Source organism: Chanos chanos, chromosome 8, assembly GCF_902362185.1.
Source record: "Chanos chanos chromosome 8, fChaCha1.1, whole genome shotgun sequence".
In the NCBI taxonomy this organism is placed as follows: Eukaryota; Metazoa; Chordata; class Actinopteri; order Gonorynchiformes; family Chanidae; genus Chanos; species Chanos chanos.
In genome coordinates, this window is record NC_044502.1 from 23,831,600 (window position 1) to 23,975,778 (window position 144,179).

Below are 144,179 nucleotides of genomic sequence, written 5' to 3' on the forward strand. Positions count from 1 at the left end.
TATAAAACCCAAGAGGACCGAGGCAAGACTCAAGAGGCTGTAAACATTTCATGTTTTTTTTGTCAGTTGTAGTATACAGTTATTAATCTGCTTTAAAATGAATAAAACTATACTTATAAATAAAACTGTACTTTTGAGTAAATCTATACCTAACTATATTTCAAATTACTGATCTGACACGTTATCACAGCTGTGAACATGTGAATGCACTAATCATCTATGCTGTGCGGTCATAGTATACTCTGTATAGCAGGAGAGACAGGCAGAAAGGCTGTGCTCTCTTCTCTGCTGTGCTGTCCTTGGCTGAGTAACGAGGAGTGTGGGAGAACTGACTGGTCTAAGCAGACTGAGGAGATTACTGTAGTGTTGTGCTTTAATCTTTTTTGCGTCTTTGTGCAAACCTGGCGTTTTTTGTGTCTGTCATAAGACAGATGTGACAATGCAGTGAAAAGACAACATGATTATGAGGTCACCAGTACAGCATGTAGACCCTCTTAAAAGCCCAGAGAGGCTATCGCCTTGTTCAAAAAATATGTGTCTGTGTAAACCTTATGTCTGATATAAAGCTCATACCACATATGCGTGATACTCTTATTGTGAATGTGTCAGTAGAAGACTGTAATTAGCTGCAGCAATGCTATTGCCTTGATGTCAATCTGTTAACCCATACATCACAGTTTTATATTGCACTTCATATGTCAAAGCAAATTCTGAAGTTTTAAAAATGTGATTGAAGTTCTGGAAATAAAGCCCCCTCCCCCTTAACGTGTTTATAGACTCAAGTAAAATGATCCTAAATAGACAGTTTCTCTCTGTTTCACTGAGAATAGTCCACTCACCTCACATGCAAAGATTCATGCTGACAGACGCAAACACAGCTCCTCAGGCTCAGGGGTGCTCCTCTTCTGAGAGGACCCTGTTTTCTATGTTCAACAATAATAAGACATATGAACAATAATAACATCTATGAGAAGAAAATAAACATAGTTGCAATTCTGATAAAAATATTGATCACAGAGCAAAGTTTTTAATGATGTGTCTTTTGATAAATAGCTAAACTCTACTGCAACAAATAATTGTAGAGTGGAATGTGTTAACAGAACCAAATGATTTTGATCTTTGAATGCATTTTTGAATGTGTTGAGGTTAAGTTAATGCAGGAAGATTATATTGCAGGAGAAGCGTAGAGAAAAAAGTAATTCCTCTCAAGAACCAGACATCCCCATTTAAAATTATTTTGGTATGAAATCAGTCTCACTGAATACAGTTAGTGTGATGGAATAAATTTGGTGTAAATGTATTTTGTTTGAGCTCTTATGCACTCTCATGACCTTTTCAGCCTTCAGTGTGGAAACAACATTAAACAAGTATTATCAATTAGTGTGTGTAATAGAATGATGCAAATTGTATGGGTGTGATATGGGTGTAACTGTACTGTGTGTGTGTGTGTGGGGGGGGGGGGGGGGGGTAGTATGGGTGTGGCTGTAGTGTGGAGTGTAGCAGTACTCTGGGGGTGTAGTATGGGTGTGGCTGTATTGTGGGAGTGTAGTATGGGTGTAGCAGTACTCTGGGAGTGTAGTTCTGGTTTTGGCTGTATTGTTAGGGTGTAGTATGGGCGTAGCTGTTTTGTGGGGATGTAGTATGGGTGTAGCAGTATTGGGGGGGTAGTATGGGTGTGGCTGTTTTGTGGGGGTGTAGTGTGGGTGTAGCAGCATTGGGGGGTGTAGTATGGGTGTAGCTGTTTTGTGAGGGTGTAGCATGGGTGTGGCTGTATTGTGGGGGTCTAGTATGGGTGTAGCAGTTTTGTGGGGGTATAGTATGGGTGTAGCAGTATTGTTGGGTGTAGCATGGGTGTGGCTGTATTGTTAGGGTGTAGTATGGGTGTGGCTGTTTTGCGGGGGTGTAGTATGAGTGTTTACATGAGTCCCTGCTTTCATCTGTCAAAGATAGTGGACAATATTACTTTTATCCTGTGGACTGATGCCAAATTTACAAATAATGAGAATTCTTACCACGGCCTAAATACCACTGACACAATCATTCTAAAATCTTTTAGGTAATAAATGGGGTCATCAATTCCACTAGAGTTCAGCAAGCTTACTCACTGCTGGTCTGATGACACAGTGTGTATACTCACTGTGTCACACAGCTTCATTGCCCAACAATTATATAACAGTATGTAAATCAATCAATACATTTCTGAGGCAATATCAGAAATAGTTTGGAATACAGGCATAGTTAGTGCCACAAGCCATGTCTGATAGATTTCTTGCTTCACTGAGTTGAGGAAATAATAAACTACACTGCCCGACAGAGGTGTTGATGTGTTTGTGGTATGAGTAGGTGATACCTACTAGGTGTGTAGAGGGGAAATGTCCTGTAGAGGGCGTGCTAAGCCAAGTTATTGTCAGTATGACACGTGTTTATTGGGGGTTAAATCTGAATGAACCTTTTGGAGAATGCATCATAACTGCTTCAACATGAAGTGATGTATTAGTGCTTCTGGGGTTCATTCTGATGGATAGATCCTGTGAGACCCAATGAATTCATTACATTCATATACACTCACAAACAATGTTAAAAAGTGACACCTTTCATAAGCATGGGTAACAGAGTGATAACGTAGCTCATGACCTAATATACTATGAAGTTAATACACTTTGTGTCCTGCATAGACAAGCAGATTTGGAGTCTGCTGGTCCACTTACACACACTAGGCATTAGCTTGGGAAAAGATCCCAAGGGATTTGGAGAGAACCACCACCCCCCGCCCCCCCAAAACACTTCCTTTCACTCATTAGATCATATCTGGGTCAAAGAGCATCCAAAGAGCCAGAGTACCCCTCTGGGCAGCCTGTTAATGGCTATTCAGAGGTTGCATTACCATTCATTCCCTCCCCCGCACCCCTCACTGCAGCCTGGCTCAAAAAAGTGTCCCAAAAGTAAACCCCAAAAAACTTAAGAGTATCCAAATCATGATCGAGTATTTGTTCTCACTATCCACATAAGTATGGGATATGTATAGCTGTGGAAAAGAGGGACCAAGCAAGTGAACAAAGAGAGAAGAATGGAGAGATTTGAGGGGAGCAGCTTAATTATGGTTTACAAACATCAGGGTGAGAATCAGCTTACACAGCTCACATTTTATTAATTTTATTATTTTCTATTGTTATTATTATTTATTATTATTTTATTAGTAGCTTAATTATGGTATACAAATATCAGGGTGAGAATCAGCTTACACAGCTCATATTTTATTAGTTTTATTATTTTCTATTGTTATTATTATTTATTATTATTTTATTAGTAGCTTAATTATGGTTTACAAATATCAGGGTGAGAATCAGCTTACACAGCTCGTATTTTCTACGCGTAATGCAAATTAGATCATAAACTCCCCACAGGAGACATCAGTGTTCACACTAAACAGGCTGTTTAGCTCTTACCATATATTCTGTAGCATCAATCCATCAACTTGAACCAAAAGGCCTGGCAATCTGTAATACCAAAGGCAGCTTCACAAATGTGTCCCAAATGACAGAATTTGTCTTATGGCTTCGTTGAGTAATGACACCACTCTACAGTTTTACATTTTAATTGAATGGTAATCATTAAAGCTATTTTTGCATTATTTTTTTTTACCATTTCATAGTTCTAGATTTACATTTTTAGTGTGAAGCATGACACACCACACACTACTGGTGATCATAAAAAAAACAAGTGTAATTAAAAAAAAAAAAAAAGTTGCCTTTTTTTTTTACAGTGTGTGTGCTCAGTTTCATATTTCGCATGTAATATTCAGCAAAATCTTTGATATCTTTACCAGACTAATTATCATGAAATGATACCTGAAATGATATCCTGAAATCAGCATACATCTTTAAAGGAAATGTTACACACACACTTAAATTTGAGAAAAAGTAGCAACAATATTTATAATAATTCATTCTAAAATGTCTACTTTTAATTTTAAGCAGATAGCTTTGCTCCCTTTTTGTTGGTAGGAATGAGACAGCGTTCAAGTGAGACGCACTAACACAGATCTGTAGGGGGGACGCTCTTCAGGTCTGTAGTGTGTACATGACAGACCATGCTGCTCACATGATCTGTGCTGTTTGTGGTGAGCAGTCACAGCGGCATTCCGGCTGCATCTAATGGGATGAGGTTGGTATGCCACACTCGTTCCTTCCCAAGAGGAGGGAGGAAAAAAACAGCCTTGAGTCTTTGTTTGTACTGGTTCTCCTCTGAATGGCAAATAGAACCATGAGTGATGGTCCAGTACTCTGGGACACTGAATGTGTCTCCAGCGTTGGCTGAGCTACTGCTGTGACATTACACATAGGGCACACAAATGCAGTTAAATATGTGCAGTTAAACACTACATTACAGGTCTGAAATATATATTTGTATGATTTTTCTGAGTAGTGCACGTTTGTCCTGCAGGTGGCAGTGTGGTGTCTGGATGCAAATAAAGCTAAAATAAGACAGTACTGGCTCCTTAGGAGGGAGCTCTTCTGTACTAACCAACGGTATTTGCTCAGTGTCAGGGCTCACCATCAACTGTTGTTAGAAGAGAAAAATCGATTTTCCAATATTGTTTGGCATTTACCTCTTGTACATCAATATAAGACAGAGAAGCATATTAAATTCAGAGGCTTCATAATTGCTACTCTATGCACAAACAGTCTAATGTCAAGGTTTTTAAAATCATACATTAGGTAATTATCATACTGAGTAACTTTGTCAACATCCAGTGACTACATTGCCACACAAATACATCTAAACCAAGTATGTCCACATACTACAACAGTCAAAGCTTGACCCATTTATAGCTTCAGTATATGCAGATGATGTTAGGATGTGCTTGAGCAGACATATGGAGAGTGACTGACTGAGGCGTGATGTCAGGACAGCCATCATGGGTTGTGCGGTGCGTCCTATTCTGGATGTGAATGTAAACGTATTTAAGCTCCAAAATCTAAGGGTGGAAATGTAAACTGTGAGAGGGTGGTCTCACAGAGAAAAAAAGAATCACAGCAGTGCTTGGCCCTTCTCTCTGTGCCCAGATGTCATGGTCCTTAGATTTCCCTTTTACAGTTCTGTCCCTGATGTTATGAATCCAGGCTGTCTGTAATGGAAAACAGAAAAAAACTAGTAACTCAGAGGTCCCCAAATAACTAAACTACATTTTTACCACTTCACTCACACATACTCACACAGTTACTCTAGTTACATGGTACAAAGTAACTAAACTGAATTAATCTCTGACAAATTAATGACATTTTAACTGTATTTAGAAACCTGACTAAATCTACTATTGCTGAGAGATACTGCAGTTGAGTAAAAGACATGAAAAAACCCAGAGAGACTCAAGTCCATTTTTTATTTTTTTCTGACTGCAAAATTAAGGTATACAACTGAACATTGTTATTTTTTTATGAGACTCATAAATAAAAATACAAAAAAAGAACACTACAAAACAATCTACTGTTAGTAGGATGTAAAAAATATTATCTTTCACTATTGAAGGCACAAAATGTACTTAGTGACAACATTGAGAAGAAAACCTGCAGCATTAAATCACTTTAATGTCTTTATTTTTTTTCACACTCCATCAGAGAACACTGAAATGTTACAAAGAGATGCGTCTGAACCTACACTGAAAGAAACACGACATCAGGAGACTGATGCTAAAATCTGCAGCACAATGGCCAGAAAGTAGTGCTACAAAAATAGCATTAGCAAATTGGCGGAAAAGACGAAGGACCTTTGCGAAGCTCTAATGCAAATTAAAATGCGTACAACTTGAGAAAAACAACAACAAAAAAGAGAAATAATAATTGGGCACCTTCTAAGATTAGGCTAAGATTAGGTGCTGAGGTAGACGTAACTACAACAATTCAAATAATAATACAAACACTATTTTCTTAATACAGAACAACTGGACTGGCACTTGTGATGTAACAAGGAAGAAAAAAAAGACAAGCCAAAAAAGATAGAGCGAGAGAGAGAGTGTGTGTGTGTGTGTGTGTGTGAGAGAGAGAGAGAGAGAGAGAGAGAGAGAGAGAGAGAGAGATGCTTTATCACATTAAAATAAAAAAATAAAAAAAACTGCTTGGTTATGCTTGGTCCAATAAGGAGATTGGTCCTCAGTGCTAATATAAAAAAGACAATGTCTTGGTGCTTTTGTTACCCAAACAGTTTTTAGTCTAGACCTCAATGGCACATGCACGGCAGCGGGGCATGAAATGGCTACTCCTTCTAGAATTCTAGAACATCACACTGACTGGAACACAGCGAGCCAGCTCCAGGGTTGCCATGACCACAAACACACTCTACTGCTCAAATCTGCGGGCAGTAAACGGGACTGACCGTCCTCCAAAAATAACACTGAGAAGACATCTAGTTCAGATCAGCAAAACCTGCTGCTGATTGGTGAAAATTACAATTTGGGGAAAAAAACATAAGTGCCAAACTAAGTGAATTTCTTGACACAGTGTCTTTCTACATGAGCCATGCACTGAGATAAGCACAGATCTCTGGCACAGCAAGGAATGTCAAGTCTTTCAGATGGAAACAGATCCGAAAAAGGTCAAAAGTATGAAATTTTCTGCCTCGCACACTGTATAAGAAAGACTGTCAGGAAGCAAAAAAAAAAAAAAAAAAAAAACTCAGTCCAAATAACCACAAAACATTTCTGTCCTCCGCTTCTTGTATCTCTATAAATCCCATATAAAAACTGCCCGGGTCAGTCATACTGGAGTGTTATCTGACAGTCGTGACATCCCTGGAGCACTGGAGACATCAATAATTTTCATCTGGAAATACAAAAACTAAGCAGATACAGATGGACAGTTTGTTGAACAATTTCATTTTAGGCACAAAGATATTACAGAAACATCAGAGTAACATTGAGGGAAGAACTATATCAATGCCAATATTTTTTTTCTTTCTTTTTTTTTCTTATGACCATATCAAGAAAAAGTGGCATAGCACATTACTTATCAGATTAGTGCATTTGACACTCACACACTCTGTCTCTCTCTAACTTACATGCTCAAATGAACGTTGTCACACACACTCCATGCACACACACTCAAACATATCTATTTCAATCAAAAATAGAGAAGAGTTCGGGACTATATATTTATGTTGCCTATGTTATGCCACAATGTTTTTTTACCCAATCAGTTGAATATTAGAGGAAATAAAAATATATATTTCTGCTCTTCAGAATGCACTGCTTCTCTATCATTTGAATCTGAAAAGGGGCCAAAGAGCCTCTACTCACAGTGTTTGACAGAACGCAATGGTGAGACAGCAATCACATCACCCTTTATCTGTGCATGTGTCTCCCATCCCTTCTTTTATAGCCACTTCAAGTAAAAAAAATGTTGGCAACATGATTGTTTGAAATATTGTGTATGCTGCAATTGTTCATTGGCATTTGCACTGACTTTTGTTAAATTTTTTTGTTTGTTTGCTTGTTTTTACCATAGAGCTTGTGGCCTATTTAGTCCATCACCTACAAGGTATTGACATCCAAAAAAAACAACACCAACATCATGATTACACTCATCACTGACGAGGAGCAGGGCAGTTATTCAAATCAGAGAATAAAAAAGTAGAAAAAAAAAAAAAACAGAAAAACAGGAATTACGAGTATTTGCCCTGCTGAAAACCTCGACATATGGAAAGGGACTGACATCCAGTACAAAAATATCACAATTTCATATAACAAATGGCCTTTTCTGGCTCTTTCTAAGGACTACACCCATATGGAGAAACGTGTGAGCTGACATATTATCTTTTTTTTTTTTTTACTCTTTCCAATCTTCTTTGATTACCACTTGCAGTCCACATTGTCCAACGCACAACACACTGCTGCATATGACCAGTTCTTAGTGGTTCATACCTGGTGAACCCTTCACATTACAAAACTACAATTCTATTCACATATTTTCAAGTTTCTTTTTGTCTTTCAAACTTTAAAGTTCTACACTTCTGCTCTACTCTGTACAGGCCACCCAAAATATCTCCGACCCCAAAAATGTAAGGCTTCAAAACGTCCTGTCCGCTTTTAAGGGAAAGGTTAGGGGGAAATGTATGAGAAAATTAACACTTGATTATTTTTCTCTGTTTTCCAATCACCTCTAACAAATCTTACCCTTTATAATAAATGTTGCTCACAAAACATGAACAGACAGCACTTGAAAGCATGAGATGACATTGCAATAATGCAAAATACCAACATAAAAACATGTGCTTTTGCAAAAATTACTCACAAACACACGAAAAACAACAACAACAACAACAACAAAACATTTAGAGGTAGCTTACAAAAAAATGACAAAACCCTCAAGCTCTTCAACAAGCAAGGTTAATTAAAAAAAGAAATACCATGTTTGGTAATGCTAATGCAACAACAAAAAACAGATATCTCTCTTCACTGTGGCACTTAATATCTGAACACACATCTCCATTTTTTTTTTTTTTTTTTTTTTTACATTTCCCCTGCGCAATGTAGCTGACAGACACGCACATGCAATCACATATATACAAACTCATATAACCAGGAAAGTAATAAAAAACACACAAGCACATGAGGTCACAAAAAACGAGGTAATTCAAGTAACGTGTGCTGAGATTTGTAAAAAAAAAAAAAAAAAAGAGAACATCTAACAGGAAACACAGACGAAGCAGAAGAAGAAAGCAATATAGAGAACTTGTGTATGTCTTGACTGTAGCCCCCTGGGCTGGACAGGCTCTGCATCTTTTCCAATATGTTAGTCTCATTCCTAGTAATTGATCAGGTATGTGGGGACAAGTCCTGCGTCCTCACAATGCATATGCAGTCACCAAGTCCAGTGTCCTCACAACACTCCAGTCACAAAGTCACTGACAAAGCAGCTGTATTTATTTTGGTCACCAACAACCACAGCATAGACAGTTGACAGGTGTGTGTGTGTGTGTGTGTGTGTGTATGTGTTTGCAATAGCATACATATGAGTTATGACAAAAAGAATTCCAGTTTGTGTTAAACTGAGACAAACAGTGTGTATTTAGAAAGATGGATTACTGATTAAAGTGGAACAGATTTGTGAAAACTGTATGCACTTCAGACAGTATAATGATCAGACGTGTCAAACAAAATCTGTTTTCGTATGTGTATTTAGAGAAAGCCTATGATGCAGAAGCTTATGCAAAATCTGTGAGTATTATGTTTACAATAATTACCAAGACTGTGGATTATTTGCGTCACTTTTGCTGGTTTCACCGTATGCAAGCCCTTCGTGAATATCTGTCGTAAGGGAGGTCTACAGGGCTGGTCCTACCCCGAGAGTCAGACTGCCACATACACCAACAGCTTGTTCAAAGCCTCAGACAGACAACACACAGCTCTGTTCATGTAGACCTGATGTGTTTGTGGCATGGCTGCCCCGCGGTACGTGTTTCCCTGACAAGCACACACAAACTGGGAAGTCTGATTACGCTGTGCTCCCATGCCTAGACCAGGGATCATACCAAAACCATGACCCAGCACCAGGTTTTAACATTATATCTTTAAAGCAGCACTGAACCAACGTACACGTGGAAAGGGCATTGTTTCAACCAAGGAAAAAGCTGGATTATCACAAAGGTTGATAATCCTTTCAGATCTGTTTGTGTCTATCTGTAAAGAGCCTGAGGCTTGAACGTGGTCTGAGTGTATACACACACACGCAGCATTCCCCTACGAGACACTCACTTACCGTCACTATTACAACAAACATTAGATTGAGCATGATTGAGAAAGACACAATACTGAACGATACAACACCGAAAGGAGGGGGGATAGGTTTTTGTCCACATCTTTCGACATCCTGTTTCTCTTAAGTTTGCCATGCCCAGCCCCTTCCATAAAATGTGCATTCTTAGCCTTCTACATCTTTCCTGACTTCTGACCAACTGTTTTCTGTGCTTTCCTCAAAGCACCCTCCTGGCCCCTTCTCCCTCCAGCTCTTTTCTTCTTTCTCCCTTCCTTCCTCATCCTCTACTCCTGCTGTCCCTCTCTTGCTGAGTGCAGGGGCTCAGACATAGCAGAGGTACAAGTAGGTCTTCTCTATCCTCCAGTCTGGGGGGATATCCTCGGGCTTGTGGCCCTTCATGTGTTTCTGCATGGCGGACAGGCTGGGGCAGTATTCCAGGCAGATGGTGCACTGGTAGGGCGAAGCGCCGTTGTGGGTCCGCAGGTGCTTGATCATTGCTGAGTAGTCTCTGGAGCGCTGGTGACACAGCTTGCATTCAAACGGTTTCTCACCTAGACACAAAAACAGAGACAAGACGGGTCAGAGCAGACCAGGGTAAGATTGTCTGCTGCTCCACTCAGACATGGCAGGTTTAGTCTGGAAGCGTTTACCCGGAGCGACTATTCTGGGGCAAAACAGCCAATGGTCTAAATGTTTGTTAAGGTGGAGAGACATGTGCACTGGACATGTGTTTCAGGTGAATTTAGAGCAGGTTCTTCTGTCTAACACTGAGATAGTGTGAAATAGCAAGGGATGAAACAGATGAAAAGGGTTTTTTAAAAGGCGAGGGGAACATAGGGGAGACTGGTAGTCAGTTTAACATAGCCTTTAAAAAATATCTCTGGTGAAAATGATCACATGGGGATCAGACTTACTGTTGGGTCTCAGGCACCTTGGGTAGTGTTGACTCTCCTGTTTGGTATGGCCTGCTTACTGCATGTTTTATGAGGGTTTTTGTTGTTATTATCCTGTTTGATTTGTGGACCAGCTCAACCTTGACTTAACAGTGTCTAGCCTTATGTCACGTCTGTTTCTGTCTCTGTGAGCAAAGGGCTTTAATGAGACGGTCATTAAAGCGGAGACTGCAGCCACACACGCTGTACTCTAACTGCACTGTAAACAGGACTGCCCCTGATAAGCAGGCAATAATGAATTGCAAATGGAGCCAAGGGTATTGATCTCCTATTGACAACAGCCCCGTTTGCCAATGTCGATGCCTTGTCAAGCAAATCTCGCTCTCTCGCTCTTTTTTTTGTGTGTGTTATGGCCCTTTTGACTGGGAGTGTGTTATTGCTGTTGTTCTCTCTAGGGAACTACTGTTGGCTGCCAGGAGCCTTGTCACACACAGAAAAGGCCAATCACTGGACAGATCCTCTCAATAGCAAGGCTTAAATGTGATTTTAGTGGTGGAGGGAGTGGAAGGGATGAACAGAGCAGCCTGGCCTGGCCTTGTAGTCCAGTAGGTTGGTGACAGCAACAGAGGTGGACCTGGCCACTGAGGGAGTTTTTATGGGGAGGTAAAACTCTCAGAGAAACTCAGACATATCCTGGCCCTAACAGACTGCCCAAATCTGAGACCTCACAACTGATGCTAAAGGTCACACATGGCTGTGTGTGTGTGTGTGTGTGTGTGTGTGTGTGTGTTACTCTGACGTGTATGTGTGTCCACGTGTATTTATGCGTGTTTTACTTTGACAGGTGTGTGTTTGTGTATATTTATGTATGTGTTTTTCTGGCTGTCTGTGTGGGTGTATCTGTGATGAGCTGAATACCTGTGTGCACGCGGTAATGGGTCTCCAGCTGGTGTTTAAGGCTGAATTTCTTGCCGCAGCCGTTACATTCGTAGGGTTTCTCTCCTGTGTGGATACGTTTGTGACCCTTCAGCGTACTCTCATCCCTAAAGCAGCTTCCACAAAACTCACACTCAAATGGATGGTCACCTGTTTGACAGAGAGAGTAAGAGAAAGAGAAAGGTTTTGCCACAGCATAACTTAAGTAGTACAAACTCTGTTTCTAAAGCAGTTTCTAAAACAGACATACCCCAAGCTTACATGAAGCACGGTCAACACAGCTCGACATGTCTTTTTTTAGACAAATACATCTCCAGATCACTCCTATTAAGTTTTTCTTTTCACCGGTCAAGATTCAGCACGGTATCTACATGCATGTACAACGGTGTATCCATAGAGCCAACAGCGTGCATGTAATGAGTAATAATCGGCAATATTATGCCATGCTAGGGTGCTACTTTTCCTTACCATACTAATTGCTTTCCTCAGTCTGACTACCGGCAGACCACATATCATTTTCTCCCTGTAGAGATGTAAAGCGCTGCAAGGCATGCTCTCGATATTTAATGCGTTTCACTACAGCGCTGACGGTTTAAGTCATCGTCAATGACCTACGTCTTTCATTATCTGGCTGTCCGAGCGGCACCGTGCCGCGGAATAAATTGCATTTCTCGTTATGTACTGTCATGCCCAGAGTCGCACTGCTCTCCCGTTACGAGACAATGTCAATTTTCGCAGGCACGTTTTTTACTGGTGAGACGCGCCTAAACGATTCATACAATTAGACGGTTGTTTGGATGGCAACGTCACGGCAGCTTTCCGTTTGACAGTAATGGGAAAAGAGAAAGCATTTTAAAAAGAAAAAAAAAAAAACAAGAATGAAAAAAGAAAGAAGGCGCGGGGAGGAGGGGGGGGGGATCAATGGAAGTGACAGTCTTTATTTGTCTGCATGAAGTTATCAGTGGGTGCCGCTGTAAGACACTGCTCTTTCTAGCGTCTCCACCGCTGCACGGCGCGCAATCCATCACACTCTCTAGGTTATCGCACGCGACAGGAATAGTAATCCCACCGAATTCACCTTGCGTTAATTGCGACTAAACTCCGAGTCTCAGTCAAACAATACTTTTTTTCCCAATTATAAATGGTTTCCTCTAAAATGACAATTTGGTTGTGGTGCCTTCTCCGCATTTCCGTATTGTACTATATATTTATATTATAATTATATCGAAACATTTTTCAGGAAAGGTATGCCCCTAATATGCGAAATTACTCTTCTTTGACACTGCATTTCCTCTGCTAATACACATACACTGTATGTATAACGCACAGTTTACTGGCATAGTGAAGGCTAAATTCACTGTTTGCTAAAAATGAGACAACATTGTTATTCAGTTTTTCTTAGCGACTGCATGGGGTGGTGTGTGTGTATGTGTGTGTCGCGGGGGACGGGGGGGGGGGTTACAGAACATTAGCCTATGCTCTGAGGCAGTGAGAACATAAGGTGATATATAAAGGTACTGTCAGTGAATCTCCGTGTTTCTGTTTCCTCTCTCCTTCTCGGGGACTAAAGGAGCGTTGAGGCATAAAGAGCGACACATCCGAGGAGGAGGGGACAGTTGAGACGCCCGGGGGTGGCCACCTGCGTCCCTGTGTCCCTCAGGGTTGGTATGTACCTGGCGAGGGTAGTGCGGACGGCGTTTGTGCCCGCTGGCTGACGGGCGGAGGCGGCTAGCGGGTTCATTATACGCTAAGCAGCGTAAATCAGGGGCGCATGAGCGCCAGGGCCTCGGCTGCCCTGCACTATCAAACACAGCTGCGAACACAAAACATCCGCCACAGATGGAAAATGGGCTCCGAATAAAACACAAGCGCAGAACAACAGCAGAATATTAACGAGGACAGATGAGGAGAGCCAGCCGCACGGGAGGAGGCAGGGAGGAGCAAGCGAGCGGGCGCTGCCAAGATTATCAACGCTTAATGTCTCTCTCTCTCACACACACACACACAAATACTGAAGGGTAAACTACTCTCTCATATATGGATAAGAATGCAAATTTAGAATGCATTAAATGCATCATTCCACCCCTAACCCTTTATCACGAATCATATTTCTGTAATTGTAAGCCCCGAGATGAACGAGGCCAATCACAGTATGTCTAGCCGGCTCAAGCGTGAGGGCGAGGTGCTAAATTTTGAGCTAATCTGTGAGGATCCTGACAGTCCCGCAGAGTGATTAACTGCTTTTAGGTCGTGGTTTTATGTTGGCCTTGATTGCAAGTGAAGTGGAAATGTGAGAGCAGACGTCTGTTAAAATGAGACGCGTGTACTGACGCCTAATGTGTAGCCACTGTAATTTCAGGGTTCTCTAACATTAGTCAGAGTACTAGCTGAGGAGCATGAGACAAATGTGAATGAGAAAGATCAAAGGAGAAACACACAGACGCTGCCCGCTCTCTCTCTGTAAATAATAAATAAATAAATAACCTAAATAAAAATCGAGGCTTGCTTTTGGTGTTTTGCCGACTGCCGTTTTTAATCCCTTGGCGAAAGCCTCCACATCACATTAAATGGCTGCTTGTGACTGTTCAGTGTAATTTAATACACGCCTACAAAGAACTGGGTTCAAAGAAGTGAGCCGTAGCCGCCCCTCCCCGCCAGCGTCTGTGCTGGGGCGAGCAGAATGACATTTATACGGCCGGGCGGGAGCGTCGCCGTGTTGTCAGCCAGGGACCCGTCTGCAGCTGGATGAGCCGGTACAGTAACACACGCGCATCGCTCCACTCACTCAGACTATACGCGGCAGGGCAAACCCATAAACAAGGCGGGAACCTCCTCATCTCGCCACCTTCGCTTCAAATATTTATCTGCTCGCCCCAACGTCCAAACCAACGCTGACACGCCGCCTGTTACTTAAGGTCAGGGACGGCGGATGAGAAGCCTTTTCCAAAGAAATGGGATTCATTTCCATTTTTCCATATTCGCAGAGGGGCAATAGATGCTTGCTCTCGCTCTTGCTCTTTTCTCGCTCTCTCTCTTTCTGTCACCTAGTCTGCCCGGCTCGGCGGTTTTGTCACGAGGACGGAATGAGTTGGCGCCATACGCAAGTGGGTTAGCCTTCCGCTGCGGTGCGACAATAACAGCACTGCCGTGGGGCACGAGGCTGGAGCGTCCATGCATAAATGGTCTGTCAATTTTGCTGCTAATCTCAGCAGTCAGAGCGTTTTGCTGCTTTGGGTGACAAGAGAATACACATAGCTGAAGCTGTAAGCACGTGCATGCTTGTTTTCTACAATACTGGTTTCTGAATTTGTATAGAAAAATCGGCACACACTTGTCATTCCGTTTTGATGCACCTATTTCTTTTACCACATCAATTTATTCACATGGTATTACCATCCCATGCAATGAATAGAAGCAGCTGAAATGGACTGTACAGATTAAAATGGTCTGTACAGATGAAAAACGGCGACTGTGGAGGTGTTTGCTGCCATTTGGCCAACAACCCCCAGTCTTTTTCATTAACATGCAAACATACAGTGCAGTAGTGTTAGTGAGAGATTCATTCCCCTTAAAGCTGGCTCTGTAGAGCAGTGTGGGGGTCTGACCTGTGTGAGAGCGGAGGTGGCGTTTGAGTGCAGTGTGACTGGGGAAAGTGCGGTTGCACTCGCTGCAGATGTAGCTGCGGACACCTGCATGGACCTCCATGTGCTGCTGCAGAGCCGTCTGCGTCTGGAAACGCTTTCCACACAGCAGACAGAAGATGGCCATGTCTGAACCTGGGCAAACAGAGGGAGAGAGTGAGAGAGAGAGAGAGAGAGATATAGGGAGGAGAGGAAGAGGAAGAAGGCAATGAGAGTTTATGTCAGTAATGGTCAGCTTTCACACTGATGACATTTATATTCCCACTGTTTACTGATTGTGTCTGGTTGTCTGGTATGAGGGGTGGTTGAATGCCTCATTTAAAGTACTACACAACATTTCAAAGTCCTACTAAACGTTTCAAAGAAATAGTTTCCAGACTACATGTCACACAAGGTCAGCCGTAAAAAATGAAGATACACAAATATGAATATATGAATGTGAATATATCAATATATGAATCTATGTGTCTTTGGCTAAAGAGATCTGAGCAAAAGAATTCTTCAGAAAAGTAGTGTGAGGTATGGCCCATTCACAATATCCTAAGCAAAGAGATATAGAGCATCGAGTATGTGCTATTTAAGTGAGAAAGAGAGAGAGAGAGACATTTAGATAAACATTTGTACTGACACACACTATGCACACACATACACATGCAGAGACTTAAACACTGCTCAGACTTTTGCAGTGATCAAAGTCCAGAAAACTCCATCTCAGCCTTTATTTCAGCAGACAGAGGCCCTGAACTGCTGCTCAGTCAGAAGTCTATGAGAAACTCCAGCCACATGTTCATAAACATAGATTCAAATCCATGCCTGACTAAACACAGAGTGAAATCTGTGTGAGTATTTGGGTGAGAGAGAGAGAGAGAGGAACTGAGAAAAGGGATAAGTAGGGGATGGTTTGGGTCCTGTGGTTAAATTGCTGATAGACAGTAAGACTAAAAAGTTGCCTAGGTGCAAATACTGACAGCCTCTCTTTCTTGCTTTGTTCTATCCGACTCTTTCCCTCCCCTTCTCCCTTTCCTTTCCTCTGCTTCTACCTCTTTTTCTCAAGCTTCTTTCTTCCCTGATTCCTTCTTGGTCTTTGTTTATCAATGAGAAGGGGGCCATTGATTGGGAGCGGGGGCGAAGGGGGAATCCCTGTAAAACAGGGGGCTCCAGGGTGGGGTTGAGTGACAGTCCTCTCTCTAATGGAACGGGGGTAGCTCCAGCACTGTCTGGTGTCTGGTGTATTCCTGTCTACTTCTGAGACCAAACGCACATAAAGAATTCATGGCAAAAGTACAGAGTCACAACGCCAAAAAAGAAATGACAGTTCTAAGACTTAGCGTTTTTGGGACAGAGGGAGAGAGAGAGAGAGAGAGAGAGAGAGAGAGAGAGCACGAGAGGGAGTGAGACAGAGAGTGAGGGGGAGAGAGAGAGAGAGGGAGAGAGAGGTGGAAGAGATGGGAAGAATGGGGGAGGGTATAAGGCTTTCTGGTATGCAGGAGGTCAGCTGGACTCTGACCTAAGAAGTTCAGGGTTTGGGTGGGGTGGAAAGAGAGAAAGAAAGAGAGAGGGAAAGAAAAGGATGAAGAAAAACTTGGTATATCACGGCAGCAGCTCTGAGCTGAGCGTAAAATGTTCAATTCAGATGAGCTGACTAAATTTAAGAGGTCTCCACCTCAACAACTTCACACCACCGTCATTATCCATACAGCACAGACCTTATGTCTCTGCTCAGCCCTGCTCACGTTTATACCTTCACTGACTCACTGCAATGACAGAATTTATGTATTTGGGCCACAAGCATTATGAAGTGTGGATAATCAGTGTGTGTGTGTGTGTGTGTGTGTGTGTGTGTGTGTGTGTGTGAGATAATTAAGATGCCAGATTCAACACTAACCTCTGCAATGTTCACACCCTCTGTCTAACCTATTTCTCTGTCATAAAGTGATCAGGTCTACTGCTTCTTCGAGAAAACACACTTCCTGTGCTCGATTACACCAGACAAAGTAGAAATGCTTGTGAAGTCACTGAGGGGTAACTGTAGTCAGAAATGACTGAGTGAAGAACAACTGACTGAATAATTCACATGGAACATCACTAAATGAGGACTTTTCCTAAACACATTATTGTGGTTTTTTTTGTTAGAGATCTTCATCCAGAATATTTTAACACATTAGAGAGGAGAACCTCAAGGGACAAACACAGCACTGACAATCATCCCTTATGGATCAGGAAAAAGTAACCAGCTTTTCATGAAGGCTTTCAACTGCCCAACAGAGGACAAACATTACTCCACACAAAACAGAGAAGGGAGAGAGAGCAGAGTAAGAGAAGGAGTGGACTGTGTTACTGGAGTATTTCAGAGTGAGGGGATGTTTTTTAAGGGCGGGAAATGGAGCAGGCACTGCAGTGTCCATGTTCACTTACTACAGGGACAGTCTATTACAGTGCAAAATTAAGTGGGACAAAGTGACACCTGGACGGAGGGAGCACTTAGCTCTGGAAGCTTTTTGGCCTAAATTACCTCCGCTCCTCCCTGACTCCATGTCTAAAGGCCTTTCCCTCCACTGCACAGTCTGGACTTAACCGGCACTGAGGCAGCGGCCGGCTCCCTCTCAACAGCGGCCAGCAGTGTTGTTTGGGATACAAACAACAACACACACACCTATCAGTGCACACACACTTTTGGTGGTGGGTGACCTCAGACACTAATGCACTGCAAATACACATGTACTTTCCCACATTTGATTCAGTTTGTGTGTTTTGTCTTGATAGTAACATACTGTAGAGCAATCTGAAATGCAAGCACTGAACAAAACAGGAAAAGGAATCTCTTACTTTTGTTATTATGCTTGTGATATCTGATACATGTTGAAAAGAAACCTAAAGTAAATATCAGCACTGTATATCTCAGGACTGTGTCTTGTTGGTTGAGTTTCAGTATTAGGACTGACAATCTGGGGGGCTGACAATGACAAAGGGGCTGACAAAGTGTTACCTGGAAAAACAGAGATGCCTGAGTGAGAAAAAGAGGGAAGATGGAGGGAGATAGTGCTCTTCAACACAAGGAGGAATTTAAAATCTCATTGTCAGACAGGCTAAGAAATGTTAACATCCTGAAAAACTGACTGTGTGTCATGCCTAATGCCATTGTGTTCCAGTTCAGGCCTTTTGATGAAAAACAAACAATGGCCATTCTGCCCGTCACATTAGTGAGACTCTGAGGATTCGCCTGATACAGCTCCAATACGACATTGCTCCATCCAACACACTCTTAGGAGGAGTCAGAGTCTAGGACTTTTAGTAAGAGTGTGTGTGTGTGTGTGTGTGTGTAGTGAGTGTTGAATAAGTGTATGGTGTTTGTGTATAGTAAGAGTATGGTGTCAGTAGTGTGTCTAGAGAGAGTACTGTTTCTAGTAACAGAATGCTACATGGACAAATGCAGTATGGCTTGTGTGCAGGGACAGAATATGGTTGTTTTAGGCGAGTCCAAGTCGGGTCTCAAGTCTCAGCAGACCATGCCAAAATCAAGTCTCCAGTCTTAGTAGATCAATCCTAAATCAAGTCTCCAGTCTTAGTAGACCAATCCTAAGTCAAGACTCCAGTCTTAGTAGACCAATCCTAAATCACGTCTCCAGTCTTAGTAGACCAATCCTAAATGAAGTCTCCAGTCTTAATGGACCAATCCTAAATGAAGTTTCCAGTCTTAGTAGACCAATCCTAAATGAAGTCTCCAGTCTTAGTAGACCAAGCTCAAATCGAGGACTCCCTTGGCATGGGTCACCCTGTTTTATTATTTATACGTGTTGGTTTTGAGTTATGAATGTGAAATAGGATTCATGAACAAAGATGTAACTCACGGATGTATGGTTATGATTCATAACACCAGCTTTAAACTTGGAAAACAATTTTGTAAAACAGTGTGAAACTTCGCACAAATACTCAACAATGTATTGATTTGTGGAACTGTAGAAATAAATGTGTTATATGTTATGTGCTGTAAGCACTGAGTGTGTATTTGTTCAATGAGCTACAGCATGTGAATTTGCACTGTAAAAACACAAATACTTCACAGATCAGGAAGCCCTGTTTGATAAACATTGTTGTGTGCCTATGTTTGCAAATGCTTTCACATCCATATTCATTAGCTTCCCATGAATATTAAGTAAAACTGTAACTTGGAGATGACATATTGTAAACAGCCTCAAAACAGAACCACTTTCTATTGCTGTGAGCCTACGTGAAATTCTGAGGGAAACAACCATGCAGGGTAGCATAATAAAAAATAGAGATGTGTTCCTCAAACTTCATACAGAAAAATGCTTTACTATTTCGACGTGCGTTTATTCCCAGAGATGACTCTTTGTGAGTCTGTAACCTGGAGTTGGAGTCAAGTCCCATGTCTGTGAGGAGGAGATCTCAGTCGGAGTCAAGTCCCATGTCTGTGAGGAGGAGATCTCAGTTGACAGTTTCCATGCATCCTCAGTGGGGGCTGACCACAAGGCGGCGACTGGGGGCTCTATCTGAGAGCAGGAGAGTGACTGGTATGTATATAGCTGTGAGAGAGGTTGTGGTTAACAGCAGGGGGGGTGAGGGGTCAGAGGGGCAGCTGTGTAGGGTTAGTTGGGGGATGGTTGGGGGTAGTGGGTACTCCAGGGTGGAGGCGGGGTTCTGGCAACCCTGCTGAGTCTGGGGACAATGGGTGCAAGCAGGGACTCAAAGGGGTGACATAATATGGCCAGATCAGTGCCAAAACTGCAACCCCTTTCTCCAGCCCATGTGACAACACAAAGAGAGGAAAACACAAATATTCAGCACACACTATGCTTTCATCCAACACAGCAGCAGACTCCAATACAGACCAAAGCACATGTGTGATAAGCTAAAAACCTGTCTGTACTTTGCTGACGTGACCTGTGAGAAGAATGGACCAAACGTGGATAGTCCAGTTATATTGAGAAACAGGAGGCAGGGTTTCCACCAGGTGACATCATTCTCTAAGTTAGGGTTTACAATGGCACTGCCACATCTAAAGCTTTTTCCCCATCCCTCTCCTTTTCCATGGTAACTCAATGTTCAGACAATACCAGACTCCACGGGTGCTACTCCCTGTACAGCAGACACACTGTGGTAACGAGAAAAATGTAGCTCTCTTTCTCCATCCCTTTCCTTCTGCATCTCTCTCTTTTTTTCTTAATCACGTCCTTCTCTCACTCTTCTACCAGTCTTTCTCTCTTGTCTCTCAAACATATAAAGAGAGAGAGAGCGAGAGAGACAGAGATAGAGAGAGGCCATGTTTAGGTGCTAGGAGGTAGCACTGGTTCCTGCTGTCATGTCTTGAACCCAGCCTGTGGGTGGTGCAGTTTCCCAGTGACCAGTGCTTTCCCTCATTCACTCACTCCTTTCCTGAGATGAAGCGAGGGCAGACGGTAGGCAGGCTCTACATATCCATGTAATCTGCGAGTGTGGTTGGAGCATAATGTGGTATTATGGGAGCTTGTGGCTTTGACGGCTCTGGTGCAGAACACAGAGCGTGACAGGCTGACAACACACACAAGCATTAATACATTCAGAACGCCTCCAGACCACAGACAGGCAGAGCAGTAAAAGAGCTTCAATGAATTGTTTATTGATCCAACAGGAGGAGGGATTAAAGGAGAGTGAGAGAGACAGACAAACAAGTCTGGGGGTGTATGTATGTGTGTGTGTGTGTGTGTTGTTGGGGGCCTGGTACTGAGAGAAATAAACATTTTCTACTACACTGTATCTCTGGTGAAAGTGTCAGATCATCTGCTGAGCCCTCACCTCCCTCTCCAGTAATAAGCTCTTTGAAAGAGGAGCTTAATACAAAACAGTACATTTAAATGAGTGCTTTCGCTGGGTGAAAAAAAAGCAAATAATGAAAACAAGAGTAACCTCCATTAATATGATGCAACAAGAATTGGTCTTCGGCCCTTGTCTTGATTTCTCTCCAATTTCTTTGTATCCATAATAGCTGCTGATAATTCACTCCCACATTGGGTGTCATCAGTGCCACGTGCGAAGATGCTCTGCTCCCTCAGATTAATGCCAGCAGATGCCAGCAGAGAGGCCATATTAATAACTGTAAGATCATGTCATATGGCCATATGGTTTCTCTGCTGTCCATTTAGACAGAGAGACGTCTTCATCAGTCACGCGGCACACAGGGAAAGCTGCCTCTGTTTCACTCTGACAGCTGTGCGGGGCTGGATTCTTCATAAACAAATGAGTCCTCAAAACATTCTCATACAATCCAGCACAGACCTCCTCACACTAGTGGACTATAAACAGAAAATTGTGCCATTGTAAGAAAATGATGAACCTCTTTTTTTTCCCGATGTCTACTGATGAGGGTCTTTCTGAACGCTGTTTTTGAGTGGTTAGAGACCTGTTGATTGGTGTAGGGGGGATTAAACATGACAAAAAAGGGCAAGATTCATAACTGAATTGAGGCTACATATCACTGCATAAAGAAACTTTAACACAGATTTAGTGTATGGAGCTCAGCATGTTCCGCTTCCCTCCCTCAGCCAAGGATCATTTACAACCCCTCCCACCTCCCCAGCACACCCCCAATCCCATCTCGCAGATCAGGTTTAATCAGACAGCTCTTGCAGAGAGAGGCTTGGAGTAAGAACAGGGATAATTAGTAAACAGCCAGCCTCTCCTCGCCTTCATTGGCATTCGTGTGGGGCTAGCGTGTTGCATTTAAAATGCAGTCTGATGAAGTCTACAAAATCAAACCATTTGTTACTCCTATTGAGGAGGCTTCAGGCCACTGGCAATTAAATTGGAATTAGTGGGAGGGAATGAGATACGGCAGATTCATACTAAAGTGCAGGGACTGTGTCTGAGAGGATGTGTGGAGTTTACAGTGTACTGACGAGACTCAGGTCAGTCCATCGCCAATCCTGTCTGACTGACTGACATCACAGTGCAAGACAAAATCAGACAGTTCATAGTCAAGAGTATAAGGCACATACACATCATACTGTCCTTCACTTACTACTGCAGTCTTTAGTTCTCCTATTTATTAAACAACACAAAGACAAACCATACAGTTTACACACATACACACACATCTCTAACATGATGCATCAAGATACAAAAGTCATGCATTTTTTCAAACCGGGCAATAAAATAGGTAATTTAACTCAGTGTGAACAGATCAATATGCCCGTGTCGGACATTGACAGTTACATACTCTGAACATGTTCTCCTCATTGAGCAGCTCATGTCTGTCTGTGTAGGCAGACCAAGGTGTGTATGAATAAGAATACATAGAACTGTGTGTGGCTTTTAGTGTGCACTTGTAAGTGTAAATGGGATTTGGAGTGTGTGTGTGCGTGTGTGTGTGTGTGTGTGTGTGCGCATGCGTGAGCATTAGTAGGACTGTGTCTGTATTACTGTGTGCATGTGTGTGTGCATGTGCGTGTGTGTGCGATATACATTTATGAGTCATTTTGAATGAGTAAAACAACAGATGCCATTTACCTTCCACAGCTGATTGGGCACAACAGAGGGCAACCACTGGGATGTACTGTGTGTGTGTGTGTGTGTGTGTGTGTTTGTGTAGATGTAAGATAAATGAAGTGTGAATGAGAACGAACAGCTCCTGCCATACAGCTGGTTTCTGAATTGTTCACTCACTTGGCTGTGACATCTAAGCCAATGGTTGCCAAGGGGATCAGTGCTCAGTGTCTCTCACTGGCCAAAATAAAACGCTTTACAGGGTGTGATTTAATCTTCTGGCCAATAGGGGTCACTATGTCCAACTGATACCTCAGAAACACATTTATGATCTCTAGTCTTCTGAAAATTAATTTAATGAAGAAAAGAGACATTCAGATGATCTGATACAAATGCCAGACCATAACATTCAACAGCATATATAGTGAGATTACTACCTCATAGCAAAAAATGTTAAAAATGCCCTACAAACTTCAGAGTATCTGGGGAGTAATTTCTTTATTCTGATTGGGTAACAGAGTAATGCCACTCAGAAGAGAGCCCATCTGTCCAAACAACTGGATCTGTCCAATCCATCGTTTGCTTTGGGGAAGACCAATCAGACGCACATACTTGTCCAATGCCATGTCACGCATCAGAAAGATCAAATCACTCTACTCCACAGAGGGAAGGAACATCCTTTCAACATTCTGTCTCTCTGTTTGTTTGTTTGTTTGTTTGTTTATTTATTTATATGCCCTAATGGTTTATTTCCTGACATCACTTTCATTTGATCACTATCTATTTCTGCTTATAATGGAAGCCTGCTAATCTTTTAAAATGGTTTAACAGGATCTGCTCTGTCAGGAGGAGCAGCTGTGAGCATTCCTAATCCGTTGGACATATCTGATATACAAGCTTATTTGTGTCCCTTTGTGTGGAAGGAATGTCACACTTGATGAATATTTAGAAACCGTGTGCAAAGGAGACCACTCTGAGATTGTAAATGGATGAACCAAACACAACAGCTCTGGAGTCTGGAGTCAAAGAAAGACCCAGAGGGAAAGTGGACAGGCTGATCAGTGAGGGAAGTAGAAGGTAGCAGTGACTCTTAATGGCTCTCTCTCTTTGACTCTGGTGCTTATTCACTGACTCTCTCTCTTTGACTCTGGTGCTTATTCACTGACTCACAGCCTATAAGGTAGGTCTGAGCAGCAGCCTGTAGCCATGCCAAAGAAACAACAGGTGACAGCTGAATCCCTTTGAATAAAAGACAAAGGAGATAAACACAAATGTCACATTTTTCTGCAGAACTCCCCCAGACACTGCTATTAGGGGTGTCACAGATCCGGGTCTGTCAGCAAACATGTCGGCAAAGGCAAACACACCCCTCACTGGCCTGGAGTCTCAAGATTACCAGGTCCCCAATCCACCCACACTGACAGGAGAGAGAGAGAGAGACAGAGAGACAGAGAGAGACAGAGGGAGAATGTAAATGTGAATAAAAAGAAGAAAAAAAACATGTCTTAACCATGTGATAATCTGCCTGGAAGTTGCTCTGTGTTGGAATTCATCCACTGGTTTCTCGTGTAAGGCTGATCCATTACCAGTGGCCATCTGGGCACGGCATCGGCTCTGAATGGCCCTCTGCCTTACCATGACCTCTTTACATCCTTAATCTTCACACTTTTTTTTTTTTAATGTGGGGACCAAATGACCAGAGAACTCCCCACCTCTCTGTGCTGACATGGTCTTTCCCACTTAACAAAAGGCTTTCAGCCTCCACTCCCCCATCCCCCGTCACCCTCTTAGACCTCCCTATGCCCCCCCCCCCCCGTCCATTGCTCAGGACAGGGGCTGTGTTTTGTTTTCAGAGACGGACAGGAATTAGAATGGGACACTAGAGCAGCAAGGCTCCACAAAGAGAGCGGGAAGTAAGAGTGTGTACGTAAACGCATAAGAGAGAGAGAGTATGTGTGTTTATGTGCGTGTGTATGCATGTGTGAGAGAGAGAGAGATTGTGTGTGTGTGTGTGCGTGCATGTGAGAGAGAGAATGAGAAGGGGAGAGCACAAACTAGAACAAATCAGAATAGTGCTAATCATATTTGAATGCACTGAGAGAAGCATGGCCAAGTGACTAGAAAAGATAAAGGTATTATGTATAATAGGAATGCCATGGTTCTTTCCAGCTTAATGTTGGCTTTTGTGGAGCTATTAGATGAAATGGGGACAAGAGAACATGACTGTGTGCTGCAGTATCACCTTCACCAGCACAAACCCAGCCTTTGTTGGGCTCCATGAAGCATAGCCTTTAAATTTGCCTTTCAGAAATGAAAGATCAGCAAGCGAACTGGACAACAGCTGAAAGCCGACTCTGTATGAGAATTCTCACAAATAGAAAAATGGATGGTAATCAGCATGCTTGAGAAATTGAGTACCATTGGAATTAAAGAGGAACACTGTGTTTTTCTCAATGGTAAAAATTCTTAAGCATGGTAAACAACATAAAAACGATGAGTAGTGATTGAGCTAAACATCTCCAGACTGTTCCGAAAAACAAGTGGATTTATTGTAAACAATGCAGAGTCACAATGAGAATGTGTCAGCGTTTTATCTGGGCCAAAACACAGACACACACACACAGACACACACACACACAGACACACACACGCACACTCACACACATGCTCATACACAGACACACACACGTGCACACACACATGCGCACACACATGCACATATACAGTCACACACACATGTGCACGCACATGCATGCACACAGACACACATGCACGCACGCAGACACACACGTGTGCATACACACACACGCACACAGACACACACGTGCGCATACACACTCGGAGACCCACACACACCAAAACACATGCTCGCACACACAGATACGTGCACATATACAAACACACACACAGACAGACACGCCCGCACACACACACACACACTCACAGACGCACACACAGATAGACACACATAAAAACAGACACACACACACACACACACACACACACACAGATATGCACAAAAACACACAGACTCACACAGACACACAACTTTACATTGCTGTAACTCACATGAAATATGTCCAGTGCACATACACTCTGGTTGCTCAGACACACACACGCACACACAGACACACACATTCACGCATACACAGACACACACAGACACACACATTCACAGACACACAGACAAAGGTAACTGAAGCAATATAGCAAGCAGAGAGGTGAACAGACTACCTAAAACACTAAAATACCGTAAAATGACTGTAGAGAGGGCTACAGCTTAAACCAAAGTAGAAGATAACATGGGCAAGAAAGGGTTATGAGAGAGAAGAAAGGGTTATGAGAGAGAAGAAAGGGTTATAAGAGAGAAGAAAGGGTTATGAGAGAGAAGTGGACAGATGAGGATACAAGAGGACAGGATATCTCCTCTAAACATTTGACAGAAATGGACCATCTCAATTAGACCTCAGCCATTTTCCTAATGATGTGGGAAAAGCTGGGCATGACCTGACCTTGAAGACAAACAGTAAAGCACAGAGTCTCTGTGAGAGAAGAAAAGACTTTATTTATAGATCAGCTGCTTGTCGATCAAGCGGCATCGGAGCCCTGGGAAAGAGCGTCAGCGCGCCGAGGACAGCCTTCTTATACAGCCACTCACTTCAGCCCTTTTTAATTCCATTAGAAAACCAATTGATTTAGCTTTAGAGCCACTGCCTGGTTGCCACACACTCTCACAACCCAGAACCATAAAGCATTCCAAGAATCAAACAGACAGGGCAGCAACAGGACTTTAAAAGGAGGTTAAAATATACATTTTAAATAAACACTGGAAAAACACATTCGACATTTAGAAACACACACATACACACACCTGTGCGCACATGCACACACATCAGCAGTTCATTAGCAGAAGCTGTGTGAATGTTTGAAAAGTGCAAAAGCGTCAACTGTCTGTTTAGCTGTCTCTTTCAGTCAGAGTGTGATCTCATTTAGTCAGTAGCTGAGGAGATGTTCTGATGGCTTCATCCTGATTTCCCAGCCATTGACACCAGTTCAGTTACGACCAAAGTTCTAGTGAGGCACTGGTTCAAGCAGCACCAGACCCGGTCACTGTAGCTACAGCCCCCTTCTCTCCGCTGCTGAATGTCTACAAACACACAGTGTGCACTCTCACACACACACGCACACACACATGGAGATTTAGAGATGAGAACACATTGGCTGCCTGATTTTAGAGAAGACATTGAGAGTTTATGTTTTTCTATTCCATTTCATTTTTCAATTAACAAACAATGCTGTCCAAACACAGGAACACAGCTATACCTTCATTCATTTACAGCCTGTGATTCACTGCCATGAACACCGCACAAATGGCGTTTTTCTGCGTGACTACAAACCCGTCTAATAGCATGTGTGTTATGGTGATTTCAGCCGTGACTGACTCTGGGTAGGACAAAGCTTAAGAATAAAACTAGCGCCCCTTTTCTCCAGTCACACCTGTCCTGTGTACTTACTCTGTCCAGTCCATGAGAATACACTTTGTATAGGAAGTGCCAGGAGAAACAGCTTGCCGAGTGCAGGTAGCAAGTACCTCAATAGAAGTATTCATAGTATAATTAATATCATTACTATAACATTGCTGTTATTTTGTTTAAATACATGCCTTGTAATACATGACCATTGACCACTGGGGCTTAATTAAGATAAGTAAGAGTGTGTGTGTGTGTGTGTGTGTGTGTGTGTCAGAGAGAGAGAGAGTGATAGCACAGAGCTAAATATCTGTAAATAGACATGGCTTTTATTTTGACAGGGGTTTCCATGACAGAGTGGTCAGCAGGTTGTCATATGCAGGGGAGGAGATAGTGATCCCAAATGAACAGTGTGTTCTGAGAATTTCAAGGAATGAAAACAATGTGTCACCACCGTCACACTTTCTAGAAAAGAGATAAAGTGTCACATCAGCTTAGATTCTTGACCCCCCACCATCACCCGCTACCTTAAGCTACAGACTCTAACTATTTGGGCCTGTGCCCACCAGTGTCCTGGCAGAATAAGCCTGGCAATTAGTCCAACAAATGGAGCAGTGCCTTTAACAATGACACGAATAATTATTATGGGCTAATTAATCCCACATGAATGAATCAAAAGTCAAAGTAATGATTAAACAATATTCTCTGCAGTCAGAATCTATTGAGGGGGGAAAAACTTACAAAAGATTGACAAAAACCTTGTTATTACATATGGGTTAGATGATCAAAAATCTGAATCACTTGTTCAGAATGAGCAACAGCACCAGATGTCTTCGTTATTGTGGGAGGCACAAAAGAAGCACTGCTTTTGTGAAGGTCTACCAGCAGGGGGAGCTCTGCTAACTGTCTGGCTGTCAAAGCTGTGCCACAGGCTTTAAGTTTAGGGGGAGAGAGAGAGAGAGAGAGAGAGAGACAAAGACCTCAAATGACCTCCGTTCTATGGAGAACATATACTGAGGAGAGATCATATACTGGGGAGAAAACATATACTGGGGAGAGAACATAGCCAAGTTTGCGATGACTGTCCAGAGTGTGTCCTCAGTCCAACCCTGCTCTGAGTCTAAGCTTCCTGTCTGTGTCACAGAGAGCAGGAAATTACCACAGGCAGCCCATACCCCCCCCCCACACACACACAGGAAAAACACACCCACCCACACATGCACACTTACACATGCATGTACACACAAACATACAGACAGGAAAAACACACACACCCTCAAGTGCACACAAACACATAGACAGGAAAAACACACACAGGCAAATATACACACAGACACAGACATACAGGAAGAACACACAAAAGTGTGTGCGCGTGCGCACACATACACACAAACACATGTATGCATACATGGACAATCATGAACACATGCACGCACGCACGCACAATGACATACACAGAAACACAGAGAGACAGTAAAAACACATGTGAACAGAGGCAAGCATGTGAAGTGCAGCAGGTGAAACAGGCCTGAAGCTGATGAATGACCTGCTGTCCCTCCTGGAGAGGAATGCGCTTCAGTTGTTTGTTCATCTTTCAGCAAAACAGAGCAGTAAAGAGCATACAAACAAACAAAAAAACTAACCGCCTTGGAACAAAAACAAATTTCCAAATATACTCAGGTAAATATTTCACCAGTTAAGGAAAAGCCTGGATTACTCAAACCAGTAGGTAAGAAAAATGTTCCACATTCCTGTATGAGTGGGCTTAAGGTTTCCTCTTTTTTAAGAGCACTCTGCCCTTTCACCCTGGCCAGGGACCTTCCCTGAGGTTAAAGTATAATCTGGGTCCTATGATGGCCTGAGGGCCAAGGCCTGGCACATTTTCTGAATTGCACTGTCATCTTGCGTTGCCAATGACCACACATCAAAGGCCAGTGTGGCAGGCAACTCTAATGACATCTTAACCTTACTCTCATTTACATTCTCTCTCTCTCTCTCTTTCTCTCTCACACACACACACACACTCTCTTTCTCTCTCACTCAATCACACTCACTTACACACTCTCTCTCTCTCTCATTTAATCACTCACAGTCTCACACTCTCTCACTCACTCTCTCACTCACTCTCTCGAGGGTGGGTTGTCGGCTCCTGTGATCCAGTATGTGGTGTATGGCGAATAGTCAATAGGATGTTAAGTGTAAAATGTTAGAGCTGCCATAACTTAGCGCAATTAAAGGACAGCTGGTTACAGTATGACAGTGTAATTGTCTCTACTGTATTTTGGGCAATGTGTGTAATTTCCCAAATATGGAGATGATTCAGGAAAGACAGCTGTTAAACAATTATTTAGAAACCATAAAAACAAACTCTTAATACTAACACCACTGTTCAGAGAGTACAGACCTGTTACTCTATATTCAGTTCATTTTGCTAAATAGATTTTGTCAATGTGTTTGAAAGGGAGAAAAAAAACACTCAGTGGATTTAAGACCAACAAGAGAGACGAAAGCACAAAGAAAGAGAGAGAGAGAGAGAGAGAGAGAAAGAGAGAGAGAGGACCTCCTCCTCCCCCACTTTCCCATGGTTAAGAAAAAGAGGAGGGAAAAACACAGAGGGTTTTGTACAAGGTGACTGTACAAAAGGAAGCTGCTTTACACATGACATGACCTTCTGACCTACAGAGCTGCTGAAAGTCCTGAATGGCACAAATCCCACATAATCAATCACATTCCTGCAGTGGCCAGTGTGGTGGCCATTTGGCCATGCTGGAGAGAGACGCACTGTAAACGGACACCCAACTCCCCCCGCTCCACCCCACATTCCCCTCTCACTCTGTTAAGTGGGGCTAAGGGTGACAGTGGACATCTGCTCACTAAACTCACTGCCATTTTCACTACTCGTCTTTCCAATCCTTTCTATAAATGCACAACAAACCTGACGAGATCTCCTTGCTTTAACATGACTCATCTCATTATCTGCAACAATTCTCTTCTCACCTCCTCCGTTTTCTTTTAAACTCTCTCTCTCTCATTCATCTGTAAATATGTCTCTCCATCACAGTTAGATGAGGAATAATTCTATGTTAATAACAGGGGGTTGGGCGGTATCAAGGTATTAAGGTATACCGGGGTATTTAGAAATACCGAAGGTATGAGTCTCAATACCGTCATAAATACAGACGCTTCTCTTTTTCTATATCCTGATACGGAGATGCTGTATTGAGGTGAGGTATTGTAGTGCACAGCAGTCTCCACCAGAGGTCAGTCTACTGGTAACAAAGATGGCGACGGCTAGTGGTGAAGATAACGCAGGGCTAGTAAAAAAAAAAAATGTTTCTGCCCCTTTTTGAGAGTATTTTGGGTTTCATCCCGATGATAAAGGTGAGCCAGCCAATCCGGACAAACCTGTGTGTACTATTGTCTATTTTTTATAAAAATATAAAATGAAATGAATTTATTACAACAGGGAACTTAGCCAATAGAAAAATTATTTGTGGTGACCACTCGCAGACAAGACTGATATTCCATATAAGTCACGGCGATCTCGACCATGATTATGTGTTTTCATTCACGCTCCTGTTAGTTAACTACGTTTCCCATACACTCTAGGGGGTCATTACGTTACATGCTCTGTGACAACAAGGATGTGGAGTGGTGTTGAAATAAACGAGGTGTGATCTTTCTAACTCTTCAAAAAGGAGTTGTCTCCGCATTTCCCTAACGATCAGCTCTCTCACTGGTGACCATGTTTACTCTCGTACGATTCCTGAGTTCAGCAGTTTCGCTCAAATTTCTCCTAGCTTATCAATTAAATATGACTAGACATCATGAAAATATTGCCAAATAAAACTTCATCATCAGATGACTGCTTCCAACTACAAAACCAGTTTATTAGCCACATGATTTTATTCTACTGCCAGTCTGCCACCACCACCCGCACATCATCTCTGTTTAGCTCACTGATCGGTATCCGCAGCGGCAGTCTCATCGGGTCCTCCAGCAGGGTATGCTAAATGTATGGAAGAAGGGCACTTATTTCCTATCTATTCATTTTTCTATATGCCATAAGTATTTAAACTGAGCAAGACCTGTCTAAGTAGGCTAATTGCATATTAGACACACAGCATTGTAGGCTAGACAATGTCGTACATGCTACGACTTCTATCACCAACAGCCGTTTTTTGTTTTTTTTCTAATAACACAAATACCGGCATATACTGTATACCCCGGTAAAATGTCCAGAAGGTATAATGGTATGAAAAAATAGATATTACCCAAGCCTAATTAACACCAGTTTAGTGATTGTATTACCAGTGTACAGTGTTAGCTACTGCTCATGAAAACTGGTGCTTTTCCCAGAATCAAACAGGTTTGTCTGGAACTCCAGGGCAAATACAGCATAACAGACCCAGTGTCAGACCTAACAAACACAGGTAAGCGTATGTGGGCCAGCCCACTGACAGACAGCACTGTCCTAGCCATGGCAAAAGATTAACTCACACACAATCCCACCCCAGCCGTCTTATGACTATGCAATCAATAAAGTATTTTCAGTGATAGCTTATCTTGCCAAGCATTTTGTTTCGTCTGCTTTGTGTAACTTGTGAGTGAGTGACCGGGTGTCATCTATCAAAAACAATGCCAGGCCTTAGAAACCTGCTATTAACTGATAAGCACCAAGGGCCTCATGCCATAATGATTCCCACCTGAGTTCACAACTTGTCCCGTCATCGTCTACCACAGCGCACACACACACACAGGCCCTTTCCCTCTCCTTCTCTCTCTCACACATTCTCTCCCTGAAGGTAAGTCCAGTGCTACTTCAAAAAAATAGTCTGTATGGCTCACTTCAGCAATACTGGTGAAGACAGGTGAATGGAGACAGTGTGTTTATACTGGTGAAGACAGGTGAATGGAGACAGTGTTTTTATACTGGTGAAGACAGGTGAATGGAGACAGTGTGTTTATACTGGTGAAGACAGGTGAATGGAGACAGTGTATTTATACTGGTGAAGACAGGTGAATGGAGACAGTGTGTTTATACTGGTGAGGACAGGTGAATGGAGACAGTGTTTTTATACTGGTGAAGACAGGTGAATGGAGACAGTGTGTTTATACTGGTGAGGACAGGTGAATGGAGACAGTGTGTTTATACTGGTGAGGACAGGTGAATGGAGACAGTGTTTTTATACTGGTGAGGGCAGGTGAATGGAGACAGTGTGTGTTTATACTGGTGAAGACAGGTGAATGGAGACAGTGTTTTTATACTGGTGAAGACAGGTAAATGGAGAGAGAGTGTTTGTACTTTGGTAAGGAAAGCTTTGGTAAGGAAAGCTTTGGTAAGGAAAAGATGCACTGGCTAAAGCAACCTTGTCCTGAATCCTGAATACAGAGGAATTGCTAGTCACTGGGACCTAGTCCACCATGGTGTTTGTAGACCAAGTACATAAAGTTATTTTTGAGTGAAAGGTTACAATCGCAGGAACCCCACGGAGCACATGCAGTTTTTTCCCCCAGGGCTTCTTTTGAATACCAGTATCTTTTTTTAGGGATGTTAAACAGTTTTTAAAGAGTTTGTGTAGCTCATGCTATGATCCAGGAATGGTATAAAACCTTTTTTATGTGTCATTTTCATTTTTTTCTGGTCTAATCAGATAAAAAGTGTTATAATGGAATCATTCAAACACCCTGTCAATGTTGTGGCCACATTCAGGCAGAGACATCTACCCGCCTGAATTGGCCAGTGAGAAAACTGTGTCACTAGGCAACCGGACCTGATGGCTCCTTTGTTTGGGGTGAAAGGTTGGAAATCTTCACAGCTAATCTCCGAGTTCACAATTAAGTAACAAACAAGAGTCCCTCTGCGCCCCATCCTTTCTCTTTCTTTTTTTTCTGGAAACAAAGCATAATCCCTCTCTTGTTAATGGAAAAGGTATTTAGACTGTAAATTAAAGGATGCGCTCTTTTTCCCTGATGTTTTATACACATCACATTTGAGATGTCTGCAAACAGTACAGTTCTAATTACAGTGGGGGCAGATTTAGTCCTAGCGCTGTGGGGAACAAAAGACGACGCGCCCATCATGGAGGTCCTCCCTTTCACCTCCACTGAATCCTTTTCCATTCAAAGACCTCATGCTCCAGGGTCAGCCCATCACAGTGCTACCTCGGTGTTCATCACAAAACCACGCGGCAGTCTGTCTTCTACATACAAGTCAAAAAGGTTTTTATTAAATTCTATTTTTTTTTATTGTACTTTAGCATTTATTTTCATTCCTGGGTTCATCTCATGGCTGTTGGCAGAAGGATAACATGGACTGAATGGATCAAAAGGATCTCATAGGGAGATGGACATGGGATGGCCTTTATTGTAGTAGGCCTGAGGAACAAGTCTCTGCTGATTCTGGTGCCTTGACTGTGTAAGGGTCCTGCTGCTTTCCTTTTTACTGCGCGTGAATCATCAGCCTACAGGAGTCCATAATCTCTCCACAAAAAACATTTTATTTTCTCGCAGGACAAGATTTGCTGCCCTCCCCCACATCACCCCTCCCCCAACAAAACCCCATCGCCCTAAGAAATTCCTCTAGAATGCCTTGCCTGGTTCCAGCTGCTTTCAGTTATCCAGGTTTCTTCTAGAATGCCTTGCCTGGTTCTAGCTGCATTTAGTTATCAAGATTTCCTTGTCCAATCTGCATCCAGAAACAATGCTAATTGCAGAGGCACGCTCTCATACGTACACAACACTCAATATCCCAGAGTCCTGGCCATGCCACGCTAATCCCTGTGCTGAGACTCGTCTGATAAACCCAGCCACTGGGTCCACCTACACCCACAAACAGAATTCAGCATACACCAAGACTCCAGTCCATAAAGGCCCGGTTCATTGTGGAGAATTTACCCTGTCTCGTAATGGCTAAACATTCTCGTTGGCAGATGATTACTTCTAGGTGTTGGCTGCGAGTCGGCACATGTTGTCTATCAGGCTGCCGAGCATCCCGGGCCACTGGAAAACTCATTTAGATCCTATCTGGGGGAAAAAATTTGTTTGGAAGGGGAGGGGAAGAAAAAGAGACAAAAGAAGAGTAGAAAGGCTAGTCTGGCCAGGGCTTGATTTAATTTGGTCACTGATATTGATGGCAAGTGGTTGTACTCTCCTTATTTTTAGGAGGTTAAAAACAAGCTTAATGATAGAAAAGGAGAGAGAGAAAAAGGAGAGAGAGGGTGTGAGGACAACGAACTGTTTCAAAACATCTGGGAGTTCCGAGAGACCTCAGCACAGAGAAGACTATTAAAAGCCTACACGAAAACACATCTACATGTTTTTCTCCTTGGAGTATCAATCATGACGCTTTAACTTCCATCACCAGTTTCACCTCCTAGCTGGGCTTCACCACCTGTTGTACGCCTAATAAACTCCATACTGGGAGGGCAGTCTGACCTGACTCAAAGCATCCTGCTAATAACCAGCCAACACATTCAGCTACAGTACAGAAGCAATGTCCAGTTGCAAGAAAACAGTATAATCTTTAATTTAGATGGCACTATTGTAACCGTAAGGGTGTTAACTTGCGGACCATTTCCAATCCTGCAGTGAATAGGAAACCCCCGGTGATTGAGAGCTCACTCAATAACGGATGGCACGTGAGATATGAGAGTTAGTGTCCAGTACAGATAATCACTGTTTCATCAGCTGACCTGTACACAGCTGACGCCTCTGATTCAACACCAGCAGGACAGCACCTTTTTTTTTTTTTGAAAACCTTTTTTATCGACAGCTTTATTATGATGACAGAGTGTCTCTGTGCATACGCAAACTGAACCAAGACATGAGTGGCTTACCAAAGCACCAACACATCATTCCACAACTTTAATGCAGTCTGACAATTGAAACCCTATCGCAATCAGCAAAATGCTTCACAGCCAGGCAGACTGATGTAGACTGAGGGAGTTAATTAAGGGGCGTGACCTAACCCATGTTTACTTTGAGAACAGGTCTCATTTAGGAATGCCAGGAGCCAAGCCTGGGGCTAAGGGAATCTGGGAAGGCGGGAACACACACTGAGGGTACAATCTGGGATATTTTCAGATGTGAGAACGAAAGAGAGGTAAGGAAAAATGGAGTTGGGGAGCAGGGATTGAGAGGGAGAAGGGGAGAGTTTTCTCTTTTTCTCTGCTCACAACCCTGTTATCCTCCCCCTCCTTTCTCTCGCTCTGTCAAAACTATTTCTGGCTTGAGAAAGAAACTGTTTACTCGGCGGCCTGCTTTCACTGGAGTCACGCCGCGTTCCCACTGAGCAAATCCACTGTTCCCACTCCAGCAGGGTTTGCATATTTTCCTCTGTAACACAAGACTCAGAAAAAGGACTAGAGGAAACGGAGAGGGAAAGAGGGGCGGGGGCTCCCATTCTTCTGCATTTACATCCAGTAATCTGCTCTACCCTGTTGTCAGGTCGGTCTGCACAGTTAAAACAAAACCATCTTCACTGTCCAAAGGCCAGAGCCTATCCATGATGCCTCAGAACTAACCAAAGGATACGACAGACTGGAAAACTGATACAAGTGATCCACTAAGTGGATCCCCATGTCTGTTCAAGGTGGCCCAGCCCTTTCCAGTTAGTGTCATGACAAACCAGTCTAAGCTGGGCTCTGTTCACAGCTCCCAATGGTAAGGGGTCATCTTCAGAGAGGGAAGACTATTACTCTTCAGTAAAATCCACTACAGGTATTCTGTGCATTTGTACCTTTTGTGTGTGTGTGTGTGTGTGTGTGTGTACATATGGTACACAAGTATTCAGACACATGGCATATTTTGTTTAAGAATGAGCTTTAGATTTCCAAAAGACATGCTGTTTCCACACTCCAGAATGTGCAGTTCTTTAGTGATATAGCTGAGGAAACACGACCATCACCTGAGTGTGATTCATGAGATGATGATTTTGGTGCCATTTGAGGCCAGTGCCCAGGATGATGAGTGATCCTTCAGTCTGAAGTTTCTTAAAAATTAGGCTGTCCTCTAAAGTAGGTCAGAGAGGCAAGTGCATCAACAAACAGCACATGATGTTGTTTTTCTTGCACAAAGTCTTGGCACCCAACGCTGCCAGCGTTCTCTGTGCCCCCACCAAATGGCCGATCCCGTCTCAGAATGGAGTCAATGGTAAACTCCCCATTCCACCACTGCACTACCCGCACTCTGTACCTTTCAGTCACCCTGATGATTTCCATTTAATTGAAAAGAGATTGCCTCCTTATCTAATCAATATTCATTTGGTTTTCTGGGCTCCTAAGAGGATTAGATGGTAAATAAACACAAAATGTAAATAAGGAGAAAATCATGAAGTGTGTGATAGTGGGGGAGTGTTTGGGTGTGGGTGCAAATTCTGAGTGCTCTAGCAGCTGATCCTGACACTGACAGAGTTGACAGAGCCCTACATTTGTGCCCACTGAAATGTCAGTGTTGCCCACACCTGGTCCTCACTTTACGTCAGCATGTTGGCATCAAAGGGGGTCTGGCCACCCAGAGACAAAGACCTTGCGCATGAAGACTCAATGCATTTCATCTCACCTTCTAAGTTAAAGATAGTCGCAACCTTTGTCATATAACAACCTGTTTCCCAGCTTTATCATTGTGAGAAAATATACTTTGGAAAAAAGGACGATTTGATCATGAAAGATTTCAGTAATTGAAGTAAATATTGATGACCCATATGTTTCGATGGTTGAGAGCCCTGTAACATTGCTTATCAGTCCCAAACTTCGCTGCACTCTGCTGTTGTTTATTCTGGCAAGTCGGTTCTGCCCGCATGTTGTCCTACATGACAACTCAGTCAGTCAATGTACTTCCGGAGTTTTCTGTAAAAGTCAGTGTCAATCTCACAGGGCTTTCCCATAAAGCACTGGGGTAATCCACTCAGTTGAGGGTTAGACTGCATTCCAGGAAATGTCTGCTGCTATTCTCTGGGCCCTTTGACTGGACTGGCTGCCAACTTGTAACTCAGAGTGGGATGTTACCATAATCCGAAAAAAAAACCCCCAAAAACAAACAAAAAAACCCTTTAGCCATCATAAACAGCACCTCCACCATGCTCACAGTCATTAACTATTAATAAAGTGAGTGTAACACAATTAGTTACACACTGACCAGAACAGGAAGGGGTGGTTTGTCTGGTAAGTAACACAGCACCTTCTGTGTGATGGTGAGTGGCCTACAGCCCTGTTCCAGAGAGAAGAGAAAAGTTCAGTGTGTGTGTGTGTGTGTGTGTGTATGTGTATGTGTTTGTGTGTGTGTGTGTGTGCGTGTGTGTAAAGGGTGAAAATGTGAGAGGTTTCAGAGCTGTAGCTCTCAGAGAGATTTGTGTAAGATAGCTGTGACCTGTGTAAGATAACTGAAGTAAGATGAAATTGTGTCTTCCTGCCACTCGTACTGCTGCTCAGCTGTGAAGGGTCCACGATGAATAAAACACATCTGATTTGACCAGCAACACTTTATACTATCGTTAACATCATGGGACATCAGGATGTGCTTGTCACAACACGGCAAAAAAAAAAAAAAAAGTTTCACTTCATCTTTCACTATGTAGAAATCATACACAACAGGTTTCCCTCTATGTGCCTCCTTTTCGCATAATGGTTATTTTACACACACAGAGACACACACAGACACAGACACACACACAGATGCACAGCGAAAAGATGATAACCCAGTTTCACCAAATATCCAGACTAAGAGATGGAAACATATGGGTAGGCATATTGAAGGATTGGAGGAAAGGGAAAAGAGAGAAGAGAGAGAGAGAGAGAGCATATCAAACTAGCCATGCGTTAGGGCACATTTAAAATCTAAGCTGAGTAGCCACAGGGGAGGCTGGCTTCACCACTCCTCAAAATCCCTGGCAGTAACACAAGTCTTGCTGCCTGCTTTTTTTCCCTTTCATTTTTTTTTACAGACTAAAGACTCTTGTTCTATATTTAGCCCAGCTTTCCGCTGGTATGCCTCTGTGATGGTTTGCCCCATTTAACCCCTCTGTAAAGCGGACCTCGCGCTGGTCAAGTTCCCCTGGAGGCCCAGTTTGGAGGAGGGACGGGTTCTTTCACTGACCCAGGTCTAATTGTGAGACGGGGTCAATGTCGCGTCTGGCTCTCGCCTTTTCCCAGTCTGCAGACAGAAGGTGTGGACAGAGCTTCCTCACTGCAGGACCTGTCCTTCGCTCACTGTAGAACATCATCACATGGTGCCATCAAACCTTAGAGAAAAGAGTTTACCATCTACTCATCAGGACACAGTCATAATCCGACTGTAATCTATGGCCTCGTCAAACTGGTCTGCATGTGTCTGCTTATGAACGATCATCGACACTAAGGATGTAGACCCCAACGCTGTTAACACATGGACCCACATACACAGACACACACACTTACAAATGGTTCATTATTACATGAGTGACTACAGAGAAAAGGCCTTTCAGTCCCAGTGCTGAGTTGCAGGAGTTTGTGATGTTCACAGACAGACTACAGGACAATATTATAATCTTGTTTCTGCCACAGAATGCTTGTCTGTTTGAGTGTGTGCTAGAGCATTCTACAGAGTGCAGACATAGCTGTCTGGGCCTCTGTGGGAAATGAGAGGTTGTGCCATGGCTCTGTGTCAGCCCACTGGGCCGGGTGTCACCCCCATGCCCTTCTCACCCCTGACAACTTCACCAGACAGGAACCCTTCCCATGCACCCAGCACCGAAAAGATGGTCTATTCTGGGGACTGACTGAGTGTAACATGTTAACCTCCACTTCCCAGTTTCCTCCATGCATTACCATGTGTGTGTGGGCGTGTGTGTGTGCATACAAGATAAGCAAATGATCATTCCTACAGACCCATATTTATGATTCATGGAATATAGGCAGACCCACTTTGTTTGTGGGTCCGCCTTTGTTTGTGGGTCTGAGATGCTGTTGTTTGGCATGCCACAGAGGCTTCCATACGCAAACACATGCTGACTCAGCCTCATGCTGCCCCTCTGTCCCTCACCTCCTTCAATCCTGCCTCACTCTGAGCACTGACGTCAAGTCCCAACCAATCACATGCATGTTCCGCTTCCTTTGCCTCATGAAAGCAGGCTCAGAAACTGTGCTAACAGTGGCACAGATGGACCTGGATGGTTTTAATATGTGGTGAGTAAGACGAGAGAGTGTGTGAGTGTGTGTGCGTGTGTACGTGTGTGTGTGTGTGTGCGTGTGTGTCTGGTGGAGTTCTCCTACCTGTGTGGATCTGTCTGTGGGCCTCCAGTGCATCCTCCTTCTGGAATTGGGCTCCACACTGGTCACACACGATGGCCTTCTCACCAGCTGCGCGTGCACACACACACACACACACACACACACACACACACACACACACACAGACATAAAATTAATCTTTGGCACACATAAAAATGCCACAGACATGAAAATGATGACAGCAGTGTTGCAATCCCAGGAGGAAGTGGCAGAGCAGAGATCATGACATGTAGTGATCTGGGGGTGACACTGCAGGCCAAGTGTCTGGTGTGTGTGTGTGTGTGTGTCTGGTGTGTGTGTGTGTGTGGCTGCAGGCTGTGTGCTGCTCGGGCTGTGCAGGTGTGGCTCCTAAGATCAGGGACTTTTTTTCTATGTTCTTGGCATTGCCTCTGTGGGTTACGACACCTCAGCAATCAAAACAGGAAGTCATACTTCAGATAAAACACTGATCAAGACAAAAAGAAAAAAAAATGAGGAACTCTTTCGCAATGATTGTACGGTTACAAAATGTACAGTACTGTGACTGAGGCAGGAAGACAAAACAATGCTTCCACTACACAACTCAAAAGCTATGATCAAACTGATAGTGTCTTAACAGGGGCCCTTAACGGAACTATCTGAAACAATAATTAGAATGAAAAAAAGCTTTATATCTGTCATGCATGCCTTTCTATCACAAAGTCATATCAAAAGGAGAAGCAAGCATGAACCAGAATGAGACTAAAGAATGCTAACTGAACTGAAATGGAGTAAAATTCGCTTAGGCTTCAGCTCTCACTCCTGAGAATGAAGCAGAGAAGAAAAGCATTGCTGGTTTGTCTGGTCAGTCAGTGATGTCTGAGACAGTCTGTGCTACCCTGACAGGGGGAACTGGGGCTGGTCTCATAGGGTATGAAGTTAAGGCAAGTCAGCTTTGTCATGGTACATGAAAACAGACCACACGTATGGGCCTACCGCAAACTGGACCTGGCCTTAAACAAAACAAAAGGTGGAGACATGATAGGACAGATTTCAATGGAGAGAGAGGGAGAGAGAGAGAGAGAGAGAGAGAGAGAGAGAGAGAGAGATTGTTTCACTCTTTGGTTACTACATTTGGGTTTGTTGTGCATTCTGTTTTGATGATTAGAGCGATTACTGTTTAATCACATTTAACATTTTTCTCTGATCTCTGTGAAAGCTGAAAGCTGCATCAAGTTTAGAGAGCAGATGTCTGCACAGAGAGACAAAGAGAGGGACAGAGTGAGAGAGAAAGAGTGTCAATAGGCTCATGTAAGAAGGAGCTGAGTGTGACCAAATATTCCTCAGTCAACTATAGTTGAAAAGTCTCCAAATTAAAGCGATAAACTCTGGTCTTGCCCTGTGATTAGCAGCTGCCATTTTATTGGGAAAAGCTGATAGGAAATGAAAGAAAAAAAGAACTGAGTCACGTTTTTGTGCTGAGCTTTAAGGAACAGACCACAGGAGTATGAGAGATACCTCTCCCTACGTAAACACATTTCCACTTCCTCCTTTAACACCATGTCTGTCGAAGTTGCCACAGCCATGTCCATCAAACTTTGATGGGCCTTACACAACTGTAGCCCAGCGAAGAGGACAGGAGAGGTGCCACGCGCCATGTGCCACACACCGCCCTTCTCTTTTCACTTCCCCCCCAAATCAGAGTCCATTACGCAACCGCCAGCTAGGGGATCGCTTGTTACTCAACAAAACAAAAAGGAAAAACAAAAAGACGAGAGACTAAGGCATTGTCAGCACTTGTCTTTTTCTTTCTTTTCTTTTTACACAAATAAGAACAATCATCTTTGAGAGGAGTGTAGATGGGAGATGAAGGCAGTATGTGAAGGACGGGCAGACTGGGTGAACAGGTGAAAAAGAGAGTGAGGATTTGGGGGAGACCAAAAAGCCCTTGGGAGCCGTTGCACTGATGAGAACGTTAGTCTGATATGGTCTCAGTCAAGCACTCTGCCTCTGATACTATAAAAATCTGGCTTCTTCTCCTCGCACTGTCTGCTCTCTCTCTCTCTCTCCCTCCCTCTCTCTCTCTCTCTGTGTTCTCCAGCAGGAATGAGGACATGAGGAGACAGACACAGCACAAACAAAAACACAGCCTGGCTCTTCGCTGAGCCTACACAAATGCCTTATATAAGACATTACATTTGGTACCAAAAAAACAGCTTTTAAAAAAAAAAAAAGCCCAGGGTGCCGTCAGAACAATAAGTGCAGACACCACTCTCTCTCTCTCGCTCTCTCTTTCCCTTTAGTGGTAACGAGCTGTGCCGTACAGTTCTATTTACACTACCCTCTTATCAGTCACTGAACAGTACGGAGACTGCCAGTTGGAAAGGACAGCCAGGAACTCTGTGTCTGTGTGCATGTCTGTGTGTGTGTGTGTGTGCGTGCGCGTTTGTGTGTGTGTGTAAAACAATTGGAAAGGACAGCCAGGAACTGTGTGTTCCCTCATTCAAGTAGATCTGAACCGCAGGCAGATTTTTTTTTTTTTTTTTATCATGCAAGACAAAAATCTTGGGAGCCTGCCAGGTTCCTCTCAAACACACACACACACACACACACACACACACACACACACGGACAAAAACCACACGTACTCTCTCACACACACAGTGATGGCAGCCTACAGGCAGAGAGGGAGATGATATACACACACACACATATAGACACACAGACACACACACACGGACAGATATACACAGAGAGATTGTGTGTGTACATATCTGTCTATGTGTGTGTATGTGTGTGTGCGTACATCTGCATCTGTATGTGTGAGTGAGTGAATGTGTGTAATAGTGAGAGAGAGAAGGCATGGATTGCCTTTTGCAAATACAGTATAGTAGATAAGGCGGTTAGGGGTTTCCTATCAGAAAATGAGAAGCAGTCAGCTGGTTAATCTTTATACCCCCCTCCCCCCTGAACAAAATGACATGTGAAAAGATAAGGGGGAAAAAGGGGGAAAAGCCCAGAAAAGATCTCTGTGTGACTTCTGATAGCTCTGTGCTGTCTGGCTCACAGGCTGAGGACGACTGGGGACACATGAAAGCAGACAAACATTGACTTACCAAATACCATTCCACATCAAATACCCTTTCCATCATATTTTAACCCTGGAATCCTAAAAATGATCATGTCTGTGTTACAGTCACTCAGTTTGTGTTTTTATTTATTTACTGTTGACTATCTTCAGCCACTTGTCAATTTGTCAATCTGTCTCTCTGTCCACTCCCCCCCTGCATTTCAACACACATGCAGATGCCTGTGCACATCCACATGTTCTACAGTGTGTGTGTGTGGTCCAGCAGAAGACCAGGCTGCTCCACATAGAGACAAAATACACTGTCTAAATGGGAAAGACCAGATTCATGTCCCCCCACTGTCCACAAGGTCAGGGGTTCCATGTGTTTTCCGCATCCTTTTTCTAGGTTTTTTTTTTTGGATAGGTGGGAAGCTTGACCCTCTAAATTATGACATAGGTCACCCCAGCCCCCACCCCATGCTACCCCAGGCAAAAGAGTGGACAAAGGGCTTTGAAAAACAGGAGGGAACAGAAGCCAACAGGCATAGGGAACATGAAGGACTAGTCTGGTGTGAACTGACAGGAAATGAGTGTGTGTGTGTTGGAGGGTAGTGCGTTCTTGGATTACACTTCATTCTTCCATACTGCATTTTTGCTTTAACATTGCCAAAAAACAAAAAACAAAACAGTGGCCCCCTGGTTCCTAACAGGCTGTGGAGGTTCTGTGCTGCTACTGGGACCAGTTTCACATGTAAGCTGGTGCCTGGCTGCACTAGTGTCTCAGCTGCACTAACTCACAGATAGCAGTGAAGTGGGTTTAAAGTGGAATCGGATTTAAATTTCTGACAGACACAACCTGAGAATTAGATCATGCCATGAACTCTTCCCTCAATGAGAAGTGAAGCCAGGGCCCAGTCACTGTGCTGTCCACACAGTGCATTAAAAGCCTGCCACACTCAGGCCACATCATCCACACACAGTTAAGATACAGTAGAGCACACCACTGGACAGGATTGTCAATCAAAACCAAAATGCAATCAGAAAATGGAGAGAAATAGGAACTGTTTTGGCAGAGAAACGTCAAGGATATCAAATGAAATGTAATCCCACTAACCTAGCTTTTGACTGAAAATTTTCAGACAGAGAAAAAAACAGCCTGTTTTTTATAATTCCATACAGGGAAGGATCTTAGCTTGAGATACAAACCATGTAGATATACTACGTTTGAATCTGACAGATAGATACACACACACACACACAAATGCACAGACAGCTCCATTCATTTTCTGGTTGAGGTTGAGAGAGAGAGAGAGAGAGAGAGAGAGAGAGAGAGAGAGAGAGAGTGAGGCAGTGCTAAGTGTGTGCTGTGTCCGTACTCTCTCCACAGGTCAATAACCTGTAAAGATTTAGCGTTTAGGGCCCATTACTTCCTGCTCTCAGGTCACACATAGTCAAAGGCTGTGTGTGTGTGTGTGTGTTTGTGTGCGTGTGTGTGTGTGTGTTATTAAGGTCTGGGCTGGGGGGTGGGGGGGGGGGGCAGGACAGAGAGCTGTGAGGGGACAGTATATGGGGCATAGCCGTGCTGAATGACACCACATTAAAAGACTGTGATCTCAGACCCTCTACACTTAACACAGAGCTGTGACAGTGAACGAAACAAAACAGAGCAAAACAAATGAAACCACTGCCAGCTTTGCTTTGATTTTGATACATGGGTGTGATTTCAAGGATTGGGATTTCTGTATCCATGTCCTTTACCAATAAAAGAAAAAAAAGAAGAGAAGAAATGAAAAAAGGAGTGATTAGACTGAGCTGGCCACACTCAGTGTATGGAGACGGGGATCTGTCTAGAGCTCTGTAAGAAACTCTGCCAAGCGGAGAGAAACAGGACACAAGGAAAAGATGTCAGGTTTCTAACTGCTGTCAGGTGTAGTGACTCACAAGTACGTTTATCCCTTCATTCCAAATGATCTGTTTTTTGTTTTGTTTCATCACCATTAGGCAATATGCATAAAAGTGAATCATCAACAGCCGTTCAAACGGAAAAAGTTTATCAATCCTACACTTTCCTCAAGTTTCTAAACAAAGTCTGTTTGAAGTTTGGTGTATTTGTATTCTGAAAAAAAGAAAAACAAAAAAAGAAAAAAAAAAAGAAAAAACCTAAAAATCAAACAGTGACTCCTGATAAAGACCTGTCGCACCAATGAACTCTAATGGTCTCTTTCCATTATGTCATCTGTTTTTCTGATTGCCTTAACAGAGTCTAAACCTTCTCTTGCTTAAAAAAAAGAGAGGGAAAGGGGAAGAGAAAGAGGGTGAGTGTAAGAGGGAAGAAGAACAAAATAACAGTCACTTCCATTCTATAAACTTCCTTCCTTTACAAAAGTGGATGGTGTGACACCTCTTCTGACTTCCTCACTAAAAAGTTTTTACAATGTCCCGGCCTTCAAGTATTCCTCGTCCTCTGGCCTCCTCCTCCTTTGCTCCTCCTGACTCACCCACATCTAACAGTCCTAGAGCTCCTACACATCAGTAAAGACTACATCTGACAAATCAGTGAATAAAGCTTTTTGGAAGGCAGGCAAAACCAAGTCTGAAGTATTCTCTGGAAACTCGGAACCATTAGTTTGGAGCTCTCAATTTTACACAAAGAAGTACGAACCATGGTCCTAATAACCCCTTAAAGGTTTAGCACAGGACAAATTAGTTTAGACTGTCTGGTCAGATCAGTATTCATTCATAACTGTGTTTGTAACAATAATAACACAATCTGCAAGGCTGCTTTTCCTGCAGCACCTCACGGTTTTAGAGAGAAGAGGAAAACAGCTCATGTGAGTGCAGGCTGCTTCCAGATGGCTCTGAGACTGCTTTTATCTTTCCTTGCTCTCGTTCCCTTTTTTTCACATGAAAGCGCTGTCGGCGGATCTTTGCTTTGCCGGTTCATTCTCTCTCTTCATCCGAAATACAGAAGTTTCAAAGAGCATTTCATGAGGGAGCTCGTTCATAAATGGGATTCATAGCTTTCTAATCTGCGCTAAGAAATTGATCTAAAAGTTTCCCAAAGCCATCGTCCAACTTACATAATGCAATAAGGAAAAAATGAAAAGCGGTGTGCCTCCGAGAGCATTTAGTTTTATTGCTGTTACATGGAAAACAAACAGTGTTTGCTTGGCTAAGAAATATTTAGTGAAATAACAGGATTTCCTGGGTCACTTCTTTTAATTCAAGCACGTCACGTCAGCGGAGGAGCTGTCATCAAACACCACTAGATTAAGTAAATAAACAAACAAACAAACCAACCCAGCCTCTGCAGTGGGATTTTAGTCCAGAGGAGAAAATGAGAAGGCACTTTATCCTTCGTCTGTAAATATGAGCGAGAGAGAGAGAGAGAGAGGACTGTCAAGACACTGTGGGATGAGTGTGGACTCTGTCAGAGTCAGACAAAATGAGAGAGCAGATGCATTGCTCTGGAAAATCAGGACAACTGCATTTCTGATGTTACCATTCTCTTTTTCGTGGTCCAACTGTTAGCCAGACTGGGGGAGATCTCAGTGGGAAGCAGCAGTGAAATCGTATTGTGGTTTCGTGTTGTTTCCAAAACCATGTTTGAAGTTTTACTATTTCTTTTCAAAATGGGCATATCATAAAGATGAGTCTGGGCTGCGTGATCACTCTGCAGTCACACATCCAGATCCAGGCAGCCTGTGGTTACAGCAAGCTACAGCAGTATGAATGACATATCAGTTACAGGGAAGCCTATCATGAGTCTGACACACACAACACACAGACTTACAGCCTCACACATACCACACAATTACAGCCTCACACACAACACACACAATTACAGCCTCAGTGTTCTCCAGTTTTGTGTCCTCTCAAACAAATGAGTGGACATGCACATTCCTCCACTAGTGGAAGACAAGGTGACTCATGCCACTCTTAAACGAATATTTGTCAGCAGGCATGACACACTCTTCTGGCATTAAAAAAACACAACACCCTATTCTTCCCTGCACCCTCAGTACAGCTTCCCTGTCAATGAGTCTCTCACACACAGCCTCCACTACACTTAAAGACTTCTGAAAAGTGTGATGCAGTTCACTCTCTCTCTCTTTCTCCATTCTTGATCCGCCCTTCTCTATATAATGACAAAATGTTTCAGACACAGTCATGACGTGATATATTCAGAACTATTCAGAGATTATTCAGTACTGATGCAGTTTACAACAATTACACCTCGACCTGACATCTTACAACTGAGGGGGGAGAGACAGAGAGAGAGAGAGAGAGAGAGAGAGAGAGAGAGAGAGAGATCCACTGGCCCCACTATTTGGATGAATCCTGCTAGCCCATTTGGAAAAAGAAAAAAGTGGGCCTGACAAAAAAACAAATCCATACTGGCCACAGGCTCCTCTCCAATCTATTTTCTGCTCAGCTGCTTTTAAATGAAGTTATTATGACTCATTAAAATGCCTGCAAGCTTGTGGAAGTTGGCCAATTACAATTTAAATTTAGCCTCCCTTACAACTTAGCCCCCATCCACCCATGCCAACAGCCCCCTTCCCTGTCAGCCTGCACCAACACACCACATCAATGCATTGTACAGCTGCTATCAAAGCCTTGATCTTTGAACACAAACAACACACAAATAAACAAAGACATGATCATTTTTTCCAGGGAAGCAGCCAGAGGAAAGAAGCAGCAGTCCTGGAAATCTGAAGCAAACATAGAGATTTCCCAGTCGAACCAGAGACTGAATGCAGACTGCCTTTCTCCAGTTTACAGGTCACTCTGTGTTAAATACCAGCCTTGTCCATTTATCAGCCTTTGTCTGTCAATGAGTTACATCACAGGATGTGTTTAAGTAGTAAAATAATCACTCTTCTCCAGTCACCTGACACACACACACACACACACATTTATGATGTGAGTGATAATCATTAAAGAAACCAAATCATAACCACAGTTTCTTTTACTGATTTATTACTGATATAAAATAGTAAAGTGCAGGTTGTGAGGTTACAGCTGCCCTTTTCCCCCTTTTTTCCATGTTTCCTAATCTCATGTCAAGGACTTTCCAGATTCTCAGCAAGTTCTGTGTAGTTTTGATGTTGGTCTCTCTGAGAATGAACACACAACTCCAAACCAGCCCACTCCCCCACGCACCCTAGTACTGCGGACACGACCACTGCGTCACTATTCTTTAGCACTGCTTCTGTTCTTATCCATCTTTTTTATTCAGTTTTCTCAGCTCCACTTCCTTCTCTCTCTCTTTCTGTGTGTGTGTGTGTGTGTGTATGCGTGCGTGCATGCGCGTGTTCTGCTGTATCACACTCGTTTCCAGCAGAACAAATTAATCTGTGCCCTTCCAGCCAGGCTCACACCCCCTCCCTCTCAACACACAGTGTGTACTCAGTGGAGAGAAATGATGAAGTGAATCCAGGACTCAATGGCCTGTGCTCTGTTTCAGACAGCACACCATGTACTGTACAACTCATAAAACTCCCAAACAGTCTCCAGACGCTGCCGTAATCAGCCTCCATCAAAACACTTTGCCTCAAACACAAAAATAAGACCGGGCATTGAGCTGAATACGAGATCAGCCCGTTAGAACACAGGGCCACTTGCTACTTAGCAACCATAGGGATTTAAAGCAGCAATACTCCAACAACAAAAGAACAAGATCAGGATCTTTTACAAGGGCTATTATTGCTAGTTGGAGCTCATTCCTGGGTTTTTTAATTGAAAATGTTAACAAGATGACGACAGAAAAAAAAATAGAAAATTAAATGTGTCAAATGTCAAATGTGTCCTTAAATGGAACAGAGGAGGAGAAGAACATTCCTCTAAGAAACTCACAAAAGGCTACATCAGTAATTTAAAAATAATTCAAACGACTCATTATGTGAGACTGAATAGTAAAAGAGTAACAGATTTTAGCTGGTGGAGACACAGACAGATTTGTGACCTGAACAGCACATGACAATACTACATGCGCACGCACACACACACACACACACACACACACACACACACACACAGAAAGAGAGAGAGCGAGCGCGAGAGACAGAGAGAGAGCGAGCGCGCGAGAGAGAGAGAGAGAGAGAGAGAGAGGTGGGTAAAAGAGGAAAAAAGAGAGAGAGAGAGAGAGAGAGGTGGGTAAAAGAGGAGAGAGAGGTGGGTAAAAGAGGAAAAAAAAAGAGAGAGAGAGAGAGAGAGAGAGAGAGAGAGAGAGAGAGGGGTGGGTAAAAGAGGAGAGAGAGGTGGGTAAAAGAGGAAAAAAGAGAGAGAGAGAGGTGGGTAAAAGAGGAAAAAAGAGAGAGAGAGAGGTGGGTAAAAGAGGAGAGAGAGGTGGGTAAAAGAGGAAAAAAGAGAGAGAGAGAGAGAGATGGGTAAAAGAGGAAAAAAGAGAGAGAGAGATGGGTAAAAGAGGAAAAAAGAGAGAGACAGAGAGAGAGAGAGAGAGATGGGTAAAAGAGGAGAGAGAGGTGGGTAAAAGAGGAAAAAAGAGAGAGAGAGAGAGAGAGAGAGAGAGAGGTGGGTAAAAGAGGAAAAAAGAGAGAGAGAGAGATGGGTAAAAGAGGAAAAAAGAGAGAGAGAGAGGTGGGTAAAAGAGGAAAAAAGAGAGAGAGAGAGATGGGTAAAAGAGGAAAAAAGAGAGAGAGAGAGATGGGTAAAAGAGGAGAGAGAGGTGGGTAAAAGAGGAAAAAAGAGAGAGAGAGAGAGAGAGAGGTGGGTAAAAGAGGAGAGAGAGGTGGGTAAAAGAGGAAAAAAGAGAGAGAGAGAGAGAGAGAGGTGGGTAAAAGAGGAGAGAGAGATGGGTAAAAGAGGAAAAAAGAGAGAGAGAGAGGTGGGTAAAAGAGGAAAAAAGAGAGAGAGAGAGATGGGTAAAAGAGGAAAAAAGAGAGAGAGAGAGATGGGTAAAAGAGGAGAGAGAGGTGGGTAAAAGAGGAAAAAAGAGAGAGAGAGAGAGAGATGGGTAAAAGAGGAAAAAAGAGAGAGAGAGAGATGGGTAAAAGAGGAGAGAGAGGTGGGTAAAAGAGGAAAAAAGAGAGAGAGAGAGAGAGATGGGTAAAAGAGGAAAAAAGAGAGAGAGAGGGTGGTTAAGGTGGTTTTTTGGTAGTAGATATCAGATACTGTTTGTTTCAGGTGATGTGGTATCATGTTTCTCTGTGGCCATATGTGAGAGTAGCTCCCCATTCTGCACACACTGTGTTCATGTATTTCCACTGCAGTACAAGTATTTTTGGTACCAAGGACTGAGTAAGGTGAAAATTTTCTAAAACTGGCCTTAAAACGGCAATCATATGACACAGCTTAAACGAGAGGTCACACTAGAGAATGTATGAAGTCTGTGAATGGCTCTCTCAAACAGCACTCCCTCAGTTAGCAAATGGGGAAAATCTGTTACGAACAAAACAAAACAAAACAAAAAATCCTTAGATGTGTGTGCCTTTGTGTGTGTGTGTGTGTTTGTGCATGAGTGTGACTGTATATGAATATATGAGCGGTGTGTCTGTGTGTGGGTGGGTGTATGAGTGCGTGTGTCTGTGTGCATGTGTGCGTGCATGTGCATGTGTGTGTGCGTGTGTGTATGAGCGTGTGTGTGTGTGTGTGTTTTGCGGGTATAATGAGCCTTTGACTGTCAGCCTGATTAAATGTCCAAATCATATACCTCTTGCGCCTGACAGCAGGGTTTATTTAGGCGGTGCATAAATCAGCAGCTCTTTTAAATGGCTCTTTAATGTGTGGCCACAGGTCAGGCCAAGTCTTATAGCCTTAACCCACAGGAGAGACGCTCGGGCACACAGCCAAACAGAGGCCCGACGCAGCTCTCCATATAAAAGGCTCAGCTGCTCTGCACACACAAGAGAGGAGACCAGATGAGGAGGAGGGGAGGAGCACAGAGGACAGGCTAGGGGGCTCTATCAGCTGTGTAGTTGCATAGCTGTGTTTGGGAGCTGTTTCTTTCTCTTCATGTCCAACAACCCCCCCCCCCCCCCCCCCCCCCCCCCCCCCCCAACCTCCTCCTTCTCCTCCTCCCTGCACAGCCCCATTTTTGTGGGCCCTTTATTTTGGAATATGTGGCTTTGGAAGGCAGTCAACTTTCATTAATTTCTGGTTTGGGTACAGTATGTTCCTGGACACACATCTGCGAGCGATCATAAACTCTCAGGAATGCTGGCAGAACATTCAGGCCTGCCGGCAGCCAGTGATGTCACAGCTCTGAGGGAAGAGCTGGAACCGAGCCAACAGTTCAGGAGCTCCAAACTCAACGCCTGCTCTCTCTGACGGAGCAGACCACTGAGAAGGGAAAATACACGCTGCCTTTTTTATCTTTTTTTTTTTTCCATGTTCTCTCTTGGTCTTTCTGCCCTATGTCCTCCTTTAACCTCCCTCCTCGTGCCTCACATTTTTTTGATGCCTTAATGACTGAACCATTTATATTGCTCACACACACACACATATATAGAGAAAGAGAGAGAGAGAGCAGCTGTCAGTCAGATGTATAGGGAGCTGACATAATGGAAGGGTCAGTGTTGAAAAGGGAGTTTTGGGCTTGACTTTAGAGGTCTATGACCGACTGAGTATGAGAGAGAATGCCTTTCCAGAGAGAGAGAGAGAGAGAGAGAGAGAGAGAGAGAGAGAGAGAGAGAAAACTCCTCTGAAACTCTTCTGTACAGAAGGCTAACGCCCTCTGAGAGTGGTGTTTATGTATAGTGTCAGAACAGAACATAGTAAGAGGGTTCTAATCGAAAGCAATCACACGATGTAGACCATCAAAGGCCTCATGAGTCAGCGTGTTCGGTATGCAGCAGCTGGACAAAACAAGCAGAGAGGAATCATCCTTACACAGGTGTATATCAGGGCCAGAAGAGCACTCATTTTCAGTTTGAGGCCTTTAACAGCTGACTCTAATCACAGGCACTGTGACTTTGTTTTAACGACTGACTACTCACAGGCACTGTGATTTCGTTTTAATGGCTGACTCTAATCGCAGGCACTGTGATTTTGTTAAACGGCTGACTCTAATCACAGGCATCATGTAAGAATGAGTTGACCGTTCCATATGTCCTGAGCGCCCTGTTCCTCCAGATGACAATACAGACATAATAAGGCTTGGCCAGCCCCTCTACTGTGCTCAGACACAGACACGGACATGGACACAGACAGCATTTTGTGGCAAAACATGGCCAAAGGGTCATTTTTAGTCCTCTAACACAGGCAGCGAAGGTCAGCAGTCAAGAGTTTTTCAATAACGCTCTCAGCCATATAGAAAGTTCTGGAGCAGGTCCTGAAGGCTTAAGAGTGTCTCCAGTAATCCTATCATAAAGTGTTCCCTTTCCTTTTTTGTCAACAACAGGATCTAAATATGTCAGTTGGCCAGGCTCAGTGAGACCCAACTCTACCACTGCATGCTGGGAAGACACAGGGGGAAGCTCACATAACACTAACAGTCTTTCTCCAAATGGCTGAGTCATAACTACCCCCCGCCCCCCCTCTGCACGGTCTGCCAGGTCATGGTGACCTTAACCTGCGGCAGAAAAGGAATTAAAAAAAAAAAAAGGAACAGGAGAACAGGTTATTCCATTTCATTATCACTGTGCCCCCCAACCCCAGGCACCCATACAGCTTCACCGGCGTTAAACAGCTAGTACCACATTAACACGCGTCTTTCACCGGTCACACGTCTGCTGACAGAAAATGATTATATACACACACACACACACACACACACACACACTCGCACACAGGCACACGCAAGAAGAGAAAAAAATCGGGCACACCACTGACTGTACACACTGTACCCTCTGGTTAGGCAGGCCGCCCAGCTGGCACTCAGCCAACTCCACAATAAAACAAACATAGAGACAGTCTGCACCAGAGCAGGCAGGGAGGGGGGGGCAGGCTAAAACCGTACACTGTAATACACACTGCGTACCAAATACTGTTCCCTCCACCCTCCTTCATGCTTTCTTTCGCTCTTTCTTTCTTTCTCTCTTTGAAGACGGTGGAGTATTAGACTGAGGTTAAGCGCCTTGCTCCAGCTGCTACTGTTCTTGTGAGTGATGATAATAATCAAGACACTGCTCTGAACAGGAAGGATAAAAACAGAACGTTGAAATGAAAATCAAAGAGCCTGTCTCTCTCTCTTTGCCTGCCTCTCTCTGCCCTGTTTCTGTCTGATTCCACTGAAGAGCCAGTGCTCAAATTAGAGAGAAACTTCACTGAATTCAAACAGTACAAATGTGTCCACAGTCCATGAACTTTAAAAGTTTCTCTCACACTCTCTTTGTCCTCTCATATGATACAAAAACCCCTCCTGCTTTCTTTGGTTCCTGCTCATTTTAAAGCAGAGCTCCATTACTTTTTGCATTACAGAGTTCAAAGGCATTTCACATTTCTTTTTTTAATTGTATGTGTTCTCCTTGCTGTCAGTCCAGTTTTGTCTGGTTCATCTTCCTCGGATAGATTCAAGGCAATCAGACCAAGACGGAATATTCACAAACCTATGCTGTTTTCACACAGGACACACTGCATGTGGAACTGGACCAAGGCTCTAGAGGTGGAACCAAAGGCCCTGCAAGCTGGTCCCTAGTTTACTTCGATTACAAACAAAACCCTAAAAAAAAAAAAGAGTCAGTGTTGATCCGTTATTTTTTAACAGCAATGTGTCACACATCTTGTTGCTTCCAAGATTAGGGAGGCGCAGTTGACAGCTGCCACTGGAATCCATGGATTCAATCTGTTAACAAAACACACAATCTACTGGTGCTTTTTTTGATCATGGTTGACCGGACTGTTTTTTTCCAGCAATTACATTTCTACCTGATCTTTATTATTGCCTTTACACACCATGAGTCTGCCACTGAGGCCACCACTACAACAATGCCTTTGTGACGTCAGCTATTGAACACAGCTCTGGGGATATGAAGAAAGTGCAAAAATAAACAGTAGGTATTTCCTCGGAGAGATCTTCCGAGTTCAGCTCATGCATGCTGGGCCATTCAACAGCTCAGCATGAGGTTCCACTCCGCTCCCTGCCAAACATGGCTGAAAATGCACTGGCCAAAAAGTCCATCTCATATCACTATACCCAGACACTCATGTCAAAACTGTTGCATTGTTGTGGCAGCAAGCACGCCTCTGTTTTCTCTATTTAAATGTGGAGACAATCTGTCTTGGTCTTTTCTTTTAATCTAATCTAATTTAATCTAAAGTCTTAATTACCCCTAATGAATCAATTGTTTCGCTAAACTAGTGCTAATTATCGTGTGTAAGCGCATTTGCTGTCCCCGCACTTAAGAAATCTGAACAGTCAGAAGGACTAGCAGGTCTGTGCAGACTAACTCTGACTTTAGCATCTTATTTGGCTGTTGCTGAGACAGCTCTGGTCCACAATATTTGCTACCATAGAGACGCATGACAGAGACTCCTGAGCCGTTTCTCAATACGTGTTCTTCTCTGTACTTGCGTTCTCGTGGACTTGTGAAACGTCATCGGTCACAGCCGAAGTGCTGTTCCAAAGTGCTGTTCAAAGTTCACATCTAGCAGATCAAATACACGGATGTGTTCTCAATTTGTGAGGTTTAACTAGGATGCATCAGGAGGTGACTTGTGTGGACTTGGGGAGTCAAGTTTCCCAGAATGCATTTGCCCCAAATCTCACAAAAATAATGGCAAGTTGAACTTGCGAGTCCGAACTCCCAAGAACAGGAGTATTTACTTGGCGTACTTCGTATTGAGAAATGGCTCTGGTCAGACATGGCTAACAGGGGAAACTTAAGGCCTAGAGCTTGTCACAGAGTCTCTACAAAAGCCAGCAACTTAAAAACCTCAGAAAGCACTGCCTGGGTAAACTATAAAGTGAGAGAAAATGAAGAGAGAGACCCTGTTTTAAAAGACAAAAAACCCAGCGTCCCTGTTTCTGCCAGGTTAACTGAGTCAATGTTGTATGTGTTTGTTCAATTACATGGCTGTTAGCCTGCTAATGCAATAAGCATGAACACAGCACAGACCTTAAGGGTCATTCCAGCACTCACCCACCAACAGCACTCAGTATGGACTCAGCAAGAAACAGGTCAGACCTGTCTGTGACTCAAAATGAGCTTAGATATTATCACCTGATTGTCATTTCCTCAGAGTTTGCCTTGATCTTGCTCTAACGTCTGCTTCTCTCTGTCTATGAGTTACTTCGTTCACAATCAGCCACACAGTCTGTGAACGCTGTTTGTGTGTGTGTGTGTGTGTGTGTGTGTGTGTGTGTGTGTGTGTTTTCCCCCGAAAGCTTACTGTAGATGAAACAAGTATGTGGTCATTGATGATCTACAAGTGTGTGAGTGTAACTTGAAGGAGATGTGAGGAGTTACCTGAGTGAGACAGCAAGTGCATCCTCAGGCGCAGACTGTCCAGGAAACGCTTCCCACACAGCTCGCAGCCGTAGGTCTTCATTCCGCTGTGCAGCTTCCTGGAGAGAGGGAGACGGACCACATCAGACACCCCCAACTTCCTCATTTCACACACAAACACACAGGAATCTGTCAGAGCTACATTATGTGATGAGTGTGCTTAACAGGAAATGAGAGAAAAACACATCTTCCATTTCCAAATGGGACAGCACAGTATGTCTACAATACTCTCCACATTGCATGTGAAAAGTTCAGAAGAAAAGTTGTTTTTTTTTCCTCTGCTGACAATGCTCTGGTATGTGACAAAACACTCATGTTGAGTATCATTCTGGAAAGGTTTTAAATCAGAACAAACCAAACATAATGTTAAAAGAATGAAGAAAATAAACAACAAAAACAGCAAAAGTAAACAGTGGTAAACAGTACATGTACAGCAGGGTGGGTTGAGTGGGATTTGTAAGAAAAAGAGCTTGAGATTTACACCAGGGAACACAGCGCCCATCCCACATGGCTTTATCTGTCAGTCAGGAGGTGTAAGAGGGCTATTGTCCATTCAGGTTCATGCACTTCCCATAGTGGGACAGAAGGGAATTCTTTATCTTAAACAGACCATCTGCATGCTCTGTCTATTCTCAGATAGTGTGTTACTAAGGTACTGCAACATGAGCTGCATTCAGGCTGCCTCATAAAGTGAAGACGGTAAAGCAAAACCATTGCACACTTTATCATACAGTCTTAATAATGGCAGATGGCAACACTCAGAACATTTTGCAGTACATTTGGTCCCATTAGGTACCACCTTCTCCCTGTCTGAGAAGGTATATCTGCACAACGGCACCAAACACATAGCCCACAATGTGTGTTCAACAGACTGAAATGTTTCACAGTGTAGTTTACGGTTTTCTTTCCTCAGCCGAGAGCACAACCCTGTGCACACAGGAACAGGACATAGCTGTCTTACACTAAGAAATTCAGGCTCTGTCACTGGTCTGTGGATGTGTTTGCTAAAGCAGGTGGTGACAGAACACAAGGTCTGGAGTATGTACAGAAGCAGTTCATAATCAGTGGTGTGCCAAATTAGTTTTGCTGGTACACTTGCGGTGTTAAGTGTTTCCAGACAAGTAATTAACTCAGTGTTGGCACCTTTGTGGTAAATGCCTTGTGGAGAAATCAAAATATAAGAATATGAACTGATATGTGAAATCAGCTTAATGTTCATTCTCAGAGAATATGTTCTCCTCTTTGCTAAAATTTTGTGTTTAAATGTGCTGAAGGGCACTGGCTGGCCAAGGTAGTGCTACTAAGACAAACGACTGCCAAAATGACCAAGACACTACAACTATATGACACTACAAAATAAGGAAACAAACATGTAACAAACATATATGCACCCATGTGTGCACACAGGCATGCAGACAGAGTTCACATCAGGATGGACAATCTTTTTCTTGTGAATCAGAATGACCAGCATCACACTCGGTCATTATTCTTTGCATTTACAGTAAGTGATATTACAAGTTACATCTAGCACCAGTAAAGTTTCAGACTGAAGACACTAAGGACTGTAGAGGTCTATTGTTTCACATGAACAATATCGCAGGCCTAATCCTCCAGTGCAGCTTGCTGTCTGGTAATTGGGAGCTGTCAGTGCTTTAGACTGGTGGCAAGAAGCTTTAAAAGTTTGGAAGTGTGGTTAGGCCACAATGAAGATAGATTAATGGAAAACCATTTTGGGGGTCTGGATGTGAAAGAAAAAAAGAGAGCTAAGAAAATAAACAAATGTAGGAAAAAGACTAAAAGGAAAGAGAAAACCCCATTGCAAACAGTCCAAAAACTTTAATGGCTTATAGAACGGGATTGTGGAAATCCAACAAACAAAGAGAAGAATGGGGCAGTAGAGACCTTTGGCAAACTGTAAGTAATTAAGAAGGCCTGTAAACGCCTCCCGGGATAAAGGACACTTCAAAAGGAGAACGGGTGTGTGAAGCCCAGCTGAGGGAGGGGTAAGGGACAGAAAAAAGCCAGGGGTCTGTGGACCTTTGGAATCCACCACTGGTATAAGTGGGAAAGCAAGGGTAGTGTTGCAAAGGGACACTCCAAATCCATATGTTTCACTGCTCCTATCACGGCTTTCTCCAGAGACCTGGAGGCGAATGGCCAGACAAATAAAGACTGAACACAACACCTGTATTGTCCCAGTCGTCTGGGGTCAGGGCAGGAGAAATCCTACCTACCTGACCAGAGACAAGCTAAGCAAACTGAAACTCACCTTTATCTCCTCTCAGCCAACAAATTTTCAGGGCATTAGAACACATTTTGTCCTTTTTCAGCTAAAACTGAAAACCTAAACATAGTACTGAGTTGTGTGACTTTACTCATCCTAAAGATGAGGAAGACGGAACTGAATCAGTAAAATTCAATGTGCCGCATTAGTGTACAAATTAATGTAGACTTTTTTCTCTGGTGCTCAGCTGGGTTGAACCTATCGGCTCTCTGCTGTGGAGCTGAGAGGCGTGTCCTGTACGGAAAGCAAAAAAAGGCCATGCTGATTGGATAACAGGTTAAAGAGGAAGAGGAGAGGCTGGGTTATTGCTGCACCCAATCATTTTCAAATGGGATTTTTTTCTAAACAGTGACCCCCCTCACTGGCTTTTATGGAACCCATACTCCCTTGGTCTGGGGCAGCCCCCCCCCCCCCCCCCAACAGCTTCACACCCAGCTGTGTCTCCGCTTTAATGGGAGGTGGGGAGTGCGCGCGCGTGTGTAAGTGTGTACGTGTGTGATGAAGGGGGAATCCAGGCTGTGCATGGGCCCAAAACAGACCGAACTGTGGTCATTAAGGAGACCGATGTAAAACACACACTCCACAAGCCCATTTACTCCATTAATAAGCGACTTTGTCTGACAAATCAGTTTTGACAACTGCAGTAAATTTCAAATTTGTGTCAACTAAACATATGCGGAACAGCTCATTTCAGAGCGTGAGTGCAGTGGGGCCTCGTAAATCAGGCCCCTGTTTGAAACCTGAGAAGATTACAGAGCTGTGTTATTGAGCTGTTACAGCCTGGCTTGTATAAATCTGAACTTTGGTGCTCTGTACTGGACCTGGGCTGTCCATCACATCCAGGGGTTCCCCTGTCAGGGCAGCCCTCCCATCACACACACACACACACACACACACACACCCCCTAACACACACGTGCTCACACACATGCACACGCACACATACACACACACACGAGCACACTAATGTGTACACACTCACACACATGCACACTCACACCCACACGCCCTCCTCCATGTAGTCAGCCTCCTCTCAACAGCTCCAGCAAATGCAAAACAAAAGAAAGTGTGAAAGACAGCCCATTACAGAGGCTCTGAGAAACTGATTTATGACTGGAGAGTTCTGATGCCCCTCATAAAATAAAAGACTGATTTGCACTCATCTAAAATTCCGTACTCAAATAAACTTTACCTCACCCAGAGAAAAACAAACAAATAAATAAAATTCATCTATTGTTCACAGACCTCTACTGTTCTATCTCACATACCTCAATGTGTGTGTGTGTGTGTGTGTACTTGCACAGCTACCCTTGGTTGAGCTGTAGACCTTGGGAATGAGGATATTTTGGGAAAGTGAGGACATTTTGGCTGCCCCTCACTTCTTCAAAGCACTGTTTGAGGGTTAAGACTTGGTTTTAGGGTTCAGGTTAGAATTACGTTAAGGTTAGGGTTAGGGTTGTGGTTAGCCATTTAGTTGTGATGGTTAAGGTTAGGGTAAGGGGCTAGGGAATGCATCCTCTCAATGAGTGTCCTCACAAAGACAAGTATGTGTATGTGTGTGTGCGTGTGTGTGCACACATGCGTGTGGTGTATATGTGTGTGTGTTTGTGTGTGAACGGGTGCGTATGTGTATATGTATACGTGTGTGTGTGGAGCTGAGGCCTCAGGCTGCCTGGGAACAGAGCGGCTGCGGCACACAGACATGCTCTATTCATTTGGTGACTGGAAGGTCCTCCCCATGCCTTAAAGGCCATGCCAGCCCATGTGTGCTCTCAGATTAAGGTATTTGTTGTCAAAGTGCAGGGCCAACAATGTACCAGCAAGAGAGAGAAAGAGAGAGAGAGAGAGAGAGAGAGAGAGAGAGAGAGAGAGAAGTTTGGGAGGGGGGCAGGATTCAGTCTGTCAGCCTAGTGCTGTCTTCTTCTTGGTTTAATAGAGAGCTCTGTGAGATGTTGACAGCACACTGCCAAAAACATTAGCATAACGATGATGAATTCTAATTGACTTTTTTCAGTCCCTGCTTGTCAGAGCCAGACAGCTTCACTAACCCCACACATGCTATTAAATGCTTTGAAATGTGTTTTGACTGCTGAGGCACAGAGAAAGATTTCAGGTCAAGAGAAAACAAAAGCTCAGATATTAGCACAGATACACTTTAAAAGTATTAAATGACCTGTTCATTTCAGCCCCAGCTTTCATATAATCAAATGTCATGCAAAAATATTCAAGTATTCACAATCAGCAGGCAAATCTCTCATTTTCACAGATACTACGGAGTCACTGCCAGCACAATCTCGATTTCATTTCTCGACATTCTCGCTCAGGAGACCAGCATGTCTTCTCCCAGCCCTTTCCACTCCATTAAGAGCGAATGAGGCGAGACACACGGCAGTGCAGCAGACCCAGAGAACACAACCACTACCGCAGACCTACAGACACATCCATGCCCCATCCAGCCGCCTCCATCCCAGGCATCTGTAACCACCCAAATCTGTCACCCTGTCATTAGCCCAGAGCTAACACACACATGCACACAAACACACACAATCAGGTTAGAGCTGTAGGCATGGCTTTAAAATGCACCACACTGAAGGACGTCAAGCAATCAGATAATTAAAAAAAAAATGTTGACCACCCCTGTCCTTTTCACCACTCTTTGTTCTGCTTTTTTGTCTCTCTTTTTTTACCCAATCAAAATATATCAAACGCCTCGGTAATTCCAGGAGGGGGGGGGGGCAGTTTATCAGGGAGTCTTCCTGCACTTATCAATGGCCTGGCTTTCTCCCTGCAGCGAAATACTCATATGAATTCCAGCCACACTCACACATGCTGCTGCAAACCCGTGCTAGGCATAGATGAGTAGCACAGAGAGAGACAGCAGAGAGACAGCAGACAGAGAGCGAGAGAAAGAAAAAGAGAGAGAAAGTAGACAAAGAGAGCGAGAGAGAGAGAGAGAGAGAGAGAGAGAGAGAGGGCGATATGGTGGGAGATACAGAAGCATACCTCAGAATGAAGACAAATGAATTCTCTGCTCATCTGCCACACCCATATTTCCCTTAAGTTAAGGCACTGAAACCTCTTCATGGGTTTCAAATATTAAATCAAGTCAACGAGGGGAAAACAGCGGGAACTCTCTGAGGCAATGCTGATATAGACAGTGCTAATACCCACAGATGCTCTGCTCAACAGTGACAGTGTCACCAAGTCAATCCACCTCATTATCATCATTCAGGAAAAAAGCTGCTGCTCCAACAATGCACCGAGTGTGTAAGCATCAATACTGATCACTTACACACACACAGATAAAATATTAGCTAATATGACAGTGTGGAACTGCAAAAGCCATTCAGCATGCAGGCTGTGTTAAGTAAGCCGCATGGAGCCCCCTTCACTCCTCTGCCTGCCAAAAGAAAGCACTGTGTTGTTCTTCTTCAAAAGAAACAAAGAGTGGAGGTGCTCTGGGAGAGAGACTGCACCAGTGAACAAAGCTCAATTATGTTGTCCTGGGGAAAGACATGGAGCACCGCCATCATTACTCTGCACTGGGCTCTTCTCTGTGCAGCCAACAGGCAAAACCACGCCGGTCTGAGCCTCACAACAAGGGCCCTGTCAGGATCCTGGCCAAAGCCTAGGCTCCAAATTACGCTACCTGAGTCACACTTCTCCCCCTAATCCCCCCATTTATACCTCTCTCACCTTTCATTCTTCCTCTAGCTGTAGCCATTTCAAGGCCTGCTTCTGTAATTAATGTTCCCTCTCACACAAACACACACGCACATACCCGCGCACACACACACATAGATAGTATATAAAACACCACTGAGATTTGTTATTGGTGATTTTGGCTTGTCGTGGACAAGCAGCTATGCCAGTGAACGTATGCGTTTAGGTTCATCTGATAGTCCCATCTGACAACCACAGAAAGACCTGCGTTATTGTATTAATGCTTTTAGTGAATGTGTAGGGCAGAGAAAGGGTACAGAAGATAGTAGGATCAGCTGACAGTTTTAAACATGTTAAAATTCACCTCGTTTACGTATGAGTCAGTTTTACAAATCACCTCCTTGTAATTTTACTGCTAGTTCTGTTTTTTCCTTGTTTTTTTTCAGTGCTTCAAAACTGACCAATGTGTAGAATATTTTCATATTTGGTAGAAATATAAATGCACTGCTAACCCCCACCCCCCAAAAATAACACACAGGCTCATGAATTTAAGCCTTTTGGCATTTCATTTATCACAGACAGACATGCCTACGTTAAGTACACAATAAATCAATGAACCTCTCAGTGTGATCCAGGCTGTTACAGAAAATTTACAGAGCATTTTTGGTGAAAAATACAAAAAACAAAAACTTAAGTGTGTGATAGAAAAAAAAAAATCTGTCTGGTGAAAAGGTTATAATGAGCCCTGTGTCAAAACAAGTGAGCTTTTCCTTGTAAACCCACTAAAATGCCAGGTTAAACATCCGCACTAACTCCTGAAATCCTATGCCTCCCCTTTCTTCTCTCTTTTGAGTGAAAATAGCAGTTGTTTTTATTTTTTTTACCCCAGAAAATAATGTTTTTCTCTCAGTCTTTCATAGCAGTTATGTTGTGTTCTTGTTTTTCTTCCGTTCCCATTTGTTGCTCGTCAGATCTGTGAGCTTAGCGCATACGAGAGCAGACCCTCTATAAAAAGCGGCAGACGAGAGAACCCCATCTCTCCCGCGCACCCATGCATTATTCATACCCATCACCTTCAATCAAGAAGCAGAAACCTCAAGGATGTCTAACTTTAGGTCCTTTTGAAAAAAAGAGGGAGAGAAAAAGGAAGAAGACAGAAGAGCGGAGAAAACATTCTGCTGTGTCTTGTATAATTTATTCTGGGGTTCAGATGACATCAAATGCCGGTGCTCTCTCCTGTGTGTTGCAGCCTATATCTGCAAATGCTTTCGGGAAAGAGAGATATATTTCTTCCTGCTCTAACAAGCGAGGACCTGTTACATTAATAAAGATGAAACTGAGTAATAATAACCAGTGGAATGCGTCAAAACACCACATAACGTCCTGATGGAGGCAGGGAACAGCAGACTGGTGGAATGATGGCATGCTTGTTCAGATGGTGTTTATCAGGCAAAGAAACATCATGTCACACATTCATATCATTCAAATCACCAACTGGTCCAGAGAGGCATTCTGACGGGTGGTCTAGCCAGCAATATCAGCCTAGACGCAGACCTGTATGGAAGAGGTGACCATAAGGTGAATATTTCAGCCCCTGTTCCAACTTCTCAGGTGTTGTGTAAGGACACAGAGCTGAGTAAGAAGAGGCCTACAGTGGCACAGGTGTGTAGTAGCAGGGTGTGTACTCACTGCATTGGTTACCCACCGAGAAATGTTTTTGCTTTTTTGGTCTTATTTTGTAATTTGAGATATCCTCTGCAATTGGTATGGTGGTCTGACATCAGCTTTAAGGTCTGTAACCAGAGCTGAAGTAAACATCATGTCTCTGGGACCCCTGCAGACTCCCCACGACCTCCCTCTTTCTCTCTTACACTCTGTCCCATTACTACTTCTCTTTCATGGCCACCCCCTCCTTCTCTCTCTTTCTCTCTGTCTCTACAGTAGTCTGCTGGTCGCACAGGGAGGTTCATATACCTCTGCGATGAACACACACACCTTGGCAAAGAGATGCATCTATAGAATTACTCCTCACTCTTATGTTCTCCACTCTCGGCTCCAAAACAGCACTATTCTCAGACAATCTGGCTATGCTCACAGTGAACCAACACATGGATCTCAACTTAGATATGAGGAGGCAGGGTGACTGAGAGAGGAGGAACACGAAAGCAGATCTGAAGATAGTGGGACAGAAAATAAAGAGACAGTGAGAATGTGAAATACAGAGAGATAAAGAACACCTGAAGCATGTGAAAATGAGAGAGCCAAGAGAAGAGCCATGCATAGAATGTGTGCACAGTTAGATTATGTTTTACATGAGGACACTGATAATGTCAGGGTGACTGGTGGCGTGTGTCGCGACTGAGCTGTTTTCCTCACAGAACAAACCGGTTCTCTTATCCAGTTGAGCAGGATAATGTAGAGCATGGTGCCAGCAAACTGCATTAGACAAAATGTGAGGCAAATTTTTGGCAATTTAAGTCAGCGCTGGAGGAGCCAGCTCTGTAAATACAAATCAAAGCTGAGGACAGCCCTCTGGCCTTAGGCAACTGAATTCTGGAACAATCGAACCAGGGTTCGGTGAAGGCTGGGTTGTTAGGTCCCAGACTTGCAAGAGCAGTTTCTCTAGAATCCATACCGTTAGAACAGGGCCAGAGTGAAGCTGTCTTGACTGAGCTCTAACTGACTTTGCAATCCAGGTCCTCCTAAGTTCTCTTTACTGAGGGCTGTCCATTGTCAGAGAAAGCCTGGTAAAGGACAAAAAAAAGAAATGAAAACAGCTTATTTGGGGTCTGACCCTGCTTTTTCACCTCTTGTCAAGAGAGTGAATCAAAACAGAGGCATCAACCCCACTCCAGGACCCAGGCATGTGCTGGCAGGTCTCTGAATGTAAGAGTCTTGTCCTATTCAGACAAACCCGGCTGGAACTCTCCCTGCAGACCGGCCCACGGTCCCAACCCTGAACCCTGAACCCTGTTTCATCCTCTGTTGAGTGTCATGTCTCTCAGCAGATCTGTGCCACAAAAAGAGTAATTAATAGCCCAGCGACAAGTGTGTGAACCCCCTCAAACCCGCTGGCCCCCCCGCCCTGCCCGTCTCAGTATGTCTTCATCTGCCATCTTGTTGCAGCAGGACAGTGCTTTCTGCAGGTGCTAGCTCTCCTCATTACACCAGTCAACCGGAGCAGGACGCAGTGAACACACACCGCCAGGTCCAATTCAACAGATCTTATTCAAAGACTCCATTTTGTGTAAAGCACAAAAGCAAACAGTATTCTCTTTTAAAGAAGAGGTTTTCATTTCATAGCCCTAAAAATCTGTTTTATGTGCTGGGCTACTTGTCTGTTCTGAATGCTGAGAACATGAGATCCAGTGACCAAGTGAATGACGTGAGAAAGAAATGCTGCCCAGAGCTGGAAGAAAATGGAACATCAGGAATTGAGGAGATTCCTACAGCTCATAATGGAGATGACAGGGACAACTGATTTATGTCCTTTTTCTACAGTGATGTAAAATCAGGGGAATGATGACAAAGCAGTCCAGTGTGCTTCTCACCTTGCTGTGGGTTTTAAAGCGTGAACCACACTGTCCAGTGTTAAATCTACTCACAGAGAGAGCTAAATCAAGTACAATCAAAATCAATTAAGTGTGGTGTCATTTTGACTCATTCAGAGTAATTTTAACATTGGCATACTTATCATGCATATGTGTGTGTTAAACAGTAATGTTGATGTTTAATTTGAAAAACTATACATTAGAGACAGTAATATATAGTAAGTCTGATGTGAACTGTCTACAAACCTCCCTAGAGTTCCAGACATAAAATACTTCTGAAATTATTACAAATGTAATACCTGAAGTCTCCCCTTTGATGATACAGAGCCAGACAGCATAATCAAGTCTACTCAGGTCATCTCCTGTTTGAAGTATTTAATCAGAGATCCAGGTTAATGGATGCGGAGGACAGTGGGTGTGAAAAGGGGGTTATTCTGAGTCACTGTGTCTTATTTTTCCGTAATGAGACCGCAATACGCTTTCTCCGTACCACCCTCTCCCCATGCCTGTTTTTACTATCAGAGACAGTCAATCATCTAAATTAAGACAAATTTACTGGTATAAAAACTAGCTCCATTTCAAAACATCTTAATGTCACTGCGTGTTTCATTATGCCAACAGTGTAATAATTTACCAAACTCACAGTTCAGCACACTGATTTTGGGCTAATAGTTCAGTGGCTATGATGTGGGTAGTTTGGAAGATGCCTGAACTTTACCACAGTGAAATTACTGGCTACGGAGTGAATGTTGAAATAATTATTGGCACACGTGTTAGTCTAGCTTGGACGGAAATAAGAGTGTATACCTGCTGTAAAAGGCTCTATCACAGGGACTGTGATAACAATGTAATATGCAAGTCACTGTGAAAATTACATCATGGCATCCACCCTTACCCAGAGGATAATGTTTCAGTTTGTAATATGTAAATGGTGCAGAACGGATACACGCACTGGTACACTTCTACATTATTGTAATAATGCTACACTCAATTGTCTAGTTTTTTTTTCTTTTTTTAAACAAAAATAGTTCCTTAAAAAATTTGAAAAAAAATCTTGACCATCTATTACTTTATTATGTACCTTTCTCTCTCTGTCTCTCTCTCTCCCTCCCTCTCTCTCTCTCGCTCACTCACTTGCTCTCTCTCTCTCTCTCTCTCTCTCTCTCTTGCTTGCTCTCTCTCTCTCTCGCTTGCTCTCTCTCTCTCTCTTGCTCTCGGGTAGGTTCGGAGGGTTAAACGACACTTTCACAGTGTTGAAAGGGCAGGTTATTTTAGAGGCTCCTGACCAAGATGTTTTAATCAGCGTCTCGACCGACATCCTAAAGAACCAGCTCCTATCTCCTCCCCTCCTCCCCCTGTCTGTTACTCTAGACAAGTAATTTGGCTTTTTTGTTGTTTGCCTGACCTAGAGAAGACAATTTCAAAGGGGTCTTCCTGCAGTCTTAACAGCCATGGTAGAACAGGTAGGCATTGGACAGGCTTTTCCTTGCACAAGATGAATTGGTGAGCTATCAGAGAGAGACAGGGCGAGCGGCTGTGTTTCTGTAATGGGACACTGGATGTGTCTTTGATTAATGAAAGAGGGATGCTAGGCTGTTCACTAGCCTTCCCTGTGAAAGAGCGATTGAGCGATAGATACGCATGGACAGATGCAGGGGCACGGCTGCCACACCCTGAAGGAAAGGATACTTTTCTATTCAACTCCTTTTTTTTTTTCTTGTCACTGTAATATTGACACACTAGATTTAAGGAAATAGAGAGCAATGCTGCAGAGAATGACAACGCTCATTTAAGATCTTCCTTAAACAAAAGGCTTTTTTTTTGGAATGATTTACTATCTTTTTCTAAAGGCAAGAACCAAAAAGGGAATCGAGTTATGTGGTTAAGCAAGCAACGTACTGTTTGATCCCTCTGCAAACATTTTTTTTTAACCTCTGCAGAAACAGACTTAATCATTGCTCTGAACAACTTCTGTTTGTGAAGTGCATTTGTTCTGTTTTTTTTCTTCTTTGCTTGAATCTAAAACCTAAAAAAAAGTGTTCAACAGAACAGAGTGCATGCTGGTGACCTTTCTGTTTAGACCAAAATACTCCACAATGCTACACACAGTTTTGACATACAAGAACATTCTGTTGTCCTGCTGGAAGGCTAAGTTCTGTTCACTAGTGGAAAACTGAAAAAAGGGGAGAAAAAAGAGAAACTTAAATAAAAATTTGGTCCAAATGACTGGCCTCTCCGTGCTGACAGTCTAGGTCTGTAAGATTTTCCATTCCTGATCGTCACTCTCTGTATAATATTTGTTTAAATGGACAAACTTTTTATAAGGGAAATAAAAAATAAAGGAATGCAATTAGATCATTACATTGTTTGTTGTTTGTTGTTTGACTAATGCTGTTTTATTGACCAATCTTATTATTGAATTTCAAGGCAGAACACGTTTTAATGAGCTGATTGGTTGGCCTGTGATGGCTGCATCACCATTATGGGCTTTTCCTTTGACAGGCGTCTTCATTACAGCCTCACACATGACCCAAAATGCTTCAAGATGGTTAAAAGGCACTCCAGGCAAAGTATTAAAGAAAAAATAAATAAATACCTCCACCCACCCTTATTCTATGCGAAACACCCCCAATCCCTCCCACCCATGCGCACGTGCACGCACACACACGCACAGACACACTCACCCCCCCTCTCAGTGCTTGGGCGTCGTTGGATTGGATTATTTTGAGGTGGTGAGTGCGGGCTTTGGAAGAAAGCATGTTTATATTCTCCTTGTTTCCAGGCCGTCAGTTGTCCCTGGGGAGCGCATTCCTCTCCTTAAGCATGACTAAAGGCATGTCAACCATCTGGCCAAGGCCACCATCCACAATGGCCCTACACACACCGCTGCCAGAAAGAAACCTTTCATTCACCGGCCCGGACCTTGATATCCATCTGCTCTGCAGAGGTCAACCCTCATTTCCACTCTTATCTAGTGTATTTGGTGGCCCTGCAGGTTTCTGTCCAAGCCAGCATGGGCTTTGCGCAAGGAAGCAAGTATGGATCAATTCTTTTACAACTAACAACAGACAAAGGTTAGTATGACAGAGGACTGAGAGAACAAATGATTATTTAAGACGAGTAACACTGGTTTTGGCTGATCCTGGATCCTGAATGTGAACAATGTAATGCACAACAGCATGAGTCAGTACAGGGATCTGATTGGTTGCCTGTCCCACGGTGGTATTATGCTTTCCAACAGTGATGATAATGAGCAGCATATAAGGCAACTGGAACACACAGGATTTTGGAACTGAGCACATTGTGTGTTAATGTGTAAGTTTATGGACAATGTGTTTTTCCTGCAGTGATCAAATTAGTGCCCTTTCTCTGTTGTCCAGCATGCACATTCATTAAAAGCAATATATGGCTCTTTGAAAACCGGGAAAAGTAACGTTAAAGACACTTTGCAGGTCAAATCGGGTCAGAACAGCTGCAGGCAAACTCAGAGAGAGAGAAAGAGAGAGAGAGAGAGAGAGAGAGCGAGAGAGAGAGAGAGAAGAGTGAGAGAGAGAGAGCAAGAGAGAGAGAGCGAGAGAGAGAGAGAAGAGCGAGAGAGAGCGAGAGAGAGAGAGAAGAGTGAGAGAGAGAGAGCGAGAGAGAGAGAGCAAGAGAGAGAGAGAGAGAGAGAGAGAAGAGCGAGAGAGAGAGAGAGAGAGAGCAGCGAGAGAGAGAGGTAGCGAGAGAGAGAGAGAGAGAGAGAGAGAGAGAGAGAGAGAGAGAGAGAGGGAGAGGGAGAGAGAGAAGAGCAAGAAATAGAAGGAAGAGATGGACACATGGTTTGACTAAGGTATGGTCTGAAGGGCCCCAGTGGCTTATACTCCACCTGGGTCCAGTGTCTCACACACACACACACACACGTACATTTTGACTTCAATGTACATTATTATCTCAAACACCAACTTTTGTCAAATGTGTAATATTTCAGTGTTTCTGATTTCATAATAACAGCTACAGCACTACAGTGTCTTTGTCTCTGTGTGTGTGTGTGTGTGCATGTTTGCATGCGTGCGTGTTTGCTTGTGTGTGTGTTTGTGTGTGTGCATGTGTTTATTTAGGAGGTTAAACATGAATCTTGTCTTATCTGTCTGCAGTCTTTTGTCCTGTTTGAGATGAAGGAGACCACATAATCTGAAAAGTCTAACTGAAGAAATGATGGGAGAGGCGGAGAATCTCTCAGATAATGACTGTGTAACTTTCACATGCCGGAGTACACAAAGAAATTTACTAACATCCATTTCTAACAGCAACACACATTATCCACAATCAGCTTATTAAAAACAATTAAGAAAACAGCTCTTAAAAGCAAATTCCCTAAAGCTCAAAGAAAAGGGAAAGTCCAAATCTCCCACAACTGTGTGCCAGACCCTCTTAAATAATGCCACTGGTTGTAATGAACAAAGAGAATGTAACTAGTTTAAGTTATTCATACACTCTCCTGATTACTGTCACATGCGAGTCTTGGCATAGCTCTGGTCACTTTAAAAACCTGAGGTTACAGCTATAGCAAAGCACAACACACAAAACACACAGCACACAAAGCTAACCAAACAATCAGCCAACAGGGCTTCTCGCTCAAAAAGCTATAAGTAAGAGAGGTTTTGGGGAAAATGAAGACACAAGTCATGCAGAAGGCAGGAGTGCCCTCTAGGCAGAACGGGATCAGGCTCCCCACTACCCCCGTTTTAGGAAGCCAACGGGTTAAAGGCAGGAGAGGAGAGAGAGAAGACAGGTTGACCTACAGAGGGAGCTAAGGAAGAGAAAACCCAAGACAGGCACAGAGCAACTCTCAGAAACCTACATATATAGACTTAATTAAATCTTTACAGCAAGTTTACACATTTTAAGATGCCAGCATTTCTTTAAATTACAATAAGAAAAAGATTTGTACAAAGCAAGGTTAGGAAAACCGATCTGTTAAGGTCTCCCCGATTACAATATAGCACAAAGAGAAAGATTTTAAATTCTTCTGAGATGCTATGTGAATATGCATATGTGTATGCATGTGTGTGCGCTTGTATACCTCTAGAGCTAAACCCAACTTGGAAAAAAAAAGTTTCCATTGCTTGAGTTAAGGGGAAGGAATTTATGGAGGGGAGGGCCAGAAGTCAAAGGTCAACCCTTGTACTCAACAGCCAGCCTAAAAGCCCAGATAAAGAACTGAGAGCATCCTGTGGAGGGGCAGATAGCAGAGCCTGGGGCTAACAGATACAGTAAAAAAAAAAAAAGAAAAGAAAAGAAAAAAAAAAATGCTTGACCAACTGGAATACTATTCTCTTAAGTTTTAAAGCCCTCTGTACAAAGTGCCCCAGGCCGTCTCCGTCTGACCAGCACAAACTCAGCGACACATTAGAGTTAATGCAGGTCTGTATAAACGGCCTTCTCACTGAGAACAATACCACAAAACACATCCATTCCACAAATGTCAACTGGAGCTGAGCGAAGGACAGGGTCACGGGGTTGTCTCAGCGCTCAGAGTGTGTGAGGGAGAGGTGTCTAAATGCCGACTATTTGTGCATCAGCACTGAGATTGCTTATCAGAGACGTGCAGGGCTGGAGAGGATGGGTTTTTTTCCCCACTGTATGGTGTTAACAGCACAGGGCTTCACCATACAACAAAACAGTGCACAAATACAAAAACTATCATTTAGGATCATCTGCGCAAAACCTCAAAGGAAATGATCAATAACTTTTACGTGGAGTACAGAAACTTCAAACTTCAAACAATAATTTTATACCTCTTCTTCTGTTTGAATTAGCATTACCTCGATTCATCATGTCCATCGTCAAAATTCTCTCATTAAATCGTGGATGTAGCTTATCAAACTGCATTGCCACAAACAAACAGATAAACAATGAGACATAAACAAAAGACATGGTAGTGATGCCGAGTATTAATTTCGAGTCAAAGGCATTGTGTGCAGAAGAGCAATACCTGAGTGGAGAGAGAGAACTCCTCCAGTGTCAAATTAAAATAAAATCAGCTAACTGAACCAATCGCGAAGGCCGATCAGAGGACAGAAGTCAGGTATTTCCTGTCACTCTTTCTCTGCATCATTCTGTTTGAGAAGACAAAGAACAAGTGTGAGGTAACACTCTTCTAACGAGTGCCCTGAAAGGCCTTCCTCTCTCTCAGCGACTCTTCCCTGTTCTCTCTAGGACACACGTCTGTCAGCAGCACAACACTCCACTGCTCTCAACTAACAGAGGAAGTGGTTGGCCACACAAACATTTGTGCATGCTGCATGCACACACACACACACACACACACACACACACACACACAAACAGATATACAAAAACATGCATACAGATATATGCATGCAGACACACATTCACGGAGACACAAACACAAACACACACACAAACACACACACACACACAAAGACAGATGTACAAAACAGACATACAAACACATGCATACAGATATATGCATGCAGACACATGAACACAGACACACACACAAACTCAGCAACAGACTTTTCATACAATATGTCGTAGTATATCAACGGAAATACCAAAATTACAACTAATTATTTGTTCATTTTCTAGATCAACTATTCACAGCAAGAGAATAAATATGTTAGGGGAAAAAAAGCAGTGTTGTTGAACATGCTGTTCTGGCGTGCAGACTCCACTGGTTGAAAACAAATGTGGGCATAATTATTCCAGCATCCACAGTGCATGGACATGAGATCCTTTCAAGACTGTTGGCGTGTTTCCTGTTGGCGGCGTGCAGAACGCCAAAACAAAAGCATCCTCAGCTCTGACTGTGGCTGGTATTTTTAAATGCAAACAATGGCCAAATTTAATTAGCCCTATTCCAAAAGAAAGTCTTTTTGTGTCTGTGAACGTGGCCTCTCTCAGTCGGTAACATACTTTTGCTGTTATGAAATAACTCTTTTTTTGTTGTTAGAATTAAAAACAAACAAACAAACTAAAAAACCTATCTTTTCAACAAAAGAGAGGAAATTTTTAGGCCATCACATCTGCTGTGTAGATATTATTTAAATTTGTTTTTTTTTCTTTGTCTCTGTGTATAGTAGAACATGATGCCTTTCTGAGCTGGTGCTGTTGACTGTCGGTACTCAATGAAAGCAGAGGTCAGCCCTCATTAGAGCGGATTCGTCTGCACTGATCTCCACGAGCACGGCAAAATGTCACCCTCATTAACATGCGTCTCAGCCTTACTGCCACAGTTTGCAGGAATCAGACTACACAAGGCTCCACAGTGGAGTTTACCCATCATCCCCCTGCATCAAAAACGTGCGTCTCTGTAGATACCGTAACTTACTTTTCTTCTCCACATCAAAAGGAGGGAGTGTTCTCTGGGCCGGACCCTATGAATGACACAGGCATGAATTACGCTAATGTTTTTATTTCAAATTCACAGCACTCAGAAATTCATTTCAGTGTTTCATTTCCTGTAGTTGGAAATTAAAGGAAGAAAATCCAAAGGATAAGGAAAAGCCTGAACAGTTTGCTGATCCGTTTTAAACTTCACAAATAGACTCTAGATTGTTAAGCCACTAAGAAAGACAGCCTTGACATAATTAGTATCTGATGACCTGAAATGGTCTTTATTTAATATTTCATTGTTTAATTTATATATTCACACACACAAACAGAGGGAAAGGATATCTGCTTTCAGTTAATTCATCATTCAGCTTCCATATTACTCCAAATTTTTAAATAAAACTTCATGTCAGGTCTTTATTGTAGAAGCCCGGTTCCAGATGATCTGATCTGTTCTCCTGTAGCATTTCCATCTTTTTCTTGTAAGTTTTGCAGTTAGAAATTTTGCCACAAGAAATAACATGCTAATGCTAAAACTGTTTGTGTGGTTTAAGTATTTATGAGTCTGTGTCACAGAGTGACACACCAGATGGCACTTTAGTTAACAATAAGTGTAAATGTTTGTTAGCTAAGACAGGATATCTAGATTAAATGGGTGCTAATAACAGTGTTAGTTTAGCATAACACATCTATTTTTATCCCACTCAAAAAAACACTGGCAGACCTTGACTTCTTATTAGTCAGTCAGTGTGCACAGGACAACAGTAGGACTGATATTTTCTCGCGTGAGAATTTTAATTCTGATCCAGATAGAGCCTTTGTTTATACTTCTATGGTGCAGTGATAGGGTGATGTCTGGCCAAGTGTATTCTAAAAACCCCCATCCCCATTTAGACAGCTTTGCAAAACCTTCACTGGTTTTTCTGTTTCTGTTCTTAGTGTGAATGTTGACAGGGCAAACCGAAACTAATGTATTCAAATGGCTCCCAGGTTCCTTCCACCTGCTCTTAGTCATTTCTGATGACTTTGTTCTCTGCCATTACTGGAGCCAAATAAAGAGAGAGAGAGGGGGAGAGAGGGGGGAGAGAGAGAGAGAGAATGGCTGGGAGGGGAGGGGTGGCGTGAGGGATCACTGTGAGAAGATAACCACACAACCAAAGCATCATTACAGGTTGCAAATGGTTACGCTCGTTACAGGACACAAATGGTTATGCTTGTTACAGGACGCAAATGGTTATGCTTGTTACAGGACGCAAATGGTTACGCTCATTACAGGTCACAAATGGTTACGCTCGTCACAGGTCGCAAATGGTTACGCTCGTCACAGGTCGCTAATGGTTACGCTCGTTACAGGTCGCGAATGGTTACGCTCGTTACAGGTCACGAATAGTTACGCTCGTTACAGGTCACGAATGGTTACGCTGGTCACAGGTCACAAATGGTTACGCTGGTTACAGGTCACAAATGGTTACACTTGTTACAGGTCACAAATGGTTACGCTTGTTAAAGGTCATGAATAGTTACGCTCATCTCCGCTATGGGGTTTCTAACCTGGGAAACAGTAAAAGACAAACCTAAAATCACCAGCCATCCTGACTAAGACACATCTCTTCATAAACTGAACTGAACATGAGGCCTGGGAAACTTTGACTAACTAGCCAACAGTAACAATTGCTTTCACCACTGCAGTGATATCATTTTAAAACATCCAACCCAATTAGCAAGACAGTGATTCCAATAAAACATCGACTGAGGCCAATAACTCCCCCATTATTGAGGACACTATCACCGTAGGGGGTGGGCACTGAGAGGAGATATTAGTGATCATATTAGGAAGACTGCCTGAGACACTAGACAATTCTCTGGGCACCGAGTGTGACCTAGAAACAGACTGGGCCCAGCCTCCCTCATCTGGCTAAGGAGATGTTGGCGATGGATAAGACACAGCCATGGCATTCATGCCCAGGTGCTATCAATTTCCCCAAGCATGTGCCAGCTCAAAACAGACCATTCTCCCCCTCCTCACAAAGAAAAAGCCACGCAGTACAACACATCACCATCTGCATGTTCACACAGTACAACACATCTCCATCTGCATACTCACTGTAGCTTACAGCTCCTCTAAACAGCCAGTCCTTACATCACGCCAAAGATTCTGCTCGTTCGCTGTCGGAAAAGTCCACAGATTCTGCGGCAAAAGAAAATGGGAATTCTTTCCCTCTGCGTGTTTAACTGGCATTGTGAACGGTTCTTGGAATTAATTACAAGGCTGTAAAATGAGTATTTCTGGATAGCGAAATGTCCATATAAAAGTATAACAGCCCTAACCATTTGCTGTTATGGGGGATCATTTATGAATAATGTGTGCATGAATGTCGGGCTTGAATGTCTTCGTCATTTTGTTCCAGTGCAAAATGGGGCAAGACTACTGATATCACTCCTGTGACCTGTATGCCCATCCCTCCCATACACTCAGCCTTCATCATCTCCACTGCTTGTGACTGCAAAAGAGACGACTCCCTCATATTACCACTGCTCCTAATGAAAACCAATGCCAATTATTTGCACACAAACACAGCTGCACTGAAGTGTGTCCATAAAAAAAAAATGGGTGTGTGCTGTCCCTCCAGTCTGTGAGCGATGCTTTGGCTAATGGGATATGATATGATATGATAATGACTTAAGCACACACTAACTGGGGGAGAGGGGTGAACTCTACACAGCTCAAAGATCACTGAGTCACAAGCAACCAAACTTCCATCCAAAAAAAGACTCTCTAAAGTCTGTCGGTTTATGTAGCACAATGCCCTTGTTAAAGGAAAGCCTGTTCTGAGCAATAAACCCATCCCTCTCCCCTGTAAGCCAGGTTTTCAGTCTGCCCTGTACCATCCTCCCTTTACACTGCTCTCTCTCCCTTTGCCCTCTGTTTGGCTGAGAGCCTGAGACACACAGACAGACCCTGGCCTGGCTCTTAAGGGTGAGTGAGCCACATGTGGCAGGTTTTATTTTTAGTGCTACTGAGGAGCAGCCAGCCCTCTGGTTAGTTTCTTCCAACATTGCAAGAGGTGATAAATCTAATACGGACCTACGTCTGTGTGTGTGTGTGCGCGCGCGCATCTGAATGTAGGTGCATCAGTGAAAGCAGTGGGCACTCTGTTGTGTGCATGTGTATGTGTGTGTGTGCTCACTAATGTCAAAGTTGTTTTCTGTTGGAGGCAAGACCCAAAGACAGGAACATGTAGCTTTGCCTTCTCCCTACCCTTCCAAAAGAGTTTAGTATTCCTCTCCAGCATTTATTCAAAAACATTTTTGATTTTTGAAATTCAGAAATATCTTGAAATGCAGAGGATAAGAAAATAAAACCTTATGGAAATTCCGTGCACAAAGGAAAGTAAAACATGTATGAACAATCTTCAAAAGCACTCTGCCCTCCACTTCAGGCTCTTTCAGTTGAGGGGAGAAAATCTGAGGCTCCGCACATGTGAGGTTTTGGAACATTAGTTCCAGCGCCACAAATAATGTCTTGAAGTGGGGGCTCGGCAGGGGGTCCTGGCCACTCAAAAGGAGCCTGTTCTGAGGAAGGCAAGGCCAACACGCCAAACAAAGGCCGGGGGTCAGCGACCTCGGGGCCATGTGAAAACAGTACCCTCATCTCTCAGGCCTGAATGCTTCAGCAGCCGCTGCCATGCTTCTCCACCACTGCCCATCAGCCGCACAGTCCGTCTGCTCTGTATTTACAACAGCTCACAAGGACAGAAAGCAGTCCCAATACCAATGCAGTAACAAAAACATTACCACGACCATCAAGCCCAACTGTTCGTCTCACTTCCCTCTCCACTGAGGTCACGGACAATGAGAGAAAGAAAGAAAGAAAGAAAGAAAGAAAGAAAGAAAACAAAAAACTAGAACTTCAAATTTAATATGAAACATCTATTTACAGTAGAGAGTTTGACTGGTTTTCCAAATCTCAGAAGTTGGATTAACTTGAGAGCTGGAGCAAGAGTGTGCTGTTTTTTTTGTTTTTGTTTTTTTTAGTGTGGGAGCAGTATGTGCAGGGAAGGGTGATAAAAGGCCTGGCCTTGTGGAAAGGGACAGTGTGCTCTGAAGTGCCCTGTACCCTCCCCGACTGTTTACCTGACACACAACTCCTCATTCACTCTGCCAAGTTACACAACTTCTGCCCTAGCCCCAAATGATCTGTGTATTGTCTTTGTCTCGTGTCACAAATAAGTTTAACCAAAGTGTCCATGTGAAGGAGCTGTCTTTGAAGAGATACTAAGTTTTACTTTTACTTTAACAAAAAACACTTCCAGTCAAAGTCATGACAGTAAATCTGAGAATATATTAGTTTTATCTCTTAGAAAAACAATGATGCCTGGCCGTTTTTATCTAGCCATTTCCTCTGTGTGTTTGCAGTAGAGTCTGTGGTTTACTGGCTCCCCTGCTAATGAGGAACTGTGGACATCACAGTGAGAGTGCCACTGTTAATAACCTAATCACTTCGAATATTTAACCCCCCCCACTCCATGTACACAGAGGCCCTTTTTAACCATTCCAAACATCTAAACATCAGACAACAGAGTCCAGCTGACAGGCCATGGAGAGAAGAGGGAGAGAGAGTGAAGAAGAGAAAGAGTGAGGAAGACAGAGAGGCAGCTTGCACATCAGTGTTTGGACTCTCCAGCACAACTCAATTTAGCGCAGGCTGAGAGAAGCCACACTCCCGTTTAAAGGCAGGGAGAGATTTGGAATGATAGGTCTGTAAGAGGGGGGGAAAAGTGAAGCAGAACATAGCAGAGCAGGTCAGCCATTTTTAAATTCAACATTTTTGAGACTACCATGCCCCCCAAAAAGCTCTTTTCAAATGAAGTGCTGATCCTCCATTTACTTCTAAAGAACTCCACCTCACCAAAACTCAGATCTGTCTTCTAAAGAACTCCACCTCACCAAAACTCAGATCTGTCTTCTAAAGAACTTCACCTCACCAAAACTCAGATCTGTCTTCTAAAGAACTTCACCTCACCAAAACTCAGATCTGTCTTCTAAAGAACTTCACCTCACCAAAACTCAGATCTGTCTTCTAAAGAACTTCACCTCACCAAAACTCAGATCTGTCTTTTTGGCTTCAGCATTGTGTTCAGTGTTGTTGTTGTATTTTGCTTTCTGCAGTTATGAACAAAGTTCCTTTAATGATTTGATGGGTCTCTACTCTGTCAGCCAAATTCAAAGCCTCTGACAAACACAGCTTGAGGTTGGGAAAGACCATGGGATGACCAGCTTTTGTGTTGGGTGGGACAATGGCTTGAAAGGTCAGGGGTCAAACTGGACCCCAAGACCCACCCACCACTGACCTCTAGTCCATGAACTTTGACCCCCCTCAACATTGTGTGCTTAAAAACAATAAAATCTGGTCTGGCAGGACTGTTCTGGTCTTTGCATTTTTTTCTTCCTATGTATGCTGCTTCCCCTCATCCCCAATATTTAAATCAAGATTATGCCAAGATTATACCAAGATTACGTGGTATTCTCCTGGCAGATGGTGCTTTTTTGTACTACACAATGATGAGCTGAGGAGGGCTTGGCTAAGCTACTTTCTCTTCACTACACAGAGAAAATATACAACCAACATAACAAATAAACGGTTTGCCTCAGCTAGCTGACATGATGATACACAGTATTGGTCAGATAAAGGTTAATACTGGTATTGCTTAGCCCATTGAGATTAAGCCATATAATATTTAGGGTTGTTTTTGAGATTTTTATTAATTATGAAAAAATCTGATATTTTGTAACAGGCTAAAGCAGTTTTAAACCTGTGTTGATTCACTTTGCCATGAATGGAGGAGTGACTGTATCATCAGAGGTGAATTTCCAAATAAACTATTTTTACAAACACACAATGAGTAAAACATCCAAAAAAACCCAAAGATATCTTTGTGTTTTTTGGGTGATGTGTCATCTTATTAAAGTGCTTTTATTTATTTTCACAGAGGGCCAGACACTGGTCTTTTAAAGAGCCAGTGAAAGTCAAGCAGTGATTCCTTACTGAATTACCATCATTAATTAATTACCATGAAGCAAATGGTCAAAACAGGACCATGCCAAAGTTTTATTAGATTTTATTGTGTTTTACTAAACCTTATGAACACAAGAGATTTAGAAAAGATGGAAATATTTTTAGGACAGTTCTGGATAATAGTGGAGGACAATGAAGCACTGAACGGCACTACCAAAGACAGATAGGTGCAAACACACGGCATAACTTCCTACCACATCTCCTCACCTCTGTGTTTCTCTTGGGGGGGGGGGGGGGTGCATTTCCATCCTGTCCACCATGCAGTTTTACTTGGCTACCACCCCCACCCCCTGTTTTTCTAAAGTTTGCCTGTGCAACAGAATTCTTTGCTGATCAATTTGAAAAAAAAAAGAAGCCCCTTCTCTGAAGCCCTCGCCCCTGGAAGTCAGCTGGCCCCGCCCACGTTGCTCTCTGACCTTACTGGAGGCCTGACTGAGCAAAAACAGTGGTGTTCCCATGAGGCCCCTGGAGGCTCCTGTTTCAGTCGGGCAATGAAAGGGACTACTGTAAATAATGGGGGCCTGTTTGACCCTGCTTTTGTCCCAGGGACGAGACCCCTGCACCCAGTCTACTGTAACAGAGCCCACCTTTCATGGCTTTTCGACCCCCAGCCACCCCACACTACACCCTCTGCCACAAAACACAACACTAAGTCCTCTTTTTTTTTTTTTTTTGGGTAAAGACTCTCCACTGATACTTCAGAGGAAGTCTCACTGTCTGTCTGATTTGGAAAGGAACACCTTTTTGTTCCTATGCTCAATGCCTCTGTCCATATAGGAATAATACACCATAGGCCCACACTGACACCATAATTTCACCCAGAACCTCAAGGTATCAGTATCTTTGTATGCTCACAGTGCTGGGTGAGAGGGGAGACTAAAACCCAACCAGAGCTGCTGATTAGGTGTTGAAATGCAGTCAGTGAGCATCTTCGTCAACCTCTCAGTACACCCCCCCCCCCCCCCCCCCCCCCCCCCCACAGCTGTAAGTGAACAAGCAAGATAAAATACAGACACTACTGTTGATAATAAATTTCCTTTCAGGCCAGCCAAGTTTCTTTGAGGACCTCTGTGTGTGTGTGTGTGTGTGTGTGTATGTGTATGTGGGAGGTCAAAGGCTAAGTGAAATATTTCCCCACATGAGTGTGTGTGAGTATGTGTGTGTAAGTGATGCATGTGTGAGCGTGCCTGCGTAAGTGATGTGTGTGTGTGAGCGTGCGTGAGAGAGAGAGAGAGAGAGAGAGAGAGGATACAGTAAGCTGAGTCTATGAGATAAGGCTGTGACAGTGTGATAAGGGTGCTGACACCTGTTAGGGACTCCATTCTCTTGTGTGTTAGCTGGTGACGCATGAAACACACACACACACGCACACATGCATGCACGCATGCACAAACACAGAGAGAGAGAGAGAGAGAGAGAAAATAAAACTTCAAGGCTTCAAAAAAAATTTCCTTCTTAAACATATACCCTGACTAACTCAGCTCAGAGAATCAGTGTTACTAATTTCAGTTTCTCCTGAAAGGCTAAACACAGAGTAGGGGTGTAACACTGCTGGCCAGTGGAGAAACTGATCTCCGCTGATGGGGTAAAAAGGGGCAAAAAACACTGGGCAACTAGAAGGGCACTCTGAGAGCACAGACCTCCGCCAAGGCCAGTAGTCCACTCTTCTTTGACACTGAAATCTGCAACCACAACCACTATAAATGTCTGGATATATATCCAAAACTATTAGAACAAAAAAGTCAGAATGTATGATTGTGAAAGCTAATTTATTTTAAGAAACGATTAGCGATTAAGCGTATGTTATATAAGCCCACAATAACCTTTAAATCAGCTTATTTTGGTCATATGGACTTGGAAAAAACAGTAAGGATAATTTAGACATTGCTTACTTCTTACATACCTTCTGCATTTGTTTCTACTGTGATGTTTGCGGTGGCTGTTATCTTTTGTTGTATGTTTAGTTGTGGCGCACCATTCACTGTAACTGTGATGGGTTCACGCATGCGGGACAAATTCCGTTAATTTTTGCCTTGTCTCATAATGTTAATGAAAGTGGAAAATAATACGTGGATCCACCCTGTAACTTGGATCCACTCCAAAATTTAACGGGTTCTTCCTTGGCCCATGCTACACCCTTCCACCTAGTTTCATGAAAGTCAGCCCAGTAGTTTTTCCTTAACCCTGCTGACAAACAGACAAACAAACTGCCCCGAAAACATAACCTGCTTGGCGGAGGTAGAAACCCAATCTTCTCTATTCTAAATGGACAAAGTCTCGTCCTGTCTTCTCTATGCTAAATGGACAGAAACTCGTGGCCAGTCTTCTCTATGCTAAATGGACAGAAACTCGTGGCCAGTCTTCTCTATGCTAAATGGACAGAAACTCGTGGCCAGTCTTCTCTATGCTAAATGGACAGAAACTCTCGGCCAGTCTTCTTTATGCTAAATGGACAGAAACTCGTGGCCAGTCTTCTCTATGCTAAATGGACAGAAACTCGCAGCCAGTCTTCTCTGTGCTAAATGGACAGAAACTCGCAGCCAGTCTTCTCTGTGCTAAGTGGACAGAAACCCGCGGCCAGTCTTCTCTGTGCTAAATGGACAGAAACTCGTGGCCAGTCTTCTCTATGCTAAATGGACAGAAACTCGTGGCCAGTCTTCTCTATGCTAAATGGACAGAAACTCGTGGCCAGTCTTCTCTATGCTAAATGGACAGAAACTCGTGGCCAGTCTTCTCTATGCTAAATGGACAGAAACTCGTGGCCAGTCTTCTCTATGCTAAATGGACAGAAACTCGTGGCCAGTCTTCTCTATGCTAAATGGACAGAAACTCGCGGCCAGTCTTCTCTGTGCTAAATGGACAGAAACTCGCGGCCAGTCTTCTCTGTGCTAAATGGACAGAAACTCGTGGCCAGTCTTCTCTATGCTAAATGGACAGAAACTCGTGGCCAGTCTTCTCTATGCTAAATGGACAGAAACTCTCGGCCAGTCTTCTCTATGCTAAATGGCGCTCAGACTGTTCTGACAGCATCATCTATATGCCCTGACACAGACACAGGCAGAACCAACTGTACCATTTGAGTCATGATGCGTCGCCAAAAGCTGACGCCACCTATCAGTCCAGCAAATGGAATGGCTTTCAGACTGTGAGACAGTGACAGAACACAAAAAGCCTCAGAGTTAAAAAAAAAAAAAAAAAAGGGGAGAGAGACAGAAAGAGAATACGGTAAAGAAAAGGGCCATTTCAGTATAATTCGCCAACAGAATCCAAGAACCATTACTGTGATAGATGAAAAACTAGCTAACATCACATAAGCTTGGTGGTGGAGGGGAAAAAATATCAGTTAAGGGGAAAGTCATTCCTGCTCATGGAAACAACAGACTGGTTAAGTCAAATATTAAAAAACAGTGTCACAAATGTTGTGAGTATCAGCAGTGTTGCTGTCTTAAAAACCCCCAGTGAGCAGTCATTCAGACTGAAACAGGAGAGTTGTCTGTGGTTTCTTTGCACCGCTCTTTGGCTTCATTAACAAACATGAATAAAACTCTCTCTGGTGAAATGTCCCACCTGCTAAATGAATATTCTGTTATAATGTATACTGTATGACTGTTTCTCAGAGACAACATAATTCGATCCGTCAGTCTTTTTCTCCTAATGGTAATCATTACAGGTGTCTCCGGTTTGCAAATACATAATCTAATTATGCTCTTAAACTGTATTTCAGTTTACTCAACTGATCTCTGCGGATTAAACAGCAGTCTTCTGAAAAAAGAAGACAAAGAACGGTCCTCTGCTCTTTAAGAAGATATTCTATTCCTCTCAGAGCAAATCATTCAGGAAAATGCTTACTGACTGAGAGAACAGGAAGAAGTTAGGATTCCCCAGAGTGGCACCTGACTGAACACCCACTCTGCACAAAAGGAAAGAACAACCAACCAACCAGATGGACAGATGGAAAGATGGATGGATGGATGGATGGGTGGGTGGGGAGTAGATGACATCTATGTGAATGCCATACTCTTCAAAAATTTGAAATGAATATAATTCATTAAAAAATATTCCCTCAGATTTACGTGACATTAACTGCCATACAGTGATGCACAAGGAATCAGTTCTGGCCTTGTATAGCTCCTCTACCTGCGCTGACTACCCACACACACACACACACAAAATACAGACTGATAGTGTATTTTATGACCCCCTTCTTAGCACACTTGTATCACTCTATCGTGGGGCCCCTTGCCAATCCCTGACACTCCATTCAGCACGTAACAAAGGAGCTAATTAGAGGCCCGCTCAGTGTGAGCCTGCTGGAAGGTTCTGATTTGATACTTCCAGGGGTGTCCCAGGCCCCGGCCGTACATTCACACAGCCTTGTGCACGCTTGGCTTGTCCCTTTGGCTCTGGACCCCCTTCATTGTCAAGCAGCACTCAGCAGCGCATTAGAACCAGTGAGGGGAAACCGGCACGTCTCCTTTCATGTGGTCAGAGAACTAGAAACAAGAAGCTAACTGGATAGAGGCAAGATGAAAGCCCTATATTCACCAGGCAAAAGGGGGAAATCAACTTTTCATGATAAAAAAAACTATAATACAGTATAAAAAAAGGCAGAAAGCAAGAATCTCTGAATCAAGAGGTCAACTTTCCTTAAGAAGTCAGGAGCATAGTTTCACTGTGATTTATCAGAGGTAAACAGGTTTTCTCTAACGAAAGGGTGTTGGTCCCAAATAGACAATAGAATCTGCTCAAAACTTGGCCACTGCCACAAACCAACCAGGCCTCTCAGCCAACAAGTCACCATCACTTGCTCAGCCAACAGGTGGGTGGGATGCATGCTTGTGTGTGTGTGTGTGTGTGTATGTAGTGGGTGGGGTTTCATCCAAAGGGTTTTCTCTTACACGACCAAGGCCTCTCTCTTATCTCTTCTCACTGTGTTCACTCCATCTGCATTGCCATGGCCACAGTCTAAATCTGATTTCAGTTGCAAGCTATATGTGTATGTGTGTGTGCGCATGTGTGCGTGTGTTGCCAAGCAGAGTGGCTTCAGATCTTAACCATGGGGCCCGGTGTGCCACCTGGCTCCACAGCGGGCTCCTAGCTCTCTCCTTTGCCCCTAATCCCTCCATCTCCAGTTGCAGGAAGGAGATAACTGGAGCTGTCTTTAAAAAAAAAAGTGCCATGCTAAGAAAATCGGTGCCTCCCCCTTTTCCAGTTTCACTGATGATTCTTATCGCTTTAATAAGATGTGGCTGGACCACTCATGTTAAAATCGGAGCATTCAGGAGTCATTGGCCTCAGAAAGACAACTCTGCCAACGTCTGATGTTTATTTCTAAAGAGCTAGCTAAAAACAGTGATGTGTTTCATGCTCGCGCAGAGCGGTAGTCAGAGTGCGCAGTCACACGGGTGTGCCGTAGCCTTCAGTGTTAAGTCTTTAATCGATACGTCCTGCGCCTTGACAGCGAGGACAGGACCCAGATCAGAGATCAGAAAGGATGATGGTGTAAATCTTTACAGTTCAAGAGGGGCTTTTAAAAGGCAGGCCATAATTGGGTTCATGCCAGCTTTCTGTTTCTGATGCTGCCTCTGAGTCTGGCTCCAACAAACAAACGCTAGCAGCTTAAAATACAGCAGTTCATCCAACCAGAGACAATCTTCTGAGAGATCCCCTCACTGACATAATTTCAGCTGGAAAAAAAATAGGACAGAGTGGACCAGTTCCATATTACTCTATGAAGTTTCCATCTAACAGGATCTCTAAATACCTGCTTTAAAACGACAGCTAGTTTTTCCTTACTTTATGATATTCTTCACTGTGTCTTCATCGGGTTTTCAGATTACATTTTACTTTCCATTAAGATCATAATCTAATCCCTTCTGCTGATGCATTTGTTCCAGTGTTTACTGTAAAAAAAGGCAACTGGCTTTCACTGGTATCAGACAATTACTCCTTCAGCTTTCCATTATTAAAAATGTGCTAATGACCCATGCTTGCACTATGAGTAATGGAGAGTCTTAGATTATACTCATTCAAAACAGTAAAAAGGCCAGGATTCAAGTCAAGAAAGCACACTGATGAGGAATTTCCAACAGCAAAAAAAAAAAGTGTTTCTTCTGAGTTCATCAGAGATGTGATGAAAAGGTCATGCTAATTTCTGGAGACTAGTCTCATTTTCCACATCACCTTTACAAGTCAAAGCAAAATTCAGCCATCAAGAAATTTTAATTGGCCAGCCAGACAAAATGATGGCGTACTTGTCTGTAGACTCTTTCAAGGGCTTAATGATTATTCTCGTCCATTAGTGCGCTGCTAGAGGTAAAGACCAAACTCATCCCAAACTGACAGCACAGTAGACAATTTATAGTTTCACACAAATAAAGGCAGACAGGATAAAACACAAAATAACCAAAACATAACACTTTTATCAATCTTTCAGTGTCAGCGCCTTCTTAGACAATGGTTGCGATGACCCCTTTAACAAAGTCCAAATATACAGAGAAATGAAAAGTAAGATGACTATTTCCAGACCCTGAATTTCAAATAGCTTGTAATAATGTGAAACAATTAAGAAATGAAACCATCTACAGTCAGTCTGAAGTGAACAGAGAGTATCCCAGATCCACATGCCTGTGGACTAACATTTACACTTGTCAGAGTTCAAACCCTTAAAATGACACCCCCCCCTTTTTTTTTAAAAGTAATAATAAGACCTGCAAATAACTTTTTTTATATTTTGAATTGCATTTATTTTTGACTATGTCAAAATCAAGGACTTCTGGTTGACCTCTAAACCTGGATCAAACCAAGTGTCACGCAGACTACTCTTTCCCTATGGTGACAATAAGTGAAGGTTTCGTAAAGAGGATGCGCTGTTTCCAGGTCAGTTACAGTGCCACACAGTTTGAGGTGTAAAATCCCCAATACGCAGCTGCACCCTGTGCTGGTATGGAAAGTAGCGAGGCACCTTTGTGATGGTAACGTTATCTCACCACACAGAGGTATGGCTCTAATCAGGAACAATCTGCTCTTGCTGTACTGGAGAGGAGAGCGTGGAGGTTATCAAAAGCCTGTGATATGCACAGATAAGGTCCGGTCTCCCATTTAAACAGCCAAGGCTAGCATGATATCACACTTCCGTTCTGCCCTGTCCTTCTGTTTGAATGAGAAAGACAGAGAAAAAACTCTTATTGGCACAGACATATCCTGTCATAAAAATGTCCATGTCCACAGATTACTATGAATGAAGTGCCTGGCTCATCTGAAGGAGCTGAAGACAATGATAACAACATTATCCTAAAAGGTGTCTGGATTAGCCATCCTAATTGGTGCAGTTCACACAGAGGGCCTGATATCTGGCCATGAGGAGGAGAGGACAGACCAGAGCCAAGCTCTTTTCTTTCACAGTATGTGTATGGAATATTAATCAGAAGCCTTTTCTCCTGTTAGTGTAACCACCTAAATTATAAGTGTGCTTAGCAAGCTGATTATTTTCTTATCGGCAGGGTGCAAAAATATTTCTGCTATCCCCTCTCCCAGCAGTCGTGGGACCACAAACTCTGCTTTGCTTAGCAAACTAAATTAGAGCTTGTCAAATATGCCCCTGGTTGGGAAAAAAAGACAAGAAGTTGTTGTGCTATGGAGAACAAGCTTTGATTTAGCCCCTGTAGGAAACCCTGGGTGATTGCAAAACAAACAAACTCCTTCATTTACCAACCCTTCGCTCATATATCTCCCTCCCAGATAGCAATGGATTACTAAACAGTTGTACTTCAAGGGATAGATCCCCAAACACAGAGACACACACACAGAGACGCACACACTACTGCCTCTCCGACAATTCTGAAACCAATACATGTGATTTCATTCAGTCGTTTTTTGGGTTTATGACATAAGCCAGGCTCCCGGTGAATGAATGGGAGTAGGCTAAATTTATACAGGAAACAAGCACTTACTGATGGGTTCCCTAAAACACCTCCCCTCCAACCCCTACACAGACACACACAGACACAGACAGACAGACAGACACACAGGCACACACACACACACACAACAGAGCCACCGAGTATGGAAACAATTACTGCTTAGTTAACTTGACCTGTTTGCACCAAATGAACTCTCAAAACAGAAATATTTTTCAGATTTGGAACGTTTGGAAATGAGTGTGGGGGCACCCTGGTGTCTGGCAAATAATGTGTAATTAGTCACAAGAACTGTTTCCCTGTGAGCAGCTACCTGTCAGGAGCATTTAAAGATATTTAAAAGTATCCTCAGTGAAGCGTAAAACAGACAGGGAAGATTTGTGATTTTTGATCTTTTCCATGTGAAAACAGAACAACCACAGAAAACTAAACTCAAAATGTCACTGCCAGCTTGAGTCAGATCAAGACCTTTGAGCAATGCCACTGCCAAGAAATCAATTGGAGGGCAACCAAAAAGAAATTGTCTAATGCATCTACAAAGCCTCTTTTTGGATAGCTTTGAAAACACATTTTACCAAAGAGGGTACAGGCAGGAGGAATTCATTCAATATCACAGTGATTTAACTACACTACTCTAGATTTAATACATATAATTTTCATTCGATCTTGAAAAGTTGGTCAACATTAGGTATCAGACACCAAACCAATGAATAAACTTCACCTACCAAAAAAAAAAAAAAAACCAACACACCCCTCAGGGTATTGCACTCAGTCACAGCCACAGAGATCTATGCAAAAACAAAGTCAAGAAGGGGTGAAAAGCAACAGTTTCAGTTGACTGACTCAGTGTGAATCATTCTGACTCAGGCAACGTTTATGTCACTGCAGTTTGCCAGATATTCACTTGTCAACATAAACAACTCGATTCAAAATGCCCACAAATGAGCGGGTGACAGGCTGCAGCCCATCTAGACCAATCAGAGTGCATTCACACAGGTAGTCTTGACCAGCTCTGTGGACTCATCAACACTTGGGGGTAAGGTGAAACCAAACCCTCACCTGAACTTTAACCGTTGTGCATTCCAACAGATTAGGGCAAATCCCTCTGCATTTGTAACTAAACTGATTTAACCCAGTCTCAGCTAAGGGAGCTAAAAGCTAAACTCTCTGGCTGTAATGCAGTCAATATGTCTGCATAAAATAATTGCTAAAAGTTCATGAAAACATATTGGAAGTCAAGTCTCTAAAATACCCATCCCTGTATCTGGGGTAGAGCTAAATTATTCACATCCATTTTACAGAGACAGTTATAGCATACAGACCAGATTAAACCAGATTAAATTTACTGGTCTTTAGTCTGTTAGTTCTAAACACCTTTTGTACAGAGTTGGTTGGTCACCATGACAAACAAGCAGAAACACAAGTTTCCTGCGTGCAACAAAGCAAGATCAATCAATTACAGATTTCAAACAGATGTTTAACTTTTTTTGTTTTTGAGAATCGGAAAACTGTGTTCTTGCAGACAACTGCACTCACGGTGCCTTGTGCGCACACTGGGCTTCAAAAGCTCTGCTCACTTGGTGTGAATTTCCTCACCTCTTTTCCCATTCCACACTCAACTCTACCCCCCAGTCACCTCTGACGAGAAGCAGAAACCAGTGGAGTGGCCAAAAGGTTAGAGTTAGGCTGTGGAGGTCATCCCAAGTCCCCTGTATGCCTCTCATTTCCTGCACTGGTCAGTTGACTCCACTCATAAAGCTAATAAGCCCAGCCTTGTGCAGGGCCAACGGGGGCCCAGGCAGGGCTGGTTCCTCACTGGCCACACTGTAGGGGTCAAGGGAGGGCTAGGGAAAGAGGGGGTTGGGTGGCGGTTAAGCCTGCTTTCCATTATCCAACCCTACTCTCTCCAGGTGTGGTTAATGGTCCTGACCAGTGACTAGCCACAGACAACAGAGAATGCCTGCTAGTGATCAACACACCAGCACACCTGAGTCCTGTCACTAGGAGGGTTAAATAAAGAGGGACTGTTTTTTAAGGAAAGAGAAAACCGGTGTGTTTCCGGTGAGCACATGCTATGTCATAGATTTTAATGACTTTTTTTTCTTTAATTTAATTCACACCATTAAATATTGCGTCTAGTTTTTTTGGCCACCGCGTGTTTAGAAAATTCAATCAAAAATTTGAAAAAACAAACAAATTCATGAGAGCTATTTTGGAAGCATTTTTTTAGCAATGGATTTGCTGTCTCCCCCCCCCTTAAACCACCACAGAGGGAATGGCTTTAAAACATCCAAAAGTATTTCAGAACAGTCTCACATGAAATTATGGGCTCTGTGGAGACACCCCTGTTTACCACAGGTCACTGCAACATTACACAACTTATTATTAACCAATGTGACATTTTCAAACATTCAAATTAATCTAAGGCTTCTCAGATTTTTCACGTCATGTGAAATACAACACACAAATATAACTATTCTTAGACAAGACAGTTTCTGCAGAGTGAATGATATCTTTAATTAAAAGGAGACTTGTACACAGCTAATTCAAGAGTGCAATCATAGGCACTTAGAAAAACACATGGTTGGTTATCTGATCTCGAGCATAACAGGAGGCAAAGGACCAGCTGAACATCCCAATAAATTATCTCCAACCAGCAGTCAAAACATGTTTTAAAAAAAACGTGCTTTACAATACTTTGCTTTTCTGAAGCCTCTTTATGCACTTTTTTTTTTTTGCATAAAACAAAAACACATCATTAGATGTGTATCCAACAATAAAAGAAAATCAAAACTTACACACACTCAAAAAAAAGCTCAACCCCCCACAAATCAATGAACAGACAAACAAGTGAATGTTTAGCTTACCTGTGCTGTTCCACGGCGTCATTGTCAGGGAGGTCAGCGCCACACACATTGCAGCGCTCGTTCTGTCCTCGCCCGTCTGGCTTCATACCTGCCGCTAGTTCACCAAGCTTGTTGAAGAAGTCCCTCTGGATGAGGCTCTGGGGCAGTAGGCCACTGTAGGCATTGAAGTCCATGGACATGGCCAGGGCAGGAGACATGTGGAGAGAGGACGCCACAGATGCTGGCATGGCCAGTACGCTCTCATTTTTGTGGTTGGCAGGCATGCCGTACAGAGACGCCAGGTGTTTCTCTGCCATGGCACCCATGCTTTCCAGGCCCATCTGGCTGATGTCTGCCTGCTGGTCCCCCGTACCCTCCTCCCGCACGTAGTGCAGCTCACGGGCACTGGTGATCACACTGCTCCTGGTTGGTGTGCCCGGCCCGTCCCTATTGTTCTTATCGGCTTCGCCGCTTCGCTCGCCGTTGCTGGAGGTGCTGGACTCCATGGCTCTGGGACTCTCGGGGCCTGCACTACCCTCGTCCACCTGCATCATCTCAGGCTTCAGCTCTGTTGCTGCAGGTTGGATGTTGCCATGCAGCAGGGACTCGCTGTGGTGCTGGCCTTGTAGCAGGGATTGACCGATACTCATCAGGCTGTCCACAGCAGCTTTGGTGGGGCTCATGGTGGGCAGGCCAAAGGATGTGGACACTGAGGGGCTCTGGTCCACCATGCCAGACAGCCCCATCACTTGCTGGTGGGTGGCCGTCATGTAGCCGCCACTGTCATCCATGGAATGCTTCTTGGAGGTGTTCCTCCCGTGTCGTGCTGACTTACGCTCCTCCTCGTCCTCTGCTCCGCCATCATTCATCCCTGCTTCTGTGTCATTTTCGTCGGAGGACTGGATGGTCTCTAGGATCTTCAGGCACTGCTCCTCAAGGTACTCAATCTCCAGGATCTCTGCAGCATAAAGCAAGTCATCCAGGTCCTCCACCTTGGCCTGGAGGGTGGCAGTGTACGCGTACTCCAGGATCTGCTGGAAGGTCTTTGGTGAGAGGAAGTCGAGTGTGTAGTGCTGGCTGCTGCGGTGGAAGAGGATCTCGAACATTTTGCTGGTGCATGCGAGCACTGTCCGGTGAGCGTGGAACTCTTGGCTATCCACCATGATGACCACGTCACAGAGCGTGCCGGCGAGTCGCATCTGGTTTGCTTTATGCAGCAGGGCAGTGGGGTGGCTGGGGTTCTGGAGCTGTATCATACCCATTTTAGTCAAATCCATAACGTCGCTCTAGTCCTCCAAGTCGACTCATGAGTCTGTCTTTCTCCCCCTCAGTGGTTTGTTCAGTTATCTTCGTAAACAAGATAAATTCAATCTAAAGAGAGGAATCACAGAGTTAAAGCTAAAAAACAAAATATGTAGGACTCCAGCTATTCTGAAAAAATGTATTTTAACCTTTATTAATTTCGAGAGAGAAAGACACAATATTTACATCTTAATTACTGAATAAATAACATTTTCAGAAAAACGCAAGAGGAGAAGCATTCTACAGGTTGTTACACAACACTCTGGCTAATGGAGGTCACTGCATGCAGCTTGTGAAGCAGATAAACTTAACACAGACACACAGGAATATAACACTGTGGTCTAAAACTCTCCTCGCGTCAGCACCTAGAACACCCTCATTGACACCATCATTCAGACAGAAATGAGACGACATATGTAACATATGAGTGTAGTATGTGAGCTGTGTGTTTCAGACTGAAGAGGCCTGACAGTGGTGTAGTCTTTGTTTCAGTGCACTGGATGCCCGCTTCACAAAACCCATCGACTGCCTACTGAAATTAAATGGCATCTTATTGAGTATTCCCATCACAGTGACGGATCCTGAGCCCAACACAGAGAAAGCGCCAAGCAGCTGCCAGAAAGACTTGGAACAGTGGATGTCAGAAAAGCTCACTGCCTGCAGATTGAGCAGATATTGCAGCACAAACCCCATTTTAAACAGGGACCTAACTGTCATATCATCTCAAACATAAGGGGGAAAAAAAAAAATCAGAAACCCTGTCTAGGAGAGTGAGAAACCTGTCTGTGCCTCTCATGACAGACACATGTGCATTAAAAATAACATATGTAGCCACTTCTTGGAACATTGTTTCAGTGAAATTTAACAACAGACTACTAAATTAAATATATAACTACCATGTAATCACTGAAACAGACAGTCCGAGTCCAGATGATAAAAAATGAATAAATATCATAATATATACTACACACTCCAAGGGTAAAAATTAATCTTTTATAATAAATAAAATATTTTAAAATGTCATGTTTTAAAACTGCACCTGTACAGTAAAATAACGCAAAACACCAACTTAATAATGCTACTATTTCAACATTTTAATTCCGTTATTCATAACTTAAATACAGATATAACGCGGAAACTGCCCGACAGATTAATTAACGGATTAATTAAATGACGTTACTCCTGAGATACAAAGCCACATGTAAAACGCTCCTTTGAGAGAGAAAAAAAACTTCCATATTTATTTGTTACACAAGAAAAGGCTCGTAAACTTTATTTGATTCTGACGAGCTAATTTTAATTATCTATTCAGACAAGTCAGTTTGTGATAATGGCGTAGTTCAGCATAAGCAAAAAGACTGATTTCGCAGATGTTAAAGATTAAAATATTAAAAACCTGTGCGTACATCTATGAGTACTGTAGGCTACTCTCACATATTTCGTAATATTAGTAAATGGTATTATAATAATGTAAATGGTAATATAAATGTAAAACCAACCCGAAGTTTCCATAAACTACACATCTTTGACCTATTAGGCTACAGAAACCCGACAATCGCGCCGACGGAACCTCAGATGCGTATGCACCGGTGCATTGTTATAGCCTTGAAATGATTCATAATTGAATTGTGAGCATTAACTTTGGGCCTCTACGCTGACTGAAACATTGCTGTAACCGTTCGATGGCTAAACTGCATAAACTGATAAAGCAAACGCCAACAATAGGCATTACAAAGAAATCCACTCCAAATTACACACTGTGGTCCGCATGGAGCGCAAACTGTACAGTCTCTCATCATACACCGAGTGCGCCCCGATGTAAACCTCGCAGACAGACAAACCAGTAAAAAAGGCAGGAGATGGCACTAGATAAAAAATAAAACTCTTATCTTAGGAGAGCACAGAAAACTTGTGCCGGATTATTAATGTGAGCTGTTTGCGAAACAATCGAAAATCGGCAAATTAGCGAACCACCAATGAAAGATTCCCGCGGAGATCATCTTACTGATCATTACTCATTTGAAACGTGCACAAGATTTGACTACCACGAACAGACTCAAAGTGAATGAGGACACCTTCATGACATTTTTGTAACCTAAACCGACAAGCCGAAAAGACATTTTAAGCCCGGTCTGTCTATCAGCAGTTGCCTATTAAAACCTGTCCAAACGCCTGTTTTTAATAGTTGCATCTGTCGATGTAAAACTCACAATGCAATTGTTTGGTACCTGACCATCTTTTTAGACGTAGCCTATAATGAATTTCAAAGTGAAAATTTCAGTGGAAATGCATCACCATGCTGGTCTGAGATGGTCACGGAGAAATTAAAAAGACCCAGTTATTATCATTAGTGCGTCATTAAGAATACTAACCCCTAAGTTTAAACAGCAAACACGGGAGCTGAGAAAATAACTCCATTATTTCAATTTATAACATTTAACCGCACACGCTGGGAATAAAGCACATGGCGGCACGTCACTGTCTGGTGTGTAATGAGCTGTAGGAGCAGACCTCACGTCTCACTTGCTGTGATCTCTCGAATACTAAAACACTACGGTTACGTCAACATAACATCTCCTCATGAGTAAAAGCTAAAGGTAAACTCAAATACGTTTCAGGTGCTCTGGCGATCAGGCGTTGCTGACAGAAGGACTGTCTGTACTTAAGGTTAGACAGTGATGCCTTAACTTCACCCGATACACTAAAGCAACAGTGAGACATTCTAACTTGTGGTTTGTACGCAAAGACATTTCATCAATACCAATGAGCACATTCAGAGATAAATGGATATTTAAACACCTGAAAGCATGCAGAGATGCGGGTCTGAGCAGAACTGTTGATATTTCGAAGTTGCGCGCATTTAAGCTGTGAGTACTCACCAAGAGGCTGCACGTTTTTGCTTCCGAATGTGTGGATATTAGGGCTATAGCATAGTAACGCAGTTCGCAGTACCCGCTCTCACATGCACTAACTCCTCTTCGCTTTCGCCTTAGCAAATCAACACAATGGTGACGTCAACACACACACACACACGAACCGGTTTTCTCATGATTCCATACAAACACTGCTAAAGTGAGACACCTAGGGGGCTACCGAGTGTATAATGTGTAGGCTATTTACCAGTTAATTGACTCATGATGATGATAATAATAATAATAATAATAATAATAATAATAATACTAATACTAATAATAATTTTATTTGTGGCTTTAGGCATGGTTTACCTCTTTTCTGTGGAAAGTACACCTGAACGAGCGACCGAGGTGTCCACTAGAAAGCAAAAACTAACAATCAAACTAACAAAAAGAAAAAAAAACAATGATTTGGGCTCATATGATTTACCTTATCACGGCATTCACTCTGCACGACTGCCTGACTTGCTTTACTTACACATGGACGTATTTATCCTGTATATTAGCTCGCAAATCAGGGCTAACAACTAAAAGGTTAAATGTTGTTGAAGTAGCCTATGTTTATTGCATAAAGAGCGTAAGGGCTTTGGCGACACTTGACAGGTGATGACACTTTCAGCAGTGGCAATGAGCCGAATTCATTCATTCATTCACTATAAAGTTATTTGACGTTACTTGCTGCCTGGGAATGCGTCTACATAGCGTTAGCAGTGCTTTGAAAGACACAAATGAAACCCACTTGAGTGGCTGGCTGACATCCAAAACGACAGAATTAGAACATCTCTTTCATAGTTTAATTCTTCTCACTTAGCCCCTTGAATTTTCCAACGAATCAAGTGAGGGTTTCATCAAAATCTTACTCTCTCTGTCTATCCTTCTATCCATCTACCTCGCCATTAATTGTTATTAAGCAAGATTATGCATTTCGTTTATGTTCTGTTGTCTCTGTACATAACATAAAAATATTAGTGTCTGTCGAAATAGTCATTGCTCTTTAACACTAAAATCAGGCATATCTGTCGTTAAACAGCAAAGTCTTCCTCTTGAAACTGCTTTCTCTGAATGAATTCGCTTTTGACGCAATGAGGCGGCATTTTCGTAAAAAAAAAAAAAAATCCACTGTATATAGACAGAAAACTTAATAATTCTCCGTCACCTCGCGAACCAGTTGCTCGAAATGCAATCGCGGGAAACCTTTTCATTCGACAAAACGCATGATCTCATGTGATTGGTCAGACAACTCTAGACACTCTCAACGCAAATATTGGTGATTGGTTACCAGGTGCACATAGCCAATATAGATTTATGCTATCAGAGATAGCGCACTTTTACAGAGGATCATTGTCGTGTAAATTAAAGAAGCTAATTACAAGCGAGCGTTCAGTTAATTGTAAACGCACAGTCTGTTCATTTTGCAGGTCTATTATCCTCTCTCTCTCTCTCTCTCTCTCTCTCTCTCTCTCTCACACACACACACACACACACACACACACACACACACTGTGTGATGAGTTGAAAATGATTAAGAATGAGACAGAGAAAAAGAACTCCGTCGTGAAAACAGGGGAGGGAATGTTATGGGCTGCTGGGAAAGAAGGGATCATACGATGCTCCATCACCTTTGAGCCGCACACTGCATTGGCTAAACTAGGGATAACGAAAAAGTCTCTGCCTTAATCTTCACTTAATCCCCATTTTATCGGGAAAGAGGAAGATGAGAGCTAAATCGCAATACTGTGCTGTCACAGGCATGAAACCACACGGAGGTCGCTCTGGACATGATATAAAATAGAGAGAGTGCGAGAGAGAGAAATAATATCTATAATTATTGAATTACTTAGCATCTCTATCCGTGTACAAACGCGCGCGCGCACACACACGCCACAGAGAGAGAGGGGGGGGGGGGGGGGGGGGGGGGGGGGGGGCGGTGGTGGTGGTGGTGGTAAGTAATTAAGTAATTGAAAGACTGAAAATAATTTAAGTAATTATTTATAGTAAATTATAAGTAATTATAGGCTAGTTAAATCTGATGTTAATTTTCGTTCATACTCTGACACCACATCTTCAGGGCCATAATAACATAATATTGAATACTAAGATAATTGTCATGGGAGCGGTGTAGGTCAGATACGCTCTGAAATATTATTTTACCTGAAACATTCTTGTATGATCCCAGAGCTCGCTTCAGTGGGTGGTGTTTTGCAATTTTTTCACCCTAGAGCAAATCTGCAGTGTGTTAGCAATGTGTTTTATAAACATTTAAAAATTGACTGGAGATTGAACATTAATTCTGAGGTATGAAATGTGCATAGTAACATTCAGATACTGTTTTAGACAGTGTTTAAGTATTATATAGTGCTTAAGTATTAGTGTTTTAGCATAAGACAGTTTTTAAGTATTAGGTAGTGTTTAAGTATTAGAGTGTTTAAGTATTGTTTTTTCAGCAGAACTCTCAGTGTAAGATTTGTTGTAAGTCTGTAAAATGACAGCCTTATTTATGAAAACTGTAATTTAATTTATTTACCCTTAGGTAAACAATAATTACTGTTGGTATCCTCTAAATAATGGTGCCTGATGAACTTCTTCTGTCCCAGAAGTCTTTGCTGGTGAAGAAGAGAAAGCTTTGTATTGAGGAATTATCAGTGGATCTTTGTAATTGTGGCCTGAGTAAGCTCTTTTTAGGTCCTGTATTATCCTGTGGGGGTGTCTCAGTTACTGGGGCCCACCCCCATGACCTCTGACCTCTACCTTTGACCTTGGCTAGATTTGGTCCTGTACAAAAGCCCTTTCCTCATGCCCAAATAGAGATTACTTTAACAAACATTTTATCCCTTCAAAGTTGCTATGCTTTCACGCAATTTTGGACACAAAAGCTGCTTTGCATTTTCCCCTCCAATTTTGTAGAAGCAATCTACATTGTTGCGTTAGTATTAGACATTCTAATGGAAATAAGTTTAATCAGAAACAGAAAAATCTGTTTATTTTTAGAACATAGATATTTGAAATTTGATAACGCAAATTCAGTTTAAAGAAGTATTCCTTGTTGCTCTTGAGGAAATATTTGTGGAAACACACTTTACTGACACTGTAAAATTAATATCAGCTTTTTCATTAAACATGAATGGAAAAAATGAAAATTTGTTTCACACAGTAACTATTGTAATGATTTGTCACCTTTCATCCATTCTGGCCTGCCTGCTCAAGATATCACTTCCACTTTAAGAGGTAGAAAAGGAAAAGACAAGCAAGATGGTCACCAAGATGGCAGAGGTGAGTGTGGTGTAGCAAGATATCACTGCATAGTTATGAAATACCTTGCTAGTAGGAGATGATGTCTTGCTGTGGAACCAGAACACTAGACAAGTAAAAACTAACTTTGGATTTGAAAATCCACTGCTGCCCACAGTTTTTGTCAAATTAATGTCTCAAAGTCATTCATCTGTTGTTTGTGTCAGATGGGCTCAGCTCAAAGTCTGTTGCTTATATGACAAAAACTAACATGTATTTCTGCTTTTGAGAGTTTATTCATTCATCAGACAGGGGTAAACGATAAAATAGTCTGTGAGTGTTACATTATCCCAAGAGAATATCTTATGTCTTTAATATTTATTGACAAACACCTTTAATAATAATAGTTTGGGACCTCAATCTGATCAACATAAATTAAATTAACGTAAGTTAAATTTGGTAATGAGTGAGACCTGAAAGATTGTGTGATACCTTTAAAGAGACTGTAGTAGAGCTTGATTGTGACAAAAAGCAAGCAGAGATGCCCCTAAGATACTGCTGCGTAATAATGATAAAAGAAAGAAAATTTGAAAATAAATAAATTAAAAAAAAAAAAAAATCACCACATAAGGTAAGAGAAAACATGAATGCAATTATGAGGTTCACCGGTGTAGCAAGCATTTAACTCTCCAGCAGAAGCAGTCTAATATTGACAACACAGTGATAGATGAAAAAGAAGAGGAAAAGAAAATCTCTTTTGTGTAGGAAGTGTCTTCTAAGTCTTTACTGCTTAGGTGCATTCACGCTAACCGCAGAAAGTATTTACCCAAGCTGCTAAATTAGCTAGCATGCCAAATTCTGTGGAGGAACAGCAGGTTAAAATATAAATATCCTGAGAAGTTACAGTCCTTATTAAGGTCATGACATACACCCTGTAAATGAAATGTAATTAATTCTTGTATTATTAACCTTTCAAGGTAACGAGCTGTCTTGCACTGTCCTTTCATAAAAATGCATCACATTGTATTAAAAGGCTGTGATAGCAATGTGGGTGGGCTGTTTCCTCCTCTCTCCCTATCCTTACCAGGTAATCAATAGTGCCATAATAGCTTTTTGAGTCCTCCACATTTCACCCGATTAAATAATCTCAGACAGGGACACACATTTGTACCTTTTTGGGGGGGGGGGGGGGGGGGGGGGGGGGGGGGGGGGGGGTTGTGGTAAGAAAGGTGGCATCTAGAAACATCTATGCGTCGAGTGAATCTTGAAATTCTACGTGCATATGTTACCATAGTGATCTCACACTCGACCAAACTTACTGTCCTTGTCCCTCTCCTCCCTGCACCTAGACATTACAGCCACAGAGTCACTCTGACTGTACAACCTCAAACTCAGTCAGATCTGAAAGGGCCATGATCCTTCAATGATCCACTTACCTCAAAAGACCTGATCTGTTTCTCTAGGCTGGAGAAACAAATCAGCCTGAGTATAATTAAAGCTTTTTTATTTATTTTTATCTATTAAAAAAAACAGCTTTTCTCCTCAGCATCTGATGTGATGAGCTTCTTTTATCTTTTATAAATACTTCCTAATGGGTACAATAAATGTATGACTAAAGCCATACATTCAAGTTTTCTGTGTTCTCTGACTATTCTCTTGTTGCTGCTAGCCTACCTCTCAGCTCACTGAAGAGCTTATGGGAATCCTACAGTTCCTTTATTCTGTGTTTGTTTGTTTGTTCTTTTAGAGGAATTGTAGATAATGTATTTGACTGTATTATACATACATTTTAATCAGTTATACTCTTAATTTCTTTATTTGATAAAAAAATTCATTATATTACTTATTCTGTGGCTGTGTCTTTTGTGTCACCATCAAATTAATCAATTAACAACAGCATTAATCATCCAATATCCCTACAGGGACAAAACATGATGACATTTAAATGCAGTGGTACTAAATCATATTGGTCAGTGGAGTGATTCAGACAAGCATGCAATGTACGCTAGGACAGGTGCAAGTTCAGCTAGTGAAGTAATGGGCGTAGGGCAGCTTTTCACACAGACACAGCTTTGGCACAGATGAGCTTATAGTGACCACTGAACCCTTTAAAAGGTTTTCGTACGTTCCTGTTGAGTGGAAATTTAATAAACTTTCTCTGAGGTCTCACCCTAGTTGGACAAGCCATTGTTAGTGTCCTGACCAGGACCTGGAGTCTATACGGTTCAAATAAAGGCACCACTGATGAAGGACACAGCCATCAAACACTACAGCAAGCTACCTACTTTCTGACAAAAACATGCTCCAACAAAGGCTTCAAAAATGTGTGTGTGTGCTTGAGTGAGTGACTGAGAGAGAGAGAGAGATGGGGAGAGAGACAGACAGAGAGAGAGGCAGGGTATTTTTCTGTGAAATGACTGTGAGACCACTAATGAGCCATGACATGCAAATAAGGCTAGGTCACCTGAGCCGGAGCATCTTGAAAAATACACCTGAACAAGGCAAGTTCAGTCCCCATGCTGGCAGTGTGTGAGACAGAAAAAGCAGAAGGATTTCCCACTCATTTTTATTTCAGTGCCTTTAGGATGTGCAATAGGTGGGCTTTACTCAAACCTCTGAGTAGAGAAGGAAGGGTTACACCTCTGCTAACCACTGCATTGAACAGCCCAGCTCAGATGCCTTTCATTGAGCAAAAGAAAAGCACATTCTCTCTGTCTTTTTTCCCTCTCTTCTCACCACTTTCTCCTCTGCCTCTGATTGTAAGACCCCAGCTGTCGCCAATGAAGCAGAATTCCAATTTTCCCTCCAAAATCCCCCCCCCCATTGTCCATCTTGGAGGCAGTCAAGCTCACTCTTCCATAGTGCTTAGCCACTGGACCGGGCACAAACAACAGAGTAATCATATTACAGTGTCCCTGGGAAAAAGGGACAGCTATCCACAGGGAATCTCCCGCAGCTAATTCCTGCCGTGCTGCAGCTTTTCTTCTTTAGCATAGAGCCTACCTTTCACAGCAGCTCCGGACATGGAGGGGTCTTTAACCACTCAAGGATATCGGGTCTGAAAACTGTCTCCACAAAGCTGCAGTCCCCACTGAAATCTACTGTAAATACACACAAAGGGGACTGACTCCTGATAGGAAGGACAAGATAGCAAACCACTGGTGATTATGACTAGAGACACATGCTCCTCCACATACTCTTACATCTGTGTTCACATGGGCATGCACGTAGCAAACACACGTGCAAAAACATGGGGCCACAATAAGTACAGACTCATTCACACGAATAGGAAGACAGATACCAAGAGATCCACATACAAGTATGAACACAAGCATGCTCTCTCCTACTCTCTCTCTCTCTCTCTCTCTCTCTCTCAGCCCCTACAAACAAATAATGTAATTACTCGGTATAATGCGCACTCGACATTAAAAGAAACCTTAACTTACCAACATGATTGGACTGGATCGAAGATTATTGGGTTATTGGAATGGACTGATTAAAATATGAGTTTGTTGAACAAAGTGGTGAATCTTACCCGACTGCAAAAAGTCTTGTTTCATTGTGACAAACAGTGGCAATAGTTGATGTGGCTTTTTAAATAGTTTGTGTGCACGCTTTGTTTGGATGCATCCACATTTCAGAATAATATTTTGCGCTGTTTGGAATGGTGGTAAATACGATCATGTGTATAAATGACAAGTGAGTTCTGTAATCAATGTATAGTGAATTATGTTTTTTACGATGCTCTGGGTTGCAGTTTTGTGCAAGAAATTTTGAAACGTATTGTGGAGAATGGTTCAGTCTAAGTCTACATAACGGTGAGGCAGAGACCATGTGGGGAGAGACTGCTCTGGTGTGAGAGTGTACGGTGTATGCGTAAAATGAATGCTAAGATGAGTTCTTTGTCATTTGGAATATTCTTTTATTTTGTGATCAGTCCTGTGTTGTTTGTTGTTTTATTTTGTTTTTGTTTTTTCTCCTTTTGCTGTTCACCTGCCAGCAGATTCAATCACCAGAATAAAAAGATATCATCACCTTTCTTGCAAAACTTACATGTGCACCTGTTACTTCCATCAGCTAGACACGCTACATGACACATATACATACATACATACATACATACACACATATACACATTCATACATACTTACATACAAAAACAGAAAAGGTGCAGAATCATAGAATCACTTAAGAGTGATTAAAAATAGTGCAAATCCTATAATTCTAGCTAAACCTAAACTACAAGAGGTACCTGAAACTAGCCTAATATGAAATTGCACTGGGCAGTTTTATGGCGTGGTACCTGAAAAATCAGCACTGTGCCACGGTTACAAAGGTTCATGGGGAGAACCTACAATGGAAACATGAAGGAGATATGGGTGGGCTGTTCATTGACAAGTGGGACCTGTGCCTTAAGGAAGGGAAGAGGGAGTGTGCAGTGGCAGTGTTGGGGAAACATCTGTGGTCACTACTCCCCAGACTCTACTGAGAAACTGCTGAAGATGACTGGTGCTAGCTTAGTGGACCAGCCCAGGGTGCAGGTCTCTTCCCAGTTCCCCAGCCTGTTACTGAGCCATCACTGGAAGCACCTGTTGCTAGCTGAGACTGTTGCTCCTCTGGAAGCAATTACTGCAGGTTTGGTAGAACTGAGGAGAGATGCTGGCTGAGCAGGAGACCTAGACTTGGATCCTAGCCCAAGTGTCCTGAAGCTGGCCATGTTGCCCCCTCCTTCCCTGGGCCGATGACCACCCTAAAGCCCCTGCAAGGAGTGTGTCCATACTTGCACCTCCTTACACTGGTCCCTTTGCTTCAGCACCATTGGCATACATGTACAAGTAATTTGGTTTGGCAAAATAAAGTGCCCCTTTCCCTCCTGTCTCCTTTCAAGTTTATTAAAATAAGGTGGCCCTTTCACTCGTGTCTCCTTTCCAACCTGAGAGTCCCAGACTGTAGCATGCAGAAGAGTTTAACAACCAATTATCCAAACACCACCCTGGGAACTCAGGATGTCTGATTTCACAAAAACATGAGATGTCTGATTTCACAAAACAAGAGATATCTGATTTTACAAAAACTAGAGCAATAAAAGTACTTGAATAAGTAATACTCTTTAATATGAATATTAGGATGTAAGATGGACTAACAGCAGAATGAAAAAGAAATAACCAGAAAACACAAAGCCAAACTCAAAATTCCTGTAGTTACAACAGATAAACCTCATTAAAAGAAAACAAAAAACACCCCCCCCCCCCAAGAAAAAAACCCTCTGAATTTGATGATTTTACCTATGGGTATAAGGGACAGCCATATCCAAAATATTGTGCTATCCTATGCAAAAACTGGGACTAAACAGTTTTTACAAAATACCCATGCAGTACTGTAGATATCTTGAAGACATATTGACACAGACAAATAACCCAGAACAGCTCCTAGAGTTTATCAACACCCTCAATCAACAACACAAATCAAAAGCCCAAAAGCCCAGACTGTGACAACAATCATTTTAGATAACAAAGTGTTTTTGAAGGAAACAGACACACATGATAAACAAACATAGCTTTAAAAACAATCATCCGGATCGATATCCAACAACTGGTCTTTATTGCCAGTACACTATTCCAAGCTTTAAGGCAAAGCGGATACACATGTTTCTCCCTCAGGGAAAGGAAGATAAATCAACAAGATACAAAAGAACCGGAGAACATGAAAATTTTCTCCCTCATAACAACGTGCTCACACCTTAGGACAGCAACAAACCAAAAGCCCTAAACCAACTTCCATACAATTATCCCAAACACTGATATCTTGCAAAACACTAAGCTCATTTCAGCTTATAAAAAAGGAATCTAGAAATTATTACAACAAAAACCATCAAAACCACTGAGCTTCTTCAAGACTCAAAGGATAATCAAAAACAGGATCAATATCAAACTGTACACCTAACTTCAACCCTATTCCTAACCTCAAAACTAAATCTAAATCAAATTTCAACCCCAACTTTAACTTCAACTATGCATGCCTGATGAAGACCCTGAAACTTGGCGACAATACAGAAGAAAAGACAGACATCCTTCTGCTAGACAAACATTGTATTTCTTGGATCATACAAACTACCTGCCCAGTCCTACATGAAAGCCTCCCACAATCTCTGTGGTATCATCCAGTACACCACACCATCCAGAAGATCCCAGACAAAAGATACACCTATAGTACAGGGTTTGGCTGCTTTGTAGTGGAAACCTGTAAGTGACAATGGAGCTTAAGCTGCCTTACTGGCAAGTATGGACCCCAAAGGTATGAAGAATCAACCAATGCTGTACACCACAGCACATACACTGACCAGAGCTAGAACAACTTCCAGAGAATAGTCAGGATCATATACAAGATGGTGCAGACTGTCCATCACCTCCAAAGGGTCTTGGTAAGCAAAGGGAAAAACCAGGACATTCTTACCCCCCTCAGGAAAGATTCAGAAATGTGACAGGAGCCAAAATGGAAGGAGTAGCAACCTGCTACGCACAAATAAGCTACAGGAGGAACAGACATACCATCGACTACGTAGAATTGCTCATCACTGTGATAAACCACAGACCAGGCCATCACTACCAGGACAAGCCACCAATGATCAACAAGCATGAGGTACCATGGGATCTCAGGGGGATACCCAGAACAACTGCATGGACAACCCATCTGATCCCCAGTGAACAATGCCCACCAAGGACAACACACACAAGAAGACCCACAACACAGCCCAGCTCTACCTCCTGGACTCAAGCCCTTCCTGGAGATAGTCAAAATAGAAACGAGAATAGAGAAATTGATTCTGTCACTCGGGATCACAAACAAGGACCAGAGGCCCACAGAAACAGCAATCAAACAACCCCAGAGAGTGGTACATGTCGCTAAGGCCTTCCCAATAATAGATATATACACCCTACTCATCAGCTTCTCTAAGAACTCACCACTGCAACAAATGAGTAACCTTACAATAAAAAATGACCATCTCAGGAGCAACAGTACACTCATTCCAAAACTCATGGAGCAAGACTTCCATACAGTGGAGGATGAGATCCATTGGACAAGGAGGATGGCAAAGAAGATGTTCAACTATGTTCATGGTTGAAAATCAAGAAGATGTTCATGTTTTGACAGAACATTTAAACAATGGGACAGGGACACCCTAACCATTACCTTGACCCAACTCTAACCTCCTCCTTCCCCTAAACCCTAATCCTAAACACAATCCTAAACTTCAGCCAATCTTAGGTGCACCAGAGCTTAAAAGGGGTTAACCCCAAACTATAAATGAATTCCATAACCCCAACCCTAACACTACACCTAACCAAACTCCACACCTAATACCAACACTAACCTAGATTATAACCTTAATTCTAGTTTGAACCCTAACCCTACCCTGCCAGTTCTGCCAGTTCAGGAAAGAGGTCAATGCATGGGTCATCCCATCTTTGGTTTGTTCGGGGTTTAGGGTTGGGTTTAGACTAAAGGCAAGGATTGGGAGGAGAGGGTTGTGTTGAGGGTTAGTGCTGAGGCACCAGTTGCTGTTTAAGAGTTAGGATTGAGGATAAGCAGAGGGTTAAAGTTGAGGTCAGAGTTAATGTTGAAATTAGGGTTAGGGGTATGGTTAAGATTAGGGGTATATTTAGGATTGGGATTTAGATCAGAATTATAGTTTGTGATGAGGTAAGGGTCAGGGCTGAAATTAGAATTAAAATTTAGGTTAGTATTGCATTTTTTGAATGATTACTCTGTTGGTATGTGAAAATCTGGCCAGAAATGACAGATTTTGTATGATTTGTAAGATTGTGCACTCCAGGAATGTTGGTGACAGACAAGAGCAAGGGCTGTTTTATTCATGTGCTCAGATCATTCATTTTGTATTACAAATTTTCTGTTTCTATGGATTATGGCTGTTGCTCAAAAACCTGGTGGAAATTACACAAAATAAATGGGATATTCAGACGTATTAGGATTCCTTACCTTCATCAAAGACCAACTTGGCCCCTGCCTTTTAAATCTGAAAGATAAGGCACACATTGTTAGTTCCCTCTTTCTTGTCTTCAATCTCCATGTAACCCTCCTGCAAAACAGAATACACATAAAATATACAGACACATGCATGAATGGACAGCCCTCATCATTGTTTGGTGGGATTTTTTAGAAAAATAACTTCTTACTTGAGATTGCAAACCATGCCCAGGCATCCTATACTTCATCTCTCTCTCACCATAACTTGCCTGTGAAAGATGATAAAATAATAAAACAAATAAACACATGAGTGTAAAGTGTGTAATAAATTAAGTATTTGCAAATGATAGGACTGCAATGATAAGAGTAGATGAGGTTTTTGCCTCACCACATATCTCCTGATAAAGTTACAAATCTAACATTGTTTGAAAATGTTTGAAACGTTTGAAAAACTTTTAAATAAAACGAGAAATTGAAGAGAAATTGTCAGTTAAGTTAATCCCAGTAAAGGAATTATGACACATACATAAATGTATAAGAAAATAAGAAAACATATATGAATTTAAATTTTTTTTTTAAATTTTTGATGGAATTCAGATAAACACAAGCTGTAATGCGTACATGAATAAAATGCATCGACAGGCCTGTCCATTAACATTAATGGGATATTTAAATGTTTTGGAATATTTAAAATTATCTCATAAATATAGCACAAAACCACAAGTTTTAATCTGCTGTAGTCCCAGGCTGTGCTTGTGTAGGATGTAAAATATGAAGACTGTCACACCATTCCTGTTGAAGTAATTCTTTAAAATGCAATGAGAGTCCTGCAGATTAATCTCAAGTGTATCCAGTAAATATTTGGGAAAAAACTGCATAAAGTACAAACTATGAAAAAAGACAAACATACAAACAAATCATGGTATCTTGTGATCTCCATGCCTCCCTAAGTGAGGAGGTGAAATGAAATCTTCTTGTCTTTTGTTACAGGGAACGTCTATGTTTTTGTTGCTTGTGTGAAAGGTGATCCTGTCCATAGGTAAAGAGACATTTACCAAATTCAAAGCTCAACGCACAAAAATGACATGCAAAACCTGTAATAGGCATACAACAACCTCAGCTCACAGAAAAGAAAGTATTAAAGTGTTGTTCACATTGATGGTTTCAAAATAGTGCTGTTAAAATCCTTGATGTCTTCATGCCCCTAAGTTGGTGCATATTTTGCAATACAAGTTTAGGAATTAACTGAAATTTGCACAAGTCACAGAAACTATATGTAATATACTATATAGCTGTTAGCATTCCTGATGCCTGAAATCAATTCCACATCTCACTTGCCACAGAGCAAGAGCACTCCTAGTGGTTGAAGTCAGCACTGCAGTCTAGTCAAAGACTCAAAGGTCACAGTTGCAGTGGTAAGCTATATTTTATACATCAGTAACAGCTCATGTGCATCTCACATTATACATTTTTACATGTAGGTCTAACATTAAAAAAATGAATGTTCAGTTCTGAGTGATTACAGATTTTTTAATTCACTTCATGGATTTGATACTGAAACTGGGGTGTTTGGCTCTTTTCAGGGTTAGGGTCAGAATTTAGGTCTGAGGTTAGGGTTAGAGTTTAAGTCTGACATGAAAGTTACTGCTGTGTAACTAACTCCACTACTGTCTTGATTACGCTAACCTCAATAAAAACACTCACACCCTATATCTTACTTATGCATTCACTCACTTGCTCGCATACACACCACCTATCACACTACCTACATACATCTGTACATATTTCTCTCTCTCTCTCTCTGCACTCTACTCTGTCTCATTGTTATCTGTTTGTCTTTGTCTCTCTCTGTATTTCTCTGTGTCTGTTTGTCCATCTTTGTTTAAAAAATTGGGGGAAAGGGAAACTGGGAGGAAATGGGGACATGCAATTAACCTCTTAACTGGGATGACATTGCATTGTGATGTAAGCAGGATGATTATGGTGAAGTTGCTTCTCTATGATGTTATTCTTTTCACTGTTATTGGATCTTTATCATTATTGCAGATATCTTGTCTTTGCAAAATGCGGTATTGTGATCTAACGCTGACCCACTACAAAATCTCACAATCATATCTACTCTTCCTATTATACATTTTTAACACACTTAACACTACATGCAATACTCAGCTTTAAAACTGACTTTAATCCTTACAAAATGTGTCACTCAAATGCATAACCTGGAATATCCGTAGGATTTCTTCATGGACAAAGAAAGTTAATATATTCAACCACTTAATCAAATTACAGGCTGACATATGCCTGTTACAAGAAACTCGCATAACAGTAGCTGAATCTCAGAAGCTAAAAACCCCACATGTCAATCAAGTATTCTCATCAACCTATAACTCAAAGAAAAGAGGCGTTATCATTTTTAATAAACAAAGAATACCATAAATTCATAACACCACCATTACTGATCCTGAAGGACATTATGTTTTCATCAAAGTTTCCATTAACAGGAACAATATCACCATAGCAAACATATACGGCCCCAATACTGATGATTATGCTTTCTTTCACATATAATCATCGGAGGTGACTTCAACACTGTCATCAACACCAACTTAGACAGGTCTAGCATATGAAGTAATTCTAGAAACTGGCACTCCACCGAAAAATTAAAGCATTATATGAATGATTTTAAAATCATTTGGCCTTGGTGACAGTTGGCAATTAAAAAACCCATCACCCAGAGAATATACACACTTTTCACCGGTTCATCAGTAATTCTCTCAGATAGATTATCTTCTTACCAGTAACTCAATCATATCCAATATTTCAGACTTTTACATCCACCCCATCATGATCAGCGATCACGCCCCTGTATCCTTCAATCTAAACACTAAACAATTCAAACAACCCTTAACCAGATGGCATTTCAATATCTCGTTGTGACTTCCAGTACGATGTGTTCGATGTGTATGAGTACAATATGACTCCCATGTTGGAGGAATGGTGGCGGGTTTAAAAAAAAAAAGGCTAGGGTCAGAGTATAGGTCTGATATTAGGGTTAGGGTCAGAGTTTAGGTTTGAGGTCAGGGTTCTTGTCAGGGCTAGTGTTACAGTTGAGGATTGTGTTAGTTTTAATGTTGAGGTTAGAGTTTGGGTTAGCTTAGGGTTAGGTCAAGAGAATTTTGATTTTGCAATCTCCCAAAGCTTATCTGCAAACAAGTTTAAAAAAGACCACAAACAGAAACACAAAAATGAATTACAAAGCCAAAACCAAGTACAGAATACAATACAATCAATAAGTGAGGACAGAACAATATTAACAAGGGACAAATTTTTTGCAAAAATGTCAAAACCTCAGAGGACCTTATTTTCAAATGCTGTACTGAGGGCCACACCAGTTTGGTTATTTTGTGTTTCCTTGAAACAAAGCACAACATCACAATCTGTGTGACCTGAGGCAAAAGTTAACAAATGCATCACTGACAAGATGAAGCCATTATTCCCCCATGGCCATTGTTCAAGCTGCAGTCAAAGAACTGCTGAATTGTCCATGCCTGTGTTATGGTTCCTGTGATGTGGTAGATCTTAAAACAGAAGTACTTTCTAACAGCATTCATGATGCCAGGGCTGTGTTCATGGTGGTTTAATTGTGCTTAAGACAGACTGCACAATGGAGGACTGCATTGGGACTGGGATCCTGCGGGACCCAACGCAGATCTTGCGGGACTTTGCTGCAGGTGGAGCAGGCGGTCGAAAAAAAACCCCGCGGGTCCCGGGACTCCCGCGTTTCATTCGTTAAGTCCGTTTACTTTGTTATTTATTGGAGTTACTTAGGCCATTCATATGTGTCTTTTTGCTATTTGTTAATTACATAAAACGGTGTGATGACGTCTGTTGAGCATAGGCTATGTTTGATTTTCTTTTTTTTTTTTTAAGAAAATACATTGAGGCACCTGGCTACACAGCTAATAATTTTGAAGCTGCTCTTGTACATTTTGTTATCTCTAATATTGTGATATTTATAAATGTGGTGATTCGGTAGGCTTTAGCCTAACAGTTGTGATGTTTTCTCTTAAAAGGTGAGAAATTTTTATTTATTTCCTATTTATTACCTCCGCCAAGGAGGTTATGTTTTCTGTGCCGCATGTTTGTCTGTCTGTCTGTTTGTCCTAGGTGCCGTTTGTTTGTCTGCTTGTTTGTCAGCAGGATTATGCAAAAACTACCCGGCTGACCGGGTGGAGGGTTGTAGCATGGGCCAAGGAAGAAACCATTAAATTTTGGAGCGGATAAGACTCACAGGGTGGATCCACGTATTATTTTCCACTTTCGAACTGTCGCGCATGTGCGATCCCGTCGTAATTACAGTGCTGCGACTAAACATACAGCAAAACATAACAGCCACTTCAAACATCACAGTAGAAACAAATGCAGCAGGTATATGAGAAATAAGCAATATCTAAATTATCCTTGCTGTCAATTTACCAAGTCGATATGACCAAAATAAGACGATTTAAAGGTTATTGTGGGCTTGCATAAAGTGTATAATCGCTAAACGTTTCTTATAATAAATTAGCTCACACAATCATACAATCTGACTTATATGTTCTAATAGTTTTGGAAATATATCCAGACATTTATAGTGGTTGCGGTTTCAGATTTGAATATCATAGAAGAGTGGGCTATTGGCCTTGCCGTAGGTCTGTGCTCTACGAGTGCCCTTCTAGTTTTATTTTTTATTAGCTGAATAAAAATGATGGAAAAAAATCAGTGGAACTGTATTGTGCGGGCATGAATGGGAAGAATGTCTGCGGGTGCGGGCCGGAGTGGACCCACATTGCGGGACTGGGTGGAAGTGGAACACACACATTGCAGGAGCGGGCGGTAATGGTCAGAAATCCAGTGGAAGTGGGATTGAGAAAACAGTCCCGCGAAGAGCTGTACTGCACAAAGAGTGCTTAACTCTCCTGAGTTAAAATAGATTTGGCATGTGGACAGTTATAACAAACTCAAATCGTTTGGCATGCGCACAGTTATGCTAAACTCAAATTGTTTGTCATGGCTTAGCAGATGTGTTAATGGGCACCCAAGGAACATAAAGTGGCTGTAAGGGGTTGCTGGCAAATACACAGTATGCCTCAGAATATAGTGTAATACCAGTGCATCTCCACAGAGGTTATGGCACTGAAAATGGTGCAATGGTAGCAATCGCCTGGGATCAGCACACTCAGACGAGTTTACAAGGGCAACAAGTCATTTGTATATCTCCACAACTTCAAACCAAAGAATTGAGAGGCACTGGTTAAACTTCAGAAAACAAATGCAACTGTAGTATTTTGAAATATTACTTGATGAGGCAGGGGTTGACTTGTGGGTTGATGTAACAATCTCAGATAAGTAAATAGGCCTTGTTCTCATGATACTCAGAGTTTGTGTAGTCTGTGTACCTGAACTCTAATCATGTGACTTTAAGTTTTATGTATATTTTTTTTGTCTGTTTAAAAGTGACTCTTGCCTAACCTTTGTGGATTTGTTTACAGATTTGTAGTTTAGACTTGTAAACAGGTTAGATTCACTTTGTAAATGCTTGTAGATCTGGGATGTAGGGAGTTTAAAGCTATATTATTGTATCTGTTTTTCATTGTGAAATTCTGACTTCCGAGTTCATATTGAACATACCATTACACTAGACATTGCTAAGAAAATATCTGTCTTTCACTGTTGTGACTGTTTACAGACCCCCAGAACCTTACAGCCTTCTTGTCTATCCTTGCTGTTAGCACTGGTAAGGCAGTGAGTGTTGGAGACTTTAACATTCATATGGATGATGAACGTGACTCTCTGTGACTAGCCTTCAGTTTTTCCCCTTGATCCAGTTATGTCTGAGTATATACAAGGGCCTATATATTGCTGTAATCATACTCTGAACATAAACCTGTTTTTAAGCCTTGGTATTTAATTAAGTTTCAGTGATTGCACACACACACTGTGAAGTGAGCAGTGAATTTGTCCTCTGCATTTAACCCATCCGATACACCAGTAGTGAACACACACACCAGACGCAGGAGCAGTGGGCAGCCTTCCTTGGTGAGCGCCCGGGGAGCACTGGGGTTAGGTGCCTTGCTCAAGGGCACACAGCTGTGGATGTTGGGCCTGGGAATCGAACCGGCAACCCTCCACAAGCCCGGTTCTCTACCCATTAGACCACGACTGGTATTTGTGCATGGTTGACATTTAAGAATGAAACTTTAGAAAACGTGAAAGACATGTCAAGTACAAGAAAAACTGCGTAGTTGTATTGCACAGAGGCTGTGTCCGAAATGGCATACTAGTGTACTGCATACTGCATACTAGCCTAGTATACACTGCGTACTGCACACTACTCCACACGCTAGTATGGTACGCAATTATGAGAACTTACGTGTAGTGTACTACATGTTTGCTATTGGTTGGCTTATCTGTTCTGTTAAAATCGAACAACACACGACTACCACAAATATGTATCAAAAGTAGCCCTATAAGAAAGCGTATGAAGACTTATTATACCAAAATATGCAACTGATACATTTATATTCGGAACTGCAGTTGAAGCTGAAGCTGGTTATGTTGCTGTCTGTCATGTTTTTAAAACTTTTTGACAGTTGGAAATCACCGCGTTACTTCATGGGATGCAGTACCCAACGAAGTGAGCTCCGGTTGTATACTGCAAATTTTTGCCAGAGTAGTACATCATCCGGGTGACTGTTGTGTACTGCAAAATTTTTATTTTTCACGTACAGCATACTACTTACTACTTTTACGTCAAGATCAGTATGCAAGTAGTATGTAGTATGCCATTTCAGACACAGCCATAGTCTTGGATACTTGGAAAAGCATATGACAAGTGATTTTCTTCTGTAGTTTGACCTCATTCTTTCATTTTATCATTTTATCTAAGCTAAACCCAAAGCTGACAGGTGTGACTGATCATATGAAAATGTAAAAAAGAAATATTTTAATAAAAAAACAGCATAATAGTTTCCAGTCATTAGTCTACTGAAATCAAGGCATTTATTTACTCATTTGCGCATGTTCTGATTTTTTTTTTTTAAATAACAAGGAATACACCAACACCATCTCTTCCTCTCATGACATTTTATGCTAATTTTGACAAACCAAACTATAAATAATAGAAAATCCTTAAGACATCTCTTCTAATATAACCCATTATTCATAATTAAATAATTTTTCACTATCAAAACCATATTTCGAACATCATACCAAATGATTTAGCACTACACTATAAGGTAGCAGAATGAGACAATATATTTTCTTGTTCCCCCTGCACTTGACATCTCTATAATATTTGTTTCATGGCAACAAAAAGAAATTGAAGCTGTTATAGTGGCTGAGAGATAATGTGTATGATCTGTACTTTGTTATGGGCTCCTAGAGAAAAGTGCCTTACAATGTACAAAAATGGTTGGTGTTAAAATCTTAAAAAAAAAAATTAATAATTGTTTCAATAAGTGAATAAGAGATTCTAAACTAATGCAACTATTATTTCCTGTGTAGTTATTATCTGAAATACAATCTCTATACCCTAATTTGAATGGTGTATTATACTGAGTGACATGCAGAATACTGTTACACCGTATCATGTAATGTCACACCAAATTATGTTTCATGCAGTCAGGCCAATCTGTGACCTAACTGAATCAGCTAGCATCCTCACACCAGACCCACTGCCACCCACTGCAACAGTGTTTTTTCTGTATCAAAAATAAAAAGGTATTGCATTTTACGTATTAGTGTCACGGTGTAAGACACAAAAATCTTTATCATGAACATGCCAGACGAGAGACACCAACTTAACAAAACTGAGGAATGTCTAAAGGATATTAGGCACTGGATGCTTATGAGCTTCCTCTCACTCAACTCTGAAAAAACAGAAGTACTTGTACTAGGATCACATGCAGCTAGGAGTAAGCTTTCCGATCACATAGTTACTTTGGATGGCCTTTCTCTTTCATCAGGTGCGGCAGTAAAAGACCTTGGTGTAATTATTGACCCCAGTCTTTCATTTGAAGCTCATGTAGATAATATTACCAGGATAGCCTTCTTTCATCTTAGAAATATTAACAGGATAAGAAATGCATTGTCATTTCAAGATGCTGAAAAATTGGTTCATGCTTTCATTACCTCTAGGTTAGACTACTGTAATGCCTTACTGTCTGGATGTTCTAATAGGTGTATAAATTAGCTACAGCTAGTTCAGAATGCAGCAGCCAGAGTTCTTACTAGAACCAAAAAAATATGATCACATCACCCCTATCTTATCCACACTGCACTGGCTCCCAGTCAAATCTCGTATTGATTATAAAATCTTACTATTAACATATAGAGCATTAAATGGTCTTGCGCCACAGTACCTGCGCGAACTCCTGGTCTTTTATGATCCACCACGCCAACTTAGATCAAAAGGTGCAGGCTATTTATTGGTACCTCGAGTTATGATGGCTACAGCAGGGGGCAGAGCCTTCTCTTACAGAGCCCCACAGTTATGGAATAGCCTCCCAATTAATGTTCGAGACTCAGACACAGTCTCTATGTTTAAGTCAAGGCTGAAAACTTATCTGTTTAGCCAAGCCTTTTGCTAATAGCTCTTTACTAGGCAAAGGAGCAGATCTGGAGGGTTCTCGGGCATAGATTGTTTAGTGAACTGGGATGTTTGGATGCTGTCGCCCCCCCACTCTAACGTGTTCACTCAGGTTTGTTGACTGTGGAGTGGGTGGCTGCCTTGTGTCCCAGAGTGCCATCGTGTCCGTATTACCTTCTAGCTCTCCCTTTTAACTATGCTGTACTAGTTAGTCTTGCTGGAGTCTCTGCCTGCACTCGGCACACGATGTATATTTACCTTAACCATTATGCGGAAATGAACATCTAACAATGTGTCTCTCTCTCTCTCTCTCTCTCTCTCTCTCTCTCCCTCTCTCTTTCTCTCTCTCTCTCTCTCTGTCGAGCCACACATGCTACTCCTGAGACACCAGTGATCCTGACTCCTCCCGCCCTGTGGACTGATCCATCCTGGTGTTATCATCTTTCATCCCCCGTCAGCCTCCTGTCTGCATCGCCATCCCCTTTGTTCATGCCCCAATTTACTTTCAATTGTAACTGCCCACGTGGTCGGCACCTATTGCACACCTGTCTGGCCAAGGAGGGGTCTCCTCTCTCTGTGGTCCTCCTCAAGATTTCTCCCATTTTCCCATTTCCCTTTTGGGTTTTTGGGGAGTTTTTTCTTGCCCGCCATGAGGATTAAGTCAGGGGGTGCCGTCATATTTTGATTTGACTGTTGTGGCCTGTAAAGCACTTTGAGACTGTAAACAGTGATATTGGGCTCTAAATAAACTTGAACTTGAACATGAAGCTCTGAAAAAAGTGCCATTTAATGATAAAGTTACAAGGCAAAATACACTTCTTGATCTTCTGATGTACTTCAGAGATGTTGTCTGTTCTTCTTTCGTCCTGGACAGTCACACCAAATGAGCAATTTGAAGTTCTGTTCAATGTTTTGGGTAGGATTGTTTGAGCAGTGATTCAAATTCCAGTATACTCTGCAAATGCACCACTTTCTATCTGCGTGTGACACCCTGGGACCCGTGACCACCCCGTTAACCACCCTTTTGTGGAAATTTTTTTCCTCAGAACCCTGTTGACTCAGATCACTACCTTGTCACTTGTGAAATAGTATTTGCATCTCTTACTGTATCAGCTCTCAAATAATTTAACTGGTCACAGTATTACTTCATCCACTGTGCTAGACTTCATTGAGATGCCCCTTGAATCTTTCTCACTCATAACAGAGGCATCTGATACAGCTATTCTTTAAGAGATGACTAAAGCCTGGATGATGTCCTAAGCGATACACTAGACATCATCTCACCAAGAGAAAAGAGTCAGGGACAAGAAGTGTGTCCCATGGGATACTAACCAGACTTGAAAAGCTGGAGCACAGGTGGTGTGTGACTAAATTGGAGGCATTTCATATTGCTTGGAAAGAAAGGCTCTTAGAATACAAACAGGCCTTTACTGCAGCAGGACTGTCATATCTGTCTGATCTGATTGAAAAACAATAAAAACAAAATCTGGAATCCTTGATTCTTATTTGATGCTGTCTCAAAACTAACCAGGGATCAGACAACAACTGAACCTTCTGTTTCAATAGGATTTAGCAGCGATGGTTTTACGTTTTTTTTGGATGGGAAAATAGTGAAGATAAGAGATGATTTGATTGTTTCACTCTACTTGGACTCACAGAATTAAGACCACACCATAAAACAGAAACTGCTCTTATTAAGGTCTTGAATAACGTCTTCTTTTCCTCAGATCATGGCTGTAAATCTTCACTTGTATTGTTAGATTTACGTGCTGCTTTTGATACTATATACCATAATATCTTGCTACACAGGCTGGAAAACCTCATTGGTATAAGTGGACAGGCACTCTCCTGGTTTAGATCCTATCTAACTGACTATTAGAAAAATTGTACATACAAATGGTGTGTCCGCTGAGCCCACTTAAGTAAAATATGGTGTTCCTCAAGGCTCAGTGCTTGGGCCACTGCTTTTTCTCACTGAATATGCTGCCTCTTGGAGATACTATAAGCAAACATATTATAACTTTGAATTGTTATGCTGATGATACACCACTGTATATATCAGTCAAGCCAGATGAGGTCTCTGAGTTCTGCAGGATAGACTGCTTAAAGGACATAAGAGGTTGGATGACTTGTAATTTTCTCCCTTTAAATTCTGAAAAGACAGAGATACTGCTGCTCAGTTTTAAAGCTGTTAGAATAAGAGAACTGATTGCACGCTAAATTACAGGTTTCTCTGTTGTGCCTGCTATAACTGTCAAAGTCTTGGGTGTTACTTTTGATGCTGATCTTTCATTTGTTACAATAGAAAAATGTCTAGAATACCCTTTTCCCACTTAAGAAACACTGCCAAGCCTATACAGTTGCTCTACCATCAAGGTACAGAAAAGATAATTCATCTTTGCATTAGTTCTAGATTATACCACTGCAATGCTCTGTTTGATGGATTGTTCCTTATAATTTCCATGTAATTTTTGACAATGCAGGTGTTTGGATAGTTTCTAAAATTTCTAAACTTACAGTGGGCAGTAGAGCAATCTCCTTTACAGCTCCACAGCTGAGGAAGAACATACTTGTTTAGTCAAGCCTACAACTAAATATGCATATATCAGAAATTCTTCTTCAGTCAATCATATAACCAAGGAGTGGTGCTGGAAGAGGGCCAGTGACACAGGTTTTTGGTAAACTAGACTACAAGTAGTGACTTTCACTGCATGCAATCACTCTTTTTAGCTGACTGTGTGTTGGTGGGCTGCTGGGAGCCCTTGCCTACATCATCTTCTGACCCTGAAAACCCTCATTTTTTTCACAGCAGCAGCCAGAGTTGCTCAGATGACCAACTAGGGTCAACACTTAGTTTCAGACATTTACCTCATACAGGTTTTAATGATTGGAAGATTCCTCACATAACTCCAATGTTAATCTTTATAGACAAAAGAGGTATTAAATGACAAGCACTTCTGCATTGTAATGTATTTGAATTCTGAGGACTGGCCCACTAGAGAAGCAGGCCAAAGAGTGACTGGCTCGATCCCCTGGACTGCCAAGAAAAAATGGGGGCAGGGGGAATGAATGAACAGTGCTTTTCCCTCCCTCAACATCCACAGCTGATGTGCCCTTGAGCAAGGCACCTAACCCCTAACTGCTCCCCAGGCGCTGTAGCCGAAGTGGCTGCCCACTGCTCAAGGTGTGTGTGTGTGATCACTACTCCTAGTGTATGCTCATCGCTCACTGCTTCTAGTGCGTGTGTGTGTGTGTGTGCTCACCACTCACGGATGGGTTAAACTGCAGAGTCCTAATTTCCCTCTGGGATTAATACAGTATCTAAAATTAAATTAAATTAAATTAAAATTTTCATGACATGACTTGTATTAGCATTTTGTTCAAATATCTATGAGCAAAGAGAGTATTTTTAACAGACCCAGTAACAATACTGAGTATGCCTTTATTAATTGGAGAATTGAGTCATAATAACATTTCTGTTGTTAGAGTATCCGTAGATGCTGTGGCCGCTCTGCACAACAAAACCTCCTCTTTCGGTTCTTAAGGGTCCTTCAGAATTCCTATGACTCATAAAACTCATTTTGTTTTTCATTTAAAGAGATTGATCACAAAAACATCATCACTGGGATAAACACTAAGGATCATTTGGCTGTCTGCATGTACATGAAAGCCAGAGGAAATACTGGAAACAGGAAATCAGATCCATTCTTTTAAACCCAACCTGCAAACCACTCAAACCGCGCAAAACATATTATATGTCACTCCTTTTTACACAATTTCACAGATTTGAAAAGAAGCTCAAAAAAGAACATCCATAATCTCAGACAAAAAAAAAAAAAAACTATAATAGATCACAGGACTAAGAACTGTTCTAAAGACAGACACATCCTGCTTTGATCCATATAAGTAGTCTACCAAACCACCCTGTTTCACTGTCTGTCCTCTCACTATTCATTTTCAGTCTGCTTATGGTTACACTGCATTAACACTACAGAGTGTGGAAAATGAAGTGCTAGTTCTTTAAGATTTGCACCTGTTGTAAGGTGAAAGTCAAAAGTGTCCAACAAAAGACCAAGTGCAAAAGACCAGGCAAGTTTTACTGATTCTAAAGTGGAACTGTTTGGCTGAGGAAATAATGAAATGTTTTTAGGAACATATTGGTATCTGGTTTTACTTGTAAGACACTCCAAGATGACTCACTGATGAATTACACAGCTGCTATTGGCTTAACAATTCTAGGCAATATCATAGAGCTTGTGTTTTTTGACAACCGTCCCCCTAGTCATTAAACTACATAAAATATTTTGAATAACACTCTACTGTACCGAATAATACTGTATAAGTCTAGGTTTGTTTTACAGTGGTCAGCTTTCAGTAGATAGCACAATGAAGCACATTGTGTAAAGCCACAGCTAACACAGCTGTCCATTCTCTCTGCAAAGATCATTGAAATAAGACAGAAAAACTGGTTGTGTTGGAATCAAAGCTTTTAGCAAATGAAAACTCTGAGTTATATAACTAGACTGATTTAAGGTCTGGAAGGTGATAGGAGGCTCAGTGTTCTGAACTGGAATGCTTGCAAGCTGCCAGTAGTAGGATTATCAGAGGGTGGAATGGTCCAAACAGTCCAGTCCCGGCAGTAAGAGGAGGTGCTTGGAAAACATCAAGGAAACAGAAACTGCTAGCTGAGAGTTGGAGACAGCCTCAGGTCATTTAAAGGTCACTGCTGTGAGGGGAAACAAACAAACCAAAAAAAACCCAAAGAGAAAAAAAGCAAACAACGGAAGCAAACAAAATTCTCAACATGTGTACATTTAGTTTTCTGGCTTCATAAACATCTCAACTGAACAGTTTCTCATTTCTGAGAGATTTTTCATCATTGGATCAGCTAAAGGCTCATTGACTGGCTAAAATCATAACGTGTGATGCTCTTGAAAGGCATGTAGTTCCACTGCTTAGTTAGAAATTAGTTTTGAAAAAGTCATAAGTTAAGGTACCAGTAGGGTCGGCATCCAGTCTGTACAACACTGTATCCTCTCATTAAGGAATAGAAAAGTAATCCATATTCAGTGCAGCTTGTCTCCTAGTTTTCCCCATATCTGATAGGAGATATTTTAAATTATGACATTACTTAATTATGGAAAGATGTTGAATGTTATAAAAGCAGGGTTGCCCAGTGCGTGTCCACTCTGAGAGATGTGGCCAATGGCCTGGGCACAAGGGTGTCAGAAGTTGCTGGAACAGTTTAAGATACTTTTAAAAACTACAGCTTCTTCTTGTGTTGTTTCAGATTGTCTTGATAAACGTAAAGGTCTGTGTTTGTTTTCTTAATGTCAGTGCCATTTCAGTAGTCCTGCATCTGTCATACAGGAGAGTACTCAGTGTCATGTAACATCATGGAATAGTTCACACCAATGACTGTTAAAACTGAGTCTTAAAGTCCCTCTGCCAGTCAACGCTTAAATTATTATATAACCCTTAATTCATGACATAACCCTATTTATCATATAACCCTTAATTAATTATATAACCCTTAATTCATGATATGACCCTATTTTTCATATGACCCCAAATACATGATATGACCCAGGCCTCTGATAGGGGTGGTTATAGGATGGTTAATTATAGCTGTGTGAAAGGGCTCTACAGTGAAGAATAAGTGGTGTTAAAAGTATTTTAAATAATAGTAGAAATGAAGCACTGCCCCTTTTACTTAAACTGGCATGGTTTGGAAGTTTATTATGGTACATGAAATATGCTAACAGTCCACCAACTCATGACTCCCCTGTTCCTAAATCACAATATCAGTATTATATCAGCTTGTCTATGACCTTTTTGGCCCACCTATAAATTATAACAAACCACATATTTTTACACCCCAATGCTAGCAGAGGCTTAATATGCCTATAAAATGAGTTGGAAAACTATTTTGGAATGTGACCTCTCAAGTGGACACCTGTTAAATATTTGTAAGTAGAGGTGATTTGTACAAACTGAGATGGGTGGACAATAGGGGTGTAGCGGTGAATTGTCCCGAATCGTCACGGTACGGACGTTACGGCTCGGTGCATGCAGTCGTACAGAGAATACGCGGCATGTGCGAAGATTGATGAACTTAATGCAGAATCAAATTTCACAAGCGCGAATCTCTCATTTCACTCTCTCATAGTTGGTTTGTTGGTTTCTTCTCCTCTCAAAGATTTGGGACAGACCCGGAGCCAGACACAAATTTTCGGACGAGCATTACATTTTTTTCAGGGGGACACAAATAAGATCAACCTCATTACATAATAACATTAATTATCTTTCAAATTAACATTAAATTCCAACGCATCTTACCACCTTATTAATGGTTTTTCTTGATCGTGAACCAGATAAATCCGAGACGTAGTCTGTGGACAACCACCATTGCGCAAAATCAGCCATACAACCAAAAGCATCATGGTCACATCTAAAAGGTAGCTGGTTCACTCAAGGAACTCGACGACATCAGAAGTGGCAAAAGTAGAGGTACTCTTGCTAAAAAGAAGTACTCTAAGTAGAGTTAAACTGACAACCGTTTTTGTAACTTGTAAATGAATGACGATTTTATTCTCACTAAGGCGAAATATTTTTCGGGAGGGATACTTTCACTCTACTTACAGAACTTTCTTAGTAAGAGTACCTCTACTTTGCTTTTGCCAGCTCTGGGCGACATCGATCACTGATGACAGGTAGCGTTGCAACTGTTCTGCATTGATTAAAGTTGTGATTTCTTGTACCGGTCTGAATCCGTCTCTCCTTTTCTTCCACATAGCTTCACAAATCTGGTGTTCTTTTGACGCTGGGTGTTTATAAAGTACTTTCCCAGTGTCCACTGCATACCTCCAGTCGCAAAATCCACTAATCGTAAACGTGAGGACAGTCTAAAAAGCTTTCCGCGAAAAACGCTTAACGCGGTTTAAAGTACCAAATATGATAGACAGACACTCCAAACCGCTCACATTTATAGCTATTCCATAGTACTAAATATGTCCAAAAACATGGATTAGCTGAGAACGTAGACAGAAGGGAAATATACACAGCTAGAGACTCAGAACCTTCCATAATTATAACTTTCGTTCAGCACTAACTATATGCAAATACTTGAGAATATAGTCAGGGGGGAAATACCTGCATGTCTTTGGAGACAATCGGAGACGCTAAGATTGCCCCCGGGTATGGATGTGTGTGTGAGTGTGTTTGTCTGTGTGTCTGCCCTGCGATGGACTGGCGACCTGTCCAGGGTGTTTCCCTGCCTTTCGCCCTATAAGTGCTGGGATAGGCCCCAGCACCTCCCGCGACCGTGATTAGGATAAGTGGGTGAGAGAGTGAGAGAGCACACAATTATCATTTCCGCTATCGACAAACCAATCAAATCCGTTTAATTTTTTTTTTAATCAGACTAAACATATGTTTATTTTTATTCAGTTATGTGTCTACAAAACGATAACTCTTGATAACAGTAGCCTATTGATAAAAAAAAAAAAAAAATTGTGCAAAGAAGCGGGGACTGGTGTTAAGTGGGGTTGGTGACGCAGACAGTCTCAAGGGCAGGCACCAGTGACTCCCAAGGCGGGCCAGGCCTCCCAATGCCCATCCCCGGCGCCGGGACTGATTTGGGATCTGATTGTGGTGCAAACATATGATGACATAAGTTTTCAAGGACCTTATATTCTTGTTTACCGGTACACTGTAGCAAGAAGTAAACCAAATTTCTTAATAAATGGCAATGCTGGCTGTCGATAGCCTAAGATCAACACACTGCTGTAGGCAGCCATGTGCAGTGGGGACGTCACAAACACACGGAATTCAGAAAGGCTTGTTTTCTTCATGTAGATCGTGTGGCTGTATGAATGGATGTTTTCATAATTTGGCAATGTTTCCATAGCACATTCATCTCAGTGAATTCAAAAGAGCAAGCAAAATCGTGATTTCCATCCTGTGGCACCCTTAATGCACTACAGGCTGTACCAACTACCTCAGGGGGACATACAACACTAGGTGGAACAAACTGTAACTTGCACAACTGCCTGTTCAAAATAACTGAAAGAAACATAACCTCATGCATTTGGGGTTTTATTTTTATTTTTTATCCGTTGTACCGAACTCGTACCGCACCTTGATGTCCAAACCGTGGTGTGAACCGAACCGTGACTTCTGTGGACAGTACACCCCCAGTGGACAGTAACATTACATACTCACTGTATGTACAGCACAGGAGTCCTGGGGCTGTGCAGACCGTATGTGGACAGCCAGGCTGGGTTTGACCAGGCTCTGTATAAAACTAGGCAGGCCGGCTTCCTCGTGAATTCACAAATAGCTTGAAACACGACATATGAAATAAAAATTAGCTGTGAAAATTAATCAGGCCATGATAGCAAAGCTGGAGCCACAATGCAGTATTTCTCTGCCATCTAGTGAACGACATAGTAAACTGCAGGTAGTCTACTTAACAGCCATCGGAACTTTGTTTTTCTTTCTGTCGGCCTTTAAACTCTCCTCTACGGTATTGCCCTAACTTTAAAGGCTATGTTACAGACAGCTGTTGAGCTCTCCCAGAGCCAATGATAGTGCTGTACAGTTACATAAAAAAGGCAGAATAACTTAACTGACCATGGATGTGATTGCACCAGATGTGATAACTCTTTAGCTCTGAAAGATATGTGTTTTTCCAAAAACCCAGGCAACCAGAAGTAACACAGATGACACTATACATTTAATCCCTAATCAGCATAATTTACAATGTTTAAACATAGTTTATAGGCTCTGATAAGACTTCATTTTAGCAGCACCCTGATAAATTACAGACCAGTTCAATTCTACTCAGTTTTATTTGTATAGTGCTCAGAAAACAGCTTAATAGATTACATGGCCTGGGACCTTCAGTAAGAAAGCATACAGTGACAGTGGAAATGAAAAAAACTCCCTTTGGCTGAAACAGGAGGAAACTTTGAGTGGTGCCAAGACTCAGAAGAGGGAGCCCATTCTCCTCTTGTTGGCACAGAGATAATTAAAGTATAATTAACTGTAGCCCAGAGGAAATAAATAATTTATACCATACAATTTTATTTATTTATTAAATTATAATGATATATTTGTCACGCTGGTGGTGTGGTGCAGGACCCAAGTGCAGAGACACGATGATTGAAGTGACAAAACAGAAGACTTTACTGACAAACTGAAGATTAAAATACAAGTGCAAACTGATAACAAAAACCGATAACAAAAAGGTGCAGCATAACAGTGTGCTCTAAAACACAAACAACGATAGACAATGGACAAGGCAAACACTAGGACTTAAATACAGAGGGAAACTAAACGGGGCAAAACAGGATTGGGTAAAACTAACAAGGTTAATAATTAGACAAACGGGAACAGGTGGGGGGCGGAGACAGACAGAGAACAGGCGCACAAAGACTGTGACAATATTATATATTATATCATGTTAAATAGTTTGTAGAGACCCCAAAGTTACAGTTACGTAGTTGAGACGAATTCTCTCAAGGTACGTGGCAGGTGTGCGCGAGAGGGAGAGAAGAATAGGAGACGCGAGTGAGTTGACAGTTGGAGTAAAAGGTGAACGGTTATAGGGATGTTTTAAAAAGGTGAACAAAAACAATTCACGAAAAAAGGGTTTCTTTGGGGTTTTACACAGTTGTCCACCCGAGAATTGTGTTCTTGTTTAAACTGTGTTATTTGGAACAGTGTTTTAAATTACTTTTACGGATTTTCAAACCGAAGTCTAGTTTCGTGTCAGTTTTGGTGATCAGTAGAGGGAGACCAGATAGAGGTCTAGGCCACTGGGAGTGCCTTATACAGCCCCTGGCAACGCTGGACAGCTTGGTCATCAGCTCATACCTGTCGCTCCAACACGAGATTTCTGCCCTGGGGACTGGCTTACGGTATCAGTTACAGTTGTGCGCGGAGGGTGGTACTTTTTTGTTTTGTTTTGTTTTTGCTCGGTCGAGTGAAGCGGCTAGCTTGTTTGTAGCCTCACCGAACACGGGCAACGACGCAGGTCTGCAACGATTGGGCTGACTATTCCATCTGTAGGGTATTGTATGCGAGTGTGAGTGTCAGTGTTGTGTGTGTGGGCCCACATTCGTTGGAGTTTTCATTTAATTTGTGTTTGTTTTAAAAGAGTAGTATACTGGATTGATTATTGATATCGGGAACATTTCATTTAAATTGACATCGAGTTTTGCTGATTGATTTTTTTAAAAATAGTTAAACCGGATGTTTAGTTATTGATGTATCCTAGATTCATACTGTTATGATTTTAGTGATTGACATGGTTACTTTGTTTAACGTCAACTTTACACAGCACAGGACACTGGTTGCTTTGAACGCTTAATCAAGTTGTACAGTACTGACTTCCACCATAACTTAAAAATCAATTTGTTATTGTTATTTATTTATTTATTTCCTCCTTTTACATCCAATATTCAACTTCCCTTACTATTTCAAATACAATAAACAAACAACCAAGTATATTAATAAATTACTTGTTTTAATATATCTAGATAAGGAAATCGTTAGTGCTTGTTTAGGGAATAACACACATTCTGTGATCCTTTGTGTAATTTATTTAATTCAGTCATCATTAAATTTACTCACTATAAGAATTAGGAGAGATCCACCGTAAATAAATGGAAAGAGAATACAAAATCTACAAGAAATGAGAGAGAAGTTTAGTTAGTGTTAATGACTGTATGGAGTGAGAATAAAGAGAAATCTGAGAGAAATGCCAGGAAGACTACAGAGAATGAGATACATCTTTTGACACTGTGAAGTTGATGTTTATCAGGGATATCCAAAAAAAAAGAGAAGATACTCCCAGTGTAGGGATGGTGGTGAACGGAGGTTTAGTTAAGGGAAGGATGGTGTTAGAGGGACAAAGAGGATACTAGACTGGTAAACAGGGAAGCAGAGAGGCCGGCAGATATATCAGAGAGATCAGATATATCAGCCAAAGATCATGTTGGCATCAAATTGAGTCTGGCAGGTGAGGTATCCATCCCAGGAGTGTCTGAGAGCCAGCACCACACAGCCCCAGAGTGTGTAGAGGGTCAAAGAGAGAGAGAGTCATTAGTAAAATAATGTAAAAACAGAGAGTTATATACATAAAGAGTAATACATACCTATACATTTATAGGGCAGCAATTCCATATTTTTTCAAAATGATGTTGTGCATTAGATGTTGTGAGACTGTTGCATTATTATATTAATATGTCTGAGACAGGTTTGTAGGGGCGTCAGTTTTATGTTTATCATGTCTGACACCTAGTGGCCTGTATAGTTTAGAACAACATATAAGTGAAAATCAGTCGCTTTGGTTTATGTATGCATATATTAAACATACTGCAGAAAAAGTGTCAGTATAGTGGAAATAATCTGAATGCTGATAAGGGATAAAAGTGCTGTGCAAAGCACAATCTACCTTATTCATAAGGATAAGGCATCACCTATGACTGCACACCTGCAGTGCACTATTCAGTTCCCTAACCCATTCAGTCACTTCACTTATAATGCTTTTCAGTTCCCACAGGCCTGAGGCAGACACTCCGGTTACCTATGAGTCCTTATTTAGCTGAATGAGCTAAATTAGTTGAATGGACATGCAGGGAACAAGCGGACTGCTCTCTCACTCACGTAACAAACCAATCATGCCCTTTTAAAAATGATCTCCAGCTACTGTGAATTTGGCATTTATGACTAAGGAGTTCACTGGAAAAACAATGCCTTGCAATCACCCCCTGACTGACAGACAGACTGATATTGTACAAAACAGTGAGAGCTTATTTAACAGCTTTTATGTTTGTGGTAATTCTGCGATTATGTGGTTAACGTGAAACTTAATTCTACATTATGTTCTGTCACACACATGGCACAATGAAAACTGGACTCCTGGTCTGTGCACCCAAGTTACAAACCCAAGAGAGAATGAATGATATATCAAAACTGTTTTTTTTTCTTTTATTGAACACAAGATTTTCTGACAGGATGAAAAGTCAAAGTTTTCGGTTAGTACTCAGTATGTACACCAGTGACAGTGGAGAGAAAAAGAGGCGGAATCAATGCATGACTTCGGTAAAATGCTGTATACAAGAAGAAAGAGGAAGAGCGAAAGAAAGAAGGCCCCTGCTGCTGGGAATGGAAGAATGGAACAATGGAGGAGGTTTTTTGGGAGTGGAAAGGAGTATGCAGAGAGGTCTGGACTCCCCCTCGCAACTGGAAAAGCCATATTAAAGACTGGTTTGTCTGGTGAAGTATGAGCACAGCTAGATCCAGTTCTCAAACGGAACGTTTGGCTTGGGGTGTTTTTTTATTGGGATGGTGGAATGGCACGTGTGCAGTAATGAACATAACATGTAAACGCACATCTGAATTGTTCCCTCACCAATGGCAGTCAAAACAGCGCCAGAGCAGGCCTAGCAATACCCAGCTATGGACAGCTTTCTGTGACATCAACAGGAATGGTTTGTATGTAAAACAGTCGAACATGAGTTTGATGTCTGTGCCACATGGCATGGTTTAGCCAGACAAAAGCACTTTATGTCTGTCATATAGAAAAAAACCCACAAGAAATGTATGAATACACACCCATTCACAAAAAACTGGAAGGCCAGTATACAACAATGATGACCTCCTGCTGATGACGGCTCACCTCAAAATCATCACACGTCTCATGCTTGTTTCAGATTCAAAACAAAAACAGACTTTCTCAAGTTTGCAGCATCTGTTCCTTTTGTTTGAACTACAGTGATGTTCACAGAGTATGAGTTTGCAGTGTCAGTAAGCCAATCCAGGCAAAGAACATGCATATTACTCTACCAAAATAAACAATATTTCTGCTAAGGGGTAGGCAAGTGAGAAGTAGCCGTATGATGCCATGTTTTCCAAGCAGACAGTATTTGATCATTTTGAATTATCCTGACATGTCTCTGATGTAGAACCCAATCTTATAGGGAATACAAATATAGCTACTAAACTGGTTTCACCTGAAAGCTCCATCACACAAAGACATACTGAGTAAAGACACACAACCAGTATAGTTTTTCCTCACACTTTCCAGCCCTGTTCTATCTTATTACCCCTCACTATCACTTCTCCCCAGCATGAGTATCTCACACACACCCGCCTCCCAGCTGAAACTATGAGTGGACATGAATGGAATGTATGCCGGCATGGTAAAGTCAGTCGGTCCCATCTTACACCAGATGCCCCGATCAATGTGTATTTACACAGCCCCTTCACACAGGACTGTTCACATATATGGAATTGTTGTTACAGTGGTAAACCGTACACATGATTTCATACATTGTTCACCTGCCCAGTTTGGGCACACACTACACAGAGCACCACTGGAAACACTCCGTAAATACTTCATGAACAGGGGCATCTCATGGAAATGGGACATGTACAATTTTTTTTTTTTTGAAGGCACCATTTCCTGTGTATAATAATTAGAATTATTTTTATGCTTGTCCATTTGTTTCTTACTGCTGTTTTTTAAATGAACATTATGCCAACTAACTGCTACACCTTACACAAGTTCTATGGATATTCTTTAACCTCTAACACTTAAGACTAAGAACACACTGTATTGAAACTAACATATTCACACCTTCACAGTGCACAAGCCTGTAGGATGAGGAATGCTGTATAAAAAGAGGTTCAGATTGAAGATTTTCACGTTCCAAAAGTTTATGGCTTAAGTAAGCAAGACATTTGTTTATTTATGCATAAAAAAACTTATTAAAAACTTGGAGGAAAAAAATTAAACAATCTTTGTGTTTTGTTTTTTAATAACACAGGACACTGTTCCCTCAAGTGTCCACTGGAGGCACTGTTAACCAATTTTCAGGGTTTCAGGATGGTGAAGCAGTCATTCTTCACTTCTCAGAGTTGTCTGTTTCCTCTGAGCTGATAATTCTTCAGTGAGCCAGCAAAGGCTCCAACTAATGACCGTGCTCATTTTCTTTTTGGAGACCTGAAACCATTTAGATCCAGTTGCCTGTTAGATCCAGATTCTACAGGTTCAGAGGCAAGATCTCTATGATTCAGCATTCTGAAGAAAACCTATGTCTTTCCAACCCTTCTCTGATAAATCAATAACATGTGAGGAATATGACATGAAGACAAGACACACACACACACGCATACATTGTAACACAGGGGCGATGGAGGAAGAGAGGAATATGACTGTGTTCTGTTAAAGAGCTGGTTGAAGTGGTCATTTGCGTAAACGGCTAAACCCTTCTCTGTCAAATGTTATTTGTCTTTCTGCCGTGTCTTCCTTTGATTTTCTATATCAATGGAAAAAAAAGTAAGCCCATTGTTCATGAAGGGAATAATAAACATAAAACACTCTCAGGAACCAGCTACACACAGCAAACAGTCAAAAAAAGCAGCTACACAAACTGACAGAAGGAAAAATATGCAAAGCATTCTAATTTTTTATCAGTAACCCTGTACGCGCACACACACACACACACACACACACAAACACACACACACACACACACACACACAAACATAGACCAAAATTGAACCCAAAATAAAAGGAAGTTACTTTTGTACATTATTTGAACACAAGAAAATATTATAAACATACTCAAAAATACATTTGCATTGGAAATAATACTGGCAGTACTGTATGTAATAAATGGGTGAGAATGAAAGTAGCATTGCTGATGTCTTGTCTGTTTCTTTGTCTATTCAATTCATAAAGGCCTGACTTAACCGTGAGACTACCCTTCTCCATATGTATCTAATTCAGCTGAGCTCCTCTTAATAGACTGACATCATTGACCTGGCTTGGATTGATGAACAAGGAGAATGCACTAGTGGTGTTAAAGACTCTCTTTGTGTGTGACTGCACAAACAATGTTGACAGAGATAACTGCTAATGCGAGAGAAAAAAAGAAAGGCATTTGTTCTCAGGTGCTCTAGACATCTACAGACTCCTCCTTTTGCTCTTAAAACAAACAAACAAACAAACAAACCAACAAACAAACAAACAAAAACCTCATAGAAAACACTTAAGAAAGAACCCTTTGTATGCATTTTATCTATTTTTTTTTTTTTTTTTTTTTTAGCGTGGTAGGGTGTGACGTTGTGTAGGACTCCAGCTTGTTCCGGCCCGGCTCGGGCTCCTATCATGCTTTGCTCTCATTCCCGTTTGTTTGGGCGGCTTCGTTAGGGACCATCTTCACCTCCGATGGAGTCTTCTTTGCGTCTGCCCCATCTGCATTACTCTTCTCATCTACAACAACCTTTCCACTGGGGCAGAGAGCGAGAGAGCGAGAGAAAGAGAAATAGAGAGAGAGAGAGAGAGAGAAATAATGTTTAAATTAGAAATGTTACTCAACACTCATAGTTAGTCTGACTCATGTGTTCACAGATCTACTGAAGACTAGTTTTCTCTCTCTTTTTTTCTTTTTCAGCTTATTTATTCCTGTATATTCAAATGCACTTCACACTGACAGAGGCCTAGACAATGTAAGCAGATTTACTGTTTAAACCTGAAATCACATATGTTTGCCAGTCTTCTTCAGAAATGAACAGACAGGAAGTCAGGGGGTGGAGTTGGTATGATGGTATGGCAGTCTGACACAGCACTTCACAAATACAATGAGACAGACAGTTAATGCTGTCATAAGGCATTATAAAACCTTAAGATATGTATACTACATCTCTCCAAAGGCAGGGTGAGGAGATGCATTCCAAACACAACAAACTCAAACAAGAAGGCCCATCACAATCCAAAGGAAAAATAAAATCGCTTTTAGCTAATGGCTGGTTAGTGCAAGAGTTCTGGGGAAGTCACAAAATTGTCTTGGGCTTGGTGAAAGTCCTGGGCTTGGGTTAACAGAGTGGAGTGCAGGCTCGGAAAAGTAAGGATTTCTCAGAGGGGGCCAGACAAACTCTGTAACCTGATGGAATGACTCTGCATGACTGGGCAAAATCATGCCTCAATGGCAGGCAAGTAAAGAAAATGAATGATGAAATGAATGTGCGGACAGGGATGGCCAGTCAAACATCTGACCAGCTGATCTATTCTTCTGTCTTTATCCAGAGACCCTGATCCGAGGAACTTTCCCTAAGTTTCCAGAGTCATTTGTGACAGATGTCCCGGAAACCCATACACCACCACTAATACAGAGCCAGTAAACCAGTCACAGACACACGGGTTCTGCTCCAAAGCAGTCTCTGTCAACCTTATTTGTGAATTAATTCATTGTTTGGTCTTAAACAGCTGATATCCAGGTCATACAAGTCTAGCTGAAAGACGTGGGCAGTCCTCTGCCTACAGTATCACTAATAACTCTGTATCACTCCTCTGTGTTCATGTGACAGCTGGAAGGGGGTTCCACTCCCCATCCCCTCCACACTCCTCCTCCCAATGGGCGTTATCTCGTCCTTTAGCTGTCCTCAAACTGGCAACACGTCTTTGTCGTTCAGATGTTGAACAAGGCTTACATGTTAAACGGACCATCTCTGCATGAGCCCGCTGTGGCCAGGGTGAGAATGAAACTCTTCTCACCCAGTCGCGCTATGCTGAATGCTAATGCTTCTCTCTTCTTTCTGAACAACTTCTGTGTTGTTTTTGGGCATCTAAGACCATGCTTTACAGTCAAAGAAAGCAGGGTTTTCTGAAAGTGTAGCAACTCTACACATTTTCCATAAAATGCTTTGTGCCCCACCACTGCCATCGTTTTATACAAGAACAAAGTCTTGTAAGACTTGTTCTCATGGGAAACCGACCCATCTGACAGCATTTAACACAGTGATGAGTGATCCCGCTAGCTGTCTCATGTCTCAGAGGTGAGGATAAAGAGCGGTGACTCTGTACACTACTCATCCTGCAGAGTAGAGAAAAAGCAGAACATTCCCCTGGTCCCTTGATGAAAGGTGTATGTTTGCGACTGCTGGAAGGATGAAGGTTTTGGCGTGTTGTGTAAAATTTCCTGACAGTCACACTTCTGTTGCCATGTTGTGGGATGAATTAGCTCAGAGAGCACAGTTAGCAGGGGCAGTCTGGACACACTATCGCTGCTAACTCTGTAGCACACTCTCTGTGCTCATATGACAGCTGGAGGGAGGCAGGGTGCACAGCCAGAGGAAATAGAAGTCACAATTAAGCATCTCATCCACACCGGTCCCAACCAGACAAGCCCACCCCCACAAAACAAAAACTTAAAACATTTAACAGATCAATTTTTGCTAATTACTTCTCTTTTTTAATTATTTTGGGTATGCAGTGAACTAAACGGAGAGAAAAAGAGTTTTCATGGAGACGACCGAAGTGTTCTGTTGAAGCTGAGCTTCTGCCATCGGTAGTGATGAAATCAATTAGCTTCTCCTGAAATCAAAGCAAAACAAAAACCAAACCCAGCCAATTTCACACCTTTATAATGACTGCACTGGAGCTCAGCCAAAGCTGACGGTCACCTCTGCTAATGCAGTAAATCCTGCATATCTATAAGAGTAGAGGAGTCAAGCAGGATCCTGCAGTTTTTATTTACACTGCGTCAGGTGGAGCCAAGGTGGTAAGGGAGTGAGGGAGTAAGTGAGTGAGTGAGTGAGTGAAGGGGTGAGGAAAGAGGGACAAAAGGAAAACAGAGAGGGGTGGAGATGACTGGAGACAGGGGCACAGACAGATGAGGCTAGATGTGTAGGTGGTCATACTCGTCCTGGGTGGGTGTGCTGGAGTCTGCCAGGGAGTCAGAAGGCTTGCTTAGCTCGTCAAACACATCCCTGCCAAGCCCAGCGTCTGGGCTCTGGGAAGCTCCTCCTTCTACATCTGAGTCCTTACTCTGGGGGGGCCTGGCTGTTTGGCTGCTGGGAGCCAGAGTGCTTTGGACTGGCCGGGCTGGGGGACTCTGTTTTACATTGTCCCCTGCAGGCTTGGGGTGGGATGAGAGGGTTTGTGTGACACTAGGGGTTTCTGTGGGCACAGTACCAGGGGCATCACTCAGATCCACCAGGGGGGGGACAGGCTCCTGGGTGGATGCTGGGTGGAGGGCAGATGTAGACGCAGTGGCAGCAGTTTTGGGGGATGTGGGTTGGACAGGAGGGGCGGTGCTGGAGGTGAGAGGGGAGTTTTCAGTAGCAGGGCTACTCTGGGCAGTGGCAAAGGAGTCAGGGGCAGGGTCGGAGTTAATGGTTACAGAGGGGAGCAAGTCCACTACTGTGGAGGCAGTATCAGCTGCATGCCTGTTGTAAGGAGGAAGAAAAAGAGAGAGAGAGAGAGACAGAGACAGAGCGAGAGAGAAACCAAGGGCAAGAGGAAGAGAGATAGGCATATTGTCACAGTAAAAGAGAACAGCAGGCGGAGGGGTAAGCCAAGACACACACACATACACACACACACAGTGACAGCACCATGCACATTTAAAAAGTACAAAAAAGATACTATGTTAGCCAATATCCACATCATGAAGGAGTGTACAGTGTCTAGAACAAAGAAAATAGTGCAACAAACAAATGTCTAAATCTCACTAAGGCATGCATAGCCAGTGCCCTAGGAGCAGGTTGGCTCTGTTCCATCCTCCTACATGACTAGCAGCACATAACAAAGCTTATGTGTATGAGACTACAAATCACACTAACTCAACACAGTAACCGTCACTGCATTCTGAGTTGCATCAGAGCTTGTCATAAAATCCTAAAAATTTTACAGCTGGTTAGTGTGTGTGTTGGTCAGTCTCTTTGTTGGTCAGTCTGTGTTTGGATGTGTGTTGATCAGTGTGTGTGTGTGTGTGTGTGTTGGTCAGAATGTGTGTGTGTGTGTGTGTGTGTGTGTGTTGGTCAGTATGTATGTATGCATGTGTTGGTCAGTGTGTGTGCAAGTGTGTGTGTGTGTGTGAGACTCACTCTGGGTCAGTGAGTGGGGTTGTCTCATTAGGCTCAGCGGCTCCATTCCCTTCATGATTGGGTGTACGTTCCTCCTCCGTCCTGACCTCCACTATGGGCTCCTTAGACTCATCCTTCCTGTAGTCAAACCACACAGTGTATATTAACGCACAGCTGTACTGTATATTAACAGAGAGCTGTACTCTATATTAACACAGGGCAATACATGTTAACAGCACACACCTACATGCCTTTGTTTTTCACAGATGTACTGTTTGCAGTATCATACATTCAGCCTGTGTGTGGACTGTTTTACTGACAGAATGGCTAAGAACTCAAATTTTGCTGTGAAAGTAAATCTGATCTCCATAATCTGTATAGGAAATACAAGAGTTAAGTACAAGTAGCAAATCTGAGAACAACTGTTCATAGCATCGTCTTTATTTGTTCAGAAGCTACATGGGGGCCTGTAGCTTTGTTCTGGACTCATTAATTCACAACCAGAGTGTGCCGCTGTTACTCAATGCTTACACAAGCATAGAAGCAGTCAGCCCAAATTCATATAATTCATTTTCACACCACTACAGGTGCCTTTATGGACTATGTCATAGATTAAAAAGTTGGGAGTGATAATAATAATTGTGATGAATGGAGGTAAAGACAGAGCAGTAGAGAGGAGCAGAGAGAAGAGAGAAGAGAAAAGAGAGATGGGAACGGAGGCATGGGCTCACGTGAAGGCCGCTTTGCCTTCCTCCATGTCCTTGGTCTTGGCTGCAGGGCCAGATTTGCCACAGAAGTTCACAGCAATGCACATCAGGACCCCACATTTATTCAGGAAGTAACAAGTCACATCCACCCCCACCAGCAGCAGGATGAAGACCACAATCAGGATGCCCACGATGGCACCTGTGCCCAGGCCCGAGCCACTGGTCACAGACCCTGGAACAGACAAAGAGACAGACAGAGAGGGGGAGAGAGGGAGAAAGAGTGAGAGAGAGAGAGAGAGAGAGAGAGACTGAGGGCTGGATTCAATCTTACGTCTTACCTTAAATCTCATTTCTTACAGTTACAAAAGAAGGCCTTTGTTAACCTTGTAAATCTACTTGATGTTGATGCCAGCACAAAATAAATAATTAATAAATGGCCTTGTGCTTTTAACTGGTAATGAGACTTAATGGAAAAGCCTTCAGACTTCAGACTGAATACTAAACACTACATCTGTGGCCTTGCTCTTTCACTTGGAGTTAAAAAAAATCACTTGGACCACATCAGATGTCCAATGGTTCAGAATTTCACTTTCTCACTCAGATTGCATACAAGTTGCATGGTCTAGAATCAGACTTTCTACCATACACTGAAGTGGTCCAAATTGGAGGTGGAAAGATGCGATTCTATGAGCTTTTTTGCACTATGAACATCCAAATTCTTAGCATCTGAGGAGGAAAAAATCAGAACTGACTCACATTTAGGTGCAGTGTAAAAGTAGCCTATATCCATAAGCAGTGATCTCTCATCAGTGTTGATTTGATGGAGGCTTAGTGTGTATTGGGTAGAGCACTCACACAAAATTTTGATGTTTTATGCAAACAACCCAGTCTCAGAACCAAAATTGACCTAGACACACACACACACACACACACACACACACACACACTGGAACCCTACAATATCTACCATAGGTCTGCAGAACACCAAGCTATCTAATTATATCTCATTAGACAACGAAAGAGTCCTTACTTGTCACTCTTCCACTTCAGTTAGTTAGGTACACAGACAACTGCCATTTCATAAATGTTTCTAACCTTAAGTTTTTAAGTTATTCTTTTATAAGGGGCAGGAAACAGCAAGAACAGCCCACTCTTTTGATTTGTTTTTACCACTGACCAGTTAGCTAACTTGCTGCACTATCATCAGTCAGTGGTGGTTAATGTGTGGGTTACCTGTTTACCATGAGCAGCCATAAAAGGCCATGTTTGGAGAATCTTCTCATACTAAGTGCTATAGCTCTCTACTTTTTCTTTCTTTTTTTTGTGATGTATTAGGATTCAAATACAACTAACACAAATCAGTGTCTAATATTGAGTTGAGAAGTGGATGGGTTTCAGCTGAAAAAATGAAGACCTCCAAGTGTCAACCATATTAAGGGATGGAGGCGCAGCCTAAAACATCACAACTTTTAGCATCATGATCACTGGAAGGGCTAGCTTTATGCAAGCAGCACTGTTTTCGGCTCTTTGGAACAAAATGAATCATCGCAGGACATCCTCATCTATCACTCCATGGGCAGACTATGACCCTGGGCAATGGAAACCTGCACATCTCCTGTTCTCTCTGTAGGGAAGCAGCAAACGGGTACTATGAGTTTATGCTAACATTCAGTGTGGTCTCTTCTGCCAACAGAAACAACTGATCTTAAGAGTATCTTACGAATACAAAGAACAAGCATCTTAAATGTTTAATGTAAACATGCATATTCTACTTTTTCTTTCTCAAATACGTTATTCTGTTTCAAACATTAAAAATTAGGAGAAAATTCTTACATCACAGTGGTATGTCAGTATCCATTTCACACACAATGTGACATCAGGGTGTTTACAGTCCCACTGTGTCCACAGGCTACACTCAGCGCCCATGGAGTGGGATTTTGGGCTTAAACAAAATGTTTTGAATCCAGCCTCCAGTGTTCTGATCACAGAACAAAAAAGGCTTGCAGCTGCACATTACTGACTGGAGACTTGCTTGCACTGCTTGCCTTGCCTCATGACTAAGTCACTCAGGACAGCCCCTGCTCTCCTTTGGCAGCTAATGTGAAGAGGAAAGTGACAAAGACTGAGCACAGAGCATTTATGGGAGAGATTCTTACAGTCACACATAAATAACACAAAGAGCTACTAGAAAACTGACAGAGGGTCCAGTGACAGACTCCTGGCAACCTTTTTGAGTGACAGCTGACAGATAAGGAGGAGAATCTAGCTAACCCTAATTAGGCTGGCTGTCTTAAGGACAGAGGTTAACTGTGAGTAAATTACAGCAATCTACCTTAAGACTACTCACATACTGTTGCTTGATATTGAGCCGAATTTCAGTCTTAACTAACCTAGCTGTAACAGCCTACTATAGCTAGATACTCAGCAAACCACGGATTGCCAAGGATTTCGCGGTGATTTTGAACACCACACATCCTTAAATGTTCCCTCCTAAAAATGTTCACTGTCAGCTCTATGTTTAAGACTCTGATCACATGTGTCCACCACTTTATCTCATGGCCTCTTTGAACCTGAGATGACAGAGTGAATTGTCCTCCTGTGAGGTGTTGGCAGATGAGAGGAGGTGAGCAACAGCACCCAGAGAAGAGGAGAGCAGATAGCAACAGATTAAGGAAGATGATGGAGAGAAACAGCAGAGAAAGGGCGAGACCACACCACACTGAACGCTGCCTGTTTATTCAAAGCGAGGTGCATGCTAGCCTACCTGGATTATAGCAGTGCTTTTGAGACAGTATCTGTATGATGATCAGCCTGAGAGGAGTTGAATATAAATTTAAAGATACAACTCTGCCTGGAGACTGACTTCCCTCCCGTACAACTGAGCTTTGTCTCAAGTGTACACAGGTCTGAGAAACACCTTTGGGCTCACTCACAGCTTTGCACATTTCAGTTTGTTGGCAAAATATTCTTTGTGCAAACACCACCATCCCAACACACGGAGAACCACTAGAAAAAAAAATAGAAATAAACACTGCAAGTAAGGAGTCTCACTGGGATGTCCACAGCGATGGAAGATGCAGCAGGAGCATGCATGAAAACCCAGAGCGTTTGGAGTTACGTGACACTCATGTCTGCAGAGGACTAGACAGCCAGTACAAAGGCTTTATCTCGGCTTGGCAGACGAGAGTCTATAGTGTTTTAAGTTACTCTGGCTGAACTGGAGAATACTATGGGGATGACTCTGGACCACTGTGCTACTGAAATCTGAGGGTGAGAAACCAACAGTATTCAGGAGCTGTATACTGTTTCAGATTTTGTAAAAAAGATGCTTTTTGTGAACATTGTTTTCTCACCTTTCCATCAGGTTGTCCTACAGAATGACCTCTATAGAGAAGCCTTTAGTGTTCCCTCCAGCACACAGTGCAGTTAAATTGTAAAATTGTAAATCTCCGTAATCGCAAACACACACTGTGAACAGTGAGCAGTGAATCTGTCCTCAGCATTTAACCCATCCAACACACCAGTAGTGAACACACACAACAGACGCAGGAGCAGTGGGCAGCATTCCTTGCGCCTGGGGAGCATTAGGGTTAAGTGCCCTCCGGTCACAAGCCTGGTTCTCTAACCTTTAGACCACGGAAAGCACGTGGCATACAGGTCTTAGGGCACAGGTTGGCAGGTGACTGTACTAGCTCAATGTTAATTGTACATGGAGTATTGTGCTTCACAGCTGCTGAAAGACCACTGGCAAACGGAAAGTCAATACAAACAAACAACAAATTTATCCACAAAAAAAGACTATATGAGCTAACATTAGCAGGCGGTTGGTTATGCAACACAGACAATTCTCAACTCAGGACCCAACAAAGCCATAATCCACAGCAACCCTCCCTTTAAAAACAATAACAAGTTTTAGTGCAGAGACTACTTCTGTTCAGTAGTCTCTGCACTATAATATGAACAACATGCTTTTGGTGTGTTATTACAGCAATATTGAGTGGAGTAGATATAACAATCACTTTGAAGGACTTGCTGTAAAAACCTCAAGAGAATACTGGTGCTGCTATATTTAAACTCAAGTGGGCTTGATTCTTGTCTGTTCAGTCCTTTTCAATTTCCAAAGCTCTTCACTAATCACCCCAAAAAACACTGTGGGACTGAACAGGCCTCTGCTGTCTGTTCCATCAGTTTCAGCTGAAGGGCTCCAGGACGAGGGTGAGGGCTTTTAGTCTAGTGCTGATATGGTTGTAGGGACGGCTAGGTCTCTGGCTGCCTTCCCATGGTCCGCTCTGCATTTTAACCATTTACAATAAATCATGCCACACGTTTCTACACACAAAAGCCAACTCTGGCCTGCTGAGTCAGCCACATGCCCCAGAAACATCTCACAGAATCATCAAACCACCTCCTCACAAATTCTTTCTCTGCCATTCTCATAACAAACAGAGTACAGAGGAAAGGGGACGATAGAGAAAAAACAGTTATGTGGGCTTCTCTGAGATGATAGCGAATTTATATGTGCATTTTAATAAATGACAGAAGTTTTGAGGTGATAATGGGATTAAAAGGATGAAGCTCTTTTTTGGAAAAAAGAAAGAACTGGAAATGTATTGAAATCACAGTGCTATTTGATAGTTAAAATGCTTTAAAATAAAGTGGAGCGTCTATGGAAAGCTTCAGAATATGATATATATGGCTCTCGGCTCAACTAACAGAGGCCAGTAACAAAACTCACTAAGCCCTAATTGCATTTTTGCATTGCTACATTTTTTGAAGAATAAAATATATTTCTTAACTGTAATGTTACACAAACTGCTATAGCTGATTGCTACAGCTGAAAAGATCACCATGTGATGACCTCGCATATTCTCCCTCTTATTACTTTTCTTCTGGTCAGTTTTTACATACTGACCTTACTCATCAAACTTATAGGCCAAGCAAGAAAGCAAATTATCACAACTGATTGGTTAAGGGTTCAGCCGATGGCTGCCAGTCGCCAGTATTGCCCTGTGTTTTCAGTGTCACTACCGCAATTTATTTCAACAGTGAAGTACTGTTTTGGTTATTACAGTACTGCACAATAGAATTTGAGGTTTACAGTAAAACACTGGCAGGTGTGGTCACCTATTTTTTACTGTAGAAATAAATTATGTGATAAAATGGTCTACAGTATTACTACCATATTTTATTTCTATAGTTAATTACTGTTAAAGTTATTACGGTATTGTGCTGTAGAATGTGACATTTAGAGTGAAATACTGGCAGCTGTGGACACCAGTATTTCACTGTTTTCACAGTGTCACTACCGTGATTTATTTCCGCAGTTCATTACTTCATTTATTTTCTAAGCATCTTGTCCTAACTAGGGTCATGTGGGATACTGGAGCCTATCCCAGCGTTCATTGGGCAAAAGGTAGGGAAACATCCTGGACAGGTCCATTGCATGACAGACACACAGACAAACACATTCACACCTAAGGACAATTTAGTATCTCCTGTTCACCTGACTTACATGTCTTTGGACTGTGGGGCAAAACTGGAGCTCCCAGAGGAATCAAATGCAGGATCTTCTTGCTGTGAGGCGACAGTGCTACCCACTGCACCACAACTTACTCCCAGAACTCTGCTCTATGTGGACAGTTTGATTCCTTTTGGTGAACAGATTGTTTCAAACAGTTCCAGAAACTGAACTGGGTTTTTGGGGTTTTCGAATTTTGATTCTTTTGCACAGTACGTTTCCGGTACTCGTTTCAAGCTTATGGCACTCACTGAAGCTTTACGTTGAATGCAAAAGGCCATGTACAAATCTAATGTTAACAAAATAATTACTCAAACTTTGCATAATTTCAGTAAAGCTATTTATCTCTTTGCCAATGTTCCCTTTATATTTAAATAAAAAATTTACATACTCACATAGGACTATAGGCCTATTTATTCAACATGACAGTTTAACGTTCATGTCCTTAAAACTCTTTTTTATTTCTTTCTTTCGAACAAACATATTGTTTCATTGTTGACAAAAAGTTTCTAATACCAAATTTTAATCAGGTAACATAAACCAATATGTCGCATTTATTAGCTACACGAAAATTTCTATTTCATCATACAAAAGCGAGCCTGCTGGTGCATCTGAACAGTCAAAAAATAACGTCTTACGTCCTTTCCTAACCACTTTTCCTTGACCTCGATGGAAAATGTCATGAGGCTAAGGAGAGATGGGAAGAAGAATTCATAGGGACTTCTGAAAAGTCAACTGCGGTGCTAAGAGAATCTGACTGCACTCAAACTACGCTACGCAATTCTGTGACGGCGGATGTTATTGACGTGGGTCTGCTGTGGTAAAACTGCAATGTTCTGAAGATGGACTACTAAAAGCACATCCTAGAATTGAAATGGTCATGTTGATCTGATCCATTTTTAGAGAATAGAATTTAATTTGTTTTGCAATTACTAATGCTTGTACTTCAGTACTAAGACTTACTTTTAATTAGAAATAGTTGGAAAATTGTTAGTAAATTATTTCAGTTCGTATTGTGAATTTTAACTGTTTTCTGTTTAGAATTTAAGTAAATGCATGAGCACAAGGTGGTTTGTGCGAGCAGCCCTTTTATAGTCAGAAATTGTTAGAAACTGTTTAGAAGCTGTTATCTTTTGGAGAGCATATAGGCCTTTTGACCGACACCATCACTTAGTCATATTACTTTTATTTTTTTATTTTACTTGTATAGTCTCAGCAAATCATTAAATGAGAAAACTTCAGCCGGATAATCTCTGTGTCGTGTCAAGGATAAGCTTGACACTGTCCAACAGTTGTTACATTCACATAAACATTTGTTTTTGTGAACAGCCGAATGGTGCGTCGCTTTCAATGTTGCTTCCGCAAGGAATTGTGGGACCTCTTTTCCTTTTGTAAAGGATGGTTCAGTGTACCTTATGCTAAAGGAGATAGCAAAGGAAGTATTGAAGCACCTTTCTTTTCACCCAGTTAGGAACCTTCCTAAGCAAAAAAGACTATTTGAATGCACCCTGCATGTCTTTCAGCTTCTTACTTCCTTGTTTCCAAACTGTCAAAGAAGTATCTGCTAGCTAGGCCTTATGGGATACTGGAATGGCGTATCCACTGAATCGACAGAGCGACCCAGAACATGAATTAAGTCTTCGGGTACAATCAAAGGTTTCTGTCTGATTGCATGCAGTTGACTGGGAGCAGCTGAATTAGAGAAAAAGAATGGTTCAGTTGTGCTGGTGAACTGGTACGAACGACTCACTAAAAGGAGCTGTTCACAAAGAACGATTTATTTGCGAACTGCATACCACTACTCTGCTCAGCTCCCGCTGCAAATCACACACCAAGTTAAACCTCATTTTAGTTAGCATAAATTATATCTCACAAATTGGGTAACCAGATTCAGAAATGTAATGTTAATTTCTCAGTATGATGTTACGGACCTTTTTGTTGGTTTCAGGAAAGGAGGATGAATGATGATTGAAAGTCGATTGTTGCATGTGGCTCACTATTCTACTACTGTAAAAAAGAAAATATGTAATTGTACAATTGAATTTTACGGCAACCTGCTGTTAGCAGTCCGTCTTGTTTTTGGCTCAAAGAAAGTATCAGACTTTACAGTATTTCATGATATTTTGGAAAAACAGTATGTCACTGTTAGAATTTGGCTGTATTTTTAATGCAATTTCTTAGAGTGTGCAGAACAGTAAATAGTATAGACTGGACCTGTGCTTCATAAATCCCTGCGTCTCCACCAGCACGCTAGCAGATGCAAAATTTCACAGGTTAAAAAAAGGACTGCTGTTACCTCAGCTCACTTATTCACACACATACATAAATACACCAAAATCTGTCTACACGTATGTTCACACATATCAGTCACAGACTCTGACATGTCATCCTTCCACTTTTAGCTTTATGAAAGCAGATTTTTTTTCACAGGGATAATTGTTATTGCAGCATGATTCTGGAATTCTACTGATTAACAATATGCCCACCCCCATATTATTAGCAATAGGAAGTGATGCTTAATTACTGAACAGTGCACCCATACAGAACAAAATATTTTCAGTCTCCACCATAATAATGCCAAAACAGTGATTGGTTTGTTTCTTTGTGCTTTTTTGTTGTATAATTAAGGGATTATGTCCTAAATGCTTTAGTATGAGCCTTGAAATCAACTTATACCCCGCCCCCAGTTCACACACGTATACACCACAAAAACACACACAGAAACAAATTTACTTTCTCTTTCATTTTGCTTCTTTCTCACTCTCTCTCCCACCAACCACACTTGGTACATTTGCTCATCTTCAGAAATGTTATAGAGCATTACAACACCCCCCCCCATTTATTTGTTTAGTCACTCTAACTGGAGGTGGCAAAAGTACAAACATTCTTTACTCAGGTAGAAGTACAGATACTTGTGTAAAAGAGACTGGTAAACGTAGAAGTACTTGTTCAACTTCTTTACTAAATTAAAAGAGAAAAAGTACAGGCTCTGAAATGTACTCAAAATATAAAAGTAAAGCTAAAGTAAAGTAAAGCTTTGAAGGACATTTCTACTGGCTGTTTCTGTGCAAAGCTTACTGAATCTCATGTCATATTAATATAATTCAAAGACTATTAAACCAATCTGCTCTGTCAGCAATGTTGTCTGGTTCACTTTCATTCATGTCGCTACTAGTTGTCCCTGTCATGGACATCACATTCAATAGACACCTTTTCTCTGTGGTCGAATCTCCCTTTCTTTCCTGTTTCGTCTTGTTTGTCCTTTTACATTGTCTTGTTATGTCTGTCATGTGTGATATGCACCAATGGATACACCAAGGAATTGTCTTTTCTATGTGTTATTGTCCCATCCATTAAGGTTGAAAATGGTTTTGATGTTGGGAAGGCACGCAATGATGCAAAATAAAAATAATCGATAATACCCCTAAAACACATTAAAACTAAAGTAATGAGCCTGTTTTGAAAATGTAAGGAGTACAAAGTACCGACATTTGTGTTAAAATGTAGGGGGTAAAAAGAAAAAACAGTCAGGAAAATAAATGCTGAAGTAAAGTATAGATACCTGAAAACTCTACTTAAGTACAGTAATGAAGTATTTGTACTTTGTTACTTCCCACCCCTGACTCTAACCATAAACACTATACAACACACAGCATCTACTGCACTGACACACTGACATTTTCCCATACTTTCATCATCTGGCTGCTCCTCTGTCAGAGCAAATGGCTTTTTTGCAAAGGTAACAAGTCCTTAATTTCAGATCAATTGGCCAAGGAGAATGAAGAGACCTACTGGAAGCAACAGCACGCTGTGTTTGAAGCGCTGTGACCCAGATGGTTCGTGGGTCAGAACCACAAGCAGACTGGGTGATGTAAGGATGAAAGAGAAAAGACATGGGTAAATCCAATCTCCATTCATGATCCTCCACTCCAGAGGTCTGAACTGAACCTTCCATATCTGTTTGATGATGTTTGTGCCCATTGGTGTTTGTGTACACGTGGTCTGATATTCCTTTTCCATAAAACACACAGACACAGAGTCACCCAAACAGGAATAAACAAAAACTGAAGCAGGGCATTGGCACGTGCGATTCCTGGAGCAAAAACTCAGGAGTCACTTTATTTTGATAGTAACTTGTCTCAAAATGGGGACAAATGCTACTCTGAGAGTTCTAACAAACAACAACAACAACAAAAAAAACCCCTCAAAAAACTCTTTCTAAGTCCAGTTTCCCATCCAAGTTGAGAGTTTTGACATTTAAGACCCTTGAGTTACATTAACTATATCTTATGCATGCCCCCACCCCACCCCCCTGAATATCTGCATAGGTCTGCATAGAGATGTCTTTTCACGCTGCGTTGCAGTTCAAGATAACTTTTACCAGTTCTACACAAGTCTTCCAACCCCTGCAGGGCAGACAGCGGACCTACAGTACATTGTAAGTTGTCTGTATTTAGTATTATGCTATATAATAAACAGCTATAACTGATTACAACTGAAGCTCTTTCGTAATGTCTGTAATGCAATGCACATCTTTTCACACAGGTAGTTATGGTGGAGGATCTTAATGTAAAATGTTCACAAAGCAAAAAGGTCTAAGGAGTGCAGCACTTGACAGTTTGGATGGTTGGTCATGAGAGACCAGTGCTGTAAAACAAACACAGCTCTGACACCCATTTGGGATGTGCCAGTCTGGATTATCCAAGGGCATCACTCAGTCACACGAACAGACACACACATACACACACACACACACTGTTCTCTGAGACCATGTGATTGGATGGAAAAAAGCTAAACATGAGTCTTTTTCTGTTTTTGTTTTTACTCAAAACCTTACCACTTCACCATGTTTGTTTCAATAGACTAATAAATTGTATTAGACTGTCACTGAAAGAAAAACAAAAACAAAAACAAAAAACATACTTCTATTTTCATCTTCTAATTTCAATCCTACAGTGGTTACAGCACTTGAACAGAACCATATGCTGTTAAAAAACTGTATTATAGTAGAGAAATCAAAACATTTTTTCAACATTTTGACACTTTTTTAAACCTCTGCATGAGTCTTAGAAGCAGGAGCATTAGTCTTGAATGTTTTCTAATTTCAAGTAAAAAGCAGAAAAAAATAACAGAATAAAAATTAAAAAACAAAAGTATAATTTCAGTTTTCATACTTTGATTTTTCTTCATCTTGTGTTTATGAATATTACAGTTTGTTACAACATGGTTTCAATGTTAACACAAGACTGATGAGGAAAAGATTCCCTTCCAGTGTCTGAGACCTGTGACCATCAGACAAACTCAATATAAATTCATGTGTTTGCACAGCTTTCCACTGCTGTACCAAATGCTTCCTCCGCCAGAATGATAAGTAAGTCCAATATGTCCTCGGTTAGAACACATTCCAGAAGGTTTTATTATTATTTTTTAAAGGAAACAAAAAATTTCAAACACAGAGAAAAGAAAAGAAAAGAAAAGAATAGAAAACCAAAGAACACTCAAAATGATACAAGTGCCAAGCACACTTCATTAGAACTCCAGTGATTCAGGACTGAGATCACGTCTCATTTATTGTTCCAGCACAAGGATCAAGATGTGTCGCGTAAGAAAACCAAAACAAAGACAACTCAACAAAGACAAACAAAAGAAAAGAAAAGAAAAAATGAAATGAAGTCAGAAGAAGGAGATGGACAGGGCTGAGGGTGGGCTGCTGCTTCTCTCCTTTGTCTCAGCGGCAGTTTATGACAGCGAGAACAGAGTCAGCATGGACAGCACCAGACACATCAGTGTGTATGTCACAGAAGAACAGCCAAGGGTTGCTGAGCCACACCCACCAACACATCACAGGCACAGTGTGCAACACCCATACACCAATACAATAAAAGACAAAAAAATTGACGAAAAAATTTGAAGAAAAAAGAAAGAAGTTTGTGTATGGAGATGTGATGGTCCAGTGGTGTCCAATATCACACATGGAGACAGAACAGGGAGAGAGAGAGAGAGAGAGAGAGAGAGGGGGGGGGCAGGGGCAGGGGCAGGGGCAGGGGCAGGGGGAGGGAGAGAAAAAGGGAAAGAGGGAGGAAAAAAGAGAGATAGAAAAAACAGGTCAAATACAGAAATTGAAGATAGTTGAAAGGTTAGTTTAGATTATTAAAAAGAATATCAAAAGGAAATTCAGGCAAGTTAGTAAATCAAATGAGAAAAAGCCATAGCATGTTAGAAGCACAGCGAATGACATGGAGAATACAGCAAGGCCCGAGTGAGGAGACAGAGGCAGGCTGGACATGAGAAGGTTATAGAATACGTTGGGGGAATGTCAACAGAGGCAGACGCACAGATATGCTGAAAAAAACATGTAATGGACAACTTCCCTAGCAGATAACAACACAATGTTTATATTTAATATTAAAGTAGAGGCATTCTCAAATTGTAAAAGCCATGGGAAAAGTATTTAGGGATGTTAAAGATTGT

At 42.1% G+C, this 144,179-nt stretch overlaps 2 protein-coding genes across 2 annotated transcripts in view; both read right to left on the reverse strand.

Annotated features, from left to right (window-relative positions):
* Positions 1-9,913: 9,913 nt before the first annotated feature.
* Positions 9,914-92,805, reverse strand: zbtb16a (zinc finger and BTB domain containing 16a). The gene is made up of 7 exons (XM_030782590.1): positions 92,726-92,805; positions 88,566-89,915; positions 54,833-54,930; positions 39,416-39,502; positions 15,184-15,354; positions 11,561-11,728; positions 9,914-10,300 (listed from the first exon to the last, which is right to left on the reverse strand). The coding sequence occupies exons 2-7, from the start codon at positions 89,819-89,821 to the stop codon at positions 10,071-10,073; spliced, it is 2,010 nt and encodes a 669-aa protein (XP_030638450.1). The 5' UTR covers positions 89,822-89,915; positions 92,726-92,805; the 3' UTR covers positions 9,914-10,070.
* Positions 92,806-127,783: 34,978 nt separating this feature from the next.
* The window catches only part of ncam1a (neural cell adhesion molecule 1a), a 112,324-nt gene continuing 95,928 nt past the window's right edge, over positions 127,784-144,179 (reverse strand). Inside the window, exons 20-23 of the mRNA XM_030783001.1 lie at positions 132,215-132,422; positions 131,505-131,621; positions 130,317-130,844; positions 127,784-127,907 (exon numbers count right to left, since the gene is read on the reverse strand). Coding sequence (XP_030638861.1) covers positions 127,784-127,907; positions 130,317-130,844; positions 131,505-131,621; positions 132,215-132,422 — 977 coding nt within the window. The remainder of the gene's footprint in view (positions 127,908-130,316; positions 130,845-131,504; positions 131,622-132,214; positions 132,423-144,179) is intronic.

Bases quoted from the DNA above. Each gene is read 5' to 3' on its own strand.
- zbtb16a (XM_030782590.1), bottom strand. From the start codon at position 89,821: ATGGATTTGACTAAAATGGGTATGATACAGCTCCAGAACCCCAGCCAC. The intron at 54,931-88,565 runs GTAAGCTAAACA...CCCTCTCTCCAG, and splicing joins GACGCCGTGGAACAGCACAG to GAAGCTGCACAGCGGAATGA. The intron at 15,355-39,415 runs GTAGGAGAACTC...CTGTTTGCCCAG, and splicing joins CCACAGACAGATCCACACAG to GTTCAGACATGGCCATCTTC.